Genomic DNA, 121,529 nt, shown 5'->3' on the forward strand with positions numbered 1-121,529 from the left:
AGTTGGAACAGCAAACTTTTTGGGTGGAAATAACATTGCTTGGGTGCTAAGTGGAAAAAAAATATCATTTGCTCTTAGGAAGGAAAATGCAGCCAGAGCAGAGGTCTTGGATTCACTCGATTCTCTATGCAAGATGCAAGCCCTGAATATCAGCTCATGAGTGTAACCAGGTTTGGGTCATGGCCAGCTATGTGCCCCTGGGTGTGAGCGCTGAACAGGAAGCATGTGGTGCTGGAGGGGATCACCCCACCTTTCTCACAGCAGCCTCTGGTTTCACAAGCAGCTTCCCAGGCACCGCTGGCCACACTTGGAAACACTAATATAAATTTGTCTGCCTAGCATCTTTCTTTAGCTCCTTCTAAGTCTCATATTTACTGGAAAACTTGCCAGCAAGATTCAGAGACCAGATTGAGATTAATTTAAAATTTGGCCGATGAAAGAAGGCTCAGGCGGAGCCAGCGCTGCACTGAATATGTCACCAGCTGTCTGTCTTTTCTTCGCTCTGCTCCAAGAGGCAGCCTATCTAACTTCAAACAGGCAGCCTTCATTCTCCACATTTCTCAGATGTTTTTTTGAGCAACCTAATTTCTCTGGACTGCAGTGCATGGGGGTTGAGGGTCTATTACTTTGAAAACGTGAGACCTTCTGGGCAGCAACTATCAGGAGAGCACCAGCCACCAAAAGCAGGCACTTTTGGACAAGGAGGCAGCTCTCCATGAGGAGCAGAAAAGTTCAGAAATTGTCCTCAGCCAGCTTGGTCCACACAATTAAACCCTTGTGAAAAGGAAACAGGCTTCCTACTTGTCAGTTTTGACATCGGCATCCTGTTTCCTGCCTGTATTTCAGCATGCTAATTGCTTGGAAAGGTGGGGGGTAAAAGATCCTGTGCTTAGATCTTTGTGTAGGTGCTGTTGCTAAGATGCATACTGGGAAAAAAAAATAACCTTTTTTCTTTTGACTTCATATTTTATCCCCATCCTGGCCAACCCCTGCAGAAGAGCAGGGAGGAGGGGTACCATCCCTGTACCCCAGCAGCCTGGGGTGCAGTGGAAGGGCAGGGTGCTGGGGACAGGGGGGCAGCCACCTGGTGAGAGGTGGAGGGAGGCTCTGCCTCCCACTGCAGCAATGGCAAAGGTGAGATGCTGCTGCTGGGCAGTGCCTGCTGCTGGTCCCCAAGCCAGCCCATGCCTGGGCTCCTCCATCCCTGGACCTTCTCCCAGTGGTGGCATCTCTCTGTTTGTCTCCAGAAAAGTCACTTGGTGTGTTCAGCCTGGAGAAGAGGAGACTAAGGGGAGACCTCATGGTGGCTACAGCTTCCTCACAAGGGGAGGAGGAGGGGCAGGTGTCAAACTCTTCTTTTTAGTGACCAATGACAGAACCCGAGGGAATGTCAGGAAGATGTTCCAGGGGAGGTTTAGGTTGGACATTAGGAGAAGGTTCTTCCCCCAGAGGGTGGTGGAGCACTGGAACAGGCTCCCCAGGGAGGTGTCACGGCCCCAAGCCTGACAGTGTTCAAGAAGAGACTGGACAAGGCCCTCAGACACATGGTGTGAACTGTGGGGATGGCACATGCAGGGACAAGAGTTGGACTCGATGATCCTTGTTGGTCCCTTCCAACTCAGGACATTCTGTGACTCTATGGTTCTGTGAGGACTGGGTGGGCTGCATGAAGTCAAATTGAGATCAAATATACTCTTTTTTTCCCCCTCGCTCTTAAAACTTTTTCACAGACTGTAGCACTCTCTGTGCAGAGAGCATGAAGTAGGACATGACAGTGTGCCTTCCATAATAGCTGTTTTGTTGCCCACTGTAAGTCAGTAGGTTGTTATCATCAATTTCTTGTCCCTCTGCAATAGCAAAGCCTGTACCGAGGCTGTTACAACAACCACAGCACCGTTCCGTACTAGAACAAGGAGTCTGCCCTCAGGGGTATGCTAACTTGTTTCTGATTTTCCTTTTGGCCAGCTTGATTTATTTTCTATCAGCCATTAATATTATTTCTGAACTGCCTGTTGCATGAGATACTAAAGCCCATTAACACTTGTACTTCAGACAGAAACATTTTTTATTTACTTTGAGAAACTAACTCCATGGTTGACTGCTTTTTAAGAGAGTCTCTCACTAGCTTCAATATGTGTGTGAGGGGTGGTTTCTAAAGTAGAGTTAAGTTTGCTAGAAAAAGAAAATTCAGGAGATGCAAACAGGAACAAAGTAATAGCATGGAGTGCCACATTTTGCTGGAACTCTTGCTGCTATTTTTATTCTTCTGTGTTGTACAGCTCTCTCTGAAGTAGCTCTTTCAGCAAACAAGGCCAGGATGAAAGACAGGCTGATTAACAAAATCAAGGCTGCTGAAGAAACACTGATGCAGTGGGTGGTGATTTTTTCCCTGAGCCAGCTAAGTATTAGTGCAGCAATGCAACAGGAGGGAACCTGTCGTTTACAGTCAGTGGAAGGCTTTAAGTACATTTTACAAGTGAAATTTGTCAGGATACCATGGTCAACAGAAGACAGTTTGTGCAGATGCTGATCCACCATCTGAAGGTGGGAAAACTGTTCTTCGTTTCCCATCTTAAACTATCATACATTTGTAAGGTGAAGAATTGCAGATACATGTAAATGTTTGCAGGGATTTCCTCATCTTAAAATACTCTACAAATATTATCATTGCTTGTCCACTCAGCTGCCAGAACTTCTTCCTGGAAGATATGACTGCGGCTCTTCACTTCTTTCTTTTGATGGCCCCCCAATCCACGTCCTTTCTTTTGACCCTCTGTGCTTTGCATGGGAGGGAGAAGTGTTACTCTTCAGTTTAAAGCTACCATAAAACACAAATGCCAAACTCATCTGCTGTGGCCATTACACTGTTTCTGAGCTGCTAATCACTTCAACAAATTGCAAAAAGTGAGGCACCGTGCTAAAAAAATAATAATAATTAAAAAAAACCCTCATCTTTTCTGCCCTACTTTGTAGGAGCGAAAATGAAGCAGTCTCTCCAGGAGAGCTATTACCATCCCTGTGCACATCCAGCACCCACACATGCCCTGTGCTGCTTGCTCAAGGAGGAAGGCAAGCAGGGCGGGGATCCCTTGCGGTGAGATTTCCTTTACCACAGGTTCCGTTCTCAGCTATGCTTTTATTCTAGGGCTTCGGGAAAAAAAAGAAAACAAAGAAAAAAAAGGAGAAGTAAATCCTGCTGTTGCAACTATTCGGAGAACTCAATCCCAGAATGGCACCGATGTACCAAGACTTTGCAAATACAAAGCTGGGATAGTTTTCAGAAAAAGTTCTCGTAAAGTTGCCTGAAAGCCAGAACAGAATAGGCTCATCTCAACTTTCCTTAACGAAATAGCTCTCCTCTGCTGTCACATGCAAAAAAAGAAATATAAGAGAGCTCTTCTGTCCTTTGGAGCCAAATGTTGGCTTGTTTCTTCTCAAACCAAGATGCTCCAGTTTTAATACAACCCCAACTCTAATGGTGCCATGGTGACCTGCAGAGTATGGGTTGGAACAAGCGACTGGGGAAGGATCAAAATCTTGAGTGTCAGCGTTGCCACTAAGTTTGGGTTTAAATGTTCAGATTCTCTGGGACCTGAGTCTCCCTACCAGGCCTGAGTGACACATGGCCTGGGAGAGAGCACCCAGGTCAGGGCCAGTATTGGCAAAAGTTTCACAGAAACCAGACTGGGCTTGAAACCAAACTACTTCACAGGTATCTCTGGATTGTGGTGTTGCTGGTGTCACACCGGCTTTGCAGCTACCCGTGTGAGCTAGACTGAAGTGATCCCTTCCTACAAAACACAGGACATTCAAGGTCTTGGGCTGTTCCAGCTCTTGCAAATATGGAGTCTGGCAGAGAAAACCCTGCCAGAGAGGACCTGTGGTGTTTGAACCTTCTCTGTAACACAATTTGGAAGCAAAGGCATGGACTGAATTCCATACTTCTGCCTGGAACATTATTTGCATCAGCAATTCTTTATGTCCACCAGCCCCTGCTAAGTGGTGCTCTGCAAGAGAGCTGCAGAATCATGTTAATCTGTAATTTATAGCCTTTTAGGGACTTCTGAAAAGAATGCATTGTGGGTGAAGGGGAAATGCTGGTGATGGAAGCAGCTAAATCAAGGCTGCCTTAGAGAAATGCACGCATGCTCCTTCTGCAGCTGCCCCAGGCAGGGTCTGAGCCATCTCACAACTGAAGCTGCCGTTCTTAGAATATGAGAGAATGTCTTCAAAAATTCCTTTGGCAGAAAAAAAACCCACATTGTCTTGCAAAATTCCTAGGGTCGGTACTGTGAAGAACCATCTCACAGCAGCAGAATGAATGCTATGCTGGTTGGAGCTGGAAGAAGCAGAGAAGACTAGGGAGAAGGCCAACTCCTGAACTCCTTCCAGCAGCTGGAGAAACTGGAAACACGGTGTACACAATGAAGAGCAGTAAAGGCCCCAGAACTGAATAGTCTGCAAGCAGAATTTATTTAATGTGAAGGAGAGGCATTCATCTACAGGTACCATTTGTTTGACAGTATGACCAGAGAATCTAAAATAAATGACCCAGGGCTTTCACTCCATTTCTCACAGTCGACCTAAAGGGAAAGAACATATTATGGACATATTACTGAAATAATGCTGTGAATCAGCTGGCAATATACTTTGCCTGGGATGGAAAATTGTTCAGACAGCTGAACAATAAGTTTCTTCCCTGTATTTCCTCCAACACCCAAGAAAATTACTATTGGGGAAAAAACGTTTGATTAACAAATGCTATGGTAGAGAAAATTGGGAAGGTCTTGTGGCTTGGGAACAAGCATTTGATTATAGTATAGACCTGTTTGATCAATTTTAGAATTTGTTCAAGTTGGTAAAGAGATTGTATAATTGATGTGTAATCCTTAGTAAAACATAACGTTTTGATGCTTAGCAGGATTTAGCATATTTGTTGGTTATGCTGGGAGTAGCATCAGGTAGTTTACATGTTATTATGATATGCAGACAGCTTCTCTTTCACAATTTGTGTAAACAATCTGAAATAATTCTGAGAGAAATCCCTGGGATTTAATCATCAAATGATGAAAAACCTGCCGTCTCCACCGTTGACAATGACCTCACTGGATCACAGAGGAATAGGTGTGAAAATAACTAGGAAGAAAGAATGAAGGCAAAAGCAAACAAACATGAAGATTTCTTACAGAAGGAAAAAGATGGTAGGGACACTTAAATTTGCTGAAACAGCAAAAATATTTCTGTCCCAGCCAAGAGCCACTGGAATGTGCTGGACCCCTCAAGCAGTGAGACAACTCAGCACCCAGCTAAGTGTCCCTGAGAAATAAATCCAACAAGTAGAAATCCAGCATTACTCAATAGCTGCTCTAGTTAAATAGCATTGAGCCTAACCTCAAGAGATCCCCTACTCCTACTGCCCTTCCCTAAGGCAGAATCAACTATTCTTACACTATTCCCAATAGCTACTTGGTCTACTCTGTTCTTCAAAAGCTTCACGAATGCTTTGTAAGTTAAAGCAGCACTCTGATTCACTCAGCACTGACTCACCCAAGTACTTGCTTTTGCTGCTTGACAGTCTTGACTCTTGGAAAGTTGTGTTTTTTTTTTTCTAACTTGCTTTTTCCTAGTTTCTGCTAGCTTGCTACTTAATTTCCCTCCTCCGTTCTGCAGCCTATGTGCATGGCTCCTCATGCACCACAGAGGTGGAGAGGAGGGCTTGCGAACTGCTCTTATCTCCTGTGTTCATCTTGTATCTCTCAAATGAAGTGGTTCCAGTTCCTCCTATCTTTTCCTTAATTTTCTGTTTTCTGACCCTCTGAGCAGTCTGGTTGTTCCTTGCAGGACTGTCACCAAAAGGTTTCTATCCTCTGACATGCTTGAAAGCCATGTCCTGCCTTGGCAGAGGCTTGCTAACCCCCACCACTGTGAGAGAATTACCTTGTGTCTCTGCATTTGATTAAATCTGATGACATGTTGTCTGCTATTTCCAGGTGTCATTGCTAACTCATGTTTCACTGCCTCCAGCCTCTTTTCGGAAAAAAGTGGAACTTAACCAGTCATCCCTCAGCCTGCATTTATGAGGTTGATCATTCTTGCTGGAGCAGAGTCCTTCACAGCTCACTCTCTTGAACTGGATTTAATTTTTTCCGCACCACTTCTCCAGTTTGTCAATATTAGCTTGAATTGTGGTTCTGTCCTCCAGTGCATGTACGTTCCTGGGAAGTCCGGTGTGTGCAAATGTAACGAGTGTGATCATATCCATCTAGGATATTAAAAGATATATTGAATAATACCATATTTGAGGACGAGCTCTGTAAAATCACACTTTACCATGTTCTTCTGATAATGGACACCTGGGAACTACTTGCTGAGTACAATTTTGCGGATTATATTAATTCTGCACAAGTTTCATTTGGGCTGGTTTGCTTTCCCGCTTTGAACTGAAATAGTATTTTGCTATGATAAAGTTATGATTTACTTTCATAGGCCAAATGATACTGGAATGAAAAAAAGGGGTAAGAGAGCAGAAGAAGAAAGCCAAAGTCAACTTTGATGGGCCTCTTGGGATGCACTAGATGTTGTGGATTGCAGTGACAAGCCTGAATGGACAAACATACAACTCACCTCCACGACATGTGATGGATCCACTGCACACAACATGGCGAGGAGTGTGAAGGGAGACAGTAGGGCACCAACATGTGTGTCATGTTTCCTGCTCACTGCAATGTGCGTGTCCACTGGGGCATTGAGAACAAGGCTGTCTGCAGACCTCCCAAAGTCCCCAAACCAAGGTGTCCAAGATGGACATGGGCTAGAGAAGCCAGCCTGTGGTTCTTCAGCTACCATGACTTTTGCACAGCTCAAGTGCATTGAGCTACATCCCAAACTGGGACCATAACCTGCCTGGCACAAGAGATCAGTTTTCCCAGAGGCCAGCTCATACACCCAGCTTGTCTCCATTGTCTAACGCAGTATGGGTGTCCTCAGGAAGCACTGTCCTCTCCTCTGGGTGAATGGTTCCTGGATCCTGCCCTTTTTCCACCTCTCCAAAATACATTGTGTGAATTTCATAGCCTCACAAAGATTTGTGCATAGGGCTCCTAAGGTTTGTGAAGCTCTGTGGAGTGGGTCATATCTTCTACCATCCTGGCCTGCTGATTCTCCTCCTGCACAGTAAGAGGGAGAATTCCTCCCATGTTTTCTACAAAACTGAATATCATTATGAGCCTTGTTTTGCTGGGAGGGGGAGGTGGACGGGGAAGTACTAAATGTTTCACGAGTTTGGCAAAGAAAAAAATCATACTAAGCTCAGTCAGTCACTGACACAGACTGTCTAAACATAATCTAGGTCCCTGAAGACCCTGTGCCTTGTAAATGAGTTAACAATTATACAAGTTATTGTAACTCCATCCTTCAGGTTTCTAAGGAGAATGTTTACTCGGAGAACTGAAACTGCAGCAATATCCAGAGCAAAACTTTTACAAGTACTCTAAATCCACATGAACACTATCTTTCCCAAACTGCCCAGTAACTGGTGTCAACCACCTTTTCCTATGTCCTCCTTCATACTGTCTCTAAGGGTCAATTGCCCTTCCTTCACCAGCTTTTTTCTCCTTGTTCCCCATGTAGGTTGTCCCCTGCAATGCAATCTTCACCCACCCAATAGCCTCAGAACAAAGTAAAGGACTAACTAAGCCTTTGCGACACAACTTACTGTATGTTGGGAATCCTCCATGCACTGGAGCAGGAGGAGATGTGAATAGGGCAGAAGTTGTTTAATACACCTCCCTTCTGCACCAGCATAGCTGGGCTTAAAAGGGCTGACTCGTATCTCCCGCTGCTTGTGGGAATGTTGGTAATTTAAGGCAGGAATGAATTAAAACAACCCCATCCAACACTGCTAAATGGCACAATTATTTACACTTTTCATTAAGAATGTCTTGGCTTTTAGTCCTGTATCTGAAGATAAAACGTCAGAACATTTGTTTTTTTCTCTTGGGTCCGAAATTTTAATAAAGTTACAAGGGAAGAAGAATAAGGCTGGGATGATTTAAAGGAGCTGTTCTAAAACCTACCTCCTCTTGCTTGATCCGCCCTTGTTTTTGACATTTCCCTGGTCTCCCCCGCTTTTGGTTGACAGGTTCTTAGAGGATGGGTGTTGGCTTTTTCTGAGAGCAGCATCAGATGTGGTTTCATGAAAAACACGCACGTGAGAACTTTGCAGTGACTGCAAACTTTTTTTTTCTGTGTATGTGAAGTGAGGCTTCATTAGCCAGCAATTGAAAAGTGACCATGCTTTGCAAAAAGAATGAGATAAAAGTACTGCTTATGGAGACAGGGAGGCAGAAAAAAACACTGAGAGGCTACAAAATAAAGCAGGGAAGCCACTTTGTTAGTTTGGATGACTGAGGACAGCAAACAGCAAAGACATGAGCATGCAAACTGGCAGGCCAAAATTATGCTGCCCTGAAAGCAAAAATGGAGCAGGGAGAAGCGGGGCCAAGGCATCTGTGCAAGGTGGGCTGGTTTTGCACCACGATCCTCTGGGGGACAGGTTTCTGGAAGAACATCACATGCTGTGAGCGATGCAGGTGAGGCTGCCGTCAAGGGACGATGTGGCAAGCGGGAACGAATCAAAGCGACTCCTCTTTGTGCATCTGCAGCGGAGGCTGAGTCATTACCATTCATCACCAGCACGGCTGGTGTGTTCATTCTGGTGACAGTTGTTTTCGGGAGAGACGACAGCTTTTGATGCCTTTTAATTCCCGAAAATAAAAGAAAAAAGGGCTGTCAAGGTGACAGGCATCCGGAGAAGCTGACTGAAAACAGTGGGTAAGGAAATAACTTTAAGTTACAGGGAAATGCAACACAAAAGGGAGCTGCCACGATAACCAGGACAGCATGGCTTGCTCCTTCGTATTTCTGAAAGAAGCAGTAAATGGCTAAAACTTCCCATGCTTAATTTACAAATGAGCTCCAATTGCAGGACAACACAGGAAAGCTGGCACTGCTGTTGTGGGGTATTTTCTCTGGGTTTCTTCCTGCTAGGCTGTCTGCCTGTTTAGAGTCATTCACATGTGTGTGTAGCATTGCTCATCTTCCTAATTCTTTGAATCAAGCCCCAAAAAACTCCTCAGCATAAATAGCGAAGCCTCTTGTGGCCCATGCTGGTCCTCAGAAGCTGATGTGCTTCACAGGTCCCCGGGGCAGTTTAACCATTGTCTTTAAAGGGGTTCAAGATTTCTCCCATCCACCTCCTGCTGTTTCCAGGAAACCATAGGGCAGTGGCTGCCCCTTGCAGGCAGCAGCTCTTGCCGGGAAGTTTTAAAGCAAGGTACACCCTGTGACTGCCTTTCCTTCAGCACTTCTGCTTTCCCTCACCCCCAGCAATGTTCTCACGTGTTGTCCCCCGCCAGGCTCTGCAAGCTCAGCAGTTTCCAGCTCTGACCCTGGAAGGCATAACCCAGGTAGGTGCTGTCCCCCAGCACTGGCCTCCCCTCCTTCCACATCAATGCTTTTCCTCTGCAGCTTTCACATCTCCATCTTGTCCTTTGTCTTCTCACACCTCTCTCTTTTTTCTTACTGATTCCCTTTTCTGCTCTGTTTCCCCTCATCATCCCAAAGTGGAGTTTCTCTATTTGTACCACTGTCTTCATCTACTCACTACCATGGCAGGAGGCCTTGCTGAGGCAGAGAGACTGTCCTGTTGCGTGTAATAAAACGCAGCTACCACCTAATCAGAGATGGTCCTTGCCTGAAGAAATCACTTGAAATAAGCAGGGCAGGAAAAACGTTGAGAGGAGAAGTGATTTCCCCAAGCCTGTCCAGCAGGGCCAGAAACGAGTCCTCTCTCTTACCCATTGCGTAGGAGTTGGGCCAAGCTGTTGTCTTTCCTCTGGAAGGACTTAAACAAGTGTGATTCTAAAGCAAAGCACAAGAGGAGCCTCCTAGGAACAGAGTTCCTCAAGAAGGCTTGGTGTTGCTGCAGAGGAACAACCAGTCAGTCAAGCCACACCACCCTACCAAAACCCAGTCCTAGAAGCCTCTGGGCTTTGGCCACATCCCCCTAGGAAAACACAGCTTTCTGCACCTGGAAAGGCAGCATCCATCAGGTTGCACAACTGAGACACCCAATGTGATAGTGAGGGAGAAGCATAAACTCTGCAGGATGCAGAATCACTTTCCAGGGACCAGGAGACACCTTACGCTGTGCCCAGGGGAAGGTTGTACTTGAGCTGGGAACAGTATTCTCACCTTTCTACGATGACCAAATTGCTGCCGCAGGATTTGCTACAGGAGCTAATGAACATGGCTCTAAGGTCTGGGTGGGCGTTAGGTTAGATGGACCTGTCCAGTCTTCTGTCTTGTCTTCTCCATCCAAATTTGTTCAAGTTGTGCACCGCCTAGAAGACCAGTTGTCTCCATTTTCAGCCCTGCAGAAACCCACTGGTAGAGCTTTAAAAAAAAAAAAAAAAAAAAAAAAGCCCTGATAATTAGAGATGAGCTCATTTTATCTGCTTGTGACTCATTTGCCAGAAGCTGTAGCAAACATGACTGCTGTGCTAGGAGTCTCGCTTCCAAGGGTGTGGCGACACATGCAATTACTAGACTGAGTAATCAAAACTTGGTACAGGTTTACTGTCATTACACCCTAACTTCTGATAGCAGAGATGTGAGGGACTACTGGTGTTAGGCCCACACCTGTACGCGCACACACATGCATACGAATGTCCATGAGTGGTCCAATGAAGTTCAGCAGAACTATGCAAGCCTCAGACACTATCTGACACCCAAATGTATTTTTGTGCAAGTTTAGAGTAAGTTAGTTGGTAGGCAAGGTCCTTTCATAAACTGAGAGACTTGGCAGGAAGGAGTCAACTTGCTTTATAAAGTTTGGGAAACACAGCAGCTGAATGGGCCAGTGTGATGCAGAATTAGCAGTGACAAAGATACTCAAATAATATGCCTATTATCAACAGACAGCAAGTTTTACTTTGATGTTCTATTGTTCACCTGATCATCAGGAAGGTCGTTATGTTTAGTAACGCACCAAAGATGGTGACTTGGGAAAACATAAGTGCAAAAAAATTAAGTCCCTGCTAGTGCATCTGCCCCTGAGAGAAGTGGTGTCACAGTATCACAGTATCACAGTATGTTTGGGATTGGAAGGGACCTCAAAAGAACATCCAGTCCAATCCCCCTGCTGGAGCAGGAACGCCTAGGTGAGGTCGCACAGGAACATGTCCAGGCGGGTTTTGAATGTCTCCAGAGAAGGAGACTCCACAACCTCCCTGGGCAGCCTGTTCCAGTGCTCTGGCACCCTCACTGAGAAGAAGTTTTTTCTCAAATTTAAGTGAAACCTCTTGTGTTCCAGCTTGATCCCATTACCTCTTGTCCTATCATTGTTTGCCACCGAGAAGGGCCTGGCTCCATCCTTGTGGCACTCACCCTTTATATATTTATAAACATTAATAAGGTCACCCCTCAGTCTCCTCTTCTCCAAACTAAAGAGATCCAGCTCCCTCAGCCTTTCTTCATAAGGGAGATGCTCCACTCCCTTAATCATCTTTGTTGCCCTATGCTGGACCCTCTCCAGCAGTTCCCTGTCCTTCTTGAACTGAGGGGCCCAGAACTGGACACAATATTCTAGACGGGGTCTCACCAGGCGGAGTAGAGGGGAAGGAGGACCTCTCTTGATCTACTAACCATGGCTTTCCACGTATGGCTTTCCAGTTTACCTGCATGGCCATGGTCGTAGTTCACAACAGTGTACATGAGAACGTGCTGTCACTGCCGTCATGCTAAATAAAAAATAAACTCCCTTGAACACATGGCACTGAGAGAGCTGGGGCCAGGGGGAAGGTCAAACTGTCCCTGGGCTGAATGCAAGACACGCTGCAGAGTTGTTTCCCTGCTCTACCTCTGCCACAAGAAAGGATACACATTCATATGCAAAACCCTTTACATCCTGGCCTGAAAGGGCTGCTGCTATGCAGCGGCATTTGCAGCAACAGGGCAGGGTGCATTTTGAGCCTGTCCTGCCTGCCTCTGCTCTCAAAATCAACTTCTCTCTCAGCAGTGGAGACACCCCACCTCTAAACTCATCTCAAAGGCTGCCTGTAAAAACAAGAAGCGTTATTCATATGAATGAGACTATTTTCGCAAGTGCAGATGCGGAAGCTGTTGCCACCAAAATGTTGAGGAAACTGGTGAAAGGAAATAGTCGAGTGGTAGCATAGGAACCGGTTCAAGCACTTGGCTCTGGCTGCTCCCCGAGCTGTGTCCTCACCACGATGCAGCACACCCAAGACGATCCGACTGGACCTGGAGAAGAAGATGATGCCTTTGGGGAAGGTAAAGTCATCTTTTATTACACTAACCCTTCTACTCAGACTAGAGACCGGTTTCTCGCTTGGGTGGTATTTCTTGGGTAAATCTGAAATTGTCTATGGGCTCCAAGGTCATAGGGTGACCAGAGTCTCTTTTTCTCCTAAGAGAATGGAGAACAAAAGCACCCTGTATGCAATAAAAGTAACTTTCACACTGGTTCAGCAGCTTGCTTCCTCAGCAAGGAGGTTACTGAAGAAGAAAAAAGCTGGGGAGACACCAAATGTGTTTTCTACAGTGGCTGCACTATGCAAAGTAGCATGTCGGGCATTCAACACCACAGGTGCAGCTGTCGTTAAAGTAGTAGGGGCTCTTTACAGGGGCTAAAGGCTACTTGCTACTTAAATTAACTGAGCAAAATTAGCCTCCTTCTCTCCGAGTGCCACAACCCAGCCAATGCCACAGTTTCTTATCCCTAAAACTGCTTCTGCCAGAGGTCTTTTCCTCACCACTTGCATCTTGTGCTGCTGTTTACATGTGTATCAAGTGCTACCAGGTCAAAATAGATAAGAGGACACAGAGGAGAAGAAAGAATCTGGCCCATGGTGTCTAATTTCTGCCTCTGCTGGCTGCTCCCCTTTGCACTTGAACGGGGGCCGGGCAGAGAACTTGCTCATGCAAATCTTCTCCCGGCCCCCAGCCCTTCACAGTTTCCAAGGGAGGTGAAGGCACAAAGAGCTGCCTGGATCCTCTCCAAAGACTGTGAACCTTTAAACTCACTTTGAGCACAGCTTCAGCAAACCTCATTTAAACAAAGCTCAGCTGCGGTTGGTAGGGAAAACTTAGTAGTGAATAGTGCCAAATCAAGATATCTGAGCCTCAGTGAAAGGCATCAGCACAGAAAAGAGAGCAGTTTCAGTGAAGTACTGTCTGTATTCAAAATTTCTCACGTATATATGCTCCCAGCCCTCACCCTGTGTCCCAGTTTGGGCTCAGAAGCGCAATGGATTTGCAAAAAGGAGGGATCAGAGCATTTGCATTGAGGAAAAAATCCTGATAGTCCAAGGAAGACCTGATGCCACTGGGCAAATCACCTGGCACTGAAAGTACCCTGTTGCATTCCGTGCATCCTGCCCTCACGCAGGTGAATGCTGTTTCTCAGGATAACTGACTTGATAAGGACATTTTTGAGTGCTCTGAAGAGCCAGTGGGCTTTAGGCTTCCTTGCTGTTTCTGAAACTGCTAGCCTATGATCTTAGTCAGAAACATAGGAAGGAAGGTGAGGAATGCATGCAGGTTATTCGACATTTATATTGCGTTATGTGTAGGGAAAGATACTGTGCTTAAGAAATCCTTTCCAGGCTCTCAGCTAACTTGTTTCTGGCAGGGCTGATTCAGCAACAGCTATAGGAGGCTGGCTTTTCAAAGGCAGGAACATTTTTGAAACCTCTCCGTGACCTTGCTTGGAGCAGGAGGTTGGACTAGATGACCTCCTGAGGTCCCTTCCCACCTGAGTTATCCTATGAGCTCAAGAGTCGGTGACAGCCTCTTCAATTTGCCTGCATGTAACTGGGATCAAATCTACCGCAGCTGCTCTTTGGGCCACAGGGTCTGTTGGCTCCAAAACCTGCCACATGGAAAGCCCAAACAACACAGGCGCAGTGCTAGTTCCCCTTCAGCCCCCTCTCCTCTCCCTTGAATGGGTTAGCAGGGGAACATTCGCTTTTTGGCTGCTATTTCTGGAGCTCCGTTGACCCTGGACAACCCAGTGCGATCCCTGGGGCTGGATGAGATCCGAGTGGGGAGGAGCTGTGCCTGTTTTGGTCACAGGGCAGCCCCCACCCCGCTCATGCTGCAGAGACCCAGGTGCCGGCCAAAACTTAGCTGTAGATTTTTGGGACAGATGGAGGCGCTTGCCAGGAGCTGAACTCCAACTCCCAGCTCAGTGCAGACCACAGCTCTCAGAGTGTGGGCTTCTTGTTTTATTTTCCACATCCCGTTTGATTTGGAAAGCGGTGATGGCAAATCTCCCAATCCACCTTTTAAACTTCTCCTGATGGATAGCTACTGTCACAGTTAAGGATAGCTACATCTTAGTTCTTTTAGTGTTGATTTGTCTAGTTTTTTTGAGTTTGATACCCTCTTGTCCAGGAGAGCAAAGAACTCACTATTGCTTATATATGTATATCTATCTCATATAATTATCCACAGACTGTGTTCAAACCTCTCTTACCCTTTGCCAAGTGGACTGTTATCTCTTAATGTTTCTTCATAAGATGGAAGTTTCAATCTTTTAAGCATTTTCATCATTCTTGGAACAACCCCCTGGAGATGTGGACACCAGCATGGAGCCCACCTCTTCAAAACTGTTACACCAGGGACAAATCCAAACATTACATGATCTGTTCTCTCATGCTTTATAAATATATATGTCAGGATCAGTTTGGGGAACAGCTGATATGTACAAGGACTGCTTGAGGCCTTTTGAATCCCAGCATCACATGAGGATCTTCTCTTAATCAAATTTTACTCTATAATCTTCAAGTCTTTCAGCATTAAAATTTCTCGGGACAGGGTCAACACTATCCTGTCATTATGGCTTATCTTCTTTGCTCCCAGCTAAGCCCACACTAAACCAGATGGATCAGCTCACTTTCTCAAGCAGCCTGTTCTCAGAGTGATTTACCACTTCCCAAGACTTTGTGCTGTCTGCATGCTCAGTCAGTCACTGTTTGAAGTTTACTTTCAGGTCACTGATGTAAAAAGAGTTAAATCCCAAAGGAACAGAACCAATCTGTGCAGGTCTTTGCTAGAAACTGGCATGCTTGATGATTCCTCAGCTGGGTTACATCTGTCATTTGGACTTGATTTGGAACCGTACAGCATGTCCCAAATTGATCTCCTCTTTTTCAGGCTTCTTGGTCTAGATCTCCTGCAGTACCAGGTCTCATTTCTTACAAAAGTCCAAGTACACTATCAGTACAATTATTTTCTATAAAACCCTAATGAGTGACACTGATTGTATTCCATCTCCCTTAATTTTGCTTATATGACTCCTAGATCAGCTGTTCCATAACGAGGCAGGACTACTGCCAGGCTACTGCATCATTAGTGACACAACATTAACTTATAGCTCTCTGGAAATCCTCTGGTGTTTTAAGTTTTTCAAAAAAGTAACAAAGAGGTCCTTAGATAGCTGTTTTCAAAGCTATACTTTAAAATCCTCCTTTGGAAAAGACAAAGGGGAAAATATTTTCCCATTGATGTAGGCCATAAGCTGGCACTGATGCTTTCCCACAGGCAAAAAAACCCCTTTCACTTAAAATTTCTGTATTTTCTGCAACATCACTGATACTTCCAGCATTTTTATCTATGTATGCTACAATAGCAATGTTTTCCCTATCGTACATTGAAATTCCAAGTCACAGAGATGGGTGTGACATAGTATACTACGCATATCTTCACAAAAAATCGGGCTGGCTCTTGCTATAACTATTAGAAACTTGAAAACGCTCACCTTCAAAGAAAATCTGTCAGCTAATTTTCCTGTTTTCTAGTAACAACCCTGCCCTTACACTGTGCTATCTCCTTCAAAGGATCTGTGGAGACTTTGCGAATTACCATCCTTAGGTTTGGTGAAGCACAACTCCCTCTCCTCTGCCGTGTGGCCACAGTTTCACAGGGCACAGATGTAGTACACAAAAGTTTCAAGAAGGAACTATTTTAGCCTCTTGAATGTACAGCCAGTGATATGTTTTGTTTCTTTTATGGCCTTCCTCCGTTAATTGAAGGCAAGTGACTTCACTTAGTCTTACATATGGTCAAAACACCTACTGTGGGGAAAATGCTTTTTAATTTTTAGTGACTTTAAGTGCCTGAGATTCCAAAGTGATATTTCATTAAAAAGAAATCACTTCCACTAGCACAAGCATTCTCCTCATCACTGCAGCCAAACAGGCATGGGTGTTCCTTGGGTCTTTCTGAACTGAGGAGCCAGGAAGGCTCCTGCAGCTCCCAGGCCCAGGAAGTGAGGAAGATTTGGGCATGAGTCAGCTCTCTTGGCAGACAGACCCTGGTTTCCCCTGGGAGGAGAGCTGGTCTCGCACATGGAGTCACGGTGCCACCACTTCAGCACAGCTTGAGACCAGGGCTGGGGGCTTGGCACAGCAGGAGCTCCTGGATTGATGCAGACACATCCATGCACAGGGTTTGCAAGCATTCAGCAAGCGCAGCAAGCATATGGATCCATGCACTTTGTTAGCAGTGATCGACATATCTGAACGGGGAATGCACAGGAGAAATAGAAATTAGATCGTGATTTGTTGCAGATCTTTTCATACAGCTGTTCCACGCCAACCTCTCCTCACATCTGCACCTCCCGCCTCCTGTATGTGTCCTCTGGTTGTACTCACGTTAACCATGACCTGCCTTCTCAGGCCAGAGCTGACACAAAATCCCATCTGTGTTTCCAAAGTATAGGGGAAAAAAAGCACAGCTGTCTTTCCTAACATTCAGTAAATGCGTGCTCCAGTTCAGTAGACCAGAGCCCCACTTCAGATGGTGCACTGCATGATGTTAGAGTCCCAAGTCCCTTTCCTCGCCCAGGACTGACATGCTGCTCGACACACAGACACAAACCATCACTGCCACCCATCAAGACTCCCAGCAGAACTGTAATTGCATTGAACTTCTAAGGTATGCTTCAAAAAATGTACCAGATGATTTTACATCCTTGTAAAGCCTTCCTGCCCTTTCTAAGAGAGAAAAGAGTTTTAGCTCTGGGGTTTGGGAGCAGCTTTGAGGCTTTGCTGAAAGGAAAGGTAGCTGCTGTTCATGGTTATAAGCATCGCCTGGTGTATTGTAACATCTCTGCTGATATTAGAGAGAAATGAGGATAAAGTCTTAGATGTTAACTTAGAGTTGAGACATGCTTTTTATTCAGCAACAATTCAGGTTAAGTTACCTTCCTCTTCCGCTAAAGCAATACAAGTCTCTATGCTTTCCTCAGGCATGCAGATGCAGTGACCTGTCTAAAAGTAAGGCAGGGACGTCAACGTCACAGGTTGCCTGTGACCCACTGGACCAGGCTTCTTTCCATGCTGTTGCTGGCTGCAGCAGCCACTAACCCAGCCCTGCTTTGGTGAGGGTCAGCTCAGGTATGTCCCCTCCTCACAGAACACATCAAACTGATGCACCTTTAGGCAAATTGTGTCTTCTAAGGATATTCATGTGTACATATCAGTACAGTATTCCAGCACACGTGTGCCTCAGAGAAATACAGAGATATCATTTGTCCTAAATTTTCACCCAAACCAGTTTTTGACAGGTCTCCATTTTCCAGCATACGAGTGCCTTATACCTGAGAAGGCTGTAGTAAAGATGAGCAGCCTCGCAACGTACTAAGCATAGGAGCTTCTCCTCCCTGACTGCTGAGAGACTGTGAGTCATTGTCCTGAAAACATTTACAGCTCCCACCAGCCCTACCTGTCCTTTGGGCTTATCTCACGTTCCTGGAGACAGAGAACACGTGTGCTGTCCTCACTGCAGCCCAAAGGAAGAGAAGGCCCATCACTTTATCACCAAGGCAACAGTGCCTGCTTCAAACAGATAGATTGCAGTAAGGGATATTTGGCCTATAAACTCAGATTGAAGCACCTTTCTCCAAGAGCGTGAGCAGTCTCACTCAGGGTGCAGGACAAGGACGGTGTGGAAAAGAGGGTGCACATTTTTGCCTATTCCTGTTTATGCTAAATGCTTTGCTCACCTGCTTCTCGCAGCTGCTGCTTCTTGGTTGTGGTCCATGGGCAGACACAGAGTTATGCAGGCGGGTGAGAGAGCTTTTTGTGGTTGAAGGAGGCAGTGACAGAACGCTGTCCCCACCCTGGGTGCCCCCGCATCGACCCACCCTCAGCGCTCCAGCCCCCTGGCCCTTCCAGCTGTCCTGGGCAGCTGGGGGGATATTTTTAACAGGGAAGTGCACTCCGTAGTTGAAGCAAAAACAATTGAGTCTATGAGGCCTGAAACTGAAGAGAAGATTGACATGAGAGACACTTTCTGCTTTGTTGTCTCCCTATTTTTTAATTAATTAAATCTTTTGATCTTTTCATAGTTTCTTTCTCCGTGTCTTGAAGGCAACATGTTTGGTTCGTATTTGTTGACAATATTTCTAGATCACTAATAATAACAGCAGCGAGGGGAAAAAACAGGTCAAATAAACAAGTGGCATTTAACCAGCCCTCAGAGAAAAGAGGAAGGTATGTACCAGCTAGAGAGAAACCACTGATTAGGTGTGCTCAGGCCACCTTCCGGGCTTTCAAAACAAGTGTCTCACCAAAGGCTGAAGCAAAACTGCCTTCCTTTGCACCCTTTTCTCCCTTCCCGTTTTTAGACAGTGTCTTTACAAAGCTCTGTAAAACACAACCTTTTTGTCATCCAGTCCCATCATTAAAGTCACAAAATAAATGTGGCTTGGCTAGCATGATCTGGTGTTGTAAACAACTTCACCCCTTTAACAATTTGAGGCACAGCTCAGCTGCCTCTGAAATGAGCTTCCGCCTGCCTGGATGCTAAAACCAAAGCCTTGTGGTTGCTGCACCGAGGGTGTGACAGTCACAAAACAACCGGCTCAGGAAGTTCAGAGTTAAAAGGCAAGGGGTGAAAACAGTCTGAGAACATGAATTATAGTGAGAGGGGAGAGTAGTCAAGCACTTGACAATGTCACAGGGGCACTAAAATGTTGATAGTGGGATGATTTCTCCATAGTAGGATTTTTCGTGCCAATTCAGCATCACTTAGGGGATGAGGATTGTTGTCAGGCCGCACAGAATTTTAAGCCACATTGTCTTGATCTGGCATCTAAGAGCAGGGAAATGGCTTGAAGAAGGGTCTCACTGTGGCTGCCACCCAAGCAGCCCTTCCTTGTTGCTGGAATTTGCAGCTCAATCTACAGGCTTTCTTCCAAGGGCTGGGGGGGAGGAGTGTGCATTTGCACACCCAAAAAAAGATTGGGTGGGGTGGGTGCAGGAAAACATTTATGCTGTGAAGAGCCACTAATATTCCTGTGTCTTTGGCAGCTGGATAACAGGTGAAGCAAAACCACTATGGAAATCCTGAGCACAATAGGCTTAATGCTGCATAACTTATGGGGACCGATGTTGGCTTACTCTGATTTAATTGTCTGAGAACTGGAAAGTTCAGAGACCCAGAGCTTGGATATGATGCCTAGAGTTGAAATAGTTGATAAAAGGATGGGAAAAACAACAACAACAACAAAAAGTGAGTTGTCAAGAAAGGAGGCAACAGAGAAAGAGTGAGACAATAAAGTGAGATTTTGGGGAAAGTCCCACTGCGATCCGGCCCCTGCCTCAACAAAGGGCAGGGGAAAAACACATTTGGGCTGCACCCAAACTGTGGCAGTTTGAATCACCTCTATTCCAACCTTCTCAAATATTTAGAGCCCTAACTCCTCAAGTTGGTTGTCTGAAGTTGCGCTTATAGTCAATAGTGAGCATGTGTGTGTCTGTGCGTGTGAGAAGGAGGGAAAACTGGGGATGGAAACAAGAAGCCCCTCTAGGTGCCAAATCAGAGCGTGGAAATGGAGATCCTTTCTTTAATTACCTGCTTGAAGAGCCTGGCTCTTTCCCTGCGGTGGCAGTCCCTTGCTGTTAGCCTGGCAGCAGTGGGCACAAGCGTGGCTGGTGTCCATAGGGTAGCGGGTATGTGCACCGGGGTGGCTGGTCCCCAGGAAGGGTGATGGGAAGCAGAACCACTGCAGGAGCCATGTACGGTCACCTTTGTGACAGCAGGTCCCAGCATGGAAGCCCTGGGGCAACCTCTTACCATTAAAGTGATACTTTACTCATACTTTGCTTCCAAACAGGATGCAGTAGCTAAGGTGCTGCCCACACAGGCCTGAGTCTAGGTTCCCCCAGTGCACAGTGGTGCTTTTAGTTATGTCGCACTGGGAAAACAGCCTGCGCTTGGTGCTGCCCTGTGGCACCACAGTGGGGGAGATCAGTGCCCAAGTTGCTCCTGCAGCATCACTCACCAGACCCATGCCAGGACAATGCCTGGCCTTTACTGCCCACATCACATCATTGAATAGTTATGTTAGTTATAGATATTAGATTGTTAGATACAGATATTAGATTGGGTATTAGGAAAACTTTTTTCACAGAAAGGATTGTCAGGAATTGGAACAGGCTGCCCAGGGAAGTGGTGGAGTCACCATCCCTGGAGGTATTTAAAAGATGCGTAGATGAGGTTCTTAGGGACATGCTTTAGTGCTAGAGTTAGGTTAATGGTTGGACTCAATGATATTTAGGGTCTCTTCCAACAAAAATGATTCTGTGTTTCTACCATTCTATGGATGATTCTGATTATAAGTGATGGTGATCCATCCCAGAGAGAAGAAAAGACACTGAAAATACTCCAGCCCCACAAATACTCAAGCCCATAATCCCAGGTGAAATATCTGCCCTGGGAAGCAAAACCTTAAACTGCCTCAAAAAGTCAGACAGAACTGTCTGAGGTGTGTGTGGCATTTTGCACAAAGGCTTGCAACACCTCCCCTTTCATCATGCCAAGCTCCTCTGAGGGCCAGCTCTGCCTTCCTGCCTGCCCCACTCCAGGCCTGAGGGGAAGTCACCTGCAGTGAGGAGCTTTTGTGCAAGTGATCCTCTCTTCATGCTGTGCAATACCAGAGAGAGAAGCTCCTTGGGCTCCCCTGAGGAGTGCCCCTACATTTCGGGAACCAAGCGGCAATCTGGGAGCTTCCCCAGAGGGGTGTCAGAGCCACCTGTGGCAGAAGAGAGAGGGACAGCCTCTGTGAGGGGGTCAATGGGATGGCCAAAAGCTCTGTGAATATATTGTCATTACCACAGACATTAAGTTTTGAGGACTCCCACAGAACCTTCTTGGAGATGAGCTTATAAAATCTCATGTCTTTCCCCTATGGCTTTCCAAAGTTTGTGATTAAGATGCCAATGGCTAACGATGCTGGCTGACATTCAGGCTCCACAGCACAAATGGAGCTTCATTCACATCCTTCTCACTTTATGGTAGCTCAGGATGGTGGAAAAGCTCTGCTATGAACACAGATGTCATCTACTAGCCACCATGTTCAATTTTAGCAGGGTGGTTGTGACTGTGGAGAAGTGCAGTCTGCCAAGCAACAGCTCCCTGTAAGTCTCAGAGTCCTGCTCACTGGGTTTTCTCACTCGAGAAGGAAAAAACAAAAGATAAGATAGCGCCCAGGTGATGTCACAGAGATAACAGAAGTAGCACTGACAAAATGGGACCTTTTTCTGTCTGAAACATCACCAGCCGAGCAGAGGTCACTGCATTTTCTTAATGGAGGTGACGTAAAGAGCAGAGAGAGCACAGCCTGCTTCCTCTAGGGATTCCTTGAGTTAGGGGGTGGCATCTGGAGAATCTGTCTCATTTGCAAATTGGATGGTTTGGGGAGTTTGGGTTACATCAGGACTGATAGATCAGGTCATAACATGCAGCCTTCACACTGAACTAACAGATTTCCTTAAGTGTCTTGAAGAAAGGAGAGATTTTATAGATGCACTTAGATAGATTTGAAACTAGGTAGCATCTCTGAGATTCTCATACTAACACATGCAAGGAGTGCCACACTAGCAACATTAGCATACATTTTACAAGTAAAGCCCTTTTTGTTTTTTTTATTGAGAGGGACAGGAATGTTGAAAAGGGCCCATATAAAAAAAAATGTTCTCAAAGCAAAATGAAGCCCCCCAGTACTGCTGAGCTCAGCCCTGAACTTGGATGGCTATTTTTTTTTAATTTTCCCATGGAAAAACAGGCAGCTCGGGAGGTCCTGATCTGCTCTGCCTCTCCTGTCTCTCTGGGGAGCTTCCTGCCCTTTCTATTCCTGATGCCTGTTGTGAGCCAAGGAAGAGTTAGCTTAATCAGCAACACAAGCCACTGATTAGTGCCAAGCTGTTGTCACTAATCACTTCAAAAATCACTGCACTGAAAATAGTACCCAGGGTCAGACATTCAAAAACTGGCGTGGTTTAACTGGTGTCATTTAACCTCAGCCACAAAGCCAGACCACACCCCTAAAGAAACACAATTTCTTGGCTTTACATTACATATCATTGGTGATTTTTTAATTCAAATCCACTCACAGCCCCAGTGACGTTGCACAAAAAGCTGCTCTTCACCTTTCCTAGAGAAAATGACTTCTGAGAGGGGTTAAACGTCTCCAGGTGAAGGCAAGCTGGACCAACAAACAACCCCCAAAAGATGCAGAGGGGTATCGGCCTGAGGGTTTGGTGGTGAAGTTCTCTGTGCTGTGGACCCCTCCTCTCCTTTGGAATCTCAGCCCAAATATTTGGCAAATGCACTTGGGGCTCATTACGTTACAGAGGCAGCATGTTCATTGCGCTCCCCCGAATGGCATTTTGTGTGTGCTGCACTTGTTTTGTATTTGCTATATTTAAGCCACAGAAATATGTGCTGATGAGGAAAAGAGGGCTGTGGTGGTATCTTGGAGGCAGGAAGGGAAAGGAAATAATTTCTCAAAGCTGTGGTGCTCTGTGCAGAGCTGTGGCTGAAAAGAAGGAAAGAAGAGCACAGTCAACTCAGGTCACTGGCCACACTGGTGACCCAGCTGGGTCACCCATGCTACTGTCCATCTGGAAATTATTTCGGGGAAACTCTGGTTTTATGCTAGTGTAACTGAGGACAGAAATTGCTCGGAGCCTTTGCCCCAGACGACTCTTCCCAGGTTTCTGTTATGAAACTGCCATGTTAAGAACATGCAGGAATACATGTGTGCAGCACACTGTATGAACCCTGCAGGGTTCATACATGGCACTTGATTTTGAAATCTGTCTGGCTTTATTTGCTCCTTTCCTTCCACCCCAGCCTTTGCCTTCTTCTCCTGCCCAACCATCGTTTTCCCCAGACCATGCTCTTCATCCTTGCAGCTCTTGCCCTTCTTGCCATGACCTATGGGACACTGAGTGGAAAGAAAGTAGAGGTTGTCTCTACGCTGCTGCTGAAGGGCACAAAAAGGCAGGCCAAAGCTCCCAACCTGCTCTTTCAATCATGGACCTAGGATACCTTCAGTGGCCATTAATATGTCCCACAGTATTTTGCCTCATATAATAACTATTCTTCATGATCCTTGGTCCTTCCAGGCCAATTGCCTTCTTCATAGCATGGGATGGACAAGGATAGGGCTGGCCCAGCCATGCCTGAGACTGCTAACCAGAGTTTGCATGTACAAAGAAAGGCTTTCTCCTTCTCTGTGCTTCAGAGCTTGCCCAAAATTTGCCTCTCAACTGCAGGTGAGGCTGCAAAGGGAGTCTGGAGGTTGACATGGGCTGGGTCCACATTTTAACTGCAGTTCTGATGTAACCAGCAAGTTTCAGTGGTGGGTGTTACTGTTCGATAACAAGGGTAGAGATGATATCAGTCCCTGAGACCCCGAACACAGTGGGGAGCTCAGCTCGCTGTCGTGATGGAAGATGAGGTTTATGGCAGGGGCCCCAGGGTCTGGGCACTCGAGAGCTAAGCAACGGAAAAGAGACAGATTGACTTTCTCTCTACAAAGACAAATGCTTTCCTGGATATGGTCTAACAGGGTCTTCTTGATGTTATAGTTGTTGGTTGTACTGGGAAAGGCAGCCCTGAGCAGGTATCTCACATGTTACAGACCATTGGGAAGCACTGCGTCTCCCTCTCCACGCTCCTTCAGACACAGTGGGAGAGAGGGTTTCAGGGCTGTCCATCAGCAGAACTTCAAGCCAGGCCATCACCAATGGCATGGAAGAGGTTGTCTGGCAGCCACAGTCCCAAAAAGCAGACTGACAGCACCATACCTGTCGTTTCAGATATCTGATCACTACCATAGCTTTGATCACCGCATTGCGTAGCTGTCTTCCAGCTGCCCAGAAAAGCAAAAATAAATTTCCAGCAGTTTTTCATGCACCTTAATTAGAAAACAAGGAAAGTTTTTCAAAAACAAGAGAGGGGAAACAAATAAAGCTAGAGCTGCAGTACTAGACATGCCATTCACACGCTTGGTGTGCACTTAAGAGCAGCTCAGCCGGCCCTGGTTGCTAAGCACTCTGAGACACTGGAATGTGCTTTTCCCTCCAGCTCTCCATGAACTCCTCCCCATTGCCACCCAAAACCTGTCCAGAAGAGACATCAGGGCTGATTTTGATGGGGAACAGTCCAGGGAAAAAAACAAAACAAAACAAAAAAGCAATCAGTGGCTCCTTCCTGTTCCCCATGTTACACACATGAGGGCGGGTACAGTGTTTGTTTGTGTGTACGTGTCCCAAAGTTAACTTGCTATCTTCAGATGGCGACACAGGCACTGGCTGTCACTGGGAAGTGTTCTTGCTCTGAAGGCAGCTATCTCAGACCACCTTAAATGCATTACAGAGGGACAAAGAAGAAACAAATGAAGGATTACCTATGGAAAGTACTAGCTGTTGCAGTGCATTGAAAGCTAAAGGCACCTCCTCTTTCTGTCCTTAGACCTCTCCCTCTGCACATGTAACTGTTCCTTGGTATACCAAGTGGGGCCTGACCATCATGCCACAGGACACAACCACTGCATTATGCTTCAGTCATTCCCAAAGATCCAGTGGTGCTGAGCATCTGACCAGAAGTCCCAGAAGACTGAATTTGTTCCTAAGTCACTGCAGATGATCAGTTCAGATAACTTTTTCCTGAGAGCTGCAGGTGGAAAGCTTTGCAAAAGTGACATTAAGAGAAATGAGGAACTTGAGGGTGGAACAGCAACACTGTAATGGGAAGTAAAAGCGGGGAAATGGTTGCACAGTGGTTAGAGGATGTCAGCAGTGAAAAACAAGTGGGTATCAAAAGCTTTTAGGAGAGAATCACAGAATCACAGAATCACAGAATCGACTGGGTTGGAAGAGACCTCAGAGATCATCGAGTCCAACCCTTGGTCCAACTCTAGTCCGTTTACTAGATCATGGCACTAAGTGCCATGTCCAATCTCAGTTTAAAAACCTCCAGGGACGGCGAGTCCACTACCTCCCTGGGCAGGCCATTCCAATGCCTGATCACTCTCTCTGTAAAGAATTTCTTTCTAATATCCAGCCTAAATTTCCCCTGGTAGAGTTTAAGCCCATGCCCCCTTGTCCTATTGCTAACTGCCTGGGAGAAGAGACCAATCCCCACCTGGCTATAACTTCCCTTCAGGTAGTTATAGAGAGTGATGAGGTCACATCTAAGCCTCCTCTTCTCTAGACTAAACAACCCCAGCTCCCTCAGCCTCTCCCCATAGGTCTTATGTTCAAGTCCCTTCACCAGACGTGTTGCCCTTCTCTGGACCCGCTCCAGCACTTCAATGTCTTTCCTGAACTGAGGGGCCCAGAACTGAACACAATACTCCAGGTGTGGCCTCACCAATGCAGAGTACAGGGGAAGGATCACTTCCCTTGTCCTGCTGACCACGCTGTTTTTGATACAGGACAGGATACCGTTGGCCTTCTTGGCCACCTGGGCACATTGTTGGCTCATGTTGAGCTTCCTGTCAATTAGCACCCCCAGGTCCCTTTCTGTCTGACTGCTCTCCAGCCACTCTGCGCCCAGCCTGTAGCGCTGCAGGGGGTTGTTGTGACCAAAGTGCAGCACCCGGCATTTGGCCTTATTGAACTTCATCCCATTGGAATCAGCCCATTTTTCCAGTCTATCCAGATCCCTCTGCAGAGCCCTCCTGCCTTCCAGCAGGTCGACACTCCCTCCCAACTTGGTGTCATCAGCAAATTTGCTGATGATGGTCTCAATCCCCTCATCTAAATCATCAATAAAGATGTTAAACAGGACTGGACCCAACACTGACCCCTGGGGAACACCACTAGTGACTGGCCGCCAGCTGGATGCAGCCCCATTCACCAGCACTCTCTGGGCCCGGCCCTCCAGCCAGTTTTTAACCCAGCGTAGAGTACACTTGTCCAAGCCATGGGCTACCAGCTTTTGCAAGAGTATATTATGGGAGACAGTGTCAAAGGCCTTGCTGAAGTCCAGATAGACCACATCCACAGCTTTCCCCTCATCCACCAGGTGAGTCACCTGATCATAAAAGGAGATCAGGTTGGTCAGACAGGACCTGCCCCTCCTAAACCCATGCTGGCTGGGTCTGATCGCTTGTCCATCCTGAAGGTGCTGTGTGATTCCATTCAGGATGATCTGCTCCATAACCCTGCCAGGCACCGAGGTCAGGCTGACAGGCCTGTAGTTGCCAGGGTCAGCTCTGCAGCCCTTTTTGTGGACTGGGGTAACGTTGGCCAATTTCCAATCATATGGGACCTCCCCAGTGAGCCAGGACTGTTGGAAGATGATGGAGAGCGGCTTGGCAAGTTCTTCTGCTAGCTCCCTCATCACCCTAGGTTGGATCCCATCTGGTCCCATAGACTTGTGAGGATCCAGATGGCTCAGTAAATCACCAACTATGTCCTCCTGGAATACAAGGGGCCTATTTGGCTTCCTATCTCTGCCAACCACCTCCAGAGATGAGTTGTCCTGAGGGCCACCTGTCTTACTGGTAAAAACTGAGGCAAAGTAGGTATTAAGTACCTCAGCTTTCTCCTCATCTTTGTTAACTATATTTCCTTCAGAGTCCAACAGAGAATGGAGGTTTTCCTTGCCCCTCCTTTTGTTATTAACATATTTGAAGAAGGACTTTTTATTATCCCTGACAGAATTGGCCAAGTTAACTTCAAATTGCACTTTTGTTTCCCTGATCTTTTTTCTGCATGATCTAGCTATTTCCGTAAATTCTTCATAAGTAGCCAGCCCTTTTTTCCACAGTCGGTAAAGTCTCTTTTTATTTCTGATTTCATTCAAAATCTCCCTGTTTAGCCAAGCCGGTTGTCTTCCCCGCCGGCTAGCCTTTCGGCACACTGGTATAGCCTGTTCCTGTGCACTCAGAACCACCTGCTTGAAGAATGTCCAACCCTCCTGGGCCCCCTTGTTTTTAAGCATTGTTTCCCAGGGTATGCTCTGAACTAGACTTCTGAATAGGCAAAAATCTGCCCTCCGGAAGTCCAGCGTAGAGGTTTTGTTAATGGTTCTCCCTGCATCTCTGAGTATTGAAAATTCTATTATTTCATGGTCACTATGCCCCAGGCGGCCTCCAACCACTACATCTCCCACCAGCCCTTCTCTGTTTGTAAACAGTAGGTCTAGCGGGGTCTTGCCCCTGGTGGGCTCATTTACCAGCTGATGAAGGAAATTGTCCTCTATACACTCTAGGAACTTCCTAGACTGCCTCTTCTGTGCAGTATTGAGCTCCCAGCAGATATCCGGCAGGTTAAAGTCACCCACAAGAACAAGGGCCGTCGATTTTGAGACATCTGCCAGCTGCTTGTAGAATAATTCATCTCCTTCATCGTCCTGGTTGGGTGGTCTGTAACAGACACCCACGAGGATGTCAGCCTTGTTGGACTTCCCCCTGATTCTGGTCCACAGGCACTCAACCTTGTCACTGCTGACCTCAAGTTTAACAGAGTCGAGTGACTCTCTAACATATAAAGCCACCCCTCCACCTCTCCTACCCTGCCTATCTTTTCTGAATAGCTTGTAGCCACACATAGCAGCACTCCAGTCATATGAGTCATCCCACCATGTTTCTGTGATGGCAACTATGTCATAGCTTTCCTGCTGCACGATGGCTTCCAGCTCCTCTTGTTTGTTGCCCATACTGCGTGCATTAGTGTACATGCACTTCAAGTGGGCTGCTGATTTCCCTCTTAATTTGGGCTTTCCATCCATAGGCTGATTTTTGGAGAGCCCAGTTTCAATCCCTTCCCCCTTCAAACCTAGTTTAAAGCCCTCCTGATCAGCCCTGCCAACTTATGGGCTATAGTCCTCTTGCTCTCCCTAGAAGGATGAAGCCCAAGCCATGAGCAAGACATGTTACAGGATGACCGTAAGTGCAAGATACAAGATACAAGATACATCCAAGATATATCCATGCAAATTGTCCTCTGCATTGTCTGCTTAACACTACCACTCAGCTGTCTACCACCAACAACCCTCACCTTCAGGTCTCTGGAGAGAGCCAGGACTGGGCTAAGTCTTTGTATCTGCATAACAGACATACATCCCCTCAGCAGGGAACTTGAAGCAATATCGCACATTTTCACAGGGGTCCTCACAGAGTCTTCCCTCAAAGTAGCTAATGGGGGAAAGAGGGTTCATCTCAGACCTCTGTCCAGGCTACCAGGTCCCACTCCTCCTTTCGCGGTTTCTGTAGATGACGTGTCTGCCGTGGACCTGAAAACCTGGGGTCCCTCCTGCTCTGCTGATTCAGAGGATTCAGCAGGCTGGAGTCCATGGGGTGCTGGGAAAACTGAAGTACTTCTCATTTTATCCACCCCCCACAGCGATCTGTAACTGATGCATATCAGCCAGAAAATCCTGCTCAGCCCTTGCAAGAAGCCTTCCGGGTGCCTGGGAGGAGCAGAGCACTTAGGTATTCTCAGACTATAATCTCTTCTCTGATAATCCTGATTTACTCTTTGGCCTGGGAGCAAAGGCTAAAAGAAAGCAAAGTGTTCCAGCAAAGCCCAGCAGGTAATTTAGGAACCCCACTTAGTGGGGTTACCATTGCTGGGAATTAGTGTTTGTGAAGGTGCGCTGGAGCTGCCAGGGAGATGGAAGTGCATCATAATTGGCAATTACTGGTTTGGAGAGGTCACTGTTTTCTGGAGACAAAGCTAGAATCAGCTGTTGTCACTTGGAAATTTCACTGGGGACATTCATGCTGACCTATTTTTAACATAACAGCAGATTACACTGCAATACAGTGAATAATTTATAGGAGTAGTAGCATGATCACAGCCACAATACAACAGCAGCTTCAGTTCCTGCCTAATTATGGAGGGAGGCAAAGCTCTCTGGCATTTTCCACTGAATTAGCAAAACAAGACACACGTGGACTGACCCAAGCCTTTCAAAAGCATGTGTGTCAGGATGAATACATGTTAGGAAGGATGAACTGGGGCAAAGATTTTATCTAGAGCATCCATAAACCTACTCAGTCTCCTGGGAGTTTCAGCAAGCTACAGCACTGAGAACAGGGAAGTGGGAATGTGTGTAGGGTTGGGGGTGACAGAGAGGAGGAAATTAGCTTTCTGCATTTGCTATGCAAAACTATATTGAGAAACCAAGAAAAACAGCTCATACATCCCTAGTACACACATTTGCATAGAATAGAGAATATTTCCTTGAAAGAGGAGGTTGCAAATGAATGAGGTATTTACATCTGCAACCTTAAGTTCAGAAAATCTTCTGCAAAGGGCCAGAGGGAATTTGTAACACAGGTCACACAGAGAGTAGTTGCCAAGAACTACTGTGGGAGGCTCAAGGTTGAAGTAAGATGCTGCAATTAGTATACAGCACTGAAAACCTTTAACAAATTAGCCAGGCTTCTACAGTGAGTGCTGCCACCCCCTAAAAGGCTGAAATGGACTCAAAAGCATATTAAGTATGCCTGATGAGACATTTATAGCTTCCAGCATAGCCACAAATATTCCTTCTCCTCTTCCCCTGGCATTCCACAGCCCGAAGCACACAGCTGCTTTTTCCAGAAAGCGACTTCTCCGCCTTGGCCTGGGAGTTCACGTCCTATGTGAAACACATGAAACAGGGGCATAGTCAATTCAGTCAGAGACATAACAAGGTCATCCTAAAAATTCTGCCTTGGAGCTACAGCAGTAGCACTGTGTTGGCAACAGCCCCTACACTTTTTTCCAGTGGAGAAGTGGGTGCCTCTGGAAATGCCACCACTGTGATTGCCATAGAGCCCATTTAAATTCAGAAACCTTGGAAATGGCCCGCAGGCCCCAGAGGTCTGCATGCCAGTGTGAAGAACATCCACTCCTGCTTTTACTGAATCTGGAGCAATTTTCTCTCATTTCTACTTCTTAAGGCTGCAGGGTGCTGTTTATTTTCAGCATACAATATAAATACCACATGTTCATTATTACTGCTGGAAATTACTTAAGATGATAGGTCTGCTGGAATTGGCAGCTTGGATTTTTTATTCAGTGAGGTTTTTTTCCATATATGATGCTCTGTGAACCCCCAACTCTTATTCTTTGAGGTCATTTCCTAAACTCCTCCATACGGTATCATCCTGCATGTGACGGGTCTGTGTACTCCATGAAAAACAAATGGGGAAAGATAGAGGCATATAGGGAGAGTCAGTGTTGCATCCTCAAGCCATCTTCCAAATTGTGTCCATTTACCAAACCCATAAACATGCTAGGGCTTCTCTCTGACCCCCCAAGAAGCAGAACTTCCAACTGCTTAGAAAACACAAGGGATAGTATGTTGAAGGAGCTTTAAATGTTGGACGAGGGCCAGCAAAGCACATAGAAAATGAGACAGGGGTGATGCCTGAAGTAAAGTCCAGTATGAAAAAAAGCTGCAGAAGAGAAATGAAGAAGTCCTAAAGCCAGAAATAATTATATTCCAAATTCTTACCTCTATAGTGAGATCCATTTATAATAACTAGGACTATATATTTCGGAAGGAAGACCGAATTTGATGACAACACCCCACAATCTCTGGGAAAACACAGCTTTCCTGCCTATCTAGCTCAGGATAGTACAGCAAGGAGTGCTCAAAGGAAGAAATTTAAGCTCCATTCGTTGCAATGTTCTTTCATTTATATTCACGTTTAACTGCTGTCTTCAGCCTTCCCAATATACACATTTAGAGCCTGCTTTCCCACACGCTACTGATGGCAACGGAGACTACAGCGAGCAGCCCGCCGGCCACGGGGAAGGGGAGCGCCGGCAGCCCCGTTCCCTGCCCCTCTCCCCGGGGGACGGATCAGGGGTATTTTGCGGATGTCCCATCCTTTGGTCACCCCCCACCCCCTCGGCACGAGAGGCAACTAGCGCCGAATGAAAAAAAGGAAAAGGCCCCGCCGCCGCTCCCAAAAAAGGTGCAGAACCACCGGCAGCGCCGGCTTCGCCGCACCCGGCAGGGGCGAGGTGGGGGCCGCCTGCGGGGGGATCCGCACCCCTCTGCACGGCGTGCGGGGGGATCAACATCCCACCTCAAAGCCCGGGGGGGTGCTCAGCAGCCCCCTGCACCGCACCCCTCCGCACCGCCCGCGGGGGCGGGCCGCGCAGCGCAGCACCGCCTCCTCCTCCTCCTCCTCCTCCTCCTCCCTCCCTCCCGCATCTCCGCAAGGAAAAGCCGGCAGCGGCCGTGCTCGCTAGCAGAGCGGCGGTGCGCTTCGATCGGAGACGGACTGCCCTCCGCGCCCCCCTTCCTTTTTTTTTTTTTTTTTTATTTCTAAATTTTAAGTTACTCTTTTTAATTATTGTTTGCCGCTATTAGGTTTGCAGCTGCGGACGCTGCTGCCGGGCATGGGGCGCCGCGGTGCCCGAGGAGCGCTGGGCGGCGGCGGGCGAGCAGCGTCCCGGGGCGGGCTGTGAGCCGCGGCGGGCTCGGGCAGCCTCGCCGGCAGCAACAGGTACCCGGCCGGGCTCGGGGAGGGAGCAGAAACCCGCGTGGGATGGAAGGGGGCCTGCCTGCTCCCGAGGCGGGACGTGGCCGAGCTGAGCCTGAGGGCTGCGGGGCTGAGGAGCCGCTGTCACGGGAGCGGCCCCCGTCCTCTCTCTCCTGCGGGGGTTTAGGAAGCGACAGGTTTTTGAGGAGGGAAGCCGGGCTTCTGTGCGGCTTCTAGTGTGTGGTTTTAGGCTGTGAATGTGAAGAAAGTCTTGGCTGTGGCTGTTCGCTGAGGGGTATCAAAAGCTGTTGTAGGGATCTGATTTAATGTTTTCTTATAGCGCATGGAAGTGCCTAGCCTGGTTTCCATATATAAACAAAAAAATCTCAGCGTTCCCTTAGGTCTTGACTTTCTATTTCCAGTGAGCTTTTATGGTATTACTGGTGTGAGGAAAGCTTAGACCCTCTTAAGTTCTCCTTTCTGTCTCTGGCTCATTCCCAGGAACTGATGCAAATGTATTCCACACTGGCATTGCACTTCAGTTTACCTTTGAATGCCCCGGTTACAAAAGGTCATCCTAATCCTATGACTGATCTTTCTACTGCTGTGTTAACTGACCATTTTGTTGTTTCTCATTCAAAGTTTCAAAAAGCTTTCTGGAAACCGTGTGTGTGCGTTTGTTTGTGTGTGGCCGTTCTGGCTTTGCACCCTTTCATACATCTCCCTGATGTATGTATTGAATGTATTTTCAGCATAATTTCTGCATTCATTAATCTGGCCATGCTTTCAGCCACACTCATCTTGATTACCGTGTTTGAGCTGCTGTCACACAGCTGGAGCCAGGGGCAGGGAACACACTCCCAAACAGAAACATTATCTTCATCTTCTCCAGTGGCTAATTAGCTTTCACAAGCGTCTCTCTCCTTCTGAATAAACAAAAATGGGAGCATACCCAAACAGGGGGCTTAAGGAAGGAGGTAAGAGGAGGGTGTCTTTCCTGGAAGGTTTCTGTGCTCGCTGCCCAGCCACCTCTGAGATCTTCACACAGCAGGAAGAGATATAATGTGTTCTAGTTTATTGTGGCCAGACTTGAGGAAGGTATCCACTGGGACAAATTAGGAGCCCTGGTTTATAACCATAATGGGCAAATGTGACAGATTGCTCCACACTTAAGTACGTGTGGTTGGTATATATTACACAGTGGGAGTCTAAAGGCAGCAAAATCTATCTTTTCTTCTGTAAATTCAGGATTTTCTCAGCCAGTAAATAAATCACTAGAACACTAACTAAAGATGGTGTCCCTGCTTCTGAAAGTGCAGATAAGCACTTGTGTGATGTGGACTTTTAAAATCCCAGCATCTGTAACCGGGTGCTGGTTTAGTTTTTGACATCCAAGTACCACTTCTTTGACAAGGTGTGGGCTTCGGGGGTTTTGTTTGTTTGTTTGTTTTACTTTTTAACATGCAACAGGTTTAGTTTATTTCCAGGATCCTGTCTAAGGAACAGAGTAATTGGCTTTTCCACATCTCCCTTCCTCTCTAGAATGACAGTACAGTTATAACTTAAAGGTTTTTCTGTAGCGGAATTAAGATTTCTTAAACACTTGGGAATGTGTAAGGGTGGGACAGGGTGGTTTGTGAAGGAGCATTCCTAAGTGAGAAGGTTGCTTTACCTTCTTGTGGTGTCAAGGCACATGACCATTCTATTCACCTGTACCACAGAACAAACACTCAGGGTAAGAGTGGTACAAAGCACGGCCTCGAAACTCAGGGCAGCATGGTCACATGCTGTGCAGGGTTACGTTTTGCTCTTTTATGTTTTGAAAACCTAAGCAAGCAGAAAGGTAACTTCCAGACAAAACACGCTGCTGGGAAAGGTCCTGTTCTGGGGGAAGCCACCTCACTTCCCTGCTGGAAAGAAGTGGGAATGAGAACTAAAGGCAGTGTTGGCTTTTTCCAAAAAAGGGATGGCTGGTCTGATTATTTTTTTCTTTTTTTTTTTTTTTCTTTTCCCCCCCTCATGCTATACATGTGGCAGTGGCATGGACAACCCACTTACTGGGGTAGTTTTCATCAGTCAATTTAAGCTGCAAGCAGCAGGGAGATGGGTGGCTTGTGTCTGTGGCCATTCAGCCAGCACAGAGCATCAGCTGGAAGCAGACAGGGAAGGAACAGAGGAAAGCAATGCCTGAACCATGCTCCTGGCACGGGCTCATTAGAGAGGACCAGTATCAGACAGGAGCTTGTTGCATCACTTCCAAGCTATGCGGTTCCTGGATGAGTCCATTAACAAAATGGGAAGAAAACTGGTTGTTCTGCCACTTAGCAGGAGCTTGGAGGTCACTGTTCTGTTCACTCAGCTTTCAATGCTCACTGCTCGTTTGTCAAGTGTGTTGTTAAAGAGGTTTCTCAGCAAGAGATTTTCAAAATTAATCAGCAAGAGCATGCACTGACCTTTCCCCCCACCCCCTGTCAGTTTTGCACAAATTGTGTCACTGACTCCAAGATGTGCTTACCCTTCTAGAAGGCAGAGAGAAGGAATTTGGCCCACTGTGAACTGAAAATCAGAGTCTTTTGACACCAGAAGTAATTTTGCTTATGGGGACTTCACAAACTGTGGTGGCTCCACTTTGGATTTGCAACAGAGTAAACTAGAAGTTAATTTCCTCCCTGTAGCTGACTTGCCAACATCTTTGTTTCTCTCACTGTCCTTCAGACAACTGAGTTTTGCCAGGGCAAGGCAGGAAAGCAGCCTGTGTGCAGAAGAGCTGGGCAGACAGAGGGTGAACAATGGGATGGGCTTTGCCAACTCCCTGTGAGAGGGCTGGCAGGAGAGTGGCAGTGGGAGCCAGCCCTGGATGCAATAAACCAAATCATATTATATATTCCTGCCTAATGTCAGGAGTGGCTTAGCTAAGGCTGGGCAGCCAGCTCGCTGTGAGTCCCACGACTGTCCTTCCCTGCTCACCCAAAAGCGAAGCAGAAACTGCATAATTTTTCTGACCACAGCTGCTCAGCAGCTTTATTTCTGCTCCTCTGTGCAAATGGTTCTCTTGCCCTTGCTTACCTGAGCCTGGCTGGCTCATTCCTGCTCCTGTCCCACAAATCTGGTGCTCTTGCTATTGCTCCAGGCAGGTATTTCAAGGGGAAAGAAGGCATAAGGCAGTGTTTAATCCTCCCCTGGAGCTGGTTTTACCTCCATTTGACAACCTGGAGTAAGCTGCCATGCCAAAACCTGGTAGAGCATCCTCCTGCAGGTAAGTACTGGTTGTTTGCTCCTCAGAGCACCCTGTGCTCTTGTTTCACTGCAAGTGGGCAGCAGTTTTATCATAGAATCATAGACTCGTGGAATAGTTTGGGTTGGAAGAGACCTTCAAAGTTCATCAAGTCCACCCCCCTGCAATGAGCCGGGACATCTTCAACTAGATCAGGTTGCTCAGAGCCCTGTTCGCCCTAACTTTGAACGCTTCCAGGAACAGGGCATCTACCACCTCTCTGGGCAACCTGTGCCAGTGTTTCACCACCCTCATAGTAAACAAAAAATTCTTCCTCATATCTAGTCTGAATCTTCCCTCTTTTATTTTAAAACCATTACTCCTTCTCCTATCACGACAGGCCTGCATCCAGGGGACTTAGATTCAGCCCCTTGAGTTTTGGCTCTCCTACTCTAACTCTGAAGTATCTTTGGGGCTGGGTCTAGTGCTGTTGTGAAGAAAGAGGATCACCCTCTCTGACCAGGCCCAGGTTAATTAGGAAGTGCCAGCGAGGCTCCAGGGACTGGCTGTATCCAGCTGTGATGAGAAAGCAGGTCCCAGTACATGGTGCCCTGCTCCCTGGAAGGTGTGGAGTTAAGGGCAGGTTCCTTGGTGCTCTTGAATTACCTTTTGGCAGCCACAAGCACAGACCTTGCTTTGGTCTTTGTATCCAAGCTCTGCACCCAGTGGTCTCAATAAAAGGCAAGTCTTCTAAGCATGACGCAAGAACTGTTTTTGTGGTTTTTTCTAAAGTTGTCTTTTTCTGCTGCATTTTTATGTTACAAGGGTATCCTGTAATTTTCAGCCCCCAACCAGGACAAAGAAATGGGGGATTAGCACAGAAGTATGTGAGCATCTTTCTTCTTTTCAATAGGAGGAACAAATTGAAGCTGACAGTTCCCTGGAACCAGTGCAACACATGAAGTCGTCACAATAATACATTTTATCTTCCAGCCCTTTTAAAGCATCAGAAGCTCTCCGGTCTCTGATGCCTCCAGTAAGCTGACCTTGGCTGGCAGAGCCAGCCACCTCATTACTGCTGTCCCACTGCTCACAGCCTGCCACCTCTCACAGCCCTCAAACAGCCCGATTAGCTGCAGCAGCTAGAGCTTCCCAGGTCAGGAAGCCTGCTGGTAACCCTTCAGTGATACCAGATCTGTTTCAAGTAATCCCTTCTGTGAGAAATCACTAAAAACAAATTTCAAAAACAACATTTAGCTGCAACACCCAAAGATCTGTCAGGCTTGATTTTTGTCCTGAAAGTATCAGCAACAGCAAAACTTCAAACCACGCATCAACTGCAAAAAGCAATTGCAGTAGAGAAAATCTATCTAATCATCACTGAGGTTCTGGTTCTTGCTTTTGCCTTCACCTCTGCAAAAGACCAGGCTAGACCAACCCTATATATTACTGTTTAAACCTTTCTATTCGAGCTGACCAAAAGAAGGAACTCATCTACAGTGAAATCTGTTAGCGATAGACAGGCAAATAAGCACCTGCAAGTAACTGCAGGAGGTTTGTGTTTTGACAGACAGGGCAAGGTTGAGCACCGCAGCTTCCTTTCTCTTTCCCCAAATTGTTGTCTCACTGTCTGAGCAGCCAAAAACAACTTTGTCCCTCAGTGAGGTGTCTTTCTTCTTTGTCAAATTTATCTTACTTCTGCTAGAAGACTGAGGCAAAACAGAGGAAAAAATATGATTTGTAGTGAATACATCCTTTAAGATGCCTTGTAACTCTTGGGGAGAGGAGCTGATGCCTGGGGCTACGGTGGTGGCACTGGTCCGTGGCACTGCCCCAGGCAGACAGGTACGATGGTTGGTGTAGCTCAGTGTTCAAAGTCTGACGGGCATTTTCGTATCATATGACACAAGAGAAAGGTCCTTTTCCTCAATTAAGCAACTTGACATCCTCTGTTGGTATTTAATTTATGGATGTTTGGTTCTAAAACTCTAGTTGTGGTACAAAAGTAGGGGCGAATGTAACGGCTTCGTGCAGTAAAGTCTGTGCAAGTAGTTTTTGGGTATGGAGACACCTTTTTCCCTGCTCAGCACTTGTGGTAGCAACAGCAATCCCTGTGCACTCTCCCAACCATACAGGCACGTCTGTGGGTGATGATGCTGTTGAAAAAATGCCACTGCTCAATTAAGTGTATAATGTGTCAAGTCCTGCATGACTGACTGCCTTTTCCTTGTCTCGTTTGGTACATCTGCAAAATACCATTTTGTTAGTTCGAAGAAGGACTTGGGTTTTCCCAGAGGGATGATTGTGGGATAGGAAGCAATGGGCTGTGAGGTGCTCTTTGAACCATGAGGCATTTTCCTGAATTCAGTGTAACACTCACAGGCCACATCTACTTGGATATACACAAAATCTTATTAATGAGAGTAGACATCTGCTAAAGTAAACAGAGGTGAATGTTTAGTTTATTAGATGTTCAGATTAATAAAACCAAGAGCTGGAAATGCTCACTGAGTCATCTGTGCTACACAAAACCAAACCAAAGACATATTAAAAATGCTAAGACTTCAGCTGAGGCTGGAGAATAATCAGCTTAAAATTCTGTCTACATATACCAAGTTTTTGCTTTCTTTGAAATTGGAGGGAGATGTTGCTCTCATCTCCCCAGATGCCATGTGGACCACAAATCCTTGTTTCCACGCATGTAGGTGCTGGACTGGACATGCTTGCAATATATTTGATTTCCATGCTGAATACTGAGAGGAGGAACTCCCTGAAGGTTAAACAGCTTTTCATCTGCAGTTGTCCAACAAGGGTTTGCCTTTTCCCCATTCTTTCCTGGCTCTACCCTTAAAAAGAAAATAATCCTCCTGTTTCCCAGTAGAGAAGGCAGCACCAGTGGATCCAGCATAACAACTCCCATGTGAGCATAAAAAAAACTTGTATGCATGCTTTCTCCAGCCAGTGTATTTCTTGTGGGCATCTCATGCTGCCACCAGGTGAGGAAGATAATTGCTTCCCTTAGCAAAAGGTTAAAGTAGTTTTCCATCATCATATACACATAATCACAGAATGTTACGGATTGGAAGGGACCTCGAAAGATCATCTAGTCCAGTCCCCCCACCGGAGCAGGAACACCTAGATGAAGTTACACAGGAAGGTGTCCAGGTGGGTTTTGAATGTCTCCAGAGAGGGAGACTCCACAACCTCCCTGGGCAGCCTGTTCCAGTGTTCTGTCACTGTGAAGAAGTTTCTTCTCATCTTTAAGTGGAACCTCCTGTGTTCCAGTTTGCACCCATTGCCCCTTGTCCTATCATTGATTGTCACCGAGAAGAGCCTGGCTCCATCCTTGTGACACTCACCCTTTACATATTTGTAAACATTAATGAGGTCACCCCTCAGTCTCCTCTTCTCCAAGCTAAAGAGCCCCAGCTCCCTCAGCCTTTCCTCATAAGGGAGATGCTCCACTCCCTTAATCATCTTTGTTGCCCTGCGCTGGACCCTCTCCAGCAGTTCCCTGTCCTTCTTGAACTGAGGGGCCCAGAACTGGACACAATATTGCAGATGTGGTCTCACCAGGGCAGAGGAGAGGGGAAGGAGAACTTCCCTTGACCTACTAACCACCCCCCTTCTAATACACCCCAGGATGCCATTGGCCTTCCTGGCCACAAGGGCACAGTGCTGGCTCATGGTCATCCTGCTGTCCACCAGGACATCTCATGCATCTCACTGCTCTCTAACAGGTTGTTCCTCAACTTATGCTGGAACCTGAGGTTGTTCCTGCCCAGATGCAATACTCTACACTTGCCCTTGTTATATTTCATTAAATTTTTGCCCGCCCAGCTCTCTAGCCTGTCCAGATCCCACTGGATGGCAGCACAGCCTTCTGGCGTGTCAGCCACTCCTCCCAGTTTGGTGTCATCAGCAAACTTGCTGATAGTACACTCTATTTCCTCATCCAAATAATTGATGAATATATTGAATAATACGAGCCGCAGTACCAACCCTTGAGGCACCCCACTAGATACAGGCCTCCAGCTGGACTCTGCCCCATTGACCACAACTCTCTGGCTTCTTTCCTTCAGCCATTTCATAGTTCACCTCACTACCCGATCGTCCAGACCACATTTCCTCAGTTTAGCTGTGAGGATGCTGTGGAAGACTGTGTCAAATGCTTTACTGAAATGAAGATAGACCACATCCACCTCTCTGCCATCATCTATCCACCTCGTTATGTCCTCATAAAAGGCTATGAGGTTGGTTAAGCATAAAATGGTTCTGTCCTCCTTTTCCTATAGCCAGAATGATGATGTGAATTGGAAAATGCAGAAATCTCAACAGAGAAGGAAAAGAGAAAAGAGTGGAAGGGCAGCAGAGGACAAACTCCGGCATCATTCCTATATGCTGTTCATTAGCCTGCGATGGCCCCAGTGGGTTTTTCCTTTAAATGGCAGGCTGTGGAAACGCAGAGCTGTTCTGAGATGTGTGCAGCCTTAATTTGTGCAATGAAAAGTTACGCAAGATAATTACCTTGTAGTTCAGGAACAATAAACGCTGTCAGATCTGTTTAATCCACGCTCAGTTTATCTGTAATGTCTCTGTGTCTAAAAGACTCAAATGGTAACTAATCCTATAGCACGTCTGGAGTGTATGACATTTTAAATTCAATATTTCTTTTTGTTAATGTTCACTACAGATTAAATTTACCAATTTAACCTGAGTATATCTAGTTACCATATATTTAATGTTTTCATTAGATTTGCATTGGATGTGTCTGTGATGTTAAATGATGGCCATTTGAGATTTTTCTCAGGCACTAATGGCAACAGGCAAAGACCAGCCTGTATCCATTGCATTAAACTGCCCTGTTGTCCAAAAGAGGGAAGCACGAGAAGACTGCTTTGGGAATGTTCCTCGGCCTACGCCGCTTCCCAAACCATGCCCAGTAACTGTGTGGGAGAGTGCTAACCAGTCCAAGCCAAATCTGTGCCAGTGACTGCTCAAGCAGTGTAACCTCTTTTGCCACAAGGAGCAGAAATCCCTCACAGGTTCAAGAGGGAGCAGCTTTTCTATACTGAGAAACTTGATAGCTACTGAAATGAAATGTGGTTTCAGAAAGTGGCGGTGAGGACAGCAGTTCTCCATAAAATTCTATGTATTTTTTCAAGTGGTTTCTGTAAAGGCTTGTGTGTCTATAAAGCTGTCCTGTTTTTTGTGCATGTGGACAATGACTGTTCCATGTAAAACAGCAGTCTGGGGACAGGGAGCTGGGATACCTCAGCCTCCCAGCCATCCACATGTAGCAATAACCTTCTGGGTTTTGCTCAGTTGCCCTGATGCTCGTTAGATCTCTTCTGGAATACCAGTGTCTTTAACACAAGCTTTTCCAACAGGCACTGTTTACCTAGCACAGACTCCCTTTATCCTGCATCGAATCTCTTTCAGCTGCTTTTTGCAGCTTCTCTAAATGATACTGGTTAGAGAAGATGGTGGTAGTTTGGGGGAAGATTAAGCTATTGATGGTATTAGATGTGCACTGTTGTCTCCTATGCTTTAGTGAGTTTTTTAAAATGGAAAATATTTTAGCCAGAAGAATAAGTTTTTGACATCATATAGGTAAGCTCTTCTCTAGTTCAAGATTTCAATTTTGAACTTAAATGAAATTAAGCCAAGAGACAAGAGTTACATCAGAGCACCCAGCCTCTCCTGATTGTGCATGGACAGTGTTCAACCACATGTACTAGAGGAAAGCTTCAGGCACATGCTATAGCCAAATATAAATGAAGTAACGCAGGACTTTTATGGAGATGCTCTTGAAATGGCCACACTTGTGAGGTGTCGCAAAGATTAAATAAATCTGTTGCTGCAATACTCATATCGGGGACAAGAACGACCAGCTTGAAGTATGTTCTGTCCGAAAACATGTAGCATGCATCTTCAACAACATTTTAGTGAGTAATGTGCCAGTAAGACAGCCCTTGAAACAGAACAATCATATAAACATCCAAGGCATTTTAAGTCACTGTAATCCACGTATTTAAAGAGGAGCAGCAAAGCGTTTGTATCTCATTAGCGACTGAAAGGATTTGACAACAATGATGTTTTACTTTCCTTTCAGGGATAAAATGCCCGTCTTGTTTGTTTAATTTAGCTCACTTGTGATTATATTAGAGCTACCTGGAGTGGATACAAATTACAGCTACAGTTTGTCTGTCTTGGCAAAAGCCAAACAACTAGTCTCTAGAGTAGCCCACTAGTTACCTAAAGTGTCCTACATGTGTCTACTTGATGCATTTACTTTCCTGCAGATGCAAAAGGGTAGTAACCTTGTCTTGCTGTCCATGTCCACGCTGCTGGCATCTGAGTTAAATGAATGTTGTAAACAGCAGAAATACTGGTGCAAAGTAATAAAAGAAAGGAGTACTCTTAAGGATGATTTTGTATGAAACACTGCTGGGTCACTGCTTTTCTCTCCTGCCAGTGAGAAGGTTTTTATGTTCATTACTTCCACAGTCTGAGAAAGTGAAGACACTCCACTGCTTACACTTGACATGCAAATTTAGGTCACTGCTCAGAGTCATGGATTGTGCCAAAAGACTCCCACCGGAGCTGCATCTTTTGGCATCAGGTTCGATTTACCCACTTGTTCTCAGTTTTCACTCATAGGCTCATCCAAATGTTACTGTTGGTCTGTAAGGGACAAGGGAGACCACCAGTACCACTCATGGTTTCCCAGGCATCCCTTACTGCTAATGTTTGCAAAAATGCAGAATAGGTTGATCACTTTTTGTGATCTGAGCTGAGAAATTGAAATTCTACCCAAAGCATGTGGTCAACAGGACAGTGTTCAGTGCGAATGCCAAGAGAGGTAGAGAGAGACCAGGCTGCTGCTAGACAGAATAATTCCCACAGCCCGTTTTGCATCCTGCTGGTCTTACTACTTCTCACTGGACCACTCCTTGTAGTTTATCTCCTAGTACAGGGGTAAATAACAGAGCAGCACAAAGCCTTCCACCTTTACTGCTGCATAGTGCTGCCAAAATGACAGTGTGATTCATAACGTGCGCAGGTCATTCACACTGGACCGCTGTTACGGTTTCGATGCACAGTGGGTTTAAGGCACGAGGAGATAATTCTCAGTTGATTTTCAGAAATGCTTTTCCTTTGGATCATTTGCCAGCACTTGAGTGGTGGTGGGGGCTTTGTTTTTAACTAAGTCTTTAGTTGACATGATGAATAATCAATGGTGAGTAGAATTGGAGTTGACTTCTAATCAAAGACAATTCTGCTTACTAGGGTGGGTTTGAAATGAGTGAACGTCAAATCTAATTAGGCAGTCAGATTCTGATCCCTCAGCCACACTCATACGCACTGTTACAGACCACATTTTGCTTATCTCCACTAATGCCAGCTGAATATGATTTCTCTGTGTTCCTAGTGCTGTAAGGAATGGCATTAGGGAGGGCACGAGATGAGGTTTGTGCGCACGCTCACGCCAGCTGCCAGCACAAAACAAATGTTAGAACTGAAAAAAATGAGGTCAGGTACCACGAACCCATCTGTTGTGTGCAAGAGCCATTTATGATCAAATATCTTTTCCTTGGGTTTATTATAGTGAAATAACTTATTTGCATTTCCCTCTCCTTATGTTTTCGGCATGTGCTGAACCCAAGGGCAAGGAGCAGTGCTGCAGGTGTTTCTCTGAGGGGAGGTTAAGCAGAGGAAGGGGCAATTTCAGCCACCATCAGTCAGTATTTCTGTGCTAGAGAGGCAATGACACAGCCAAAGGTATGTTTTACAGTAAAAATAAAAAATGAAGATAGAAGTCTCTACACTAACTTTGTCACCTAGACTGGTGTATAAAGACAACAGATGTTTACTAAATTTATAGAGCGATATTGTGGTGGGAGCATCAAGTATCAGGTCCTATGCATTTACAGCCACATAGTCTTTACCATTTTGCTATTGACCTGGACTGTTATCTTTCTTATTATGATTGCTCTTTGGTTTATGTACTTCATCCAGTTTGGGTAGGAGGAACAGAACAAACAGCGTGAGATATTCCAGATGGTAGACAACTTGCGTTTCTGCTCAGGGTGTCTAGAGATGAACTAGCAAATATTTTAGCATTTGAGTTGACAATGTCTTTACATGCAACATAAAAAAATGTTCTTACAGAAATGAGACCATAAACAAGTCTTGCTATTAGGATGAAGTTTTGGGAAGAATATTATTCAAAACTAAAGCTTAAATTTGGTACTGAAGCATCCAAAGGTAATGTTTTCAGTTATTAGAAACTGGTAGCAGAACCTTGTGCTCACTCAGAGGGATTTCTGCCTGATAAAGTAAAGCTCCCAGCTACGGGCTTAAGTCGAGCTATAAAAGATACATAGGTTACATAAACACTTACTTGTGCATTGTAGAAACTGAAGCCACCCAAACGGAAGCTATTGAAATATGACTGATAAAAGAATCACTGCAGGCATCACTAGCGCAGATAAAGCTGTTGATGAAAAGTGATCACAGGCCTTCAGAGAGATTCCACTGAATAGTCAATGGCATGAGAAGCAAGGCTTGGATGTCCATCCACAGTGGGGGAAGAGATCCAGCTCGGGCTGGACAAGCTGTGGTGGGTTGAACTAAGATTCATGTTGCTGCAAGAAATGGGGCAGAAGTTTTGCATCCTTATGCTAGGGCAGGAATATGTGGTTACCAGCAGCTTTGATGCCCACCCAAGTGTGACATGGGTGCTCTCACATCTTGTGTTTGAAGGAGAGGGAGCCATCTCAGCTGTAGCTCCTTCTGCATGCAATACTGCTCTCCGCAGCCATGCTGGTGAGCCCACGTGGCTCTTTTCCTGTACACTAAAATTAGCATTCGAAGCTCGCGGATCTGCTGGCCTTTCACCACCTGATGTAGGCTTGGGAAGTGTGCTTGTCAGTATAGCCATATGCTGCTATTTAGGAATAATTTCATAGCCTTGGACTTTGATGGAACAAATGCACATTATTTTGCTCTGGCAACCAAGAATAGCTCTTCAGATGGAGCTCACATGTCTGTACAACTCTGCCAAATGCTACCCTGCACAAGAAAGGAGGAGCCCAGTCACTGGGAGCATAAAATATGCCATGAAAGCCATGATTTGTGTAATTCAATGACCAACAGAAGGTGCTCTTCTATGGGTGCTTCCAGGAGATTCCATCCCACAGAAATGTTCCTGGCAGATTTGGGAATTAGGAGCCTGTACACTAATAATGCCTAAGAGTTTTCGTCCTGAAAGTGTAAAAACTCTTGTGAAATAATTAAATTTCTTGTGAAAGTTTTTATAATGCTTCTGAGTGCCTCTACCCATATGTTATTGCAATTTTTTATATTAAAAAGCATCCACAAGAATGCCTACATTATCATCCAAGATGCATACCTCTGTGCCTTCTATGAGTCCCAGCAACATGGAAACCATAAATTCCAGGTGGATATTTGGGCTACTGGCCATGCTGGCCTCATATTGCCAGGGTGATTCAATTAAGTCAGGCAGAGAAGTTGGAAAATTAATATTAAAAATTACTAGACTTTAGACTACAAAAGCCAGTGACATCAGATGAACGCATACTGAATGAGCTGGGTATTGAATTCAGCCTGAGTAAGTTTAGAATTGAATTGTGCAGTTTGGGTCTATGAGTGCAAAGCAGAAAGAATTGGTTGTCTGGGAGGACATGACTTCTAGGGTAAAATCAGTTTCTTCCATTACTGGATTTATTCTTTTGGAGATGCACACTCCTAAATGAGATCTTATTGCAATTACAAGTTTTTACCTTTGTAAACTGGGCAGCTAGTCTGATAAGCAGAACATAGACCTTGACAGACGAGAGAAGAACATATTATTTTCTTTCCTTATTCAAGAAGATACCACTTCATTTGTTAGATGTACCCCAGGCTTGCAGGTAAGAAATGTTCCTAGCATGCAAAACAGAATCAGTTATTTTCTGTAGCTGTCCACTTGCATCAATCTCACTGTAGGGACTGCAGCTCTTTAGATGCAGAATGGCCTTTGAAAGATGTGTCACACACAGAAAAAAAATATCAGAACAAAGGATTATCATGAGTCTCTTCAGTCATCGAGTCCTACCCCCCATTCCCATTTAATCAAGGATTATGCATAATCCTGAAGTGTCCTCGAAGCCTCTGTTCCATGAACTCTCAGCTGCAGACAGCTCCCCAACACCCTGCAGCAAACCCCAGACCCAGAGCCATCACTGTAGCTGTGAGAAGGAGGGACCAGGAGGAATCAAGGACACTGCGACCACTGGTATATTTGTTGCAGCTTTACATGGTTGTTAGCGCTCATGTAGCAAAACCAGCTTCCCCTCATCGTGTGGTGAATAAAAAACATCGTCTCCAGATTGGTCGTGGGGGAAAGCAAACAAAAAGGGACCATGTGGAAGTCAGTGTAGATTTAGCGAATGTGTTTCTGACTGAATTTCCCCTCTCTTATCTCAGATTGAAGTCCACACTGTTTATCCAATATTTTGGCATTATGGGAGGGGGAAGTCCATGCTGAGGGTGATGATGAGAGGGCAGTCCTGTGGATGTGAGGGGCTTGGCAGTCCCTTCCCCCCTCATTAGCTCAGGCTCAGCTGTCTCCCTGTTTCCAGACTGAAAGGAGAGCTGGGAAAGGGGACTCTTATTTCCCTGGGGACAGAGATATCATCAATTATCTGCCATTCCCTGCTGCAAGCTGTCAGTGAATAGGACAGAGTACTGATAGGATTTCACCTTATCCCTGATGGGCTCATCATTCATCTGCTGTGCACTTAGCACGGGCAGTACTAATTATATTAATTATGCTCCTACACAGCACAATCTTACATTAGCAATGAGCAGACCGGTGACTTTTTAAAATGAAACATCAGTAGTTCATTAGCTATATAGATTTAAAAATGTAAGCATACTCTTTGTATCCACTGTTGAGGTGGTTCTGTTGAATCTCAAAAGCATTTAATACCATTTTGGATATGCAATATGCTTTATATTGAGAGCAAAATGTATACTGTATCTAGAAGACAGTAGCAGTATATCAGATAACTGACAAGTGCAGACTTAGAAGCTTTGTCACTACATTAGAGGAGCACCAAAAATCCCCTTAATAGTAGTGCTCATCTATAGGGATACTGGTCAGGTCAACAAGAGATCTGGTTAAGTCCTTGTGGGCTGAGCCTTAGTAATTTTACTAGTGACTACATCTATGCATAAGAACACAACTGTATTATTAAATTCAGAGGTGGGTTTATTTATTTGATAGCACAGAGGCCTGTGAATGGTTTAAGAGGCAGGAAAAAATCCCCATTCTATGAAGTATATTACAACAATGTGACAAATACTCATGACTCAAAGTGTATTTGCTGGATGTAGGTATCATAAATAATCCATCAACATGGAGCCCATATGCAGGCACTGTCTATGTGAATCTGGGCTAAGAGGCTGCTGCTGCTCGGCAGCGTCGGTGTGATTTTGTGAGGTCAGTTGGAAGTATCTGAGATGTCAGCAATGTACGTTTAAATCTTAAGAACAGATTGTGTTTGTATGATAGAGTCAACCTCTACCCTAACAAACTGAAACGTAACTGAACAGAACTGGGAAATTTAATCAGTTCTGACTCTGTTACCTCCTTTTATCACAGTTTTCTTCTGTACAGAAATGAAACATACATTAATCACCAAGATTACATATAATATATATAGACAGAACGTAAGACTATCTGGGCTCTGAGTTCTCAGCATTTTATGTAAAAGCAAAGCAAAAGTAGCTCCAGGCAGGTCTTCAATTTGCATTTCAATTGCACTTCTTCCACAATTCCTTCTGGTATCTTGAGGAAATTCTTAGCTACTAAAGCATTGCAAAGCCATCCAAGTGCTGAGGCAAAATAAATAAAGTAAATAAATAAATTTGTTTTCATTTATTTATTTATTTACTTTAGCTTTCCTAAAGCAAAAGCAAACTTAAATGCTTCCAGAATGTGTGCACATGGTCCACATGGTCACACATGCACACAGAGATTTTGTTTGGAGCGAAACCCATTCATCTTTCATTCACATTAATACAGAAGATGTTTGTGTGGAAGACATTAGCATTTTGACAAGAGTTTTGAGTCTGAATTGTTATGTTTTTGTAGCCAGTGTGGTCATGAATAGTAGCCAAATTCAAGTTTGGTTTTATTCTCTGTATTTTCTGTGGAATGGCTGATGTTTATGCAACTAAATCTCTTCTGACTGTCGTTGTTGTTCAGCTTCTACCCCCATCAGTCTCCAGAGGCTGTCAGTGGGGATGTTAATAATCCTGTCAAACGGGGCAAGTGCTGAACACTTGCAAGGGATTTTCTGCTCCTTAGAACTCTGGACCTCACTTTTAATGCAAATCCTTGTATGCAAATGAGAGCATACAGCACACAGCCTAACCACCTTAAGGTTATTTGCAAAACCAAAGCGAACTTGCTGTACAGACCCCCAGAGTACTGTGATCGAGTGGTTTGCACTTGGTGTCTCAGGAGCTGGTTCTCAGTGGGGTTTGACGTGTTAGATGTCAGCTGGTGTGGGCAGATGCTGTACCGTCTGCAGGGATGCGCAGTTTGACCCTGGAAGCTGCAAAGCGTCTTCTACTAAAAGCTGGGTATCTGCAAGCCAGAGCAGAGCTCAGCCCTGCAGGGGTGTGCTGAGAGCCTTAAAGAGCTAGGAGTGAGTGCAGGGCCAAATTTGGGCTCTCATTGACTCTCCAGCTGTGGCTGGAGCATGTTTATCCCGGTGCGAGTTAGCTGAAGCATGTCCTCACTGCAGTTTCTCCTGAGCCCTCTCCCTTTCCCCCATCTTTTCTGGCCATGCATTTCTGCCTAGCATGGGTGCTCACAGCCCTGGTCTGCCCAAGAGCAACTTCTATATCCCAAGGGTTTGTCCTTGCTGTGGATAAACATGCTGTGTCTGGCCTCAGCCAGGGATGAGTGGTGGAGCACCATTATCTGCTGGCCACAGTGGAGGAGAAAACTGGCATTAATTCCAATCCCTAACATTCTGTGATTCTGTGTAATTGCAGCCCAGGTGGTATCTCTGAGGGCTGTCCAGTCTCAGGGGGCAGCCCTCGCTTCTGAAACAGAAGGATTTACACTGTTTTGGTTGTGCAATCGAGAAAACTTCGTGTTACCAGTAGTGTTGACAACGCTGGGACTGGAAGGAGTATTTCTGGTGGAGCTCTTGCAGAAATACTCCTGACAAAGCAGCTCCTTGGGCAATGGAGTCCTCTCCACAGGGAAGCAATAACTCACCATGACACCTACTGCCACCTCAAACAACATTTGCCCAGCTTAGCACTACAAATTAAACATAACTGGACTGTGCAGTGTTTCACCTTGTGTTTGCTTTCTCCAGTGAATGTTTGCCGTGCAGGCACCATGTAGCTCTGGTGCTTATCTTTAATAAGTATGTTTGGTTGTGAAGGCTTACATTGCAAATCTGTGGCCTTCACAAGTGGCTGCTTTGTTGGGCGCTTGTGGTCATTCCTAGTCTGTGGGGATGAGAAGGTGGTTTAGACTCGTTGTCACCCCCCTCAGCATCATGGGTCACCATTTTGCAGGGCATCAGCTCCCTTGCCCACAGGCAGCTCCAGCCCCTGCCGTGCCATCCTGCCTGGGCACCAAACTCACCCTTCAGCCCAGCTGTTGGAGTGAAATGAACCAGGGCATGGAGCATGCTTGGTCCAGCTTTTAAAATAAATGGAAAGAAAAATCTGTTTTTCGTTTTTTGTCAGGTTATTTTTAAGCTGGCTTAGTTTCTCAATCCATTTCACAGCACAATGGCATTAGCAGCCATGCTGGCACCCTGGGAAGGGTGAGAGGCTGGGTCCTGTGGGACTGGGGAGCAGGTCACTGGCAGCATCTGCTGACCAGTGCCCTCCTCTCCAGCATCGCCCTCCTACTCCCTGCCCTGCTGCCTGGGCACAGCTGGCTGTGTTGCTCCTCAGACAGCTCAGTGAGGCCATTCATCTCACCAGAGCAGCACAAAATCAAGGCAGCGGAAAAATCTGCTTCGTTGTCTGCCAAGGGCAGCAAGCACAGGAGTCAAGACAAGGAAAACAGTGAAACAAGGAGGAAATAAAAAGGGAGATGTCCTCCTCTCCCCTCATGGCAGCAGCAAGCTGATGGAACTGTTATAAGAACCATGGCACCTGTTTGCTATTTCTGTATGAGTGGATATAAATCACCTTAGGTTGGTGCAGATGCTGAGCTGGGTGTTGAAAATGTGCACACACACATACACAGAGCAAGGGTCTCTTTCTGGGGTGCTGAGGCCCCCACCATGAACATGTGAAACACAGAGCATACGGTGCCTGGAGCTTGTTTACTGTTCCCTTGTTGTGGTGGAGATCATCCCTCTCACATCACAGCATGCCATGGCTGTGCATACCCCCACTGCATCTTCCTTCTCAGCAGCCAGGCAGGAACAGCCATGGGGAAAATGAGCAAGGATCAAAAGGGAGCTGCAGGACTTGATTCATACTGAATGAACCCTCTTTTTTAAATTTTAATATATTTAATAACACGTCACAGTGATGGTGACTGAACCCTAAGAGCTCTACATGCTCCCAAAATAATCTCTGGAGCATCTTGATGTAGCAGAAGGGGACACAGGGCTGGGGGAGAAGCCTGCCAGGCATGGCAGAAATTGAGGATGGCACAGGGATGGGTACACTGAAGCATCTGGTTTCTAGTCCCAAGTCTAGACCCTCTTTGTGTCTCCAGCACATTTTCAGTAGACTATGGACCACAAGTCAGAAGTGAAAATAGGACCATTTTATTTTTCAGGCGGGATGATTTGGCAATGCAAACAGATTTATTGCCTTGGCTCGTGGCCCCTCATGGGGTTCAGTTAGCCCTTACCATGCCTGATGGGCACCAGGCAGTCCCTGCCTCACCACCTTCTCTCACCCTCTGTCATTGCTGACCTGCTTTCTGTTGTTTTTCAGGAATATCTTCCAGGCTTCCTGAAATCATGTCAATAGGATCACATTCATTCTCTCCAGGAGGTCCTAATGGGATTATTAGAAGCCAGTCCTTTGCTGGCTTCAGCGGGCTTCAGGAGAGACGCTCCAGGCAAGTGCCATGCTCTCTAGGGGGAATATCTGAATCAGGCACTGAGGGAGGGTGAAGGTGGGAAAGAGATGAGAGAGGGCTGCCTTCTCCCTGATTGCAGAATAATGTCTTCTAGGCTAAAAATCTCTCTAGATATTGTTTGTATAATTAAGCTGTTGCCCTCTGCCTTAGCAACCAAGTGCCTGTTTGCTTCTCCTCCGTTAATGCAGGGCTTCCTCACACGCTTCAGAGCTGTGAGAGAATTTCAGAGAATCATTTTAATTTGCTAACGTATGCAGTGATCTTTTCAATGTGTGAAATGTGCAGGAACATGATACACTTCCCACTGCCCTCAATTTAAGACCGTTGCTACCCAAAAGAGTTTTCTCATTACCACACAGCTCTGTTTCCCTTGCAGGGTTGCCTTCACGTCCTGCTGGAAACAGGGCAGAGCTTGGCTGCAGAGCCTTTCCTTGCATGACCCTGTAGCTAGACAAGGTTTAGGGCTTTGAGTCAGCTGCTTATCAAGTCAACCTGCTCCTGATGGCCCCAGAGGCTACTTTACAATTAATTTTAACTTGTGCAAAGTCTCTGAGTGTCAGACCACCAGTTAGCAATCGAGAAGGATTGACAGGCAAAATGCTGCCTCCCATCACCAGCTCAAGTCAGTGATGGTTGTTAGATGCTGATGAACCCCCAGCAGAGTCACTGAAGAGTCACATATATGCAGCACAACTATCCTCCCTTTACCATGTGGAGCTACCTATGGTCCATGCTCAAGACCAGCAGCGTGATTCTGTCCTCCAAACACACTCTTAACTAAGCCCCAGTCTTCCTTAGCAGCCCCCGGGCTTTACGCCTGAGATTATCTGAGCTCCTGTTTGGTTTTGGCACCTGGATGTAGCTCATCCCTTTTATGGCTGTGTCTGAGGAACGTGAGGCAGGACAGGCACAGTATAAAACAGAGAAGCATCTGATGAGCCTCAGACACAGCCTGGCATTTCCAGACCACCATTCGTATCTTGGCGAGGCAACTGGCACATCAAAAGCTGACAGCGCCTGTCCCAGGCTGCTTAGAACTCTTAACCTGTAAAAAAACGCAGTCCTTTAGCTGGCAGGCACAGAAGCAGATTTGTTTCTGCTAGCAGAGATAATATCAGAAGATTTCTTCGAGCTACACTCCTTTGAGATCGTTGTGATTTATAGGGGTTTCCTCCTCTTTAATGTTTATTTTGCAGGTGTAACTCCTTTATTGAGAATTCCTCTGCAGTCAAGAAGCCGCAAGCAAAGGTGAAGAAAATGCATAATCTGGGCCATAAGAACAGCACTACGCCCAAAGAGCCCCAGCCTAAAAGGGTGGAAGAGGTCTACAGAGCCCTGAAGAATGGCCTGGAGTAAGAGCCTTTATCCTGCTTGTTGACTGAAGCTTTCTGTGACATTTTAGACCCTACAGAAACATACCACAGGAACAGGGATCCTCAACCATGGGATAGGAAAATATACTTCTTGGAGCCTGGATTGTAAGACTTAGGATCTGAAATATTTGTATGAGAAACAAAAATACAGGGGGCAGAATCCCATTTCCACTCAAATTGCAAGGAAAGCTCCCAAAGACTGTGATTTCAACATTAGATTTTTTTTTCCTCTGAATTTCCTAGAGTCCCATCAGAGGCTTGTATCACCCTTAAGAGAACATCCCAGATGATAATGGGGCTTTTAACTGCCAGATACAAGAGCAGCAATTGGGAGGCACCAGCCTGTAAACTAAGCAGCAGATTAGTTTACTTGAAACTGATTGTTCAATGTGAGGAGAACACCGAGCTCTTATACGCAGTGAAATAAATGGCTCCTGTTTATTACTAAAAATGCAGTAGGGAGCTGCTTTTTTGACAGATCAATATAAATAAGTTTTTGTCTGAAAACAGATTCAATGAGGAAAGCCATTTGTTGCACAGATTTTCTTTTAGGATGGTCAGCAGCCAGCTTGGTATGTGCTGCAGCACTCATGCATCCCTTCTCTGGTTTGTGTTTACAGTGAGTATCTGGAAGTTCACCAGACAGAGCTGGATAAGTTGACTACTCAGTTAAAAGACATGAAAAGAAACTCACGCCTGGTACGTGTCACACTTGTTCATGGTGCGGATGCACAGTAACCTTCTCGAGGTGCTGGAGCCGCCAGGGGTGCGAGCGGGATATGAGGGATTTGCATTGATGCTGTTCTTTCCTTGGTCTTGTTTGTGATTTCTGTTGACTGACAAACATTAGTTTCTCGTGGTGCTGTTATGTTGCAAAATTAATGACAGTTCCATGTTTTCTGTTGCAGGGAGTCCTGTATGATTTAGATAAGGTATGTTACTCCATTTGGCACCGTTTTTGCAAGGAAGTGTTTGTATCCATATGGTATATGGCATGGGAAGCCTCTCTTAGCCTGGATCTACTACCCAGGCCAACACAGTTGAAGGAGAAGCTACCTGATAATTTACATTTACGAAGGAAGATGTCCTGCTCCTCCCCTCTTCCCAGGGGTCCTGGTATTGCCAGGCATCTCTGCAAGCTATCTGTGCTTACTAACCCAGCGTCAAACTTAACCCCTCAGCCCTTTCCCGGGGTCTATCAAGTTAAACTGGCTCCAGGACAGGCACAGGGAAGGAGGCAGCCCCCTGCCAGGGGAGGAGGGAGGCAGAGGAGTGAGACCTCCAATTTCTGTCAGCTGCTGGCTGTTAAGTCCACTGCCTTGTGCACCATGGCCCTGCCGGATCCAGGCTGGGGGGAGGCTGGCAGGGACATGCCAGGGGTGGCTGTGGGACCCAGGTTGAGCCCCGGCTTATCCTCTGCTCCTGCCAGTTCTGGGGATGGAAAAAATGAAAAACTGAAAATATTCTCTCAGCAGGAGAATTTGGGTGAAACAAGAAGAAAGCTTTAAAAAAAAAAGTTTCCTGAACAAGTCTGGCTCTTTTCAGTCAAAATGCCAAGCTTGGTTTTGCTGTCAAAAACAGTTTGCTGAAGAACAGAATGGATTTTGAAATGCAAAACCTGATTAATGCAGGTTTTCAAAGTACTCAAAATACTATCTGTTCAGCTAAAAAAGCTCTTTGTTTTTTCTTTTTTAAGAATTCAAAAAACTAAGGAAATCCCACCAAAGAAAACTTTTTTTTTTTTTAATACATTAAGTACAGAAGTCAGTGAGCTCCATTTCCATCAACAAAGTAATGGTCGTAATGTGGGACAGCTAATTGCAGATTCACAGGCAACAAAACCCTGTGTGTTTTAAGTAGGAGTTTCTGAGCCTTACAGGGACCTGAAGACCTGAGCAGAGTTAGTGTGATGACTTACTGATTTATTTAAATGTGCCTTACCCTCTGCCTCTTCATTTCCTTCAGCAAATCAAAGCGGTCGAAAGATACATGAGAAGGCTGGAGTTCCACATTAGCAAGGTAACGGGCACTCCTATCATCTTTCTTCTGCATCTGCTCCTACGTTATTAGGAAAACAAACCCTTGACCTCCTGCTACCCCTCTGCCCCAGGGAGACCGCTTTGACGAAGCCTCTCCTAGATTCGGTATTTTACTGCAATGGGCTGATGGTCAGAGCCAAGGAAAGGGTTCCCACATTGTTTGTAGCCCCTGAGGTCCAGCCATGCCGCAAGACACTCCCTCTCACTTTTAAGTACAGAGAGAACACAGGGTCAGGAGCTTGCTGGGAAAAATCTATCTCACTACATGCTTGTTGTTAAACCACAGGTGTAGAGATAGTTGCATCTGAAAGCAATTTAATTCGGCAGTTGTCTCTACTGTACACAGCAGCTAGATTGGATTTATTCCTGGATTTCACTACTGACACTTCTGCTGCATGGTTTGGGGCCCACATCCACTTGATTAGATCTGTGAGAATAATCAGTAGACATACTTGTGATTTATACTAATACATTTTAGAGCTGGACAAAATCCATGGCATGTATTCTCTTAGTTATAAACATATCTGCTAGCAATTAGTTGCTTTTCTGAGCCTGACAAAAGAATGAATTATTTTTGATGGACGAAATGTCTTTTTAGAGTAATTTGAAAAATGTTCATGCAGCTTGGAGTGCTCCAATTACCACAACCCATCCAAACCTTTTAATTTCAGTCTTCTTACATCAGGTGATAGACTTGAATTTTGTTCCTCAAACCACCTTCTCTCTCGCTGGCAACATGAATGGCAAAATTAGCGCTTAGAGAACATTTCCATTCAAGTCCTTCCCACACCATCCTGTTCAGAGCTAATGGTTTCTGGCATGATAATAGGACTGAAAAGCATGAAATGCAAGAGGTAACGCTGGTCAGTATTACGCAGGCTTGCCGAGTACATTAGCTCACTTTCTGTAACTCACAGCAACAGAGAGAAAAGGAACAGAGCTGTGCTGCATTAGGACGTTTGGGGTTGTTCAGCCTAGAGAAGGCTCTGGGGAGCCTGTAAGAAAGATAAGGACAGACTTTTTAGCAGGGTGTATGATAGGACAAGGGGTAATGGTTTTAAACTAAAAGAGGGGAGATTCAGGCTAGACAGGAGGAAGAAATTTTTTACAGTAAGGGTGGTGAAACACTGGCCCAGGTTGCCCAGAGAGGTGGTAGATGCCCCATCCCTGGAGACATTCCAGGCCAGGCTGGATGGGGCTCTGAGCAACCTGATCTAGTTGCAGATGTCCCTGCTCATGGCAGGGGGTTGGACTAGATGACCTGTGAAGGTCCCTTCCAACCCAAACTTTTCCATGATTCTATAAAAAGTACAGACTTGGGCAGGTTAAGAAACATCTTTGTTTCTACTGGTAGAAGAAGGTTGTTTTCAGGTGTATTGAATCAGGGCCGCAGCGATGCCTTCTGCCCTCTATGTGCTGCTGCTCTGTAGAGGCAGCAAAGCGAGGAAAATGAAATGCGCACTAGCAGACCCCATGTATTTAGGGGGGAAGCTGAGCATGCCCTAGCCACTCTAGCAGGGGCAGGATGTCAGCCCTGGGTTAACACTCCACCCAATGTCAGAAGTAAATACCAAGTGACATTTATAGTAGCTGGCTTTAGCTTGCTGACTTGCAAGAGAAATAGGAGTGGATATGACTTCAAGAAGTTTTTTTTGTAACTTCAAAATGGCAAAATGCTACCTATGCCTCCGTTACTCTTTGCTGAACTCTTTCACTTTCCAAAGCAGTCCCTGTTTTGGTGAGGGATCTCTCCAGTCAGAGACTTCAGCCACCAGGTATCCAAGCTAGCTGTGTAAAAGTCAACCTAACACTTCAAAGCTGTCAGGAAGACTAGTTCTACTCCAAATAAATAAGCAAAGACAGACATTTTGTTAGAGTTTAAGCAGGCTTGGGAAGTGGGATTTGGAGCACACCTAGGTTGTCACATCAGGGTCATCTCTAATGCTGCAATACAAAGTCATAGACTGAGGAACCCAAGGCACTGGAACCTTTCATAGAGAGAGACTCTGCTATGAAAATATACTACTGAGCATCATGGGGCACAGGGTGATTGCTTGATGTCAGAGATGACAAAGGAAATAGTTATTCTAGGTAAAAAACAAGTATCATCCTGTCTTAGCAGGGACATTAAAGGCAGCAAGAAGAGACAGTTTCCTCTATTCCTTTCCTTTTCCTTACCCTGATAAAGTCAGATTAGAAAACCTGCATCTCCTGTATCTGGCAGATTAAGTTTATATAAATATGTACCACTATATATACCCCTATAAATAGCTGGGGTGTGTGCATAGATAGATAGATATGTATATACACCAGCTATGCCCCTGTAGACTCCCACCAAACAGCTCAGTTGGAGTAAATATATACATTCAGTGCAGAGATCAGAGGGAAAAGGGAAACAAAAGCATGAGACACATGGAAATCCATTGCACTCTGAAGCTAAGTCCAGGTGAAACTTTAAACTGTGTGTGAGTGGGTTTTGTAGAAGTGCCAGAGTGCTTTCAAAATGTTTGGTGCCTAACTCATGCCAAAGGCCTTTAAGAAGATTACTAGGAAATTTATGTGAATGCCTGTGGGGCTGAAGTTGGAAATATTTTCTTAACATCAGCTGTTTCTAAGTCCTTTTCTTGTGCTGATTCTGACTGTGACTCCCAGCTTCTGGAGGATGGGCAGTGAGAATTCAAAGAATTGCTCTCTGCATCCAGTACTACCTATTAGTCAAATATTGCAACAGCCTCTATCTGCAGCTGGTTTTACCGAAACAGAAGATGTTGCTGGCCCTGTTAAAAGTGCCATTTAAGGCATTCAGTCCCATTTGACGGTGTGGATGTTGCATTTGCCTTTGAAAGAACCCTTCCACACATATGCTCCAGAAGCTTGCTGCGTGTTTGCCCTGCTGTTACAGGGGGAAAGGGAGTTGCAATGGTTAAAGGCATGCATGGCAAGCAGGTGAATTGCTGGCAGCATCTAGTGTAGCTGTAATGAAGCTTTTACAGTGGAAGTTATTTTTATCCTGTGTTGTTTTTTTTTTTTCATAGACTGTAACAGTATCACAGCTTCATTTGCTCACCACCTCCAATGGATCTAAGAGTTTGGCTGAGTTTCCTTGTAATGCAAAGAAAGTCATTGTTTGTCGGGTTTACTTTGTTGTCTTTTCTGTTTTGTTTTTTTTTTTTTTTCAATTCACCTTCCCATTAGGTGGATGAGCTTTATGAAGCATACTGTATCCAAAGACGTCTCTGTGATGGTGCCAGTAAAATGAAGCAAGCCTTTGCAATGTCTCCTGCCAGCAAAGCAGCTCGAGAGAGTTTAACTGAGATCAACAGGAGTTACAAGGAGTACACAGAGGTACGCCCTCATCAGTTTAGGCTTTCTCTCTTGCACTGTTTGAAGGCCATGGGGACTTTGCCACTGATTTTAGGGAGAATTTAATCAAGATAAAAGAATTAAAAGCAATATCAACAAAGAGGAATACCTGATGACTTACAGAGATGGCTGACAGGGGCCCAAAGAGCTCCTTGAGATCATAATGTTTATGTTCTACAAGACCAGGGTTATAGTCAGGAACTGCTGCACAAGAAACAAAAGCATAAATATTGCCTGAAACTACAAATATTCTTATTGTGTCCATCCCGCTCTGCAGATTTTGGTGTGGCAGGTTGGCTGGGACCCTTCTATGTACAGACACGTGCTGCATTCTACCATTTTACTTGCTATGATCAGCATCTGTTTTACTGAACAGGCAGTAGATGAAGAAGGGTCTAGTAGTGTCACAAATGTGCCAGCACACACACTGTGACATCCTTCTGAAATCTGAACGACGAACCGGAGAGGGGCCAGTACCTGTCTCCCACAGTCTTTTTTTTCTTAATGTAGTCCACATTTCTTGAGAGGTTGAAAACATGCTGGGAGCCATTCTGGAGCATGGAGCTGCTGCTGCTGGCACATGTCCTGGCTGGAGAGGACTGGGACAGTGACCAGGTCATGCTTCAGGCATCACAGCTGCCCTCTGGTAACAGAAGGATCAGAGAACAACAGAAGAACAGCACAGGGTTACATTCAGCTTTGGTACAAGTAGGCATAGCTGCCATTTTTAGGGCCAAATCTAGCTGAACAGCAAGGATGGCTCTGGCAGATTGGTTTTATTGCAAAATATCTTTCAACTGTCTAGCAGAAGCTTCTCTTTCCAAATAGATCTTAAAAACAAAACAACAACAACAACAAAAAAAGCAGAAAGAAGATTTGTCTGACCTCAGTATTCTCTTTTCCAACACAGAACATGTGTACCATAGAAGCAGAGCTGGAAAACCTATTGGGGGAGTTTTGCATCAAGATGAAAGGTAATTGCCTTTTCACCTTTCCCTTCATTCCCCCTGAACAGTAGCACTATCTGTGCACATTAGTGAAGGCATTGAGACAGGCTAGTTTGACATGTATTTGTGATAAGTGTGGTTTTTCTCCACTCTTTGCTGAGCCTTCAAACCCCCAATTTGCACCCCTGCCCAGTGGAAAGGATCACAGGGCCAGGAACATCAAAGCTTTCAGACTGATTTTCTGAGATGCTGCATCACTTTCAAGGCTAATTGCCTCCCTCAAATGCTCCACCCAACAGCCAAAGCAATTCAGTTTTAAAGGCTGCTGAAACTTTAGTCTCTATTTCCATAATCCTTTAAGAAGATGACTGGGAAATTACGTGAATGCCTGTGGAGCTGAAGTTCGAAATACTTTCTTAATGTGACATCAGCTGTTTCTCTGTCGCTTACTTTTGCTGAGGCTGACTACTACTATTTTTGAAAAAATGTAAAAAAGGAAAGAGCTGGGGGTAGTTTACCATTTAAACACCGAGATAACTCAGTGGTAGCATCCACCTTTCTGTTTATTCCCTCTCTTTATGACAGGGGACTTTATGGGTATGAATACAATGGAATTAGTTTTACCTGAAGCCTCAGTGAATCACCAGGGATGGCTAATGCTGTTATCTCTTTAAGACTCAATGTTTTAAAGAAGAGATTGTGGGGAATCTTTTTTGGGTCTTCTATCACTGCCTTGAAAATAGTTCTATGAAACAAAGTTGGTGCCTAAATATTCATGCACTCTTAAGTTTTCACTTGAAATCTTGCCATTTTAAAAATTCACAGCATTTCTGGTGAAGTTTTTGGAGCTCACAAATCTCATACATGGTTTTGATTCTGCCTGCCTTGTCACAGTTGTGAGATACTTGTGTCCAGTGATTGCAGTGCATGAGACATGATCTAGCTTAGATCACATTAAAGTAGTTACTCCATGCTTCCATACTAGAGAAAACAAGCACAGCAGCTATTGTAATTCTTCTAGCTCTATCCCACAGCAACAAACCTCAGGTTTTTACGTGCCCCATTCTTAGATAATGGAAAAGCAGTCCTAGATGTAAAGTTACAAGATGGACACACAGAGCCTGAGACAGATATTTCAATATAAAAACCCACAGCAGAACCTCAGCATAGACATGCTGAAGGAAACACGAGGTCACACAATGTAGAAAGGGAACTGCATTACACCAGGTCCCTTGGAGCGTTTCCTTACTTGCTGTAAGTACAGTGCAATGTACAGTTTCTGACAGCAGGACACATTGCAGAAGCTGTTGTGGCATCGCAAGTGACTGGGCTGAAAAGGTCTGGCCCCTTTTCTTTCGTACACCCAAATCCTCCAGCAAAGCTCAAGGCGTCTCCAGGAGCCAGGTGCTGTGCTCACGTGCAGAAGCAGAGCGCAAACCACAAACAACAGCGACTTCTGAACACTGTTCTCATAATGTAAGGAAGACCAAATTAGAGAATTGCAAAGAGAAATGTCGTATCATTAAGCGTTCTCTAATGACGACAGCTAAGATTTCTATCCAGATAGTTTTCCTTAGGAACAGGAATCCAATAGGACAATCCAGCCATTGCTAGTGCTGGAGCTCACAACAGCTCTAGCACAAAAGCCTACAGGTCATGCAGCAAGCTTCCCCCTTATTTTACACTTGCAGGATCTAATTTAAAATCAAAGCATTCCTCTCCCCAAAGCTTATCTGTTCCTAGCCATTTCAGCGAAAGTTATTTTTATTTTGTGCCCTCTGTCACTTACTCTGAAAGTACACCAACCTACACAGTGGTGTCTGGAAGAAGGGGATCCATACTGTGATTTTATGACTTATTTAAAAAAAAAAATCATTTTTCCAAATAATAAACTTGCCAGCATGCTCTGATTATTGCTCAGGATTAATCAGCTGTTGAAACTAAACAAGGAAACCAAATATGGAAATTGAGAAGTCCTTGTATGGAATTGGCGTGTCCTACAATATATAGGGAGGTGCCCCTATATCTGTTGGAAGTGCCAGGACACCAGGAGACAAAATGCTCAGGTGTTTCACTTAAGGACAACAATACATTGGCCTGATGCAACAGGGGCTCTGCAACACAAAGCCCAGCACCAGAAACCACAGTCCATGTGTCTGTCCAGCACCCTGCACATGAGCAGAGGTGTACCTGCTGCCTGAACTTCAGGTGGCCCCGCTAATGAAGGACATGAGTGTCTTGCCACCTTACCACGGCCACGTAATGACTCTGTCCCTCATTACTTACGTTGACACCCCAGGAACCACCTCCCGCCCAGCCTGCATCACAAACCCAGGACAATGCTTTTACCAAGGTGTGACATTTGAAATGGTACAACAGAGCCATTGGCTCCTGCCATACATTTAGTCCCCAAGAGCCATTCAGTCACGAAATGATTGTTTCCGCTCAAAGTACCATGAAATCTTAGCCCCCTCTTCATCAGGCTGTGGAGACCTGACCATCACCTACCGCTGCAGTTCCAGGTTCACCTCTCCCTTCCATGTCCATCAACCCAAAGTGGTGCCTGGTTGGGCCAATCACTGCTCACAGACCTCCACTCCATACTCCATACTCCATACATACTCCATGTGTTGTTTTAAGCTGTTTTTCCCCTTCCACCCCATCCACTGAGCAAAGAAAGAGCCTTTTATTTTCCTCAGATACTTTCAGTGATGTCCCAACAGATCAAATTCAATTATAAAAGCATGCCTGGGGAGAGAGAAGCAGCAGTGAATTGCTAGTAAGCTTAAATTATTTATAAACAGTAAATAAATTAGAAAGGAATTGGTAATATGAGCTCTGAGCAAGAGCCTCTCTATTCTGCTAAACAGTAAGATGAGCAAAGAAAACTCTTTTCTGGTCAAAGAAATGGAAGAGGATGATCAGCAGATCACAGGGACAGGCCATGACTGCATGCAGAGATCTAGTTGTTCCTACAGTCCAGCTAACAGGACTAATTCAGCCCAGTAAATAAGGCCACCACTAGCTTTTCATCATACTTGCCTTGATTTTAACTCACTCATATATGTTCAGTCATGGCATCTTAGGATAAATGAAGCCCAAAGACCCCAGAAAGCTTGTTTTCATTCCTTTCTCTGCAACAGGCTTTATATGTGTCCTCAGGATGTTTTTTGGGGGGCATTGCAGGACTGCAAGCATAGTTCTAGGCTTATGCAGGCAAAGCTGAGTCCTGTTAAGAGCATGGATTGTGCAGGACAGACAAACCTGCCCTGCAAGCTCGTAGTGCTGTAGCAGCTGGTACGTGTGAATTTTTATACCAAAACAAGTACCATAGGTAGCTACTGAGGAGCTCTGTGAGAAAGGAGAGATTCCCTCTGTGGAGAGAGAGGATTAGGTTAGTGATAAACAACCATTTGTGTCCTGTAGAAGAGCAGGTCACAAGGCCAGGAGAGGAATGGTAACCTCCCTGGGATTTCAGGATGGTCACAAGCCCCGGGAAACTTTCCATTTTATATGCAGAGTGCCAACATAGAAATACCACCATCTTGTCCTACCTTAAAACAAAAATAAAACAAAACAAACTAACTAATTACACACAACAACAACAAAAACAACAATAAAAACCAAATCAAAACAAAACCCCCACAACCAAACAACCAACTAAAAAAAGCAAACATATACCACAAGTGCTCTGCTACACTAATTTTCCTCCTCTGGGGAAAGAGGATAAATCTCTTATTACAGATGTCAGTCATGTTTATTGATGTATTTACAATTGAAAGAAACTGGGCAGGTATGGGAATGATAATGTCATGGAAATGCCAAACAGCAGGTTACCCTCTTGCGTTTCTATTAAGGTGTGCTAAAAAGGAATCTGTGTTATAATGTATAGCTCAGTCTGATTAGTGTTAAGCAGCAAGCACTACATGGTACTCAGCAGCTCACATACGCCTCACAACAGCAGGGGTGTGAAGCTGGGTTTCTGAAGCCAGATGACATCAAGGAGCTGTTTCTTCTCTTTCTATAACTATTACAGAATAGTTTGAGCTGTTGTAGGAAAAAAAAGGTGGAAAGTGCAAGTATTTGATGTGTAAGAAACCACAACCCAGTGAATTATATGAAAAAAAAAAAAAAAGAGAAAGAAAATTAATACTGTGGGGTGGGGGTACAATCTTGGTTTAGAGGGTGCTAAGGCAGCAGTAAGAGGGGGATTAAAAACCTATCCTGGGGAGTGGCTGTTGGGGGGCTGCTGCTTTCTTCTGTCCAAGCATGGTAGCAGTGGTGGCCCCAGGGCACCCCACTGCACCCTGCTGCTGGGCACCCCTGTGCTCAGCAACCCAGACCCTCCCACTGCCCCTCCATGTCTTTCTTCCTCAGGTCTGGCTGGTTTTGCTCGGCTCTGCCCAGGAGATCAATATGAGGTATGTCTGGGTTGGTTTATGGTTTGATTAATAGTGAAAGAATCAAAAGGAAGGCAGGTTTCTGCTGCTTTTTACCTCACAATGAATAAAGCCTTTTCACATCAGCACCCCAAGAAACAGCTATTATTGTTCCCATATATGCTCTGAAAAACCTTGTAGTTCTTTTTATGTCTGCCTGTGTCAGGGCATCTGTCAGAAGACCTGAAAATTACATTCAGAGCACTGGATGATGGCTATTCAAAAGACTACAAGCTTTTTTATTTATTTATTTTTTTAATTCTAAAAATTTATATTAAAACAAACAAGTAAAAAAAAAAAAAAAGTTAAAAAAAACCATCAAAACCTGCTTATCATTTAAGTGTCTCCTTCTCACTGTCTTATTCATGATAAATGTTTCTTATTTCCCTGGAAAAAAAGTGTATGCCCCATCCCATGCACTCAGAGCAAATTGGACAAGTCTTTGCAAGCATCCTTTACTGAATGCTTAGACTTCATCATAAAGCAGAATAGCAGAAAGACATAGAAGAATCATTTCTTGAGACCCAGATGTTACCTGCTCTGAGACGACATCAGGATCTCCAGTCACTGCAGCATTCCAGTGGAGTACATCAAGAGCAGGTTAATTGCAGATGGATTAAAATGAAAGCCTCCAGCTTTATGCAGAACTGAGCTAACCCTGCAGGAAACGTGCAGGAGCTGTAGGTGTAGGAAAGGCCACAGGGACTTTCCTCCTGCCTCTCACAAATCTTCTGCTTGCCCCACTGCTGCTTTCTCTGTAAAGACAGTTAAAAGTCCTGCAGCTTCTTTGTTATTAGTCATCTGTTACATTACGGTGAAAGCTGGGGTGAGGGGTGCCTTGCCCAAAGGAGTCATTAGGAGAACTGAGAGGCAGAGGTTCTGCAGGACAGACCTTTTCCTTCTGGCTCAATGGGAAGCAGATTGGCAGCACCTGCGCCACTAACTCTTCCAACCTATTTCAGACCCTTTCCCCTGTTCTGTTTCTGGTGTTTGTGCATCAAGGGACCAGATTTCTTAAGAAAATAAGAGGATTTTTCTTTTCCAGATTTTCATGCGTTATGGTCGCCAGCGATGGAAACTGAAAGGCAAGATAGAAGTAAATGGCAAGCAAAGCTGGGATGGAGAAGAAATGGTTTTCCTCCCTCTCATTGTTGGACTGATCTCCATTAAGGTATGCATGCAAACAAGGCAGGAGTCAAGAACCTACCTTCTTGTGTGCCATCAGCAAAAACACAGCAGATCATCATTAAAGTCTTTGGAAATGAGCCATCATTAGTATTTCCAACACACCTACTGAAGTGCTATTAGTATTGTCCAATCTAGGTGCTACAAGACTGTAATCAGTTGGGCAGTCCTGTGGGAGAGGTTGTCCTAAATCTGCCTAGACTGGTGTCATAGCCATACTAACATAGGCCTTGCCTCACATCGCTCGCCAGCAACTCAGATTATTTGCACCAAAGCAAGGGAACACTATGAACCTGTTTTGCTAACAGCATTCAGGAAAACAACAGCAACACAAAACCCAAACCCCAAAAATCCCACTGCTGCTGAGTTTGTCTAATACTGCTCAGATAAGAGAGCAGCATCTGCTGATCTGGAGAAATAGACAGATCTCTCATTTGAACACATGTAGGGGCCATTTGGGCATAAGCTGGAACAGCCCTGAGGTCCAGTCCCACCATTCTGCATAGAACGGCAGTGCTACAGTGTGAGGTAGCAGTGCTGTGAGGTTTCTGCTCACAGTGAGATGGGGGCCTGTAGAAAAACCTCTCTGACTTTTTGGCAGCTTCCTAAAGCACGACAGTTCCCAAAATTTCTTAATGCCTGCAAGCTTCTGCTTTCTTCTGGCTCTGTGCCCCATTCCCCAGGGAAAGAACAACTTCTGTAACTCCTAGCAGTCAGCAGTGATTTTTCCTCCCAGACCAGAGTCTTTCCACCACTGCTTCATCCCCTCATTACTCCAGGCTTCCCCACACAGTTTTCTGCTGGCTGAAGGTCCATGTGCTCATGTGCTTTCCTTCCGACAAACCTCCAACCCAGAGATATCCATTCCCTGACCCCTGTCTAGAAATTGTGGCTAATAATTACACCAGGTGTCCCTGCTTAGGCAGCTTAAACAGGCGAGTGTCTTGAAAGTCTCACGTGAAATGTCTCACTTAAAGACTACAAAACCTTCATGAAAAAAATGCAAGCAATTACAAAACCACCAACAAAATAATCCCAAATATGCGAGACAGTAGGTTTTCATAGATAGCCAAGTTGTGACACAAGATGACTCACTCTCCCTAATCTAACACCACAATTTTTAGAGGGAAGTTTAGGAGGTAATCCTTTCTTGTAGTACACAAGAGCTACAAATGAGAGTCCCAGTACTATTAAGGTTAATGTGCATATTCTCATCCCTTTTGGACTCTCTCCAAAGACTTCCACATAACTTTCAAGCAAGTAGCCAAAGGTTTCTTTGTGTATTGGAGCTGCATTTATAACTGTCCTTCTGAATTTTCAGACAGATATATGTGTAAGTGTCATTAGTGCTTTACTCTGCTCCTACTATAAAAACATACTGAGGTCGTTCCTTGCCAATAAATCCATGGAAGTCGTCACCAAAGGCCATCATAGATGCAAACAATTACATGGCTTCAGAATTACAGGAGACGAACACATGAAAGCGAGCTCCCTTGGGAATTATTAAGTAGTCCAGTTACATCAGGAGATTGCCTGCCATGAAAATTGTCAGTTACTGAGAGAGTATTAGATGGGAAAACATCCTATATGCTCTCCCTCTTCTTACTCTCCCCTTGGGCTCTGCTTATGATCGCTGCAAAAGACTAAATACCAAGGCCAGATATCCCCTTGGACTGAGCCAGCATGGTTGTTCTCTTCTGACACTCATAAAAACATAAAGAAAATACAGAAGCATGATCATATGCAACTATATATTTATTTCAAAAAATAAATCTGATTTTTCCCCTAAGTGATGAAAATTCAACGAACATAGCCCTATTTTGGAAGCCTTTTAGCAAGGGGTCCAGGTCAGAAAATCAAAACCATTGCTTTGTAATTAAAGATTGCAATGCCTTGTGTGGTCCTATGTATCTTGTTCTTGTCTCTTGCAGGTCACAGAAGTTAAAGGACTTGCTACTCATATCCTTGTGGGAAGTGTTACCTGTGAAACAAAAGACCTGTTTGCAGCTCGGCCTCAGGTGGTTGCAGTAGACATTAATGACCTTGGCACAATAAAGCTGAATCTTGAAATCACCTGGTAGTAAGTAGAGCTGTCTGGTTGGTCACTGGGTCAAGCAGTTGTAAAAATTAAACCAAAGAGAAAACGTCCATGTGGTCTCTTCTCGATTTTTTGCTCCCCGCTAAGGCTGATGGGGAAGGAATTGTGTCCCAAGTTTGGGAGATGAGAATTAGTTCATGGTCAGCCACAGGTTACCTGTGGCAAATGGGTCTGTGCCCAGGTTTAGCTGTTGCAGTAAAAGTGGTGAGTACTGACACTATGAGGCATGTGGAACAGATAGGGATGAGAGATCATAGAATTGCCTGAAGTGTATACTTCTTCTCCAAGCTCAAGAAAGTGGCATAACTGAGTCCTCATATATTCATTAGAATTTTTTAATATTAGTGTGAAGTTCTGTGAGGTTGCTCTGGATTTACACTAGCATAGCCAAGTGCAGAAAGTTGGCCCATCTTTAAAAACTGGCTTAAAAGGGCTTCATATGCCATGAAGGTGGTGGGAAAACCAGCATTGTCCATTGTATACATGGTGCTTAGGGACATGATTTAGTGTTAGATTTATGGTTGGACTTGATGATCTTGAGTGTTTTTTCTAACTAAAATGATTCTATCATTCTATCTGTGTTGGTCAACATAGATGAGCTGATGGTGTTAGGATCCAAACACAATTCTCATGGCACTTTAACAAAATCAATAACTGTCATTCCTCAAGAAGCATTGATGCTTTTGGCTTTTACAGTCACGTATGCCATTTCTTGGCATGCAATAAACATAAAGCCAGCAAAAACAGCTACTGATTTCCTTTATAATGCAACGAGCTCTATTAATAGTAGAGCAAGTTTTTCATTAGTATGTGTGACACTTGTCAGCTCAGATCCGAGAATACTTTCCATGTGAGAAGAATAGCATCAGACTATGCTACATAAATGATTTCTGAGAGTAGAATACTTTTATCAGAACTGAAAACCACGCTTCTGAGCCTGCTGTCTAATTAACGACATTTTCTTTTAAACACTTCTGCTAAAAAACTTGCCACCTCCAAGTTTTGATGTGCTAATAAACGACCTTTTCAAAAATCCTTTCCATGGACCTGAAATTCCTTCTCACTGAGCCTAACAACCTTTTTTTTTTTCTGCTTGTGTGCCTGTAGTCCCTTTGATGTTGAAGATTTGACTCCATCCACAGGAAATGTGAGCAAGGCATCTGCTCTCCAGAGGAGAATGTCCATGTACAGCCAAGGCACTCCAGAAACACCAACCTTCAAGGACCACTCATTCTTTGTAAGCTCTGTTTGCCATGTTTACGTAATGAGAAGCCCTAGAGCAGTTCAAACACTGCAAATGCTGCATTGCTTTACATGTCTAAGCTTTTTTCCCCTGGTTCCAGCAGGTTACGCATACAAATACTTACAAAGCAAGTACATTCCTAGCTGCTAATCCTAAAATGTGACTATGATCCTGGCATCTTTAAAACTAAATGGCCAATTATTGCATACCTATTCTTCTTGCCTGACTGCTATAATACTTGAATAATCTTTCTGAAATGTGTGTTGATTTTGTAACTGTAGCAACCGTTCTAAAACTAGTATTTTTAATGCATCCCATGGTCAATTTTGCCCCTGTACCAAAGATACTGACAGGGTGCTCTTACATTTTGCATGAATCAAATTCTGAATGCTTAATCAGGACTGTGTATTAAGCTGAATAGGCCATCTGTACAGATACGAATTTTACAAGTGCTGCATCCCATGCCTGTAATTTAGTACTCTGCTACAAAACATTCCTTTAACTTTCCCTCCCTCACACCCTGTTTGCTTTAACTGTTGAAGAAATGGCTGCATCCCCTGCAAGACAGGCCAAAGTTGACAATCTTAGATGCTCTGCAAGACACTTTCTTTGACAAGCTTCGTCGCAGTCGCTCTTTTAGTGACCTGCCATCGCTCAGGCTAAACCCAAAAGCAAGGCTAGAGCTATATGTGAGTCCTGGATTTGGTTTGGTGAAGGGTGTTTTTGGTCCCTGTGTGGCACCTCCATTCCCACGCATGCTTCTTGTGTTGTTCTCTGTTGCAACTCACTCATTTTGCTGACTGATTAGAGGAGAGAACATGACTGTGAGAGCCCATGCTGCTCGCATTATATCAAAGTTCCTTTTGGTTTCTGCAGGGATAATGATCAGAAGCCAACTATCTGTGGGCAGAGAGCAGGGCAGGAATACAAGTCAGCATGATACTTAAAAATGGCCTGCTACACTGATTGGTGTTATACATTTGCCTAGTAACATGACTTTCAGATGCTAAAAGCATACCCCCATCAGGGAAAAGAAGAAATGAACCTTTCAGTATAATGATTGTTTAGGGAAAAAAGCTGCTAATAGTGCTGGGAACAAAAAAATGCAAGTTTTGGACATTTTAATCTTATGCACCATACCAACATGTGAATGCCTACAGTTCTTTCCAGCAAATTGTCAGCAAAATAGTAGTTGCCTTTCATCTGTGCTGTGCAATTCCATGAGTTGGTCACTTAACAAAGTGAAATTTGTAGGTCAGATAGGCAGGTTGAGACTCCTACAGTGATTTTTCCCCATAGGTCAGTCAGATGAACATATATATATATATGTATATATATATGTATGCTGTGATCTTTTTTGGGTCTGTATACACTGTTTTTCTTCCTAAATGATCAAAGTACTGGTCAATACACCACCACTACAAATTCTCCTGTTTCATTTCAGCAGAAACACATGTTCAACAGGACTCCTATGTAACTCACATTCAACAATTATTAGAGATACCCACGCCATACACAGAACATACTTTCAACAGAAAAGAAATAGCATAGTAATATCACCATTAAAGTACCATGACACTAGAGAATCTTTTGGAGCAAACTGTGTTAAATTTTAGGGTTTTGCTATTTTAGAAGTCAGAAAATAAATACAACAGAAAACTATAAAGGACATGAAAATGCAGCCAAGGTGGTTTAAGTACAGCCCCATTAAAAAGACACATGCCACAGGAACCGGAGCAGTACAGTGGAAAAGCTGTCTGAGGAAATCTGGTGGGACAAGCAGAATTTGGGTCTCTGTTCTGGGACTCACTTCCTAGAGCTCTCTGCTTAACAGAGAGATGCTGAGCTTGGGTTTTGCAGCAGTTTTCCTGCTGAAATCAGGACCCATGCCAGATGAAAGCAGAAATTGGATTTGAAATATTTTTCCCATATCTCAAGTCTTGAATGCTTCTTTAATCTTTCTCCTTGCATTTTGTTTCCTGGGCACATACTGTATTGTTTTTCTTTCCGTGGCTACATGAAAAGCATTTTCTCTCTTCATTACCTTTTCAGGCGAATTTGCCAGATGACGTCTTTGAGAACGGGACTGCCACCACTGAGAAGAGGCCTCTCTCTTTCACTTTTGGCGACCTGCCTTACAAAGACCACATGCCCCCCGCCAACGCAGCAGAGTCCTCTTCTGCTCACGTCAGCTCCAGCCCTGACATCACTGCCACCCCCACCCAGCACCGAGCCCTCACGTCCTCCAGGAGCTCAAGCCTGAACTGCAGCAGCAGCGACTCCCGCAGAGACTCTGTTGCTGAGCCCAAGGACCTGCTGTCCCAGGGAGAGGGAGCAGTGGTTGAGAACAAGGTCACCCCAAGGGCAGCTCCTGATGTTTGCCAAAACAACTCTGATGCTGGGAGCGATGGCGTCTTTATAGAGACAAGCGTCCCGGTGTCTCTGCTGCAGGACACGGATGAAGGTTCGGAGCTTAAGCCTGTGGAGCTGGATACCTACGAGGGCAATATCACGAAGCAGCTGGTGAAAAGGCTGACGTCGGCAGAGGCACCCGTGACCCCAGAGAAGCTGCCGTGTGAGGGATCCATTAGTGGGGAGTCAGAAGGATATAAGTCTTATCTCGATGGAAGCATTGAAGAAGCCTTGCAAGGGCTTCTCTTAGCTCTTGAGCCACATAAAGAGCAGTATAAAGAGTTTCAGGACCTGGACCAAGAAGTGATGCATCTGGATGACATCCTAAAAGTGAGTACATTTTTGGAAAATACTGCTGTAAAGAAAATCTGAGCAGATAGAATCTCCTCCCCTGCCTCACAAACATCGAAGTAGGCTTTTTGGAGATCAGTAAAATTCCTTAGTTGCAGTAGATTTGCTCCTGCTTGGAGCATCCTGTCACAGTGTTGCATTTTTAAACTTGTCTGCAACGGGCTTTCTATAGCCTTGTATCCTCAAGCAATGGATCTTTTCATTTACTGGAAACCTGGGGGAAAGAGAAAAAGGTGCAGTAGCAGAGGGGTAATTACATTATAACCTTCTGTGAAGAAACCACTTGTGAACCCCTTGCTTGTGCCATAGTGGAGACCAGATCATACCCAGCCTTCTGTTTTTAAAATCTATGAGTCAAATCCTCAGTGGGTGTACTTTAGCATACTATCCCTGAACTCCATGGAGCTATGCAAAATTAACACCAGCTGAGGATCAGGCCTTGTAGCCACAGAAGCTGAATTTTCTAAATTGCCAGAGATTTGGAAGCACAAGTCTCACTGAAGGTTGCCATCCTCACATTACTTAGGCTTTTCCCAAGACTTTTTCTTTTCCCCCATCCATTTTTAAAATGAGAAACATCCTGTCATTAAACCAGGATGGACGTAACATGTTGAAAAGTATTACAGAAAGAAGAAAAGAGTTTTGCATGTGTGTTTTTAATAAGTTTACTGCCGATCACTGTGACTCATATCTCCTTCATGAATAATAACTCATGACGCATTACTGTGCAAAGAGTATTATATGGGCAATAATCATTTCAAATGCTTCATATTCATATGCAAGTTGGTCTGCTAATCATTTAAGCCTCCTCATTTAAAAACATAGCTGACGAGGAAGGAGGGAAGCATTTTTCCTTCAGCATTATCTTTTTACAAAGAAACATTATTAACATCTTCGTTTCCATTGGTGTTTGCAGCTGCATGGTACTTTCCCAAATTAAATGCTTTTTCGACAGCCTGCAGCCCCTGTTTCTCGCATTATTTCCCAAGGGTGTTTGAGCAGGCAAAGCTACCATTGCTATCATTTTTTAACTTCTTGGCTGCTCTGCAGCTTGTACAAAGAGGTCAACTATCCAAAAAGCAGAGGGACAATGGAGACTGTTTATTTACACTCCTTTTATCAGAAATTAAAAGGCACAGACATGGGATGCAGGGGAAGAGAGAGAATGGATGTGTGCATGTGGGACTCCTGCACACTGGAGAAGGATGCCTTTTCCAGATATGCTTTATGTCCGTGTGCTGCCTATTGATCAGCTTGCAGACCAACGCTCGGCATCACCAGCAGCCCTGCTGGGCTACCCATGCACAAAGGTTGAGTTGGAATCCAGCTATGGCTGAAGAAATCTCTCTTGGCTGTATCAGATGGGCAGACAAAAGGAGAAGCCCACATCTTGCTGTTTGCTTTTGCCTGAAGAAGCTGCACTAGCAGCCCTGAAAGAAATGGTAGCTAAAATCATCAGTGGTGCTGAGAAAGTGGGATACAGCACCCATCTGTGTCACAGACGTGATGTTTGATCAGCTGCTGACTACACAAACAGCTTAAGGTGTCAAGCATCCTAAGTGCTAATGTATCACCATTATAGCATTAATGAATTGCACACAAAACTCTACGCCTCCTCAGTTCTAGAGGGTAAGGTGCCAAGTCTGAACTCGGAGGCCAGTGCATTTCTTTCTACAAGCCAAGACAAAGTCCTGACGTTTGCCTGGGCCTGGAAGATGAAGTTTATGGAATGGCAGTGGTGGCTCCTGGTGGTTTCTGGTCACATAGTGAAGTCGTTGCACAAACTGATGGAGGTGATCCCTCAAGTTACATTCAACCCTGCAAGGTGACCCTGGAAGCAGCGCTGTGGGCAAGTCTGGATGAATCGCCACATGGGACCAAGGCCTTTGATACTTTCTACAGCAGCAGCAAGGATTCCATTGCACTTCTTCCCAGCAGAGAGATGCCATGGCTTCTCCCTCTCCAGCACTGTTAATTCCTGAGTTATTGTACTGACTTTCTCTGCCACCTAGGAATCCAACACGTGATTGCCTTTTCCTTGATAAGCCATGTGGCTTCAAAGGCCACAAAAGTCCTCTCATTCCATGTTTAGATCTGCAGATATGGCACCAAATTTATCCCTGGTTAAGCTAAGTTGGAATTACATCTGGAATAAATCCGATAGTGCCATTGGATACATATAACTAGAAAAGTAATTATGGAATGTGCCTTCTGCTTCCAACTTCCAGTGTGTTAATTGCCATCTCTCCTTTTGGAGGATGCCAAAAGCTGTGTCACTTGGATTCAAGAGGTACTCCTCATTTCTACAAAACACATGAAATTTTGCCTTTGAGGGTTTTCTTTTGGGGAACAAAGCGGGTAGGATGGGGATGGGAGGAGGAAGGGAAGGGTTTTCCACTTCTCAGGTTTTGATTGTATATGCTATGAATATGAAGGTTTGAAATGAAACATCCAATAAAATGAAGTTTTAAAAATAAAAATGAAGAATTTGAAAGTTTTAAGCTTTATCCTTTTTTTATTTTTTTCCTTTTCTTTGAGTAGTAGCTAATATCTGGGGTTTTCATTGGTTCATTCTGCCTTTGCAGTGCAAGCCAGCAGTAAGCCGAAGCAGGTCCTCCAGTTTAAGTCTAACAGTTGAAAGTGCTTTAGAAAGCTTTGATTTCCTGAACACCTCTGACTTTGATGATGAGGATGGTGGTGGTGTGGAGGTTTGTAATGGTGGAGGAGGTGCAGACTCAGTGTTTTCAGATACTGAGATTGAGAAGAATAGGTAAGTTTGTAGTAACTGCCAGCTGTGCTTATGCCAAACTGATACCCAAGCTCTTTGTCGCTAACAGCAGTTCCTGGTGCACACATTACTCAAGGAAGACTGACTAACGCTTGATGAGTTATAGGGTCAGAGGGTTCCCTGTGCTGCTGCATAAAAAATCTTTAGCTTCCAGGATAATTTTTTTTTCATTTTCAAATATTTGCAATCTGTCCTCCAAAGGAAAAGCGTAACTTAAATTAAGCTGACATCAATACTGGCAGAGCCTCTTCCTTGACATAGGTTTGGACCTGGATTTCTCTGGATGTAATTACTAATTCCACTGTGGTTTTTCCCCCCTCCCTTTGTCTTTTCTCTCTAGCCGAATGAGTCTTTGCAGTGGATTAAGCTTGTCAGTAACAATAACACAGGGCCAGATTTAAGCAGCATGGTGTAGGTTTCCTTTGGAATGTAAGAGTGATGACTGGTACTCTGTTCATGGCCCTGCGTGTTACCTGCCCTTCTTTCATCACTTCTGGTCTTTCTGAGAGAGAAAAAAAAAAAACAAACAAAAATGCTGTGGTGTTTGTGCCGTGGTCTGCCATTGTCGTGTGACCTTAAGATGCTGTGTTTCAATCATTACATCCTAAAAGCGTGTTTGCATCCAACAGCCACAGAAGTGGCACTAAGAGCTGGGAGAAAAAAGAACATTCCCTCACACCCCACACTTTCCAGCTAGGAAGCTGTACTTCTTACAGTTTATTGTGGCTTGTTTAAAACAATTCTGGGTGCAAATAAGCAACCATCGTGCAAGTCCCATCATCTCAATGCATATCCTCTTTCCAGAATAAGACTTAGTGGAAAGAAAAACTTGGAAAATTGCATTGCTTGCTAAACTGGCACTCTGAGCTCAGTTCAGTCTGCGTTGATTTAAGGATTTGGCTTTAACTAGGCGCTTTAGCATAAAATTAACTTAAGCAGCAAAAATTTAAGTTAGTTATAAGCTAACTTAGAAAAATGAAATCTTTTAAGTTAAAGTAGAAGTTAAAATTTCCTTTCTTCCCTTTTGGCTCATCTCTGGACAGTGTAGATTCACACTTCCATTTTTAGATGTGTAAGTGTGTGACTCGGTGTAAAGACTGCAAGTGTTGAAACTTCTGAACTTGCAGCCAAGTACACTGACCTCGGCCTTTACATTTAAACATAGGGAGGACCATTTGGGCAAGAAGGCAATGCTGGAAATAATGATTCAAAACACAGTGAAACTAGCTTTACGCTCTTACAGAAATGACTGGTGAAGTAAACTGTACGCGTTGTGCCTAAAACAGCATATGAAAACATCATGTCTCTTACTCCAGCAGTGGTTTTCCTTTTCTTCTGCAATGAGCATTAAATTTGGCACCAGGAGGACACTGAAAGCACAGAGCTGTTCTTAGCAGCTGGGTGCTTGGAATGGCACAAATTCTAGTGGTGCTTAATCCAGAGCACTGGGGAGATAATTTACCAACAGGTGGGAGAAAACACTGTCACCACCAAATGACAGTAACCAGGGGGTAACAAGGCCTGCTGGTGAGGGCATTGCATGGCTGGATGCAAACTGGTCAGGAGACAGAGAGCTGTCCCCATGGCAGGGACAGCCCTTCCATGCCTGGCCAGGGCAGCTCTGCTCCTTTGTGATATGATGTGTTCATCGCGAGGTTTCTGGCTGCTTTCAGCTCTTTTGCTGCTCTCATTGGTCATTGTCTTGAGTGAGCGTGTGTGTGTCTGTGTGCTGGCCGTGGCAGTGGGCCCTGCACTGACCTTCCTCCCTTGTCCCTCCCCAGTTACAGGACGGAGCACCCAGAAGCCAGAGGCCACCTGAGTGAAGCTCTCACCGAGGACACGGGTGTGGGCACCAGCGTGGCTGGCAGCCCTCTGCCTCTGACCACAGGGAACGATAGCCTCGATATAACCATAGTTAAGCACTTGCAGTATTGCACACAGCTCATTCAGGTACCAGATCTAGCTCATTTAGGACATGTATTACAAAATCTTCCCTGCAAGCACTAGTGTGACTGCGATGTAGGGTATGAGCAGGCTGACAAGGTCAGATAGAATCATAGAATCATAGAACAGTTTGAGTTGGAAGGGACCTTCAAAAGTCATCTAGTCCCTGCAATGAACAAAGACATCTGCAACTAGATCAGGTTGCTCAGAGCCCCATCCAGCCTGGCCTTGAATGTCTCCAGGGATGGGGCATCTACCACCTCTCTGGGCAACATGTGCCAGTGTTTCACCACCCTCATTGTAAAAAATTTCTTCCTCCTGTCTAGCCTGAATCTCCCCTCTTTTTATTTAAAACCAGTGCTGCTCGTGGGAGGCAGTGAGCCACGTGGCTGAGACAGCCATCATGATGGGGTGAAGGTGACACTAGAAAATGCTCCAACACTTCTGTACTGGTCCATCTCACAGGAGAGACCTGATCTGCAAACTACAGGGAATTTTGCAGGTGCTGCCCAGCAGGACTGATGGGCAGTGCAGCAGATGACAGGGCCAGCCCTGGGTTACAAATGTCCACTAGCTTCACTGAGATGTCCTCAGTGAGATCAGTCCCTGGTTAAGGCAGCCCATGTCTTCAGAGGTAAAAGAGAAGCCCGTGGCCCCACTGTTTAACCAAACCCCAGACAAGGCTGTGATTTTCAGGAGCAGAAACTAATTTCTGCATGTGAGCTGGAAAGATTGTCTGCAGCACACAGAGTAAAGACAGCACATGACAGCCCCCCGGGACATAAAAATTGTCTGTTCGTGCGCGCAACTAAAAAGCGCAACCTTTTAGAGGGCTTCTTTTCAGAGCCCAAGCATGGAAAATGTAATTTTAACCCTCCAGCAAGCCATTCTAGCAAGTGAAGGCATCACGGTTTTCCTGATGAATCAAAACATGCTGCAGCTTCCTCTTTGCAATTATTTGGATCTTCCATCTTAGATGTAATCAGCTTTATTTTCCCAAAGACCCACTGAAACAATACAGAGCAAGTTTGATTCCAGCACCCTTAGTGCTGAGCTGGACACTCTGCTGGCTCACAAGTATGAGAAAAAGGGAAGTTTTTGGCTTAAATACAAGAGTACACAGTAAATATGCAGCTGGGGAAGGCAAACTTGAACTACGTCCACACATGGAGCAGATTTGATATGAACAATATTTACATGGAATGCTGAAGAAAATGCAGATGTCAGCAGCAGGCAGTATTAGCAAAGAAAAAGAACCAAATTAATAAAGACACCTGAGTAGTTGATCAGAGCTGAAACGGAGTGGAGAAAGAATGACCTGTGGTCTGCCTCCAGGCAGATATGTCCTCAGAGTCCATGGCATATATTGTACGAAAGTCAGATTAATATTATTTTCTGGCTTTAAGGCTTATGAAAATGGATTCCTTCAGCTTTGCAGAGGGTATAAATTGGAAATTAGCTTATGCAGATGGCTGCTTGGATACTCAATAGGCCTGGATCTGAATGTAGATGTTAAAGATATGAGCAACAATAGGTATTAACCAGGACAATAAAATTTCCAAGAGACAAAACCACTTTTGAAGTTAAGGAGATCCCACGGTTTCTGACAATGAATTTGCAATTGCAGTTCTTCGGGTGCCAAAAGTGTTTTGGAGGTTTTTGTTTTCTTCTGAGGTTTAGTTTTTTGTTCTGTTTTTGTTGTTGTTGTTTTGTTTTGGTGGGGTTTTTTGTTTGGTTGGTTTGGTTTTGTTGTTGTTGTTTTGTTTTGTTTTGTTTCTGTTCAATGACTTCTTCTCTTCCCATCTGTCTTCATCAGCAAATTGTATTCTCCAGTAAAACACCATTTGTGGCAAGAGGCCTCCTGGATAAGCTGTCCAGGCAGATCCTCGTGATGGAGAATATTGCAGAGATCACCACTGAGAACCTGGGAAACATCGCCTCCCTTACTGATGGTAAGAGATAAGTTAGGGGGGCTTATTTTTAAAAAGGGTTTGTTTGGGCATGTGTGCCTGCTGAAATAGTCGCTGTGCAGACCTCACCATCGCTGCAGGAGATGCCAGCATAGTCAGGTCAACTCACAGTTACCAGCAGAGGTAGCAGTGAGTAGAGTTGATCAGGGGCCTTATTCTATTTGCAGTGTTGGTATCCAAAAATAAGCAGGTGAGAAGAGAAAGGACTTATCCTGCTTGATAGACAGAAGATGCACAGAGGTCATTGCTGCAGTGGGGTGGGGATGCTGCCATCTCTGAAGAGCCAAAATCTTCCACATCTCTTTCCTAAGGAAAGACAGGATCTGCCTTTATACTATCAGAGGCATAAAACATCTCCTCCAACAGTTTATCTACAAGGCTATTTTTAGTCATCTCTGTGGAGATCTATTAGATATTTGTGGTGGTGTTGTGTCTATTTTAAAACCTTGAAAGAGTCTGACAAACACTTAGTTACTCACTCTTGTGAACACTCTGGCAGGATAGGTAAATATACCATGGTCTATTTACTTTGTGTATCAGAAAACTGAGGCAAAATTGAGTGACTTACTCAGGGCCACAGAGCAGTGCTAGGACAGAGTCCAGTTTTGTGCAGACCACTTGCAGGATTCCCCTAGTATTTCATCGTATTTAAAAGGATGAGATGTCAGTGCCCAGAACTGAATCAGGAATAAATTTTCTCACATCCTACCAGGGGAAACAGAAAAAAAAAACATGTTATGAGCTTGGGGTGAGCCCATGGTCGTGCTCTGTGAAGGTAATGGCACAGGGTGACCCACCAAGCAGCAACTGTCCATCATTGGGCTGGGGTGAGATTTCCTCCACTCTTACCTCCTTTTCTCTTCTGGAAGTTGATGTGTCCAGCACGGCTTTGTTTCATTATTCATTTTGTTTCCTCCTCCAGCTATTCCAGGGTTCCACAAGAAACTATCACTGCTGGCTTTCTGGATGAAGTGTACTGGCCCTTCAGGAGTGTATCACACGTCTGCAGACAAGATGATGAAGCAACTGGATATCAATTTTGCCACCACTGTGAATGAGGAGTGTCCAGGACTTGCAGAAACAGGTACCAAGTGCTGCAAACAAAAATTTGTTGGTCATCAAAATGGAGAAGAGTTGTATACTGGGCTTTACTCAACCTTCCATTTGTTTTCCAACCCCTTGGAGATCTGTTTTGCCACGGCTCCAAGATCTCATTCAAAAAATAACCCTACAACTCTTGAAACAGTTTTGGCCCAAAATAATAAGATCAGAATAGGACAACAAGGTGAGGTCAGCAGAAAACAAAATATTGTTTTAAGGTTTATGAGCTAATCAGGAATAAGTCTTTTCCCAAATACAGGTTTGTAAGTAACTCAGTGAAGTAGGAATACTTTCACTTAATTTTATGTGTCTGTGTAATGTCCATTCCCCATTACAGTTCACTGGGATGGAATTAATATGCATCCAAGTGAGTCTATCTGAATATATAGGTTCCTATTTGGGGTGAGATTTACCACATTTACCAGCTCTCCCTGGGCAAGAGCAGGGATGTAGGGTGACTTCCTCAGATGTGGGCACCTGCATTGCCTTGGGTAGTGTTTTAATTCCTGCTCTGCACTACATCTCTCACAGACAGTGACTCAAACTGGCTTTCTGCATGCCACGTGCTCATGCAGGAGCATAAACCAAATAAAGCCAAATCCTGTGTCTGGGCCCACCTCCCTTGCTTCAGTGGTGTTGTGGAGATGCAACTGGCAGTGCATGTGGATACCTGTTTAGTGATTCAGGACATTGTTTGGGTAGAAAGGATGCTGTATCAGGTAGGAAGCTGCACTACCCCTGCATAAACTGGCAGAGGTTCATCCTTACAAAGATATCCTCTGGTGATGAGAGCTAGACAGGGAGAAGGTCTGTCTAGCTTCTAACCACAGTTGAGGTTAGAAACATTGGGAAGCATCTGGCTTTGCAAATATGTTTATTTCTGTCTTTGAAGTGGAAATGTGGCATTTTACCAAGCAGCTTTTGCCCTCTCTGACACTTCCCTTTTTCTGCGGTGCCTGCAGTCTTCAGGATCCTGGTGTCTCAGATCCTGGACCGGACGGAGCCTGTCCTCTACTCCAGCATGTCCTCTGAGATCATCACCGTCTTTCAGTATTACAACTATTTTGCCAGCCACAGTGTTAATGACCTTGGAAGCTATTTGCTGCAGCTTGCAAAAGAAGGTAGGATATCTAAGTCCTCGTGGCTAATGGAGGAGTACATTGGTGTCCTTCTGAGCTCAGCACAAATCAGTTCAGCCCTGAGGCTGATTTTACAAAAGAAGTGGGGAAAGGAGGCAAGAAAGTGCCTTGGATATTAAGTCTGAATGCACCTGAACAGTTGTACATATAAAGGGAAAGGGACTGATGCAGATACACCTTCAGACATTTCTATTTCTGTATTCAAATGGGAAAACATATGTTAAAAGAGTTAGTTTTTAGAAAACAGCTGATAGTGGTGGGCTGGACCCAAGGTCTGCAAAGTTTTCTGTGCCCATGGCTTGGATGATGTTCCAGTCTTTCACCATCCTTTATGGAGAGACCTTCTGAAGTGCTGAGATCTTCTCCAAAGCCAAGGGATCACAGCATCTCAATGTTTGGCAGGCTCTGCTACCAAAAGCTAAAGAGAGAAGCAGACGCTCCGCAATCCCTGGCAAGCCAAGTTTTCTTTCCTATTTGAAAGGGAGTTTGAGAAACCTTGCCTTGTTTTCATTTTTATTTTGGCATACTGGGGAGCTTTTGCTCAAAAACCTGGAAAGAAAAAGGCACTTCAGCCCACCTCTGAAACACATTAGCCCTGGCGTTCGGTGGAAGTACCAATCTGCCTAGGAAAAGCTCTTACAAAGATGCCCTGGAAGGAAATACACTGACAATACTGGGTTTCACTTGTTCTAGAGAAGATATACATCCGCCAGCAGAAAGTGACATTTTGACAGGTATGTCCTTAACTCTGGGCAGGCGTAAGTGCCACAGTGCCCCACCTAGCCCATCTCTTCATCTCCTCTTCTGGTAGAACATCTGAGAAACTGGCCCAGACAATCCCCCATGTAGACACACTGCAATTTGGATCCAGGGAATTGCTCAGATGGGGATTTTTCATGTCCTTGGTGTGTGTAGTAGAAATTGATGCTTGTTAGCAGGGAAAGGAACAGTCTGAAATACCCAGAATTTAAAGTAAGTAACAAGGACCTTCCTCCTGCACTTCTAGCCTCTGTGATTCAAGTGCTGCAGTCAGTGAAAGATGGAAAACTGCAGCAAAATGTGGCCAAAATAAACTCCAACAACCTTCCACCACAGCAAGAAGTTTTGAGAGCTTTGGCTTTACTTCTCAATGAAAATAAAAATGAAGTCAGTGAGACGGTGGCATCACTTCTGACAGCTACTGCAGAAAACAGGCACTTCAGGGAGAAGGTAAGTGGCAGAAAATCACCTTTCACATAGGAGACCTGTATCATCATGACATTTTTTCCTGCCTGAGTGTCTCAAATGTCTACACATATAGAATAATTGCTCCGAGCTTGATTTAAACTGATCCTGAGGGATTTCCTGCCTAATTTTCCTGCAAATATCCAGGTCTGTTTCTGTCATGATGCCAGTCTCCTTCTACCTGTCGTAACACTAAACACGTACTAACTAAAACTCTGCAAGTACTTACTGGGTGCTGTGCTCTCCAGCTATCTGCCACACTTCAGCATTTCTGCTGGCCTGCCTCAGACTTGGCTTCAGTACAAGGCTTCAAGGCAACAGTCCCCAGCATCATCAACATGCAAAGACATAGGTCTGAGATATTTTTTTCATTTCCAAAGGAGGCTGGCATCTATGGGACCTCCCATCATTTCTGGAGGGGATGGTCTGCCTTGGGTGAACACAGCTCGGCTGTGAGGCCTAAGATTTGAGTCGATCACAGATACCAAAGGCAACAAGCAGGGCCAGATTAAACACAGAAATTAAAGGGAAGGGAGAAGAGGAATAAGAAGAAATTAGGAGCTGGCTTCTACCCTTTCATGGCAAACCTTTCTCTACTATCCTTCTTGTTCCCTGTGAGGAGAGAGTGAAAGAAAATGCAGCTGGAAGAGTGGCAGAAGGAAGAGGGAAGAGAAAAAGGAGCTCACTCTTTGCTGGTTTTCTCTGTTGATTCAGTCTCCTCTTTGCTTGCCCTCTCACCTTATCATCTTCCATTTTTGCAGCCTCTTGGTATCTCATACCATCCTTCCCCCTCCCCACTGTCAAGGAGACAGCATCTCAGGGAAAAAATAACTTTATCCTGGGACAGGTGTGTGTAGCTGATACCTGGTTCACTGCCTGCAGGACGGACCACAAGGGGCCTTGTATGAGGGCGCTGTGCAGCCTTACGCTGCAGACGAGTTCATCGCGCAGCCGACTGCCACCGAGATTTGCTGCCCGTGCTGGTTTTGTTCGCTCAGTAATAGCTACTAATTTCTAGGACCAAGCCATAAACTGGTTTAGCAGCTCATAATATCCTTGTAATAGTTATTTACAGTCCCTCTGGGGTCCAATCCCAGCCCATTCACTACTATCCCTACATTAGAGAGATCATCTCAAGGGTCAGCTCTTGAGCTATCTAAACTCTAAGGCCCATTTAAAGCTTTTTGAAGATTTATGCAGAAAGGCCTTCAAGTGTGCCAGATTGTGATTCTCACTTTAACGTGAACCTTTCGTCACCTACATCTGGCCTGAGACTTCATACTCCTGCTGAGCTATACCTAGTAGCCTGGCCTGGATCTGCTGGAGGGAATGATCCCACCACATTACCTGTGCATCTCTGTCCCACATGTCACTGTCAGGGAGGTGGGCTGCAATCCCTCTCTCTTTACTGGCTTAGCAGTCTCTACACTCACCCTTCTGCTCCACACAGGCAGAAATGTTTTCATTGCTTCTTTATCTGTTTTCAGGCCTTGATTTATTACTGTGAGGCACTAACCCAGCCCAACCTCCAGCTGCAGAAAGCAGCTTGTTTGGCTCTAAGATACCTCAAGGTAAGAGAAAAGGAATTCAGTTGTGGCACTAGGCTTTATTTTAAAGAATGGACATCTGTGAGGTACAAATAATCAAATAGAAATTACAATAGCAGCGGCAGCAGTGCTTTTGTTTTTGTATTGCTGCACTGCCTCCTTTTACAGGTACTGTGCTATCTGGGAATGGTTTAGAATCTGTTTCAGAAACAGCGAGGCTCTGCGATGATGACAAAGCTTTTTCCTCCCTCTCATATTGATTTGGGGAGACTTACTTCCACGCTACAGAGAAAAAAAATATTCATCTGCAGAGTACTGACTGAGAGGGGAAAAGATCGTCCTCTCTCAGGATAAAATTAGCTGTAATGCATCTGTTTTTCAGCGGGAGAAGAGAGAGACAGGTCGTGGCTCATTTTGTGACACCACACAGAGTGGCTGTAGGCAGCAACTACAAACCATATGGACAAATAGCTGGTACATCTGGGTGCTACAGCTTCAGCTAGTGTCTGGTACCATTTCTGCACTCCCATGACAGGAAGGAAAGATGCTGCTTTTGTTTTGGCTGTACAGAGCCATGGGAAACAGCAGTCGCCTAAAACCAGCTGGTATGGGACACTGAGCCAAAAAAAATGTGTTCCGTCAGACAAACCCACTGCAGACTGACTATTTCTCCTTCAAAACTAGCCCCTGGAGAAGACATCTCTAAAATGTAACTTTATCCCAGACAGAACTGATATCATCCAATACATAATCCAATATTGTTGAAATACAGAAAAACCATTTTCCCCAAACAAGATGCTGGCAGGAATCTCACAGAGGCAACGATGAAGGGCATTACACCTCTGCTGCATGCAGGGTGCAGCAGGGTTTGCGATCTCTCAGGGAAAGGCAGACCGGGAAACAGTGGTGGGAACTGGTGCTAGACACATCTAACTTGAGCATTGTAGCCCTGATGCATCTCAAACAGTAAGAATGGGAGCTGCTGAAAAAAAAAAACAGTGAGGAAAAGGACCTCCACCATTTGGGATCTTCAAATAAAAAGCTGAAGCCTTTCTGACAAATGTTATTTCAAGAATGGGAATGCTCTAAATGAGAGGTGTCTGTGCATGAGCTAACCCAATGGCAGCCTCATCCACATCAAACCACGCTGGCTGCACCAGGTCCCACTCTGTGTCTGCGTTGCTGTGGCCCCATCACTCATGTCAGTGTTTGAGCTGTAGTCATCAGTAGGCACCCACCGCAGTCTTGCCCTGAGTCAAGCACAAGCGACCATGTTTGAGATGGGGTGGCAAGATGTAATGGTTGCAGTAGCTAAGCCCTGATTTGGAGTATTCTAGACCTGACCTGAGCCCCTCGGATCGACAAAGCTCACACAAATCCTGGCTCTGTGGCTCAGAGCATCTTCCGCGTGCCACACCAGCACAATACCTGCCCTTCCTTTCACTAATCTCTCTTATTGTATTAAATAGCCTGCCAGAGACACTCTGACAGCTGCTCTTCCCAAAGGCCTGAGAGTTTTGTAGGAGAGAACAGGATTATTCCTTGCTTTCTTCCCAAAATAGGAGAGGCAAGGCAGAAATGTGGAAATGTCAGTGAGTGCAGGTGTCAGTGAGGAGCTCGTGGTTAAGAGAGAGGGCTGGTCACCCAGCACGCTCTGCTAAAAAGTCTGTCCTCATCTTTCTTACAGGCCCCTTTTAAGCACTGAAAGGCTGCACTAAGGTCTCCCTGGAGCCTTTTCTTCTCCAGGCTGAACAACCCCAGCTCTCTCAGCCTGTCCTCACGGGAGCGGTGTTCCAGCCCTCTGATCATTTCTGTGGCCTCCTCTGGACCCTCTCCAACAGGTCCATGTCATTTCTCATGTCCCCACCAAGGCCCTCCCCTTGGAGTAGGAAGGGCAATACAGAGGATGGTCACTGTTTCCACACAAGGCTGTGAAATAAAACTGTGGTGCATGATGTGGTGCTAATGCAGTTCTCTTTGCACTTCCCAGGCTGCTGAGAGTATTAAAATGCTGGTCACGCTCTGCCAGTCTGACAACGAAGAGATCAGAAAAGTGGCGTCTGAAACCCTGCTCTCACTTGGTGAGTTGCCTGTCTTAGAGAAGTATTTGATTTTCTTTTTTAACAAGGCAGCATGTAAGGCACCTGAGTTAGACAAACGTGAGACTCAAAACAAAACTTCACCTAGAGACTCAGGTTAGAAAATACATATTCTTAGAAATAAATAATTTTGAAAATCATTAAAATGGACCAAAAAGAGAGAAATAGAGTTGTGTGAGTCTCAAAGGGGAAGTACAAAAGGAAAAATAGCAAAGGAGAAGTTGACAAACAGAAATAATTCATAACGAATTTGAACACCAAGCAGCCTTGAGGAGACAGGACTGGCACACTGTGCTGCCTATCATACACCCTCCTCTCAAGGATCCCCTCCTGTCACCCCTGTAATGCCATTAGCATTGTCAAGTATTCACTTAATCTAAATTATCTTTACATGTTTATTTGGGCAGACCCCAGCCTGCAAATCCTCCTTGACACAGTACCTCAGGCACCTTGTATTGACCTTAATTTGTCCTTGAGACCACAGATACCCTGTTCATTAGCCTGTAACCTGGCTGCATAGCAGTATGTGACTGCAAATGTGGCTGCACAGTTTCAAGGCCCCAATACTTCAGCAGAACAGAAAAATTGTATTTATCTGGCCTTTAGGCTAAGCATGAATTTCCACTCCACGGTTTGTGTGTCCATCTGTAACTGCAGTTAGGCAAGCTCTTCAAATGTACTCTCATTCACCGGTTCAGCAGGAATTCACTCTGCTGCTGGACGTGTTATTGCTCAAGTTATAAAACAATGAGCCCAGAGACAATCTTGTAAGCTCTGGAAGACTGTACTGCCATTCTTTGAGAAGACATACAGAGACTATTTTGATTTCTAATGGCCAATTCAACACACTAAGCTCAATGCTATCTGCAGCTGCCTATCAGTGACAGTACCTAAGAGAAAAGGAACTGAGAGACACAAATAGCTACATTTCACAAACATAGCGCTTCTCGCTTTTCAGCAACATATAAGTAAAGATGTGGCTAAACTCACTTCTTTAAAGTGCCAGGAACTGAGAAGTGGGGAAACTTTATACTGTCCAAAGTAGAAGTGGGTAAACCTCATCTGTCTCAAGTGTATCACAGCTGCAGCTGAGACCTTGACAAGCAAACCTTAATAGGTTGTTTACTGAGACAAGTGTACAGATACTGTCTTCTAATCATACAAGCTGTGCCTGCTTCTGTTGTACTCTAGATAAAACAAGCAAACTACAAGACAAAATGTAAAAAATAATGCGAACGTTCACAGCACATTAAATTTTTCCCAATAATTTCTGAATTTGCCTTCAAGATAATAAATTTTAAACAGGGAAAGAAGTTACTGGCAGATCAGTAGATTCTAACAGCAAAGCATCCAGTATATTAAATGTTGCAGGGCAATTATAGAATAATTTAAGTTGAAAAAAAGACCTTTAAGATCATGGAGTCCAACTGTTAAGCTAGCCCTGCCAAGTCCATCTCTAAACCGTCTCCCTAAGAACCTCACCTAAATACCTTTTAAACCCCTCCAGGGATGGTGACTCCACCACTTCCCTGGGCAGCCTGTTCCAGTGCCTGACAACCCTTCCCATGAAGAATTTTTTCCCAGTATCCAATCTAAACCTCCCCTGGCTCAACTTGAGGCCATTTCCTCTTGTACTATCACTTGCTACTTGTGAGAAGCAACCAACCCCCTCCATGCTACAACCTCCTTTCAGGTAGTTGCAGACAGCGATCAGGTCTCCCCTCAGCCTCCTTTTCTCCAGGATAAACAGCCCCAGTTCCCTCAGGCACTCCTTATAAGACTTGTGCAATGATGTAACACATTATTATGCTTTAACATTCCGCATTCAGGTGAAGATGGGAGACTGGCATACGAACAGCTGGACAAATTTCCCCGTGAATTTGTTAAAGTTGGAAGCCGCCGTGGAACTGAAGCTGCCACAGCTTTTTAGGTGAAAAAAACCCTGCCTACATTTAACATTCATTCAAGTAGGATGGAGCTGCACTGCAGTGTGTGGAGCAGAAGGAAGACTTCAAAGAATTCTATGAGAGTGTCCCAAAATGTAGCAATTTACAGACTTCTTAAGGAAAAGCAAAATCTAAAACCCAGCTCAAGAGTTCCTATTGGCTTCTCTTTGCAGCTCATGATGGAACAGTTGGATGCTGAGGAACTGTACTTTGGTGACTGATTCATAGCAAATAATGTAATTGCACTTATTCGGCCTCAACAAACTTCTGTGAGTTTCTAGAATTTGGCATCTTCATATATTTTACTACTACATTTCCCTCCTTGAAGTTGTCACGAAAGCTTGAGGTGTGTGATATTGTATTTAACAAGTACAAGCAGGAAGCCACCTAAGCAGGACTGCAAAGATGCTTTTTCTTCAACCCTGAGCTGTCTGCTGCCATGCAGTGGCCCCAGCAACACACCAGCAAGCAGGGAACACCACTCAGCTTTCTCAGTTTTGTCTCAGTAATGAAATACATAGCAAGTTTCTTCAAGTTTTGCCTCCAGAAACAGCATGATGTAAACTCTGAAAGGTGTCACTTAGGTGACTCATTCTAAATGCCTCTGCTGGTCTTTTATTTCCTTTCTCTTGCCCTCCACCAACAAGCCATCATTAATCCAGAGATTTGTGAGGGGGAATCAAACAATCACATAGATTTCCAAAAACTAAATGAAAAGGTAGAGCACATTTATTTATTCAGAGAAGTGAATACAGCTAATTGCACAAGTCCCCAAAGCCATTTGGTCCTGTAAGTCACAGGCAGGATTGGATTCCATACACTCTAATGAGTGAATCATAGCTTCTATTGAGTGATTTCAATATAAAGAACTAGAACAAACTGAAGAGGACTTGGGAGGGAGTAATAAACAGAGGGTGAAGTGAACATGTTCCCCCCCTCACTGCAGGGATTAAAGACAGCCAAGTGCTTCAAACTGTTGATTACGAGCCTTAAGTTAACAGAGGAGGTGAATAGAATTTAACAGAAGAGTGTTCCTGTACTGTGTTCATTATGCATGAAATGCTATTTAGATGTCAATTAAAGTATCCAAATCTGCATAGGCTACATAGAAAAGATTGCAAACAATTCACATCAAAAAGAAGCCTTGTGCGCCAAACACATTGGCAGGCAGGGGTCATTTTGTTTTGTTCTGGGTTTTTTTTACTGTGAATGTTACAACAATGTACATATCTGTATATTTATAAATATATATATTCTTCCTTTAAAAAAAGTACATTTTGTACAGTTCAAAATGCTTACTTGTTACTGAAGGATACAGACTCTTTGCAGAAGGTGAAACCATGTCATGGTTTTTATACCGTGCTTATTCCATCAGCTGAATTCTTCCAAGGTGTCCTTTTGTAAAGACTTCAATTCCACCCCCTTTTTTTTTTCCATTTAGTTGTGTGGCATTTGTACTCACCATATTTCCTATCACATTTAAGTTATAATAAAGATTATTTTTTAACTACTAAGCACATCAGTCCATATGTGTAGTCACTCTGTCAGCAACCTCTCCACTGTGAGGCTCATGCAACCTTCAAACATCATGGAAGTAGCTCCCAGCACCAGAAATGACTCCGCAAGAGCCATATACTTGCAGCTGGATTTGGGACAAACCATTAGGGAGTTGTTCAATCATAATAAAGGAAAAGCCTTGTAGGGTGTATTCATCTTTTCCAGCCTGGTCACCAGGACAAGACTTCACAACAATCTCAAAAAAATTATATAAATTCTATGAAGTCACCTGCTAGATTTCTTACAGGGTAAAGTGATTTGTGTTTCATACGCTATCAACTTTGCTAAGACTTAGAACACTAAGATCTTACAAAAACATCTATATTACAGCAAGCGAACAATACATGTAGCAAGGACTACTGCCTGAAGGTGGGCAGAGAACTGCAAGTTCTTGTGCTGCAGGAGAACTGGTACAATACTTGCTTGTGCTTTAATATGCACAGCTCTTTTATTTTCATCTTTCTGCTGGCCAAGGGGCAGGGGGGTATGGGGGGGGGGGGGGTAAGTGGCAAACTGTTTTAGTGATTGAAATAAACACACCAACCCACAAAAGTAGGAAAAGTAGAGAAGGGATGAAACTACAGTGAAAATGACAGCTCTTAGTTGTACCTCTGTGAGGTGAACCAAAACTAATTTTTAAAATGTCAGTTTTAAACTAAAATGCTATTTTGGAAGCAAAGGAAAGACTGTGCCCTCTGTGTTCCTTCTCTGATTGCTCCAATATGTCTGTGCAGGCTCTTGCACCCATCCCAGAGCATCAGCAAGAGGCATACACTATTTAAAAGTGTGAATATTCTTATATTCCCATATCTGTCAAGAGCTCCTACCTGTAATACATAGCACCTTGTCAAGAGCTTGCTTGTAGTTTCCACATCGCAGTGTAGAATACAATTTCATTAAAGCAAAAGCTATGAAGTCATTGGGTTGTGCGTCCTACCCTGTTTCCCCAAAAATAAGACCTACCTCAAAAATAAGCCCTAACATGACTTCTCAGGATTTTTGAGGATGCTCAAAATACAAGCCCTGCTCCAAAAATAAGCCCTACTTACAGTTCATTTAAAATGTCAATTTAAATAGCATCCAGGCAGCTATATATGTAAAAAAGTAATAAGTTTGAGCAAAAATTACTGAAAGACCCTGTCTTTATTTTCAGGGAAACAGAGTACTTTCTGAACCGTTGCTTAGGAACGAGTGAGATGAGTTTACTCTCAAGCAAGCGCTAGTACCCTACATTTCTAGCTACTCCTAGTTTAAGTTCAGAGCAAATCATCATTGTGTTATCATTGAAGATACTTATCAAGAAAGACTCCAAAAGGATGAGCAGAAAATGTGCTGAAGAGGATCCAGGACTGTTACCAAACATTTGCTGATTATTTCTTCCCATCTGTGAAGACAGACTTGTCTCAACAGAAAACACTCCTCTTCCTCTTGGAGACATCCAGGCTTATGACACAGACCTGGCAAACGCAGAGCTGCCCATCCAGAGTCAAATCTGCAGAGGGCACAGGGCTGCTCACAAATACAGGTACAATATCAAATGGAGCTTATATCTACTTAGATCTCATAGTTTAAATCCACCCTTTGAAAAGCTTATTAACCTAAAGCTGATCTGCTACACCATTATAAACATAAAAAACCACGTACACAGCTCGTCTGAAACAGGAGTGAAAACTGCTCTCAAAGTCAACGAGGAAAATTCACAGGAATTTTAGTGGGAACAGTTAGACTGAATTTAGTTCCTATTGTGGTATCCAAGACTGACAAGCTTGAACCTGATATATAGATGTACAGAGGCTAAATTTCACTTTGAGTGTTAACGCTGTTTTAGAAAACTAAATAAAATAAAGGATCACATTCTAACATACAAAAACAAACAAACAAAAACATCACACTCTTAATTTAAGAACAAAACCAAACGAAGTCCCAAAAGTTTCTGCCCTCAGGGCAACAAGCCCTTGAAAAAGTGAACAAACCTTAAAGCTTCCAAAACCAGGAGGCAAATAAACAGGAACAAATCATATATTCATCTCATAACTTACACACTTTTGTGCTTGCAGAGCTGACAACGCTACCCTTTCCTACCGCATTAATGCAAGAGCTCTCCTTTGTAGAACAGGGAAAACCAGGTGCATAGAGGTGAGTGGACACTTACCACGTAGCAAAGAAGGAACAAGCAGGCAGCAACTATAAAACCTCTTTCTTAGGGCTACAGCAGGTTGACTCCAACAAATTTAAAGGTCTGGGCCACCCCAGAAAGGCACGTCAGGAAAAGGTTCCAGTACCAAAGTAACTCAGCAACAGTGCAGGCTGAAGAGCTCGCCAGGGAAAGTGCACTTGGGAAAGGAGTTTGCCTTAATGGTTTAGTTAGTGGCTTATTGTCACCTCAGCCTTTCCACAAATTGTGGTGGTTTTCGCTGTTATTACCTCTGCATTCTGCCCAGTAGATGTAACAGCAAGTCAGAGTTTCATGCTGCTATTGGTGGGATGACTCCTCTACCCAGTATAGGCTCAGGAAAGGTATCTACTACAGCTTTACCCTGTGCTGCCACCTGTTATACTCCCATTCTGCTCTGGTGCAGCCTCATCTGGAACACTGTGAGCAGTTCTGGGCACCAGAGGATAAAAAAAAGTGATAAAGCTACTGGGGAGTGTCCAGAAAAGGGCTACGAAGCTGGTGAAAGGTTTGGAGGGGAAGCTGTATGAACAGTGGCTAAAGTCACTTGGTTTGTTCAGCCTGGAGAAGAGCAGACTGAGAGAAGACCTCATGGGGCTACAGCTTCCTCACAAGGGGAGCAGGAGGGGCAGGCGCTGAGCTCTTCTCTCTGGCGACCAGTGACAGAACCTGAGGGAATGTCAGGAAGATGTGCCAGGGGAGGTTGAGGTTGGACATGAGGAAAAGGTTCTTCCCCCAGAGGGTGGTGGAGCACTGGAACAGGCTCCCCAGGGAGGTGTCACAGCCCAAAGCCTGACAGCGTTCAAGAAGAGACTGGACAACACCCTCAGACAAATATTGTGGGGTTGTCATATGCAGGGACAGGAGTTGGGCTCTGATCCTTGTGGGCCCCTTCCAACTCAGGGCATTCTATGATTCTGCAATTCTGATTATTGCTTATTTTAAGCATGCAAAATTAGGAGTCAATATGACTAGCAGATTCTGTATCTGAAGTATGGAGCCCTGCTTTGCCTATTTGCAATGAAATTCTCCTGATGACAGGATCCACAGCACACCCTTCAAATGGCTGTGGCGCCCAAGGGCACAACAGAGGTACTGTCATAGCCAAGGGTCTGACCTTGAAGGTAGCTGATCACATTTCCTTACAGGCAGTTGTTGGCAAAATGACAAAGCAGCAGCACATTAAAGTTTCTCAGAACACCATTATCATTTGTTGAACTACTTTGTGTTGTTACAAGAATGGAAAGAAAAAAAATAATCCACAATAAACATTTTCTGCTGAAGAAAATGTTGATAACAATGCAATTCAGTTTCAAGAACACCACACATGGCCTTGGCAGATTTGCAAACCTGCTCAAAATCTCAAATCCAGTTGAAAGCAACCTCCGACAGCCCTTAAAGAAAAGTAAATGAATATGCAGTGTACTTCCTTGCAAAAACAGATGTCCAACCTCATCACTTATGCACAGGCTACAACACACTGCAACACTGGCCCTCACATAAACAATACAATGCAAACATCAAGTGACTTCAGCTGCCCAGCCAAGTAGTTATTATGGTCTAATTCACTTCTCCTCCACCCATTGTCTTAAATACAATGGGTGTTTGCATTAAGATCAGTGATTTTGCTAAATCAATTAAAAGTTTTTCTTCACACAAAGCATCCACCCTCCCCAGAGTTCGCTTGCCTCTGCTAGCCCCCAAACAGCCATTCCTTCTTCAAGCATCTGACACCTGCAAATGGGCAGTCTCTCCAGGCTTTAGTCTTATATACCCAAAATTCTATCCTGTCAAGACATCCACGTTTTATGGGAGAAGTGCTCGGACACAGCAGATGCCCCCACTTCCAAGCAGCCTTAGGGTACACCAGTGAAAGACAAGATTGTGGCCACAGCCTCTGCGATGAAAAGAAGTCAGTATGTTGGTCAAGTTGGTGCACAAAAGCAGTTATGACTTCTTAGAATGAAACACATTCTGCAGTGAGGTTCCACAACTGATAATTTTATTATGCTAGACAGAATATTGTCTGTAATTCAGGTGGATATGAAATGTCTTTGTCTTTAGTGATGTTGATTTTCAGCCATTACATAGCCATGTTTCAGTGGTAAATAAGAGCTTCCCTATACACTTAAAACAAAGGCTTTCACACATGCATACCAAATTCCTATACTTACTACAGGATAGTTCTACTCCATGAATGTTTTAAAAATTACTCAGAAATTTTGGGGACAATAAATGAAACTTGACCCTTTTAGAACACTTAAAACAGCAATTAATTCAGCATCACAAAACTGACACTGTCATACATTAATATTTCCTGATACAATAAGTATGGAGAGATTACTTTATCAAGGTCCAATACATCCAGGACAGAGCACATGCTTATTTGTCTTATATCTGGTGTCTTCCCCACAGCATGTATTTTCAAGAGTTTATACAGCAAACTACTATATCTGCTAATGAATTAAAGTTAATAAAACCATAGTAGCATTGGTTTGAAGAGACAAGGGCTGAAAGTACATCTATTACTAAGTGGCCCACATCTTTCTGATGCCAAAAGTTCTTCTATTAAAAGTACCGCAATACGTTCATCAGCCTACATGAAGAACTCACATGATTGATTTTGTACACAATCCATTTCAACAGAAGTAATGATCCAGCTACTCAAGGAACTGTCTTTGTTATTGAATTTTTTTTAAAAGTTGACCAAGAAAAAGCACAAGATTTAACCTTAGGCATTCCTCTTGACCATCTTGATGAAAATAAGGAAGAGCCAGATGCAGATAACACATGAAAATTCTGGATTTGTTACTGTCTGGCAGTTCTTTGTTCTAGCAACAGCACCTGTATTACAGGAGTTCACGGAGCAAGACGTGAAATGATGGAAGTTGCACTTGCTGTTTCAGTTGGATTGGTCTGCCTGGCCAGCTAATTACACAGTGCTTTCTTCCCTTCTACAGTCTCTGCAGATGCAAAATATTCCTGATGTTTAAAAATAAAGCCACTTCTGCAGAATGACTTAACTATGACTAACAAACTACATTGCACTGCATAAAGACTTATAACAACTTAAATTGTTTCCTCATTTACTACTGAAGAACTACTTTGACAAGAAAATTGTTTAGAATCCAATATAGAAGATGTTTAAGTCACTTGACAGTATTATTTATTTCTTTTGAACAGAAAACCCAGGTTTCTCTACAAAGCAGTTATCCAGCATCCAGTTTGTTTTTTTCTTAAACACAGCAAATTAAAGGATACACATTCTTCACCATTTCTGCACTGTGATGGAAATGATTGTCTAAGCATCCTCTAGAGCACAAACTGGAAGGCATAATCTTTTGTTTAGAAAGTATCCAGGTATTTGGGAATAGATTTAACACAAGAAAATATGATGCCTCACCTTGTGGTTACCAGATTAAAGATGAAATGGAAGCTAGAAGGAAGATAATGATCCTTACATTCCCTAAATGTCACAACTGATCAGCTGTGAAACATCTGTTAGCCTACTGACACCCACATGGAATAAGATGTGGGAGGAATCTAAAGGTGCCCATCTGATAGCACCACAGGTGTGTTCACAGATGCCCTGAAGCACCCATTTTGGCAAGGCCTGATAGATCCATATACCAGAATCTCTCCTATTATCTCTGCCTCCTGCAAGCCACTCAACTTTAAGCTCTTCACAAGACATTGCAATGGCAATCATTTTTTAAAGCCTATCCTTCAAAGACCCTGTTACTTACAGAACAACTGCTGAGTTCACTCAGAACTGGAAAACCTATCCTCAACATACTCTCCCCCCCTTTCTACCTCAGTGCTTTCAGCTGTAAGCATCTCACTCCCCTGCAGATGCCAGATAAGTTGCTCACCATTTTAAAGAGGCTTTTTAAAACAGCATTTATTTTATTCCGGTAAATCCTTCAGAACATTACCATCTTGCTAAAAAGGTGCCTCATCTCTTGGTAGATACCAGAGCAGTACTTTGAAAACAAACACCAAATTCCCTTTCAGAATAGCCCTGAAGTGTAGGCTGCCTTGTCTCCACCTAAATTTTCAGTACAGCTGCTATTACGATCAAGAACAACCTTTAATTTACAATAAATGTAATTCTAAAAGAGACTGTCTAATACTTTGTCTTAAGCTCTCATCCGTACATCTTGGAAAAGTCTCCCTTAGAAGACAAAGGCAATTATTTCAAAACTCCTGAAACACATAAATCTAACAAGATTTCAAGTCTTGGCTCTTATTACTCATTCTTGACTTTCTGAAGCCTCACCAACAGCACACAAGTTTTGCTTTCCCCATCCACCAACACCATTTTCTCCAGAATGCTGCAAATCTACGGAGTTAAACTGACCAGGCACTCCCTAAAAACTTGAAATCTATCTATAGTAGTTGCAATTGACTTACAAACCTAGAACTAGCCACTCAATAAAAGGCTGTTTTGGTAAGGCAAAGATTTATTTATCAATTTTCATGTATCATGTCAGACCAACTGATATTTACATAACAGTTTGAAATACACAGTATTTGCATTTCACACAAGCAACTAAGTGCAGCCTGTAGTAAGTTTACTATGCAGTATCCAGATACTCCCACTGATACATAATATTATTCAGTTAAAACCCAACATCTGTAATGCTTCCACAGGAGTTTCTACACCTGAGAAGTTTTACCATGTCCTTTCAAGAGGAAGTCTGCAATTAAAAGCCACAAACATAAGCCTATTTAAAGTTGTCACTCCTGTTGCAAATGAGTTACTTCCTTTGAAGCAAGATCTGATATACTTTCCCTTAAGCCACATGATACTTGTGCTGGCCCTTCCTCAGAAGTGCTGTCTGCACTGTCTCCACAGTTAGGCTCTTTATTTTCTTGTTCAGATTCCTCTAGAGCCAGACTCTTCAGTGTCTCAAGACTGTCAGGTGCTTGACCAGTTAGCCTCTAGGGAAACAACAAAAACACAAGTGTGAACTTAGTACTTTTTCTACTTAATAGCCATGCAGGTAAGACTGTTGTTGATATAATTAACACATTCCTCAGTCGCAAGTCTTAGACACTTGAGTTCAAGCCAAATTGCTACCTCCAACTCAGACCACATCTGGTTTGTTGACTATTAAATCTTCCTTAGGTTCTTCAATAGGACAGGTTTTATCTTATGCAACATGGGAAATAGCTTCTCAAAAGTAAAAGGTACTGTAGAACTCTAAAGGTTTAATTTTAGAAAAATTACTACGGATTAAGTTTATAGTTTTCAATCAGAGATAATGAAGCTCCATTAAGTCTAGCTGAACTAAAAGACCCAGCAGTTTCTAGCATTTGATGATCAGACTAAAAGTCCCTCACCTAACCTGATCCCAGGAAGAAAAACAGGACTGTAAGAGACAGCTTTTGAGGCTTCTAGTTGTTTGATGTATCACTTAACACTCATTAAAGCCTCAGAAGTGAGCAAAATCAACTCTTCAGGAACTGCAGAGAAGTTTCCAACATTAATCCTTAAGTCCTGAAATAATTTAATTTCCCCCTGTGGGTTTATTACTATCAAGCAGCACCCCCTGATTTAAAAAAAAAAAAAAGTGTAACAAAATGGGAGTCTTTCAAGACTGATCTAAATAATTGCACTAACTAAAAATCAGCTTAAGTTTAATTCTTAGCTTCATATCCCGGTTGAGAGCTCAATCCTTACAAAAACAACCTAGATTTTAATATCAAGGTTCCATGGCTATATACTTATCACAGCTTCAGAGACTGCTACAGACAACATAATCCTGCTTTCATGGAATCAGTAACAACTACCTGTCCCTAAGGAATCCTCAGAGGAAGCTGTTTTGAAATTTACAAATTTGTGAACCCAATAGAGTTTGTGTTTGTGCAGTGACCCTTTTTTGGGGCCACAAAACTAGCAATTCCTCAGTGAAACCTTGACTTTAAAGAGCATATGTGCTCCCTTCTTCCTCTTACCACTCTACTTTGTGCATCGCTTTTTCAAGCTTAGATCCTCAGGGGACAAAAGCAGAACACTTCATTTAGCCAGAAACCTCACACAACCTATTCAACACTCAAATTTAAATAGTCTTGGAAAAGTGAAAACAAACTCTTCCTTCCCACATCATCATCTCTAAGATGCAAAGCCTATTAAGACAAAAGGCTGAATCTTCCCTTCAGAAAAATAACCCTCTTATGAACTTTCTCATTACTCCTGTTGAATTTAAGTCAGAAGAACTCCTTCCCTAGAAGTGGCTTTATGTCTCTGGATCAGAGCAATCCCACAGGCAACAGCTTAGATAATAATTTAAAATAAAGAGTTGTGTGAACACATAGAATTCACAATTCATTAAAAATATTTTTGCTGATTTCTCACAAACTGAAAATTCAAGTACCTCAATCATGCTGGTCATATAATGCACATGTTCAGCAAGGGACATTAGCTCTTCATTTTCTTCTTTCAGGCGGGCAATTTCACCATCTTTCTGTTCAATTTCTTTGTGCAGCTACGTTCAAAGAACAAAATGTTAAAAACAGGAGTACAATAGCCAGTGGTACAGAAATTAGTTATCTTTCACTAGCTACCTTTTCATTTTCTTGAAGTACTTCATACAGAGCCTTCCTCCTTTCTTCAGCCAGTTCTTTCCAATATTGAGATGAAGGGCTTCCTGAAATAGGCCACAATAAATCTGTGCTAAGACTGAATTCTTGAGATCATGTTAAGATACCTAACTTTTATACATGTGTTCTATAAAGTGATAAGAACTCACTCTGTATAGCATTTTCCCAGAGATTAGTTGTAAATTTACAACTAGAAACCTAATTTCACAGAAACCAGAGATCCTACACCGTATTAAAGGCTATACAGGCAGAATCTTCAAGAAGCTGCCCCAAGCACGGCAACAGGCTTTGGAAAACGATGATCACATTTGCAATTGTCAGTCTTTACACATACTTTGTGGAAGACAATTCTTATTTCCAAGTCACTCTCCACACATTGGGCTTAATCAGCCTCTCACTGAACTTGAGATACTTTCAAACTGGTTCTGAGAAACTGCACACACAGCACACTACGCCAAAATAGACTTTCATTTCAATTTAACTAGACACTTGAAAGCTTGTTGTTAAGCCAAAGGAACAAACTATGGGGCTTCTTAACACTACTGCACACTGAGTTTATAGTAACTAGTAGATGACACTCACTCTTAAACATCAGATATCTATATTCTATTTACTATACTACAGAGGATATGTATCATTAATTCCTGTAAGCCATTATATAAAAACACTAAGGCCTTATCTAACTGACAAAGGAACCATGTTTCAAGGTGTATTCTAATGGGAGCACAGCATTTTTAAGTGGAATAAAACATTTCAGGAAGTACCACATACCTTTTATCATGAGATCTACAGCTTGAATGGCATCATTCATATTCTCATTTTCTTGCTCCTTGTCCACAGATACCTCAGCTTTACAAGCCTTTGAGGTCAACTTGTTATTCAAGAGTTTCCCTTTGACTGAAGATTTCTTCTGCATAAAACACAGGAGGGTTTAACTTCAGATAGATATTTCAGCTTTTTTTTCTTTTTAAACAACACAAACTTGTAAATCTGCTCACCAATGACTGCAAGTAAGTCTTTAAGCCCCAGTTTCTTCACATTACAAACATCATCCTTGATACCCACAGGTTTAACACAAAAAAAAGTCTCAAACATTTTCCCAAAGTACTCAAAAATTTCTAGTTTTTAATATTGCTCACTGCTAAAATAATAGTAAGCTGAAGTTGTGTCACACTAATTAGCATATTACATTTTTCCAAATATTAGTTTTGAGTTCAAAAAACCTCAAAAACATTTCACTATGAGTAGAAATAACTACACTTGTACAGGTTATCTTCTAATTCCTACCTCATTACGTCTGCCAACCAGGCAACCTGTTGCTGAAGGCTGAATCATTTTAAGAGTCCGTCTTGGGGCAGCATTGCATGTGGTGTCTGTGAGGTACTTCTAAAAAGACAAATATGGCTTCAGACTCTTTTCTGCATAAACAAACTTAGAGATTTGTCATATTTCCATTAAGGTAACCCACAGTTCATCTTAAAAGCTAAATATGATACTCTAATCTATGTTAAGGCTTGCGCAAAGAAGGGGATCTAGTTATTTGTAGCAGAGATGGACCTCAAACACATGAAGATACTCAGTCCCTGCCTCTTGGAAAACCCTGTCCCTTTGTCAAGGAACTCGAACAGGTCTCATAGCAGAAATATTCTGACTAGACTTCAAGGCCAGCTGCAGTGCAGTGAAACATGTAAGCTTTATCTGAAGCTCCCAAAGTTGTATTTGTCAACAGGGGAAAAACAGAAGTGACTGTAATCGCAAGTTTATTTGGTAAAGTCATCACTTTAGGCAGTATCCATTTTTGTTACCTGTGAACACACCTTCAAGTAGTGTTCACTTCAATAGATGCATTAGTTCAATTATCCTTTAAAATGGATCTAAAGCTTGCTTCCATCCAGACAAGCTATTGTTTTGCATAAACAGTATGTTTATCGACTTTCCTATCATGTATAAATACCCATTTCCTTCATTAAAGCTTTCTGACCCGGTTGGTTACGCTGCCACCATGGGATAGCAAACAATGGCAGACAACCAAGCAAGAATAGCCAGAACACAATGCCACAGCAGCGTGAGAAAGTCACTGTTCCACACCATACTTCATATGACAAGAGTTCGCCTTTCCCACGGTAGTTTCTGCCACCAATTAGCCTCCTGTTGAACTAAAGGACAAACGCTAACTGCTGTGGGAACAAGAAGCACACAGTCTCAGACCCTGCTTGCTGCTATTGAAGTTTAGGGTTGAGTATACTCTGCCAATAAATTATTGACTAATACCCGAGTTAACCCATTGAAAGTGCAAAAAGCCACACAGAGGAATTTATACTCTAGATTGACTATAGGACAGGATCACCATGTGTATAACTCAAACTTATCAAATGGCAATTTTCATTAATCTCACTCCTGTATGATCCGCTCTGGGTGAACCTGCTTTAGCAGGTGGGTTGGACCAGATGATCTCCTGGGGTCCCTTCCAATGCCAACCATTCTGTGATTAAGACCAGAAGTTTTAATTCACTCTTTCCTTCATGACAGAAGGCTACTCGTCTCTATTTTATATGGCATTTGTACAGTTCCAAGTAGTGCCTACATTAAAATGCTTAACAAATGAGTCTTGCAACAAGACTGGAACAGGTATAAGCTTCAGTAACATCTTATCAATCACCTCTTAAAAAATTAAATCCTTTAAGCACTTCCACCAATTCCAAGGCAACTATGGTTCATGAGGGTGAGTTTTAGAAACACAGCTCCCTGCACTAATATTTCAATTAAGACATGCTCAAGTCAAGACAAATTTAACTCTCAATAAGTTCACTCCTATATGAAGGGCAGACTACAGAACCTACTCCACAACCCCTTAGCAGCCAGATTGAGTTAATAACTGAACTGAGGCAGATAGTCACCACTTAAAATAAAAAACAAAAACCCACACCACACAAAAACAAACCAACAACCACACAGAAAGACACTAAGCTCAGTGTCAAACTAAAAATGACCTGCAGAGCAATAAGAAAAAAAGCAGTCACAAGCACACATGCCCCAGCAGGACACAGTGTTCCCAAGTCCCACTGCCTGCCAGGTTACTGAAGCCAACAGGACATAAGCCAGGTAGAAGCACATTGCAACAGATCCCTTTGTATTCCTCCAGTGGATATAGAACTTCTGTCAGACAGAGAGACCATTTCCCAGAGAACTGAGCACAAACCCCTGAACAAAGCAAATCCTGTATCGGGAGATACTCCCGATAAATTTAATCTTCTATTTTCTATCCCTTATCTGTTCCTGTATTCTAGCTTCAAGACTTGAAAGCATACCTGTAAAGATCCTGATGATTTTTCTGTGTTCGGTTTCTGTTTCATCTTGGAATTCACAGGACCACTGGAAAAAAAAAATAAAATAGTAAAAGTAGTCATATCTGGCTGCAACTGAAGTTCAGGCACACTAGTTACAAACCATGACAACTGCAGTCTACCAACTTCTAAAACAGCATTTAAAACTCAGTCGTAAACCGCGTGTCCAGAAAGCTGTGGCAGAGCCCTTGGAGCCCCTCTTGGGGTTCCCGCCTCCCCGATATATAATCTGCAAGCACCCTAAAAACGCAAAGCCCTGAGGGGACACCCCGCGCGGTGCCACACCAGCCCGCCACAGGTAACAGCCCCGCACACCTCACCACAGGGATGGCGGGGTCGCCGCAGACGCTCACCCAAGATGGCGGGGGCGGGGGGGCGGAGGCGGCACCCTCGCGCTCCCGCCACCGAGCTCGCAGCGCCCCGCCCCCGCTCGGCGGCGTGGCCAATGGGGATGGGAGCCGGAGCCCGGCAAAATCCAAACGCGGCCACGGGAGTCTACGGCCCCCCCACCGCCCCCAAGCGAGACCGAGCCGCCGCCGGCTCTGCCCCCACCCCTTCAGCTCACTGACCCCGCTCACCTCTAGCCGAACTCGCACGACTCCTGAAACCACACGCGCCCAATAACTACCTTCTGGTGCCTGGCGTGCGACTATAAGGAGGGCGGAAGGCGGGGGGGGGGGGTCATGTGATCCGCCGGCCGCTATCGCAGCCAATCGCAGGCTGCGCTCCCCCATCCCGCCGGCGGAGCCACGCCCCGCGGGCCTCTGGCGGGAGGACGGGACCGGACGGGGGGCGAGGAGAGAGCAGAGAGCAGAGGGGAGGCCGGTCGGCCGGCCGGCCGGCCGGCATCAGGAGTTCGAGTCCTGCAGCTTCACAGAATCACAGAATGTTAGGGATTGGAAGGGACCTTCAAAGAACATCAAGCCCAGTCCCCCCGGCGGAGCAGGAACACCTAGATGAGATTACACAGGAATGTTTCAAAACCCAGGCGGGGTTTGAATGTCTCCAGAGAAGGAGACTCCACAGCCTCTCTGGGCAGCCTGTTCCCATGCTCTGGCACCCTCCGAGTAACGAAGTTTCTCCTCATATTCAGGTGGAACCTCCTGTGGTCCAGTTTGTACCCATTGCCCCTTGTCCTGTCATTGGTTGTCACTGAGAAGAGCCTGGCTCCATCCTGTGACACTGACCCTTTACATATTTATAATCATTAATGAGATCACCCCTCAGTCTCTTCCAAGCTAAAGAGTCCCAGCTCCCTTAGCCTTTCCTCATAAGGGAGATGCTCCACTCCCTTGATCATCTTTGTTGCCCTGCGCTGGACCCTCTCCAGCAGTTCCCTGTCCTTCTTGAACTGAGGGGCCCAGAACTGGACACAATATTCCAGAATATTCCACAATATTCCTTCAGCTTCAGCAGAGCAAGTGCCATGATAGGTGCTCTGGGAGCAGCTTTTGATTGTGAGGAAGGTCAGGAGAAAACTCAGCACTAGGATATGAGACATGTCAGCTGTGAGCTGCACATCATGGCCCTGCCGGTGCCTCTGTCTGGTGCAGTCTGACTCTCTTGGGCCAGAAGCACCGGGGCTGAAGCTGTGGGAACAGAAGCACTCAGGTATTGCCTGGTGCTCGTCTTGGCTGGTAATAAGTTACATAGAAAGCTGTCTGATTCCATGTCCAAAATCTCCCTGAACCTCAAAACTAGACAAGATCTCTCTTGACTGCTTTCTCACTCCCATTATTCATTGTATTTTAGAAAGATACTTTTACCAACCCAAATTTAAATAATGTTTCCACTTTATTGTTATCACCGCTATCTAAGTCACAGAATCACAGAATGGTTGAGGTTGGAAGGGACCTCTGGAGATCATTTAATTCAACCCACCTGCTAAGGCAGGTTCACCAGAGCAGATCACACAGGAAGGCGTCCAGGTGGGTTTTGAATGTCTCCAGAGAAGGAGACTGCACAAACTCTCTGGGCAGCCTGTTCCAGTGCTCTGGCACCCTCAGAGTCTGATGAAAGAAAGACAGAATATAAAAAATTATGAATTGGGAAATCTTTAAACAAGGATAAGGAAATAAAGCTGATCTCTCTTGCATAAACTTGTTCAGTTTCCCATTGACCCATTTAAACTTTCATTGTCCATAACATCCTTTTGCAAGTAGTTCCAGAGCACAAATAGGCACCGCCGAAGAACCCTCTCCTTCTTCTATTTTTTCTTTTGAACCTGATTCCTATAACTTCAGTTGATGTCTCCAGTGCCTGTACTGGAAGACAAAGCAAACAATTGGTCCTCATCTAGGCTGCTGTTACACAGATTGCTCTCCAGTTTTCTCTCCTGGGTCTACTTAGCCATTCCCTACATGAAAGCTGTTCCATCTTTCTGCTCTTTTGTGAGCTGTACGTCCCTTGATTTGCCTTTTTAATCACTGCTGAATATCACGCTGACATTCTTGTGGAAATGTCTGTCATAACCCTGAGCTCTTATTCTTGAATGATGGTCAGTTCGAAGTCTGTTATTTGATATATGAAATTAAGATTTTTTTTTTTCCTATATATGTTCTCTTATGTTTATCTACATTGAATTTCACTGGCTGCTGTATTCATCAGTTACTGAATTCCATAATGCCTTTCTGCAGTCATTCAGTCACCTGTTACCTTGAATCATATAGTGTCATCAGCAAGCTGTCACCTCAGTAAGCTTTGTCTTTTATCAGGAAAATAAAAATAACATGGGCAGAAATGTCTATCTAAATTGGTATTGTTCTGTTATATTAGTAAAAAAACAAAAGAAGTGTTCATTTACAGTTCAGAACTGGAACAACCACTTTTCGAAATGTTGATAATTAGAAAGGGCCTGAGGTAATGAGAGATGGTTCTAATGTGACAGTTCTGTTTGTTTTCCTTTTAAATTTGTTCCTTGCTGGAGGCAAATGATCTGGAGGTTTATTGCAAAGGTGCCACTCCCTCAATTTATCCAGCTGAAGAACACGTCCTATTATGAACCACTGTGTCTCTGAGTTTTCCTTCAGTTCAGTTTCTTCAGTTTGAAAGGTTTGTAAAGAACTCCTTCATCGTGTCAGAAAGAACACTGAGAGCTTATTATCGGAAGCTTATTCGTAGTCTTAACTGTGGGAAACCAGTATAATTATATAAAAATCTCACAAAAAGGTTTCAGGTTACCTTGTTGTAGGAATTGCCATTTTTGTGGCTGAAGGTTAAATTTAAATAGGGGTTATGGCCTTTTTACATATAAAAATCTGTCAACCCACTACTAGAGGAATCTGTCTTCAGATTGAGTGCAATACAATGCATTTCAGCTTGTTTGTTTCATAAAAAATAAAACTCTGTCATGCATACTTATGACTATTTGCACTTCAAGTGAGCTGAAGCAAACACGATGAGGTTTCCCATAGAGCTCAGCCAATTTGTTAGATTATTCATGGCAGTCGAGAAGGTGTACTTTTTAGAGCTTTTATACTCCATTGCTATTGATATATGTTACCAGTTTTTACAGCAAATGGCAGCAGTAAAAAAAAAAAAAGCTTCTTGGTAGACTTCAGGTGCCTGGGGACGTGGGAATGGGTGGGAAGGCACTTCCTGGTCTCCAGTGGCTGTGGGGTCTTGCTTAAATTTAGCGTGTGGAAACTTCCTAAGCATTACACAGGGAGAGTTTGGACTTTGCTGCCCAAATCAAGTACTGGCAAAACAGTATTTCTACTTGACAGTCACATTGTGCCTTTTGTCAGGGCCTTTATTGTAACCCACAGATAATTATCTAGCTCTGGGGTACTTACGGTCTCTTTATTTCTACCTGCCACATTGGGTACAGGTGAATTACATTGTCATTTTCTATTTTGTAAATTATATTCTTATGTAAATATCATAAATGCTTTCCTAGTTATTAATATTTTATGTAAGCAACTCCTGTAACTGTTTTAGATGCAGGGAACTGCTGTGGAGAGGGTCGAGGGACTCAGAGCGGTGTTGTGCCACTGGAGCACGTCAGTGCTGTTATCTCAGCCCTGCCCTGGGTGCAAGCCCCGCAAAAGGGTCCTGAGAGGGAACCCCGAGGCTGGGCTTGGGGTCTCTGACTCAATCAACATGAGCTATGGCTCTCAGGGTCCCTTGCTGCTGTTCTCCTGGCCTTTCTGTCCAACAAAAATATCATCTATTTCAGGGCTAGGACTGCTCTCCGCACTCTGCCGGGTGACACTAGGTGGCAGCGTGGCATTACGTGTCCTAACCCTTCCCTCCCGCAGCCTTTTGTTTCTGGGGTATTAACGTTGTATTAGAATCATAGAATCATTTCAGTTGGAAGAGACCCTGAGGATCATCGAGTCCAACCATAACCTAACCTAACTCTAGCACTAAACCATGTCCCCAAGAACCTCGTCTAAACGCCTTTTAAACACCTTTAGGGATGGTGACTCCACCACTTCCCTGGGCAGCCTGTTCCAATGCATAGACGAGTGTTTCTTATGTTACCAACAAGTTCATGTTCTTCTTTTTTCTAGGCTGACCATCACAGAAGGCTGCACGTTTGTAAAACTCTGTCCAAAGAATGGATTATATGCACAGGACACTCCAGGTGTAACTTCTAATGCAAGCTGGTTTTCAGGGATGGCCACTGCTATTAATTCAATCTCTCCAGAGAGTCTGCAGTTTTTGTGTTTTAAAATAAAAGATTGTCCTGTGAACAGTGATCCTGAGTGCTTCAGAGGTGGAAGGTTAGAAGAAAAATCTACATCTCATCTCCTGAATTTGTCCCTAATTAAGTACTGTGCGAGTCACTAACACATCCCTTACACCAGTTAGATCCTAACCTTCTCAACTATGGATTTGCCTTAAAAAAACAACCCATCATTTTTGTAGTGCTTCTAGATTTAAAAAATGAAAAATTCTCTATAAAGGTTAGGAATTGCTAATCTAAAGCTACTTCCAATTCTGCTGACTACAAGTATTTAGAATATTATTTGCAGACTGAATAAATAAAATAAGTTGTTTCATGTTTTATTCTTGCAAGCAGCTGCTGGCAAACACAAAACTTACATTGGAACCTGAGTCTGGTTTTGATAAATCAAATCAGTCTAATAAAGATATGCATTTGCACAGCACTAATTGAGAACTTCAGTTAAAAATGAAGCAGCACAGTGACAAAGAGTCACTAATCTTTCAGATACCAAAACACTTTATCCTGTGAAATCTGAATTGCAGGTTTATGTACAAATTGGAAGCAATGTGCATTTCAGACATTTTCAGAATAAATGAAAAGTTCTAGAGACAGGACATGCATTTGTTATACTAAACAAAGGGCCAAGCTGTTTAACAACTCATGACTACCATACAGCAGCAATTTATTGGGCGTCAGTGTTTTGGGAAGACACCCTCTCAGCGAAGGCACTGAGAATATTTAGTTACTTTTGACATCATAACCACCCACACTCAGCAGCCCTAAACAAGTCAGGAAAGCACAACCCAGACAAGCAAAAACTGAGAATAAACATAATCAAGTGTACTTAAATATATATCATAGAATCATTTGTTTGGAAAAGAGCTCTAAGATCATCAAGCCCAACCATTAACCTAACAGAGCCAAGTCCACCTCTAAACCACGTCCCTAAGAACCTCATCTACACATCTTTTAAACACCTCCAGGGATGGTGACTCCACCACTTCCCTGGGCAGCCTGTTCCAGTGCCTGACAACCCTCCCCATGAAGAATTTTTTCCTCATATCCAATCTAAACCTCCCCTGGCACAACCTGAGGCCATTTCCTCTCATCCTATCACTTGTTACTTGGGAGAAGAGACCAACCCCCTCCATGCTACAACCTCCTTTCAGGTAGTTGCAGACAGTGATCAGGTCTCCCCTCAGCCTCCTTTTCTCCAGGCTAAACAGCCCCAGTTCCCCCAGCTGCTCCGCGCAGGACTTGTTCTCCAGACCCTTCACCAGCTTTGTTGCCCTTCTCTGAACTTGCTCCAGCACCACATAATTACTAAAATGGAACAAACCCAGCAAGACAGTAGTTGTAGTTCCACCAAAGTTTATTATTATGTGCCAAAGAACACATGGTCCATTTTATGACCACAGCCCTACAACTAGAAGGCAGGACATAGAGAAGTGAGATGAATGAAGCTTCATATTGTAGCAATAGCTCTGCAGTGGGTATATAGTTGTCCACAGCATGATGTAAGGACTGTTTTCCACATTAAACATTTCAATTTCTCTACACAGAAGCATTCCCGTTGTGCCTTGGCAACTAATGTTTGCTCTCAAGGCAGAAAGAGTGAATCACAGTATACTCTGAAGTCTATGAAAGAGTTTTAATTGCTACCTAATTTGTCTTGTTTGAACTCAGAAAGGAATACTACTTTATTTTTGTCTGATGCATAAACATTTGGCACTGAATTAATCATAGTTCTGTTTTTGAAGCAAGTAGCTTCAGGGCTGATACTACTTCTAACAGCCAGTACAGTATGCACAGAAAGTATAAACAAAACGATAATAGAACCCACCTCATCTCTTCCTAACCATGTTTATAACGTATATCTTAAGCTGCTACAATCTGTTAAAAAACTAATTATTAACTAGAAATTATTGTTTTAAGTAACTAATTATTAAGCTGGAAATTAAAAGCAGAGGCGTTAGAGTATAATCTTGCCCACATGCTAATGAACAAACATTTAATTCTGAAAACAGGAGTTAGACTCTGAAATCACATAAATTTTGGAAAAGGTGTTTCTATTAAGTTTTCAATCCTTTTTTATTTACAGAAAACACTACAACTTACTATGCAACTGAAATGTGAAAAAACCTATACAGTGCTTAACTTCACTGAAAACAGCAAGGAAACAATAAAAAACACAAACAGAAAACAAGCTTTTCAGAGCAGAAAAGGAAAAAATATCCAAGCAACCGTGTGCATGCACTGCGCTCCCCAAAGACTACAGGACTGCAGCTACAAGGTAGCTGAGTGGGAGAAAGACTGAAAAACATCAGCTTGTCTTAGCTGTGTTAACCAAGCAGAAGCTGACTCGCTCCACTGTTTTGCTAAGCCCAGATTTAACTCGCACAAGAAACACTAATTTTGCTGTGCTAATGGGATTGAAGCCTAAAAAAAGAATAGTTACATATTTTGCATACACTGCCACAACCTACTTGTGGGGGTTTTTTTGTATGCCACTCACATTGCTCTCTCCTTAATGATAAAGTTTATATAGTTTTAAACTAGATTTGAAGGGAGGCAGTCCGTCATTAGACCAAGTATTACAACTGTAAAACACACATCAGCTTTCAGGCACGAGAGCCTCTCTTATAAATGACACAACATTGCATTACCAGTAAGCAACATAACAATCATACACAATGATCTGGTTAAGAGAATTATGGTTCAATAGCATACAAATATTTATTTTGCTAAGTCTTAACCCTCCATTCAGTAAGAGATTTTACTCAAGAATATATATTTTAACTAAGATGCTGATATTTTTCTACTAAACGAGCTTCTTCATTGTGCACAATGGGGGAATAGAACTACGATTTTACAAAAGTAGAACAAGACTCAGCTATTACTCACAGCTTTAATAGTGCAGATATTTCTGTACATATATGTATAGTAAACATATCATGGTTGGTTGATGTACCCTCTTGTGTAAATGCTGTCAGGATATCTTTATTAGCCAGTGAGCAAAAAGAAAATAATCTTCTCTGAGTTTGTTACGGGAGGTAGTTGCCTATATAAGGAGGAGCAGAAGTCTATGCAGAGGGAACCTGGAGTGATTTCAGTTCCCCATCGCCTTCTGAAATGTTGTGAAAGGATCTGAGCAGCCTGTGTTTGCAAGAGACAGCTGGTGGCTGCTTAACATGTAATACTCTGTCCTCGATCTCCCATTTCCTTTAAGTATATACATATATATTTCCTCTAAGTATATATATCCCTCTTCTCATAGCTCTTCTGCAAAGTCCTCCAGAAGAAAACCTGTTCTTGTGCCAGCACAAGAATTGTGGATGCATTTCTCAACCTGGGGCTGGGCAGCTGCCTTGTGACAAAGGGCAGTTGCTGTGGCTGCATCCCTGAGCTCCAGAGGGCAGCTGGAGTTACTGGGCTGGAAGAAATCTCCTTCCTTTCTCCTTCACAGGTGGGCAAGGTGCCAGTTCCCTCGGCAGCCATTCTGTGCCAGGGCGAACCCTGCGTCAAGCAGAGCTGCTGTGCCAGGCCGCCTTTGCATCGGCTGCGCTGGCACAAAGAGGGTCACAGGCCAAGTGTGAGTCACGGCTTAAAATAGCAGCGGGCACCGAAGAGAATGTCAGGCTGTGGCGCAAAATGCCGTACAGGGCAGCTCGGCAAGCAAAACCGCTTGGAGTGAAAAAGCAGGTGTCTAAACACAGCTCTCGTTGAGGCCAGGCTGATATTACCGATTAAAAATGTTGGCATTCTGAAATAGTCCCAGCAGTGCACAGCTAATGTAATACTCTTATTTAGATGCCTTGCTTTTTTGCCTCCAGATATGGGGTTATTTTCAATAGGCATTGCCCTTAGAGGTGAACAGCACTCTGTAAGTGGGTAAACAAAAATAATCTGTTTCAGCTCTGTTCCTGTTGAAACGAGAGGGGAGCGTTCTGGGTGGTGCCTGTGACAGGGGAGGCAAGATGGAGTGTTTGCACCAGAGGGCCCGACTGACGCTGGGTGAGGACAATGAGGTCTAAGGGCTGAGCCATGGCAGCTGCCCACCACAAGACAGGCAGGAGGAAAAGTCAACGGGGTGTCCAAGGGGAAGGGTGTGTAAAGGAAACGTGCGCTAAAGGGGAATAACGAATATGACGGGTCAGGAGAGAACAAGGGAAAACAGCAGAAACAAGTAAAAGCAGAGACCAAGGGGAAAAAAAAAAAGACTGAAATCTACTGGAGATTATGGGAGAATGTCAGCACCATGGGCTTTGAAACACAATACAGTGAGATAGACGGTGCCCGTGCTTGTGTTCCCCTTTGTAATCTTTTTAATATCGTTGCAGTTCAGTGAGTCACAGGCTCCAGTTTACAGAGGGGAGGGGGGAGCGACACCGTCACCCTCCCTGGCAGCCTGTGCCTGGCCCACAGCCCTTTGGTGCGCTCTGGAGCAGCACAGGGCGAACCAGCATTTTAGCAGCACCTCCAGTCTGGGCAGTTTTGGATGGTGAGGCTTTCCCTGGCACGGGTTGGGCAAGACACGAGGGACAGGCCGCGGAGATGGTGGTTCCATCCCTAGGAAAAGCTGTGTCCTGCCTCCTCTGTCGCTGCAGGGAAGGTGAAAGGTGGGAGGCGCGAGTCTCTGCTTTTGGCACAGAAATGAAAACGCTTTGCTTTTCTCCCAGGAGTAGGTTTGCGCCTCCACAACATCAATTCCACAGGTATATAAATGAGGGAACAGACATTGTCACACACGGCTGTGCGCGGGACTGTGCTGCAAGAGCGGCGCTGGAGGCACAGCATCACCCCGACAGCTTCGGGTCAAGGGCTGCATTTATTTTTAATTTATTTACAGTTTACTTCACCGAAGCATGCTGGGCTGAATACAAACCCCAGCGAACGAAATTAAACACAAGGCACCACCGCAAAACTTAAAACCTTGTGTCTTCCAACAGCAGTGGGACGCTTAAGGTTGAATCAAGTCTAAGTATTCACTTTATCTACGACAGGACCCCAGCAGGGGAGGAAAAGTCCGAGTTTGGCGAAGAGCCGCCTGTCGCTTGCGGGGAGCGGGGGACACGGCCCCGGGCAGATACCACCTCCGGCAGGGGAGGGGGGACAGGCAACGCTCCCTTCCCCCCGCTTTAGGCTCCTTGCGCCCCGCCCCGAACTCCGTTGAGCAACTTCATCCGGGTCCTTGTCCCGCGGGCTGTGCCCGACTCAGCATCACGTGGGGCAGGACGGCGGTTACACGAGGAGTGGCAGTGCGGGGGGAGAAGGAGCAGGGAAGCGCGACCCGGATTCTCGGCGTGGCGGCGGCTGGGGGATGCTCTGCCGCTGTTGTTCTCGCTTTTATCATTCGCCACACAGGGAGTGTCTGTGGCTAGTGAAGTTATCGCTGAGCCTTCCTGCCTGGAGCACAAGATTCTGTTTCCCCCCCGGGGAACCGGAGCGCTTGGTACGCGCCGGCAGAGCGCTGTCGCGCGGTGCGGGCAGGGCGGCGCCTGTGTGACTCAGGCGCTGCCATTTTGAGTGGTCGGTGCTGGCCGCGCAGCTCCGCTCCGCGCCGCGCTCGCTCCCGGGCCGAGGCTCAGCCGCAGACCCCGGCGCTCCCGCTCGCTCCTCCCGCCGCCTTCGAGGACGTCCCGGGGGCCGCGTGGGCGAAGAGAGGCTCTCAGCCCTTTCGTCCTTTTCCCGACCACCCTCCGCCGCCGCTCCGGGATCTCTATGCCCGCCGCCCTCCGTGGGAGCCACTAGCGCAGGGACCCGCCGCCGCCGCCGCCTCCTCCTCCTTCCACCGCCGCCACCGCCGTCGCCTCTTCCTCCTTCTCCTCTTCCTCTCTCCGCCACCATTTCCCCACTCCCCGGCACCGGGGCGCTGAGCTAGACTATGGGGACCAGGTTGGGGCCGAGCAGCGGCAGAGCGGGCGGCCCGGTCACCGTGTCCACTGCGGCAGGGATGGGGGGGCTCCGCGGCTTCGTGGCTTTATCTTGACATGGCTCCGCTCCGTGCTGCCAGCAGCGCCGCCGCCTCCACTGCTCCTCCTGCGCCCGCCGGCTGCGGGTAGCGAGCGGGCCGCGCTCTCGGCCTCCTGCCCGAGTCTCTCAGTCACTTGCTTAAGTTGGGGGGAAAAGTTTTGGGAGGGGCTCCTTTTTTTGTTGTTGTTTTTGTTTTCCTTTCTTTTTCAATTTTTGTTTTTTTCTTGGTCAGGAGAGAAAGGGGTGTACTTTACCCCCTTTTCTTAACCTGGTCTGCCAGATTTGCTAACCGAAAAACTTTTTTTTAACCTCGACTAATCAAACACCTTGGGGAGGGGAAAAATGTCTGGAGAGAGGAAGAAAATAACCTGATAATTGGGGATTTGCCTTTTTTTTTTTTTTTTTTTTTTTAAGTGGGGAGGGTGTTTTAGAGGTTTAGAATTGCAGCCTAGGCTTGCAATTAGTAAAAAAAAAACCTCGCTAAAATTTTTGGCACCGAAAATTTTTGGGAACAAAACTCTCCATGTTTTCCAAATGCTGACCATGAAGTGAGAGGGGAGGCGCCGTGCTACTGGGGGTGCCCCGGGCACAGGCCACCCGCTGCAGCCTCCGCTAGCTCGTGTGGGAGACAGAGGCCTCAGGAGAAGCCAGAAGCGTTTGCCATGCACAGCCTGGGCTAACCGTGCTCGCTGCGCAGCGCAGCAGCGGCGGGGAGAGAAGGATCCCCCGGGAATCAGCAGCCTAGGGAGCGTGTGAGGTGTCGGGGGATGTAGGGTTCTCCCACCCGTAAAGGAGCCCAGGTTTGGGGCGCTGGTTTGGGTTTGAGTCTCTAGGTGAGATAATACTGCCCCTTCAACCCCTGCCTGCCCCTTGTCTGTGGCCATCATGATCCCTCTTCTCTTTGGCAGCAGCAGCCTCAGGGTGATGATGTGCCTGATGATGAGCAGGATGAAGTTAGAAATGACTCCGCTGTTTTTTCTCTTTGCTCCCCTGCAAAACAGCGCTGTGTTGTCTGTAGTTGATTTTGTTGTTGGCAGAGAAATCTTCTATCTCCCAGGATGTGCACTCCTCCTCTGCACCCTTTTCTCTGCTCTCCACCAAGTGTAATAATTTTAAAGAAAAAAAGGCAACATAGCAATAGCGGAAAGCTGAGAATAATAATCAGTAGAGTCATGAATCTGGCTGGGGTAAAAAGCAATTTGTGATTTCAGCTTCATTTTTTTTTTGTAAGCAGAGCAAAAGTACCCCCCCATGGATTGGGCTTGTGCCAGTTGCTTTTTATTGTACACATAAATTGTGATAAGATTTTTTTTTTCTTTTTCGTTCTTACCCACACTTATTCCTGCAGCTAAACTGTTCTTCATTTTTTTTTTTTTCTTGATTTATTGTAAAACCTCTTGTCCAGCCATGGCTGGACAACTACTTACTTTGTTTCTTGGCCCCTCTGATACGACATTCTCCTAAAAAATTGCCGGAGGTGCGGTTTTGGGTTACATTCGCATTTTATCTGTTCAGTCGTATTAGCAGGAATAAAACGACTTGTTTCTGTTGTACTTGAGTCTTACGAAAAGGTGCCCATAGTTCAGCAACAGTTTCCAAAGGCTTTAGTACCACCTATATTGCAAAATGGGGGACCCAAACTCCCGGAAGAAACAAGCTCTGAACAGACTTCGTGCTCAGCTTAGAAAGAAAAAAGAATCTTTAGCTGACCAGTTTGACTTCAAGATGTACATTGCCTTTGTGTTCAAAGACAAGGTAACTTCGTTTTAATGTTTCTCTCTGTGTTGTCTATTCGAGTGCATGTTAACTATGCTGTGCAAAGTCTTGCTGCCTGATTCCATCTTACAGTTTATCCTTAACAGATTTCATTGACTTCTAAACTTTTTTTTTTTTCATTGCTGATTGCTGTAATATTTACTTCGTTTGTCATTTTGGCTTTTTGTATGTTTGTAGTTTTGTAATGCAGAGGGTGTCAGTGCCTCATTAGATGATTACTTGGTAACTTCTGTATTCGATAAATATTTGTTGAAGTTAATACTGTAATTCTTTAAGCCTTCTTGGGGTGTGAATTGCAGAATTGTTGTCTGTGAAGAGTTGAGTTGAAAAGGCAGACCTGGCTGGAGCGATTGCTAAAGTTCCTGCGTTTATCTGGTTAAAGCAGAAGGGAGGACCTGGCGGTTTAAGCGAGGAGTCGCAAAATGCGATACTGAAATGGCCTCAGTGCACTGGCACATGTGAAACTGCTGCTATTGTTTTGGGAGGGAGGGGGGAGGGCGAAAAGGAGCTGGTGTTTGCTGTGTGTCTGGGCCAGCCTGGGGAGCCTGCTGGTATTTCTGAAGCTAACTGGAATTGTAGGAGAGTTTCTGTCCACAGGTGAATAAAAGTAGGTGCTTATAGTAAGTGAATGTGCTGAGCAAATGATGGGGAAGTGAAGGTCGAGGCAAATACCAACATAGCAGATAATGCAGGAAATGCATGTAGATGAGCACTGAAATAGTTTAATCCCCTCAAATTTATAGTTTTTGCATTCACTGTAATAGTTATATGGTTTTTTTTAATAAGGACTCTGAACAACTTAAATTTTAATTTCTTTAACATTTCTGACTCCAGTTTGCTTTTGTTTTTTGCAAACAGACATGGATAAAGTGGGATGTAATTTCTTGGTACTGTCTCATAGTAATAAAGAGAAATATGAATGTTTAAGCAGTGGTAGCAATTAGATTTTTCTTAATGACTTCAGTGGTTTTAGTTGGAGCATTCGTACTCCTTTTTGGCTGCTTTGTAGAAATTTATTGCGTATCTCTTTTAAATCCTGTAAAATTCACTTATCACAGTGAACTAAAGATGTCCATCCAGTACCAGTTTGCTTGAAGTAGGAGTTTAGCTCAGTGTGGCTTGTTCAGCAAATAGTTGCCTGTTACGTCTGTTCTGTCTGGGCGCATGGAGGGTTATTTGATAAAATATGCTTTGTCTGTCATGTGATCCTTAAATAGGTCAAGGCTTTTTATGAGCTATAAGAAAACTGTTAGAAGGAGACATTACAACTTTAAGTGACTTTTACGTACAGCAAAAACTGATTTTACAAATTCCCCATAATGTTTTTGCCTTGCTTGGGAGATATTGAAATATTTGTAGGGAGTATAGAAGTTATTTAGCAAATAAAAATAGTCCTTTTTGAGGAGGTTATGGCTTGTAGCTAACTTCTGGTTGGATCTCGATCACCAATTGTTACCAAATGTGGCATTTAAAGACTTCACTCTTGTGAAAAGGCCAACTTTAAAGTATCCCAAGAGGAGAAAAAGGTTACTTGATCTGTGAAGAGAAGCTTGATAGAGGGCTCTTGGACATCCCCAAATCATGTATTTTGTGTGATGAAAGGGTGGTGCTGTTAATGTTTAGATACAGCCTTAATGTTTGCAAGATTGGTGTGTAGATTCATGTCTTTGGAGACTACAAAAACATGTTCAACTTTTTTGTAATAAAAAGTTGTTGGACTGATTCTGTTAAATTTCTAAGTGTTTGCATGTTAATTTTAGTGTGGTTTGTGTCAAAGTCTTAACTTGAGATATGCATTTCATACATGTATGCTAACAAAACCACAAATTCTGAAATAAACTGTTATCTATAATTGCCTAAAAAGGATTGTAATCCTAATGTAACCTGTGCTTTTTTTTTTTTGGTAGAAGAAAAAGTCAGCGCTTTTTGAAGTGTCTGAAGTGATACCAGTCATGACCAATAATTATGAAGAAAATATCCTGAAAGGTGTGCGGGATTCCAGCTATTCTTTGGAAAGTTCCTTAGAGCTTCTGCAGAAGGATGTAGTACAGCTTCATGCACCCCGCTACCAGTCTATGCGCAGGGTAAAGTTACTCTTTACAATGGCTGACTCTTAGTTTGTTTTCAACACTTGTGCTGTTCTTGGTGAATGTTAAGGATAATCCTGCTGTTTTGATTTTTCTCAGCTCTTCTGCTGCACAAGGGTTCTGGGGGTCTGTGTTTGTGGGGTCCAGGTTGAAGGGTAACAGCACATGTATTCTGTAATTTTGTGTAAATATGTAATGCTCAAGATTTACTTTTCATCTGTCTCATTCAAATATGCCTTGAGAATTACATCATCTTGCTGTCCTTGTATTACTGTGAGTAATACAAATGGAAAATGACACAAACATGGTAATAAGTACCACCTTTAAATTATGTGCCTGTACAGATAAGTTGCTTCTTTGTATCTTTGACTAATGGAGGGACTGTAAGTACGGAATTTTACTGCTTACAGGATGTGATCGGCTGTACCCAGGAGATGGACTTCATTCTTTGGCCTCGTAACGATATTGAAAAGATAGTCTGTCTCCTGTTTTCTCGGTGGAAGGGATCTGATGAACCCTTTAGGCCTGTTCAGGTACTTTTTTTTTCTATTTTAACTTCAATAAGTAACTTACACCTGAAGGGAGCATAACTACTCTCTCTTAACCAAGAAGTTGATAATATGTGACTTCTGTGGCCATTAAAAAGTATGTTGTCTGTTTTTATTTGTAAAGCAGTAAATGTTTTGAATGCCAAATTCTGCTTCCTCTATGCACTGTTACATTAGCGCTTGGAAAATTTAAGTGTCTGAAGGACCCTTTACAGGTGGCGTGTATGGGTAAATACATATGCCATGTTAGTATTCGTAGAAGTGGATCAGATGTGACTCTTAGTACACTTGAATCTTTGTCTAACTATGAGGGTGTCACTAAGATTCTGTGAGTATCCCAAGTTGTGGTATTTTGTAAGATGGAAGAGGGTCTGAGATCAGTGGAATTTTTGCATTATAATTTTACCTTAAATAAATTTTAAACATCTTGGATTATTTTTTTAGTCACCAGCTTTAGCTGTTTACATTCAGACTTTTGAATGATGTTTTATCTATTTTTTATGCTGGTTCTGTATTAATAGTAAGTTACTGGAATAAATGTGCTGTATTGTTGACGCTCAGGGATTTTATGACAGAACAAGCTAAATCTGGTTTTATATATGCAATTAAAGTTGCACCTTTAACTGCATATATAAAACCATATTTAAAGTTGTACCTTTTGAGCTGTTAATATGTCATTGTAATGACTAATAGCTGCATTGGCAGGATGAAACTAGGGAGTTCTTTACATTGTGCCACAGCTCAAGTGCGTCATTGTCACTGTGGTCCCTGATTTCTGCTTTTCATAGAGGAGAAAAGGAAAGAAACAGAAGTGGTTGTAAAGCCCCAGATTGAAGGAAATTAACTAGTTACATGAACTTCAGTTTAGTAAATCTTTTATTCCCCTCCCTCACACAATGCAGGCCAAGTTTGAATTTCATCATGGTGACTATGAAAAACAGTTTCTGCATGTTCTGAGCCGAAAGGACAAGACTGGAATTGTTGTCAACAACCCTAACCAGTCAGTGTTTCTCTTCATTGACAGACAGCACTTGCAGGTAAGCATATTTTTGTTCCTCTTTTTAATGCATATAATCATAAAATGTATTTTCTTCTTGGGAACATCAGTTATTTTATTGCAAAATACTCAAGTAGAAAAATTGATCATGCATTCATGCTCACATTTCAGCAGTTTCAGAGGAAGCTTGCACTATGAATCTGATTCACACATACGAAAACTAGCTACAGACTGCAGATGTGTTCACATAGAATTACTTTAATGTTCTTGTATTAAAAATTAAATAAGTTCTGAAATAGACTTAACAGTGTTTTGGAAAGATTAAAACATTGGTTTAATTTGGGTGATATTACAAAAATTATTCAAGTGAAGAATGAACAGAATAGTGAAAATATTTTGGGCATTAGAGGTCACAGACTAGTTTTGAGTTCAGACTGTTTATACAGATGAAAACTGTGGCTTTTAAATGCCTGTGTTGTTCCTTCACAACCAGCAGCAACCGAATAACTGGGCTGGATCTGCTGGGGGACTGCCTAATGTTCTTGAGTTAACTTCATGTTTAATAGGTTTTTTTTTCCTTTGCCTCTAGACTCCAAAAAACAAAGCTACAATCTTCAAGTTATGCAGCATCTGCCTGTATCTGCCACAGGAGCAGCTCACTCACTGGACGGTTGGTACCATTGAGGACCACCTCCGTCCTTACATGCCAGAGTAAGGTACTGGCCAGCAAAATGGGGAAGATCACAGAATGCAGCAGTGGATTTTCACTTTCCTCACCACTTTATTCTTTCAGAATTTAGAAGAAAATGGACTCATGTTCAGAACTATACATTGTGAAACTTGATCATCCTGGATTTTTTTTTGTCATTTGTATCTCAGAACTTTACAATTTTTTTTTTTTAGATGTTTTCTGCATGGACCTTGTGAAAGAGAGGATGCTCTGCACACTTCTGCACTGCATCAGCATCTTACTAAAATGTGAAATGAAGGGACTGTACACTGAAACAAATGTATCCGAAAGCACAAGGTGATCATTTGTGGTGGTGTTCCCATTTGTGCTGGTCATGCCCCTTAACATCTATAATGTTAACCATCAGTATTTGAAGGGTGAGAAGTGAATGTAACGGGTATAAAAGCCTTATAGCTTTGCTGTTAATGATTGTATCAAAGAGCACTATCACTCATTTTAATGAACAGAGAAGTGGCTATTACAATAGGAAGTGTGGGAAAGAAATCTTTCTTTTTTTTAAAAAAAAAGGCATCTCATTTAATGTTTAGGCATTTTTTGCCTCTTTTATTTTGCTGGGCCACGTCTAAGTTTACTGGCACTTTGGTTTTGGATCTCTTTCCCCAAGTTGCTGTATAACTGTATGAAAGTATTCTTTTGAGTTGGATGCATTCATACAGATGAGGCAGACCTGGAGTCTGAAGTTGCTAAAGCAGCTAAAAATAAAGTAAAATAATAGCTGCAGAAATAATGTTGGTAGAGGATTATTTTTTTCTTGAGAGTTGAGACTTGTAAACTTGCAGGTGAACTGTGCAGGAAATACTGGTTTCTAAAACATTTCTTATGGAAAACCCATTGAGGTTGTTTTCTTTTGGAATAGACATTATAAACCAATGTAAAATAGTGTTTGGAGTGTCAAAAGTTGGTTCTGACAGAACATTTTAAGATTGTGCAATGATAAAAGGAAGACTACTGTATAGTTTTGATGACAGAAAGCTCTGCTTGAGGGTTGAGTACTTTACTGGAGTAAAACTGCATAAGCCTGCTCCCTTTGGATTAAACTAGTGCTTACCTGTTTAAAACTTGTATTTAGCTTTTGTTTGGAATTGGAAAAAAATGAAAGTTAAATAAATTAGGTGAAAGATGACTGGCTTTCTTTATGGAGATCCTATGAATTGAATTTCTTAGCGTCTTACATCTTGACAGTGTCACCCACTGCAAATATTGAAAATGTACAGACTGTAAAATGTTAAGATTAACAAAGATGAGTGGCAAAGCTGTTCTTACATATGCAGGCAATATATTTCTTTTGAAAAGTAGCTGTCAGAAATAATCCAATTACATACTGTTTTTTAGTTCTTTTGTTATAAGGTCCTACAGGTTAAACTGGAGCACACTAGAAAAACACCGTCTGAAAGCTGCAACTTCGTGTTAATAAATGCCTTAAGTTAAAAGAAATATTTTGAAAATGGTGCTCTACAGAATCCGAAGACTTTCCGGAATATTTAGTAACCACCATACTTGGTAATAGTACTTAATTTCCTAGCTAAATGTAAGCGTCTTTTCTTTGAATGGACTGTAAGACATGATACCAGGTGTCCACATGAAGCTTGAAATAGGTTTTTATTTCTCTGTGTTACATGGAGCAACCTGTTCAGTTTAATTACATAATTTGTTTTGTATGAGTTGCATAAGATGCACAGGCTACCAAGTTGTTCTTGACAGTGATCCTAGAGTTAAATAACACTGTATTTTCTTGGGAGAACATAATTTTATTAACCCAGCTAACAAACATTATGCCTTTGCTCTGCTATCAGATTGGGTCGATAGGCATCTGCATTGTGTGAAAAAAGATAAACAGGAACAACAGGCTTCAGAGCATGAGAATCTCTGGGAAGTGTGGGAGAGTGTGTTCTGAAATCATTTGGCATCCTTGAAAGGTGTCTATTTTGAGGGAAAAGTTTAAACTTCAAGTTGTCCCACTCTTTCTCAGTGGAACATCTAGTTCAGTCTCATAATACTCTTCAGCGAAATGCGCTTCAAAACTGAATGGAAGCAGTTTATAATATCTGGCTTTTGGTTTCAGGCCTTCTTTATACCAGCTTAGTGGCTTTTTGGTAGGCTTTCTTAACTTCGAAGTGTAGGTTTTCTCTCAAAATTAATGCTTAAGAAGCACAGTTTACAGCTGTGTAAACCTAGCATGTTCAGTGGAGCTGTTTTTAAATCAGAAATGGCTCTTTTATAACACAAGAGTTTTTGATACTACCTGCTGTCAGTTCCTTGTGTTGCTCCTTTGGGTATGCTAATCCCAAGAATTGAAATATGCTCAAAATCTAACCTGCATATGGGAGTTTTACCAGGGTATTGCTTGAGTGTTTGTCATGTGATCTTGGCAAGTGTGAATGGGGCAGGGAGAAATGTGAAGGCAGCAAAATGAAGTAGATGGAGACCTAAATGAAGTGTCTGGTGAAGGGAAGCTTGTGTCACATGCTTCCCAGGTGACGATGAGAAACTTCTTGAATGTCATAGCTTGTATGTGGCTGTTTAGTTTCACTTCACTTTTCAAGCTTCTTCAGCTGCACAGGTTTTACCAAAAATATGATAAGGTGGACAGAAGGGCTTGTGCAAGTGTTGCCCAAATGTAATATGCCTGTAGCTAGTTGGAGTTGATGCCCTTTTGTCACATGTCTGAAGCATAAATTGCTTCTTGAAAGCTGTTTTGTTAAATTGCTGTGTTAGGTGATAAAACAGGTACTAGAAACATAATCGGATTATTCAGTGTTTCTCTTAAAAAGTTTACTCAAACTGGAACCACTCTTTCAGCATTTAAAGCTTTTAGATCAAGCTAATGATCTCTTGCTGCAAGTTGATTTTTTTTTTTTGCATAGCGAGATGTTAAGACTATTAGAAACAGAGCTGGTAGAAAGGTGCTGATTTTGCCAATTACAATTTTCTATAATTTTTTAAATATTATATCTCTGAAAGACATACTTGATCTGTACTTCCAAAATACAAAACAAGCAGATGATCAGTTCACTACAGGTAAGTGCTCTAGTCCTTGTGAATGACCACATCTTGTTGACACATTAAGGCATAATGTATTAATTTTAAAATTACTTTATGGCACCTGTATCAGGTTTGAAACTCCTGCCTCTTGTACACACTCCCAGCTTGTGACCTCTACAGGCATCTTTCCCTGCCTGTTCCTGTTTTGCTGCTGGGAGGACACAGCATGTTCTTTTGCTTGTCACTGGTCATGTGCTGAGTCATTAGATGACTTGCAGTTAATGAATGCCACCTCCTGTTAAATCTGGATCTCTGGGGGTTAAACAGTGAGAATGTTCACTTAAGGGTTTTTTGCTCTTTTAAGTGTGAGATTATACTAATGGACTGTTATAGGATTAATTTAAGACTACACTAAGGTTCCCGCGACTAGCATGATAGTTGTTGAAGTCAAGAACTACTAGACTGTGCTTATATCCACTAAGAAGACAGATATGCTATGAGTTTACTTAATTGCTGTTCTCTTTCATTAGCCTGGAAAAGCTTCTCCCATTTTTGCATTTACTGCAGCAGCAAATTCAGAAGCTGTATAAACCTACAGATTCTGGAACAGCTTTCTGGCATGAAATAATAAAGGGCTTTAATAGTGTTTTACAAAAGGAAAAAAAGTTTATCTTGCACATTTGAGGGATGGTAGTAGCCTGAGTAGTGTTTATTCTGGAATTCCTTTTGTGGAACCAATCTAACTTTTTATTCTAGTAATTTTGTTTCCCAAACCGTAAGGCCAATGTTGTTACTTGTCCCTTAGGATCATTAGCACACAAAAAGGACATTCCTGTGTATAGGTTTGGCCTTTGTTTGCACCTGTACTACCTGATGCTATGCTGGTGGTGTGAAAGCAAGGCCTCTTCTGTACCTGCCAGCTTGCTGCCACTTCGCTGCAAGGGTTTAGTGTGACTGGGAGATAAACACTTCAGACAGAGGGAGCCTCTGCACTAGAACTGGAGTTCCGTCAGCTCTTTCCCTGCTGTAGTGCACAGGGGCTTGGTGCTTTGTATTAATTCGGTGTTTAAATCTTCCTTGTTGTGCTGTTCTTGGAGTACAGATGAATTCTGCTTTCCGGAACACTAAGGAGGAAACTGTAATTCCATCTGCAGTAGTCAGTACCGCTTGCTGATTTGTGTGCCGCAGCTGGAGTTTGCAAGGCTCTGACCATCCCGCACTGAGGCTGTGGAGGGCTGCGCCAGCTCCGTGGGTTATCTAAAGCAAGCTAAGTGATACGTGAGTGTGATTTTTCTTCTGCATGGCTGACTGAAATGCTTTATAGGGCTGAAGATATCTGTGACCTAGTTCTGCTTGGAAAGGATTTACATATGGAAAGGGCCCTTGATTTGAGGACAATTATTGTATGCTAGAGCACCCACTCTACAAGCTGTTTTTTTGGACTCTTGAAATCTATTTGAGCAGCTACTGCTTTTAAGCAAAAAAAAAAAAAAAAATCAAAGATCCAGACTCTTACTACTGTGGTACAGCCCCAGGTACTGTTTTGGTGAACAAAAGCGGTGGGGTGTGTGGTTTGCATGTGGTTTTGTTTTGTTTTTCTGGAGGATAGCCAATGTTGTCTTGTTTAATTAGAGCTTGCAGGTAACATATTTAGGTAAGAATTGTATATGCTGCAGTGTCCCACACCATGGCAGTCTGGGACCTGGGGAATCTGCTAACAGCAGTTATTCAGGGAATGCACTACAGAATCACAATAAATGCCTTTGTCCCTGAACTCTTAAGTAGCCAAACAGGAATCAAAGTTCTTTTTTCCTCATTCCCATGGAGAGGCAAGGGAGAGGTTTTGGTGTTTCTTTCAACTGGCTACATGGTTTCTGCAGATTTCTGCAGCAAATTCTAAAATAGTGATAAAACGCTGTTGGAAATTCTTCCATATGCCTTGGTAGTGGCTCGGAGCCAGTCAATGAAGCTGAATAGAACTGCTGTTCAGAACAGTTACTTAACAGCCTAATTCTCCCCACCTCCCCCATTCCCTTTAGGTGGTAATGCTTGCCAATTTGAGAATTGTAAACCAACTAGCTTGTAATTAAATTGGCAGATTAGCCATGAGACCCCTGTGACGGGTGCCTCAAACTGAAAGGTGAACAAGGAGTCCTGGTGGTTTAACACTTGTTTCAGGAGTAATGTCCTTCCTTACCCCCTCCTCTCCCTAGTTTATCACAAGTTGCTTCTTCCCAAGAGCTGGAATTCTTAGTGACTAAATCCATCCTCACAGCACCTTCACCTGTGATTAGTAGTTGCCCTGATTAGTATCTGGAGTCTTGCTTTTAAATGCCAGCGGGAATTACTCTAATTTCTCATTTTCTCAAGGGATCTGCAGTGCACAGTTCTACCATGGTGCAGATACTGAGCTGTCAGTCTGGATGCATTTGTGCAATAGGGGTGATGTGAAACCAGCACCACACTTGGCTGACCAATATATTGTGTGAAGTGGGAAGTTGCAGTTACTCTCACTGATAGAGGCAAACTGTTCCGTAACATGTCACATGCTGCTATGTGAAAAGTCTCCTCTGTAAGGAGACCTCCAGACATCAAGGACTATGGTGTAGGTGTTTGATATGTTTAAAAAAAAAAAAAAAAAAAAGAGAGGGGGTGGAAAACAAACCAAAACCCC

General features: G+C 44.0%; 3 protein-coding genes and 2 long non-coding RNA genes across 10 annotated transcripts; 2 read left to right on the forward strand and 3 right to left on the reverse strand.

Moving 5' to 3' along the window:
* Positions 1-4,455: 4,455 nt before the first annotated feature.
* Positions 4,456-18,221, reverse strand: LOC135578586 (uncharacterized). Of its 2 annotated transcripts, XR_010470392.1 has the most exons (4): positions 18,092-18,221; positions 10,255-10,455; positions 8,076-8,755; positions 4,456-4,583 (listed from the first exon to the last, which is right to left on the reverse strand). It is a non-coding gene; the product is annotated as an uncharacterized LOC135578586 (long non-coding RNA). The 2 variants fall into 2 exon arrangements; XR_010470391.1 differs by having other exon boundaries at positions 4,456-8,755.
* RIPOR2 (RHO family interacting cell polarization regulator 2) lies at positions 11,919-86,903 on the forward strand. 5 transcript variants are annotated; one of them, XM_065052985.1, is made up of 23 exons: positions 11,919-12,354; positions 50,034-50,160; positions 51,378-51,533; positions 52,175-52,253; positions 52,463-52,486; positions 53,520-53,573; positions 56,789-56,938; positions 57,867-57,930; positions 62,281-62,324; positions 63,388-63,513; positions 65,459-65,607; positions 66,733-66,862; positions 67,411-67,557; positions 68,921-69,610; positions 72,760-72,830; positions 74,201-74,369; positions 76,180-76,315; positions 77,256-77,417; positions 78,397-78,555; positions 79,580-79,782; positions 81,285-81,368; positions 83,335-83,425; positions 85,273-86,903. In XM_065052985.1, the coding sequence occupies exons 1-23, from the start codon at positions 12,294-12,296 to the stop codon at positions 85,371-85,373; spliced, it is 3,177 nt and encodes a 1,058-aa protein (XP_064909057.1). In that variant the 5' UTR covers positions 11,919-12,293; the 3' UTR covers positions 85,374-86,903. The 5 variants fall into 5 exon arrangements, with proteins under 5 accessions (XP_064909057.1, XP_064909058.1, XP_021147056.1 ...); XM_021291381.2 differs by lacking the exon at positions 72,760-72,830 and adding an exon at positions 72,217-72,401 and having other exon boundaries at positions 11,929-12,354; XM_065052984.1 differs by lacking the exons at positions 11,919-12,354; positions 72,760-72,830 and adding exons at positions 31,453-31,840; positions 72,217-72,401.
* On the reverse strand, positions 68,921-77,170 carry LOC110360768 (uncharacterized). The gene is made up of 2 exons (XR_002416874.2): positions 76,902-77,170; positions 68,921-76,639 (listed from the first exon to the last, which is right to left on the reverse strand). It is a non-coding gene; the product is annotated as an uncharacterized LOC110360768 (long non-coding RNA).
* Positions 86,904-91,101: 4,198 nt separating the features above from the next.
* On the reverse strand, positions 91,102-99,490 carry GMNN (geminin DNA replication inhibitor). Its single transcript, XM_065052988.1, has 7 exons — positions 99,385-99,490; positions 99,034-99,097; positions 97,013-97,111; positions 96,497-96,635; positions 95,690-95,772; positions 95,500-95,610; positions 91,102-94,063 (listed from the first exon to the last, which is right to left on the reverse strand). Exons 2-7 carry the CDS (start codon positions 99,076-99,078, stop codon positions 93,860-93,862), a joined length of 681 nt encoding a protein of 226 aa, XP_064909060.1. The 5' UTR covers positions 99,079-99,097; positions 99,385-99,490; the 3' UTR covers positions 91,102-93,859.
* Positions 99,491-109,234: 9,744 nt separating this feature from the next.
* C2H6orf62 (chromosome 2 C6orf62 homolog) lies at positions 109,235-116,996 on the forward strand. The gene is made up of 5 exons (XM_005505263.3): positions 109,235-111,469; positions 113,398-113,574; positions 113,988-114,110; positions 115,028-115,162; positions 115,712-116,996. The coding sequence occupies exons 1-5, from the start codon at positions 111,341-111,343 to the stop codon at positions 115,835-115,837; spliced, it is 690 nt and encodes a 229-aa protein (XP_005505320.1). The 5' UTR covers positions 109,235-111,340; the 3' UTR covers positions 115,838-116,996.
* The last annotated feature ends 4,533 nt before the right edge of the window (positions 116,997-121,529 follow it).

This window comes from Columba livia, chromosome 2 (genome assembly GCF_036013475.1).
Source record: "Columba livia isolate bColLiv1 breed racing homer chromosome 2, bColLiv1.pat.W.v2, whole genome shotgun sequence".
Classification (NCBI taxonomy): domain Eukaryota; kingdom Metazoa; phylum Chordata; class Aves; order Columbiformes; family Columbidae; genus Columba; species Columba livia.

Coding starts and splice junctions, on each gene's coding strand:
- GMNN (XM_065052988.1), bottom strand. CDS start 99,078: ATGAAACAGAAACCGAACACAGAAAAATCATCAGGATCTTTACAG. Junction 97,112..99,033: donor AATCATCAGGATCTTTACAG/GTATGCTTTCAA, acceptor TTGTCTTTTTAG/AAGTACCTCACAGACACCAC. Junction 95,773..96,496: donor TGTAGATCTCATGATAAAAG/GTATGTGGTACT, acceptor GGCCTATTTCAG/GAAGCCCTTCATCTCAATAT.
- C2H6orf62 (XM_005505263.3), top strand. CDS start 111,341: ATGGGGGACCCAAACTCCCGGAAGAAACAAGCTCTGAACAGACTTCGT. Junction 111,470..113,397: donor CCTTTGTGTTCAAAGACAAG/GTAACTTCGTTT, acceptor TTTTTTTGGTAG/AAGAAAAAGTCAGCGCTTTT. Junction 114,111..115,027: donor AACCCTTTAGGCCTGTTCAG/GTACTTTTTTTT, acceptor CACACAATGCAG/GCCAAGTTTGAATTTCATCA.
- RIPOR2 (XM_021291381.2), top strand. CDS start 12,294: ATGCAGCACACCCAAGACGATCCGACTGGACCTGGAGAAGAAGATGAT. Junction 72,402..74,200: donor ACTGAGATTGAGAAGAATAG/GTAAGTTTGTAG, acceptor GTCCCTCCCCAG/TTACAGGACGGAGCACCCAG. Junction 79,783..81,284: donor ACAGGCACTTCAGGGAGAAG/GTAAGTGGCAGA, acceptor ATCTGTTTTCAG/GCCTTGATTTATTACTGTGA.